The following is a 144,179-nucleotide window of genomic DNA, read 5'->3' as shown; positions in this document are numbered from 1 at the left end:
CAGGTATGGACTGTCTGACATGCCTACTTGGATGCTGTCACCGATGTAATCCTTTAACAGACAGACATACGCTTGTCACTGCTGCTTTGAGGATGCAGGTGCGGCTACAGCCCACACAATTCACAAAGACAGAAAAAAAAATGATTTTTTTTATTCTTTGTGGAGCGCACTTTGGGGGTTACACCACCCTTTAACAGACAGACGCACGCTTGGCGCTGCTGCTTTGAGGATGCAGGTACAGTGCACACAATTCACAAACACAGAAGAAAATATTTTATTTTTGTTGGAGTGCACTTTGAGGGTTACACCACCCTTTAACAGACAGACGCATGCTTGTCGCTGCTGCTTTGAGGATGCAGGTGCAGCTACAGCCCACACAATTCACAAAGACAGAAAAAAAAGGAGAATTTCTTATTTTTTGTGCAGCGCACTTTGAGGGTTACACCACCCTTTAACGGACAAGCCAGCCGGCCCTTTACTCCTTTGTTGATGCACGTGCAGCCACAGTGCACACAATTCACAAACACAGAAAATATTTTTTTATTATTTTTGGAGTGCACTTTGGGGGTTACAGCACCCTTTAATGGTCAAGCCAGCCGGCCCTTTACTTATGGGACACAGGCGCACGCTTGGCGCTGCACCTTTGTTGATGCATGTGCAGCCACAGTACACACAATTCACAAACACAGAAAATATTTTTTTATTTTTTATGGAGTGCACTTTGGGGGTTACAGCACCCTTTAACGGACAAGCCAGCCGGCCCTTTACTTATGGGACACAGGCTCACACTTGGCGCTACTTTGTTGATGCACGTGCGGCTACTGCGCACACAATTCACAAACACAGAAAAAATATTTTTTTTGTTTGTACTTGGGGGGAGCACCCCTGATGGACAGAGCACCCCCTGGACAACACTACAGCACCCCTTTAGGACTGGGACACTGCACAGGACTTTGGAGTGGACACAGCCCCTATGGACAACTGACTGCACAACACAGTCCAGCCAGCCCCTATGGACTTTGGAGGAGTGGACACAGCCCCTATGGACAACAGCAGCACAGCACAACACAGCCAGCCCCTATGGACTTTGGAGGAGTGGACACAGCCCCTATGGACAACAGCAGCACAGCACAGCACAACACTACACTACACTACACTACACAGCCCAGCCAGCCCTAACTCCCACCCTCCCTCTTCACTGTCCACAGCCGAGTAAGAAAATGGCGCCGACGCGGGGACCTTATATAGAATCCAAAACCTGCGAGACCCGGAAGGCGGGATGATGACTTTTTGCCTCCATTTCAGATCCGAGTCAGGCGGGAAAAGTCGAGCCTGACTCGGATCGGCCTCGGATCGGGGGGCTCGGCGGGGTTCGGATTTCAGAAATCCAAACCCGCTCACCCCTAATTCAAACATATGGCCTGATTCAGTACTGAACTGAATTGCAAAGCTGCACGCAGTCATATTTGCAATTCCATCCTTGCAATTATGCCTCCTGCTGCCCTTATCCGAGCTGCATTGTCCAACGCAGCATCGCATAATCTGCAGGAACATCGGCCAGCTTGCGTGACCCATGGGGTAACGCCAGGATTGCCGACATTCTGGCTGCCCCTTCCGGGAGACAACAGCCAGATCGGTATAGCATGGGGGTGTAGCCGACATTTGGGGCAGGGACGGACATCTTACCGGGCATTTGTGGTCAGAGCACCCCCCCTGCTGCTGTGGATTGTCTTGTAACCTCAAGGGCAGAGGGGTCGGCCAGGAGCTTTGCCTGCCTTTCCAGGGGGCCAGGAGCAGCACCATATTTTTGGGAGGCTCCCGGCCGAATCGGCAGGGTAGGAAAATATGGGTCACGCATATCGGCCACCACAGATGTGAGAGAGAGGCAATGAAATCTCCCTCACCCAATGGAGATCCTGACCTCTTTTCTCCCCCCAACGGCTGCAACACGCCTCCGTTTCAGGAAACGGAGGCAGTCGCCAACCCCTCTCGCCCACACATGGCAGCAGACTGTCAATCACTGACAGTCTGTTGCCAATCTGTGTGCGAACACGCAGGAACCATACTGCACATGCGCAGTAGGGGTTGGGCACCTGCGCAAAATCCCGACCAACGGGAATCTGCATTCAGCAGTGCACTACTGTGCACTGCTGAATAAGGGCCACCATCAAAACTCACCCCGATGTCACTGTGTGCCCTGTCCACAGACTGCTTTGTAGCCTATCCTATTAATTGAACCCGGGCCCAAAGCACCTCTCACTCCCACCACTTACGTGCCACGCGCATGATGCCACACCTATCTCTTGTATTGATGATTTTAATACATTTTGATTTTGTTATTGTTCAGCTTTTACTTGATGGATCGAGATGAAACAAAGTGAAGGTTATTTCCAGGAGCATCCACTACAAACTGATGCAGTTTTCATGAAAATTGGACCACTGACAGGTGAAGTAAATAACATTGATTATCTCTTTACAATGAGACCTGTCAAGGGGTGGGATAATACCCCTATTCCACCAAAATCCTGTCCTGGGAATTTTTACCCGGCATTTAGCCGGGTCATACACGGCTTAGACTCCATTTCCACTGCACCCTCATCCCGGGTTTTTCCCGGGTCACCTGCATTTCCACTGCGCCTGGGTAAACCCAGCAAAACCTGTGGATATAATTAAAAATGTTCTTTATTAAAGCCATTTTTAATGATATCCACTTTTAATGACATTTTTAATTACATCCTTTATTAGTTATTATTTATTTTTTAAATTATTTATTTAATTAATTCTTCATTTTATTTTTTTTATTTTTTTTATTTATTATTTAATTATTATTTACTTAATTTAATAAAATTTTTAATTACATCCTTTATTCAGGCGTCTCCTCTGGTCTCTGGGTGATTACATCAGCAGCCAGCACCCTGGAAGAACCAATCTGCAGCTTTTGCAATTACCTGGGTCAAAAAATCTGGGTAAGAGCGGTTTCCGCTGCAGTGTTACTGGGTTTTACCTACTAAAAACCCTGCTCGATACCCGGAAAGAAATCCTGAGCCAGTAGACCCGGGATTTTTTCCTTGGAGCCGTTTCCACTGAGCTGAGTCCCGGGTAGACACTGCAATTACCCAGGTTTTTTAGTGGAAAAGAGGTATAAGGCATTGTCAGTTCAATAAATAGTCAGTTCTTGAAGTTGATGTGTTAGAAGCAGAAAAAATAGACAAGCGTAAGGATCTAAGCAACTTTGCAAGGGCCAAATTTTGATGGCTAGACAACGGAGTCAGAGCATCTCCTAAATGGCTGGTCTTGTGGGTATTCGGTCAGATGGTTGACAGTAACCATGTCAACAATCAAAATGTCGACATGGTCAAACTGTCAATATACACCATGTTGACATCTGAATTGTTGCCATGTGAATGTTAACATTCTGAGGATGCAGTCAGTTAGGAGTAGGCACCGTGGGGAGGTTAGGCTGCAGGGGGAGCTTAGGGTTAGGCTGCAGGGGGGAGGTTAGGGATAAGCACTAGGGGGATGGTTAGGGATAAGAGGTGTAATACTCACAGGAACGCTCAAGCATCAGCATCAAGCACTGCACAGAACCGCTGGGACCCGGAGGAAGACTCTGGAGCTGCTGCAGCTGCCAGGAGAAGGTAAGCTACTGCCAGGAATGGCTTGTCAACATTTCATCCATGTAAATAGGTCAGTTTGACCATGTTTACCAGATGACTGTCGACATTCTAATGCCCGGTCTTTTGTGGTGCTCTCGGTAAGCAGAGGTTAGTACCTACCAAAAATGGACCAAGGAAGAACAACTGATGAATCTCCGTCAGGGTCATGGGTGCTTAAAGCTCAATGATGCACATGGGGAGCGAGGAATAGCCCGTCTGGTCCAATCCCATAGAAGAGTTACTGTAGCACAAATTACTGATAAAGTAATGGCTATGATAGGTGTCAGGCACACAGAGTTACGTTTTACATCATGTGGATGTCCAGGTGCGTGTACGTTGTTTACCTGGGGAAGAGATAGCACCAGAATGCACTATGGGATAAAGGCAAGCCAGCGTAGGCAGTGTGATCCTGGATGTTCATTTGACACGTACCACAGTTTTGCATAACTCTTATTATGGCTCCTCTGCTGCCACACCTCCAGAGAGACCCTCACCACTATTAGTTCCTCCTCCCTCTGTAGCTCCATTCACAACCAGACCCGCCGTGGTATTCAGGAACCCACCTGGGTCTGCTCCATGCAGAAAAATGTAGCCTTAATGAGTTCTTGCCTGAACAGGTTGTGTGAGGCAACATTATAAAATATTTAGAATAAGAACATTATTCTCTAACAATAATTTTTATCTAACATCATGCATACTCCATTCACTGTACTTTGCATGTTTCACTTATCCATATTATTATTATCCACACTTTTCATTATACTTAATTCACACGGCATCAATTGTTAACTTTACACATCACTTTATTAACTTACATTTAAGTATTACTATTAATATTACTATTACTTTAAAAATACTTTGAATACATTATCAGATATAATTCTTCTCAGTCACATTGTAACCAGTTCATGCCATGTACAATTATCCGAGTGACAGTTATATAAAGGTTTATAAAGCAGTTTCAAGAGCTTTACGCATCCGGTGCCTTTCGGGGCTGGGTTACCCTGAATGGGCTTATGGAACATTCAATGGATATAGGAGATTTGATTTGAGCACCATTTGTTTAGATAGCTTAGCAGCTCAATTTTGCATGTGGAATGCACGGTCAGATTGGCATTAGGGGTAAAGTCCTCCCCTGTGAGCCAGTGGTGGGGGAGATTCTGCACGAGGTGGGACGGATAATGGACATTGATAGGGAAAGGATGGATGCTGTCAGCTGGTCCCGATTGTGGCACCATCTGAAGCCCCCTTAAACAGGTAGCAGAAGTCTGTTACCTATTGATCTTATGACTTTTTTCTTTCACAATCTGGGGTGTTTGAAATTGTGATAGGACAGTTTACATACATCTAAAAGCCATGCTTAGCTCTCCGCTACTAAAGGGTTAGGTGATAGTGTAGGGTGGTGGGAAGGGGTATAGGGGGAAGGGTGGAGTGGGGTGTGTTTTTTTATGGAATAGAGGAGACATGTGTCTATTTGTTTTGTGGATTGCAACAATTGCATTGTTGCTATTTGTTTTAAGTAGACACTGCTCTGAACACAGGCAAGCTGCACACTCCCCTGCCCCGCCCCCGGAATCCCATATGTTACTGATTGTTCTTATTTTTGTATAATATTTTTATATTATATATTTTTTTCTATCTGCATAAGAGATCATTTTGATTATATAACATTTAATATATTGAATGTGTATTTATATAGATATCTTTGTCATATTTGTTGCTGTTTTTTTCAGCAGCAATTAAGAATAATTATTTTCACTGTTTTGTTGGATGAGGCTCTTATGTTAATATTTAGATGTTCGCTTAAACACAGTCTGAGGAAGTGGGCAGTTTGTCAGTGAAATGCGTCACTACAGCTGATGCGTATCTTACTCTGATGAGCCATATGTGAGCTGATGACAGCCTATCCGTATTAATGCAAGTTAAAGACGTGAATAAGGGGTCTATTTACTAAGCAGTGTTAGGAGAAGTGAAAAGTGATAAGGTGCCAGCCAATCAGCTCCTAACTGCCATCTCACAGGCTGTGTTTGAAAAATGACAGTTGGGAGCTGATTGGCTGGCACCTTATTACTTTTCACTCTTCACTTTTCACTTCTCCTAACACTGCTTAGTAAATAGACCCCAAAGTCTCTTAAATTGTTAGGACCTGTGCCATACAGAAATGGACTTTCCTGAAGAGGGGTCTTTGATTCTTCTTTCTTTTGGCAGTAAACTCTACCAATTGATTGAACTGTTTCCTCAGTGAGTGGGCGCAAAAAAATTGCTTCCAAGTATGATAAATCAGGTGCTTTATATCTTTTTTGAAGATATTTTTAGATCGGTTTATGTTTATTTTACCTTTTAACAAGTTTATTTTTAGATTTTACAGAAGTAAAATAATACAACTATACTTGCATTCTCAAATAAAGAGGTATATGAAATACTCAGACCAACAGAATAGCATGATATCATATTAACACATATATCAACAATCTATTCTAATTAGAATAAATTATATAGAGCAATGCAAAATAAAAAACATTGAGAAAAAATAGATGGAAAGCAGAACTACTTAGGGGGGTAGAGAGAGGAAAGGAAAGAGGAAAAAGAAGGGGGAAAGTATGTTGGGGAAGACATGGGAGTTAAGGACCGAGTCCAGATTTATACAAATAATAGGTGAATTATGAGCATTAAAGTAGTAGGTATGAAAAGGCTGAGGGTAGGGATCCATGTGGTGTGGTGTTATTATAAAGAAACCAGTCACCCCAAACTATAAGAAACTTATGGGAGGTGTTGTGGAGATAAGCTGATATTTTCTCCATGGCCGCCACATGTCAGATTTTATTTATGAGTTGTTGGCGAGGAGGAGGGTTGATGCCTTTCCAGTGCCTTGCAACTAAACATCTAGCTGCGTTCAAAATATGTGAAGAAAGCTTATCAGCATGTGGGTTGAGGCCCTCGAGTGGACAGCCAAGGAGAAAAGACCAGGGGGATTTAGTCAGTGGCACTTAAGAATTTCCGAAAGGAGGACAGCAACCTCGTCCCAGAATTTAGCTATTTTAGGACATGACCACCATATATGAATGTAGGTCCTGTCTCACCGCAACCTCTCTAGCAACGATCAGAGGCTAGATGATACATTCTATGCAGGTGGGTAGGTACCAGGTACCATTTATAATATATCTTGTAGGCATTTTCCTTTATTAAGGTGGAAATAGAAGATTTGGATACCCTCTCCCGCACCACAGACTATGTGCCCTCATCCGGTGGGCTCCCCAGATCCTTTTCCCACTGAAGTTCATGGCCAGGTTATCTGGTAAATTAACATACAATAAAAGATTATAAATTACAGATATAATACCTTTCATGATAGGATTGTGGAGATATAAAGACTCATAAGGTGTTAGAGATCTATCAATTGAATTAGTGGGAAAAGAGTTAATAAAATGACGTATCTGAATATAAGCAAAAGTACTGACAGAAGATATATTCAATTTATTCTGTAGGGAATCCAGAGAGGCGCATCCACCCGACTCAAAAACATCAGATACCACTCTAACCCCACCCTTAATCCATGCAGATGATAACGCCGAAATATGTGACCGTACATATTCCTTCAGCAATTCACAAATATATGCATGCTTAAGTCTTTCATTATTTTCATTGCAATTAAGAGTACATAGAAATGATTCAGAATATATATTAGTTGTAAGTTGCGGAGGACCGACATGTGTCGAATGGCCTCAGGCCTAGAGATGAGGTCTACCTTCTCTCTAAAGTAGGCAGGTGTGTGTCTGAAGCAACAGTTATTATTGTTTAATATTGTATAATCTAAAGGTATAAATGTTATTACAGAAATAGGTATAAATTAGAACTGATCAAAACCATTTCTTCTCTAGCAAGACAGAATAATGGGTTAGTTGAGTATGAACAGACTAAGAGACAGTAGGTCTCAGATCTGGCTAAACAAGGAGGGAGCTAATCAGGATAGCCTTGGCCTATATGCGGTCACCAGTATTTTGATAACATAGAGAGGAGATTATAGGTTTTTGTTATGATTAAAATATATAATTAGTGAAATGTTTAGTGCGCATGAATATTGAATTAATTAATTAATATTCGTCATTTTAGAATATGTCAGTAGCAGAGAGGAAAAAGTATAAAAGATTGATCAAAAAGGGGAGGGGTCGGGCAGTCGGGTTGAGCAGGAGAGATCGTAGGTCGAGAGAGTCGCGGGGCACTGGGCTGTAAGTATAAACATGGGCTGACTGTCACCTTGGGAGTCTATGCTAGGCATTGCAGATAATCATTTTGTCACTGTTGCTGAACTAATGTTTTTTATGTTGTAAGTCTGCTTTGACAATAATACCATAATACATGTATAATTAATTTGCTTTTTAAGTAAAACATTGTCATTTATTTTAAAGTTGGTATTGGTGTGAATTATTCCATTTCTTCTAATAATAAGTAAGGTTTAAAAACAATATCCAAAACACCTCGCGTTATCACAGAGAAGTGGGCAAGGTTGAAACCTGGAGAGAATGCTGGGTTCGACCATATAGGGGTAATGGGGGATGGATAGGAGGTGATGTTAAAATGGGATTTACAGTAATCCCATATAGAGCATGTGAAGGAGATAACCGGGTGTGAGCGAGCAGATTGGGGTCTATCAGGTGTAGCCAAGCCTATAATTGTAGATATGGAGGAGACATTACACATCTTAGTTTCAATTTCCACCCAGCGGGGTGTTTGAGTTAATGTAAACCAGGCTATTGCCTGACTTAAATGGGTAGCATAATAATAAAGGTTAACATCGGGAAATCAAGTTCCCCCATTAGTGGTGGGACGACAAAGAGTCAGAAAACTAATGCGGGGAGGTTTCGATTTCCATACGAATTGGACAAACCACCTGTGTATTTGCAATAAAGTTGATTTGGGAACAGCAACAGGGAGGGTCTGGAAGAGGTAGAGTAATCTAGGCATAAGGTTCATCTTGACTGCTACTATCCTGCCTAACCAGGAAATTATTAGATCACGCCATCGAAGAAAGTCCAGTTTAATTTTTTTAAGCATAGGGGGGAAATTTGCAGAGTATAAAGTGTCATAACTGTTTGTTATGTAGACTCCTACATATTTAATTTTAAAGGGGTGCCAGGCAAAGTTATAATTGTGACGCAGGAGATCCTAGACCCTAGGTGCTATATTGAGTGCAAGAGACTCAGTTTTAGAAAAGTTGACCTTATAGCCCGAAAGTGAGCCGTAAACAGTCAAAACTTGGAAAAGTTTTGGGAGAGATGTATGAGGAGAAGTTAGGGTTAGGAGTACGTCATCAGCGAAAAGAGATATTGTGTATTCAGTTTTTCCAAGTGACATACCCCTAATATCTGAGTCAAGGCGTATTTGCGCTGCAAGGGGTTCAATGACAAGAGGAAAGATCAGAGGCATCAGAGGGCACCCCTGTCTAGTGCCATTAGTTATACAGAAAGAGGACGAGAGAAGACCATTGACGGAGACCCTAGCTGAAGGGGTAGAATATAGGGCCAGGATGCCCTGGAGAAAATTACCACCCAAGCCAAAGGCCCTCAAAGTTTGAAACATGAAGGGCCAGCAGATCCGGTCAAAGGCCTTTTCCAAGGAGAGTACCAGAGCTGGGGTTCGAGCAGAATTGATGGAGTGAATGAGACTAACAACTCGTCTGGTGTTGTCCCTGGCTTGCCTCCCCGGAATAAAGCCAACCTGATCGTTATGGACCAAGTCAGGCAGTACTGAATTCAGGCGGTTGGCAAGTATCTTTGCATAAATCTTGACGTCAGCGTTCAACAGTGAGATGGGTCTGTAATGGGCACAATTGGAGTGGTCTTTACCTTCTTTAGGAATAACAATAATCCTTGCCTCAAGGGCCTCTTTGGAGAAAGAACCACCAGACATCACACCGTTAAACACCGCGGCAAGGTGGGGGGAGAGCAGGGAGGCAAAGGATTTATAGTAAGTGGCTGTAAAGCCGTCAGGGCCAGGGGCCTTATTGGCTTTAAGGTTCTTTATCACCTCTGAGATCTCCTGCGTCTCAACCGCAACGTTTAAGGATTCAAGGACTGATGAGGATAATTTAAGTGACAACTGGCTAAGAAGTTTTGTACTGTGTCCATAGTAGGTAATGAACTACCTGAAGAAGACGAAAGCTTATATAAATTAGTATAAAATTTACAAAATTCCTCAGTAATGTATGAGGGATCTCTAATAGGTTCACCTGAGTTAGATTTAATTGTCATAACATTATTCTGTGAGAGTTTAGATCGTAATGTAGATGCCAGCATTCTATCAGCTTTATCCCCCTTTTCGTAAAATGTTTGATTAAGCCATTTAAGAGAAGTCTCCGCTTTTGCTGTAAGAAGGCCTAGTTCACCTCTGGCGGCTACAAGGTTACGGTAATCATCCGCCAGTCCTGATGTTTTGTGGATTTTATCTAAACGAGCAACAAGATCCATTAGTTCAAGAAGCCTCTTGCCTCTGGCCCTCCTAGCAAGAGCCGCAGACTTAATCAGAGACCCTCGGATCATGTTTATTTTACCTTTAATGTCCCCATTAATATGGTTGCATAGTTTTTAAATTCCTAGGACACTAATCACTATTTATTTAAGTGAATATCTCTTGCACTGGAATATATAATTAGGTCATCAAAATATCTTGATGGAGGATCCAGGTTAAATACGGGAGAAAGATGTTCAGAATTTGTGCACTAGAACTTAATTGTATATTAGTCAAATATTCAAATGACCATGAATCCATTTTTTCTATGTCCGTGCACAAAAGACAATACCTGTACACATTTTTCCTCCATTAATACCAATATGTACAGTGAGAAGTTTTCTCTTGTTCTTTTTACATGTACCCGTCCACTGCATGGGTGATGGTTACATGTAGGATAAATACACAAGCTCAGCAGTCTTCATCCAGGTGAAGATTCTGGGACTTGGCTCAGCTGTGCCGTATTGGGGGATAGAAGTAGAGTAGAAAAGACTGAAGGAGACCCCTCTCCATTTGAACTCTATGCAGGGGCGGATCTAGACTTTTGTATTAGGGGGGGCGAGTTAATGATTAATTGTGCTCCCCCTCTCGCGGCAACCCCCCCTCCCCCCCTGTAATTTCACTTACCTCCGCTGCTCCGGTGATGTTCTCCCTCCAGTGCAGGAGCCGGGAGACCAGCTGACTGGAGCGAGGACATCATCGGAGCCCCGATCTTCGGTCCCTGGACAGAAGAACAAGGAGTCCTGGAAGTAATGGCCCCCACAGAGCCCTGATCATCGAGTCTGTCTGGGATTACATAAAATAGACATCCACAGATCATCTGTGGTTAGTTCTCCAAGATGTTTGGAATAACCTCCCTGCCGAGTTCCTGCAAAAACTGTGTGCAAGTGTACCTAGAAGAATTGATGCTGTTTTGAAGGGAAAGGGTGATCACACCAAATATTGATTTGATTTAGATTTATCTTCTGTTCATTCAGTTTGTGTTTTGTTAATTGATAAAAATAAACTATTAACACTTCTATTTATGAAAGCATTCTTACTTTGCAGCATTTTTCCACACCTGCCTAAAACTTTTGCACAGTATATAACTTAGCACAGTATATCTATGCCATTTTGCTACTTACGCACAAACTTCTTTAGAAAGCTTGTAATATCAGGAGTGCTGCCCAGCAATTAATAGTGTGGTGTCTGGTGTTAATATTAACTGAACTTAGGTTTAATTAATCAGTGTTTGTAATTTTAGGAATTCACCCCATCTCTCTGTCCCCCACTGTTTAGATGAAAACTGCACATTACACATAATTCAAATCATGGGGTATAAATTGATATTACACATGTAATCTCAATAAGACACCCTTCACACTCCCATGAAATTTCTATGGAAAGTCGTTTGACTGTACAATCGCATAATGCCCCCATAGTTTGCCGCCCATCTGTCTGCATTCTGCAACCGCACACTCTGTGTAATTCACCCATGAGCAGAGTCATTTTCTCAGAAAAAGACGCATTTGCAGTAGGGTATAAATCACTAAATCTGTGCGATTTAAATCTGCACCCTACTCATCAGCCCCAAAGTGAGAATGGTAAAAGGAGAAAGATAAAAGTGCTTGGGAATAGCCAGACACATATAAGTAAGAGTGGAGGATAGGTCTAGATGCTTGGAGGCGGCATTTTGAGTTCGTGATCAGAGCTGCTTGTGACGTCATTTCTGATAAGTTAAGTACAATTATTTAAGACGTATGAATGCTTAAGAAAAGTCTGGTTGCCGGTTTGTAAGTCACATTTTGAATTGGATCAAAGTTGATACCTTCAACAACTCTAAATTCCACGTAATTTTCCATGTTGGAGAAACACTGTAGAAGCTCCTGCTGCACACCACAAGGGTCATGTAATAGCGTTTAATGAACCGGAGTGTTTTCGGCGACTTCAACACTAAATTTAGAGCGGCACATAGTTTTAAGGCTAGTTTTGCCTTCTAACTAATTGGCGTTTTAATCACCAAGCCCTGACAGCCATCTGTCATGGTGCACAGGACATTGGGCACCAAGGGTGGGTATTAAACTCAGCCCAGACAGTTATTCAAAGGAACACTGGGCCTGATTCAGACCCGGACGCTAAGCTGCGCTCGCATCAAAAAGGGGCCGGGTATTCTAATAGCACGTTCGTGCGGCAATGCATAAGGACGCCCTCTATGTCTTTGCGAGCGGCGGCTTTGCGTTCGCAGAATAGTGTAATGCCGACCGTAGCTAACGTCATCTACAGGAAGTGTTTAAAACCATCGGGAACATCGAGAGCCATCGGAAGCACTCGCAGTGCTTGTGGGAGCTCTACCCTACCGCACGCAATGCGAGTGCTTCAAGTAAAATTACACCTGCTGCCTCGTCAAATGACGCACCCATGACACTAATTATGGACGCCCATTAAATGCCGTTTTGACGGTCAGACACGCCTGCATTCGCAGCACCACTCCCCTTTCACAAGCACCTTCCCTTGTTACCACCCACAAACGGCACTGTCACTCAAATTAGCGTCCAGTCTTTGTGCTATGAGCGCTCTATTCTAGATCGCAGTGACTGACTTGTGCACGTGCATTGCGAACCATACGCATACGCAGATTTGCGATTATCGGCAAAGATAAGTAATTTTATTTTCACAGTGAAATAGTTTGAACAAGCTTTCAATAGATACAGTGGGCCTGATTCAGACCCGGAGCGCAGCTTAGCGTCCGGGTCTGAATCAGGCCCACTGTATCTATTGAAAGCTTGTTCAAACTATTTCACTGTGAAAATAAAATTACTTATCTTTGGTGACGAGATCACTATTTTGTATTTTTTTTTACTTGTTAATGTTTTCTTTGAAATGCCAATTATATGTCCCACATCAAAACACATGCTCATTTTTATGTGAAAAACATGTGGACATTATCATTTAATAAGGAGAAGAATACTCAGAATTGCTAAATGCTCCATCTCTACTAAAATTAAGGAAACCTCATCTAAACATTTTTATCGATGGTACTTTACCCCCGTGAGACTCCATAAAATGTTTCCCTCACCCCCAAACGGCAGGCGTTCCTTCGGGAACGTCTCTGTTTGGCCAGCCATCCCCCCTGCCCGCCTCCAAAATGGGGCAAGCTGTCAATCACAATCGACAGCCGCCCCGTTTTGGTGCGAGACCCGTAGCGACGGAGCGCCCGACGCTGGCCGGGTTTCACACATGCGCAGTGGGGGACCATCGACCCGCTTGCGAGCGCTGTGCACTCTCTAGCGGTTCTGAATCAGGCCCTTAGTTCATGGTCTTTTGAATTCTCTCTTGGAATCTCTGGTAGCAAAGGATCCCTGGGTATTTTTGTTATGCTGCCCACTCCCCAAACCTTGATACATTTTGAAAGAAATTACTTTTGCATATTCTGTCAGCGGCAAAATTCCTGATAGCCCTTAACTGGAAAACTATTTCCCCACCGTCTCTCTCTGCGCTTAAACACCAGATTTGGCATATGGCCGTTTTGGAGGAGATAACTTACTATCTTCATGATAGAGGCCATATCTTTGCCCAAGTATGGGCTCCCTGGCTCTCTGCTGAACATAGACCTCCATCTCCCTCTTCCTCTGAGTGCTGAACAACTGCGGAGACCCATGGGTGCTTTGTCCTGCCACCCTCACCTCAATTTATTCTTTCCATCGCTATAAATTTCCCTTCAGATTGGTCTATAACTTTTTATTCCATTCCTTGCTGTGGTAATTTTCCCCTTCCTTTCCCTCCCCTCCTCCTTTCTCTCCCTCCATTTATTCCCCCCATAACATCTGTGTTACGATTGTTGTCTTTTAAGGTTTTATTTGGATTAATAATTTGGTCACCAATTTATGTTCGATGTCACTATTCATTTAGATTGTTTTATACTGTTTTTTTTTTCTTTTATTTGATTGCGCGGAGATATTTGTGTCATTTATTGCTCTGCTGTTGGGAACATGGTTTTGATGTTTATTTTTCAGTTTTTTTGTTATGACTGACCGTCCAAAATAAAGAATTTAAAAAAAAAAAAATAAGGAGAAGAATGAGAGATGTATCCTTCCTTATATACATGCTAATAAATAAAAAACATTTAATGCAAATCCTCCAAGCAAGATCTGCACAGACTTGATATGTCCAATTTTCAGTTGCACATGTACTGGGAACCTGGTTGTAACACCTTATCCTCCTTAGAATTATCTTAAGTACTTGACGAATCTGTTGATAATTATACAAGAGAAAAATAAAAATGGTAAATTATTTTAGTGTGGTGCAAAGTCATTAAAATTTAACTTTTATTGGATATATATATATGCACAAGAAATAGAATGTGTCCAAAAGTGATTAAAATAATTATGTAACTATTCTGTGAATCTATTGACACTGAATAATCTAAATAATAAATGTATTTGTGTGTGTAAACAATTTTCATCCCTTATAATTGGGAAACATCCAGAATGTCAGGATCTTAAAGTTAGTACTACCCAGTAATAGTACTATAGCGTGCCACAGATATTGAATATTACAGATACCAAATCACTGTATTGTGTAGTCCTTTTATATTCATATGTAGGTGATATGGTATGCAGTCGAGAAGCCGGCGGACCAAATGCCAACAGCCGGCTTCCCAACTGTCATATCCCGGTAAGGGTCTAAAGACAGGCGTCGATATGCCGACGCCTGTCATTAGACATATGCCGGGAGCCCGACGCCCGGCTTCCCGATCGAAGGGACGCCGGGCGCGGATAGCCGCGGGGGAGTGGGTTGGGTTTAGGGTTCCCGGGGGGGGACTTAGGGTTAGGCACCCCCCCGTCAGGTTAGGTTTAGGCTAGGGGAAGGGGGGTTAGCGTTAGGCACCCCTGGGGGGACTTAGAGTTAGGCACCCCCCCCCGGGGAACTTAGGTTTAGGCGGCGGGGAAGGGGGGGTTAGGTTTAGGCACTTAGAGGGGGGTTAGGGTTAAGCACTGGGGGGGAAGGTTAGGGTTAGGCACCCCTAAGGGAGGGTTAGGGGGTAGAAATAGGTGAGTATATACTTACCTTTGACGATCGGGATTTCCTCCTCTGCCGGGATGCCGCTGTCGAGATTCCAACCGCCGGGCATGCGTCCGGCGGTAAATCATACCGATTCCGGTGATATGATCCTTGTAGTACAATGTAATAAGGAAGATTATTTCTCTCCCAGGTATTACTGCCATTAGTAATTACCACTTGCTGGTGGATATTTCTGATTGAAAGGCAGTCAGTACTGTTATTCTGATAATTAGTTGGATGAACTCTGTTTATCTCTGGCACAATCTCTGGACTCTGGAATAATCAGCCTTACAGAGTCCACTATTGGTACAGAGTTTTTTTTGCCTAAGATGTTTAGTATATAAAAGACTGAGGACCTCATTCAGAGTCGGTCGTTGCAGCCGCACGGTTGTAAGGGAAAAGGGGCCGGATATGCAAATGATGCACTCGCAAGTTGCGTCCTTAAGATCGGATCGTTAGCTGGCCGACCAATGGGAGGATGCGGCCATAAGACAAAAAATACGCTCCCTTCTCGTACGCATTACACGTCATCTCCGGGCATATAAGGATTAATCGAGACCATCGGAACTGGTCGTAGAGCTTAAGGTTGACCATACCCTCTTAAGCTCTACGATCAAGTCAGTGTAAAAACCTCCCATGTCACATGTGCTATGACACTACTTTGTTAATTATGCACTCCCATAAAATGCCACTATGCACGCCTGCGTTCGGATCTCCACTCCCCCGTTCACAAGCACCTTCCCCTGTTACCACCCACAAATACCTCATCCTGTCACTCAAACTAACAACCTGGCCAAGTTGAAGGAGAGAGATATTTGCGATCGTAACAGCTAGTTTGCGCACGCGCATTGCGAATTTTACGCATGCGCGGTTTAGCGAACATCGGTGGCGTACGACCGTGCGGCCACAACGACCGACTCTGAATGAGGTCCTGAATATCAGTATAATTGACATTGGTAATAAATCAGGTTGCAGCCTGTTTAATATTCATTAACATACTGATTTCCATTTTTATGTGGCAAAGACTAATTAGCCTTGCGAATTTCACTATTTGTATATATTTCTTTGAGTTGTCAAACACATGTACTGCCTCTTCTAGGTATCAGGAGCAGTATACTCTGCATACATTTATTAGCCCAGCTGTCACACAAACTGTTACCTAGCACAAGACATTTGTGTCTTTGTTCTTCCTGGATTATACCATCACTATTGGAATCATCAATCTAAGGGCCGTATTCAATTAGCCGCGAAAAGTGCTGTGTGAAGAAAAGTTTTCTCCGAATTGCACTTTTCGCCTGTTTTCAAAGTATCTCCATATTCAACTCCCTGGAGTTTTCGCCTACGCGAAAACTCCATAGGCAAAAACAGGCAAAAAAGTTTCTCCAGCAAAAGGCAGGAGAAAAGAAGTGTAAAATCCATATTTTGGGGTACAAATGTGGGGACTTGGATCAGAACCCTTTGGACAACCCCCCCAATGACTAATAGGGCAATACAAATTACAAAAATTACTTAAATCACCCCAAAAAGACGTCATTTTTTGGGCGAAAATGAAAGTGTTGGAAAAGTAAAAAAGTGGGAGGTCTGGTACTTTGGGGGGCTATATGGTTGGGACAGGTGTTTTTGGGATTGCACTGCATTTTTCACCTGTTTTACAATAGGTCGAAAAGCTGGGACGAGCATGGAGAAAACATCGCGCCAAACCAGACAAATGAGGCAAATTCAATCCGCTTTTTGCCAGACGGCACTTTTCGCGTCTAATTGAATTCGGCCCTAAGTAACAATTTTGTATGCTCAGTTTGTACCACTCAATTGGATAGTGTTTCTTATTATCTGTGGCAATATTAGAAAATGTCAGTAATATAAGTATGTAGCAGCATATGCCAGCATTCATGCTGATCAACTAGATTAGCTATTATGACAGTCAATGGCCAGTACACACTAGACGATATGTTGTCCGATCACATCGGCAACATCGCCTAGTGTGTACACTCAATTGTGGACCACAGGCGACATCGTCAGCAAGGGCAATGCTGCTGAATGCAGCATGGCCCCGACGTCGCTCCCAACATCGGCAAGTGTGTATGCACTTGCCAGTGCTGGGACCCCCACTGGGGCCCGTCACATGACAGGTCGGCTGGGTACACATCGTGAAATGTGTATTCAGCTTTAATATGTTTTATTTGTCATACATGCTCCAATCTATGTAGACAGGGTGAATAAAACTAGCGGTTGTTTTAGTTGTCAAAGACATTGATGGCACACACATTCATGGATAGCTGTGCTAGCTCTAATTAAAAACACATATCTTAATAACAAGGTCATGGATCGTGTCTGTCCAGGTCCCCTTTACCAGTTGTCACCTTACTACAATCCCCACTGTCCACCTGAGGTAGTCCTGAGACCTGTGGTCACTTATCTGTAAGGGCGGCTGGCGATCCACTCCCAGCAGTTACTGCTGTTATGCATTATGGGTACCGCCATCTTGGACTGATCCATTCTGTCTAACCAGCTCCTTGCACTCTGGCCACGTCTTACCCAGCCCATCAGCATTCAGGGTGCCCTATATAAACCAGGAACTGCTGACAGCACATTCACAATACAACCTCTTTCTCTAAAGACCAGTACCCTGGCTGCTGCTTCAGTACCTGCTCCAGTATTGCTTCACAGCATTCTGCTCTAGCTAGCCAAAAATTCTTCTCTTGTTTTCCAGCACAGCTGCTCTACTAATTACTTCACAAGCATTCTACCTCCGTGTGTCTTAGCACACCTGCTCCAGTAATTTCTTCTCAGCATTGCTCTCCAGTATAATCCAGCAAACATGCTCCAGTATTGCTTTACAGAACTTCCCTGCAGCCTGCTCCATTAGTGTTCCAGCACTCAGTTCCAGTGTTTCCTGCAGTCTGCTTCAGCTGTTCTCCCGACACCCATTTTCAGTATAATTGCAATCTACTTACTGCTACAGACACTTGCTATCCTGCTAGTCTTCACCTATTCTCAATACCTTTTGGCTAATCACTGAGGAGCATCAGTCGTCTGCTACTCCAAGTGGCCTGCATGAGGAATAGCATAATTATGTCATTCAGATTCATTCACACTCCAGCACATACAGCTTATCCAAGGGCCCCAACCCAAATCAACAAACCCCTAGTGCTGATACAGTGTCTTTGCTGTACACAGCCACAGCCAGCAGCTGGTGTTTGTTTGTTATTTAATGCTGACATATTTTTTACAATGAACTTTCTTAAGCTGCGTATCCACTAGTCGATTAAACCGGGCGATTGAACGATAAAGATATTGATTAATCACTTGTTAATCACCCGCAAATCGGTCATTTAAATGTAAAAAACGACCAGCGCTGCACGTGCCCCCTGGTCGTTTTTGCCATCTATCATTGCCCGTACATGCTGGTCAACCTAACGATCACGTCAGGTTCAGCATGTATGGGGATGATGGATGTGCCTACAACTGAACGTTCAGTGTAGGCACATCGCAGACTGTGATACAACAACAGCACGATTACAATGTTGTAATCGTGCTCTGGTTTCTATGTCTGTTAGTGGATACGCACCTTTACAATTGCTAGGGATGTTTGGATCTATGGAAGATATCTGGTACGTTTTCTGCAATGTACTGTTTGAGATGTTTCACATAATGTCTATTATCATGTACATTCTTGTGTCTTATAGGGTACAGATGTCGGAAACGGTGCAATGTAACAAGAACGGTTTCCAATAATCCACTGGACTTGGACTAGTTCTTTTAGATGTGTTTGAGGCCATCTTTGACAAATGAATGATGTGTAAATCAGAAGTAATTATCGAAGACTTATACATTTTATCATGTTATTTGCGCTCATGTTATTGTTTAATTTATATTAGATTGTACGATAAGTACCTCTAAATGTTTAGTTTAATGTTAAAGTATTCCAGAATTATTCAATATCTACCTTAAAAGTAACATTTTCTGACTGCCATATATTTGTTCTGTTCAAATTTTTGAATTAAAAACGATAATCATAAATAAAACATTGTGCAACATTCACCTTACATGCAATAGAGGATTTTAGCCACCTAATATTATTGACCTTTGCTGTCTTAATGTAATTACATTTTGAGTCCTACAGATGTTACTTTCAGATCCAACACGAAGGGGCAAACAATTGCTTAAGCTTGGAGTTCTTAGCAATTGGTAACAATGGGAATCTTCCCAACTTTAGTGAATGCATAAAAAAACTAAGGGGTATTTGTACAAATAATCGCAGTACTGCCGCAATTATTATGTACCTAATTTGCCGGGGATATTTTAATATTTAAGAAAAATATCCCGGCTATGTACTACGGGGAACACGCTGTCCCCGTGAGTTATATCTCCAACATTTAGGAGAAGTCTGTCACTGAAGTGAGAGAGTTACCCGGGGGAAGCTGACCCTGCGCAGTATCAGCTTCCGGAACTGTCCGGGGGCACAGGGGAGAGATCAAAAGATCTCTCTCCTGCACCGGGAGCCCGCACAGGCAAACAGTAGTTTACACCATCTTAAGATGGTGTAAACTACCTATGCCAAACACAGAAAAGCTTAGCTTTTTGGAGTTTAGTACATAGGGGACAGATCATAGTTCCCATTGATAATAATGGGGACTGCGATCTGCAGTGCTAATTAGAACCATTGTGCCATTAGTACATAGGCACAATACATAAAAATATGTAGAAACTGCAATTTCTGCATCATTTTATGTAAAAAATGGCTTGCTACATAGGCCCCTTAATCATTAATGTGTTTAAACATAATTCATTACTTACTGAATGACTTAAGGTGCATACACACGTAACGATTTTTCTAACCAACGATTTTCATTAAGGATTTTCTTTCAGATTTTACCTTGAAAAATATAACGATTTTTTGAAATGTGATGAACGATTTTATCAACAATTTTAACAACGATGAACGAAGAACTCCTTTCCTTAATGAAAATCGTCATGTTGGACAGTCAGAAGGAACGATGAAGCAAAACTGCAAGCGGGAGCGAGCATTTGTTATTTTCGTGCATCGTTATAACTCAGAAACTTATCGATTTTTTGAACGACTTAACGATAACGACGTCGTTAACGTCAAATTGTTAAAAAAATTGTTACGTGTGTACGCAGCATTAGGGTTTGTTCCAACCAAAACAGAGTCATAGGGGCTTATGTAATAGGTTGCAACTTGCAGCCACTGCGGGATGTCCTGCAAGTCTTCCCGTATTTATAAAGCAGCAATCATTTTAAAGCCGAAACCAAGCTGATTTTGTCTTTAAAATGATTACAGCTTTAAAAATACGGGAACCTATTACATAAGCCCCTAGATCTGACCTATGCCTCACATATCTGAAAACACAAATAAATGATTGAGTTGATTACATTTTTTTTATTGGAAACCTGTTGTATACAAGATAGCGATGTTGTAACAATAAGCTAAACATAGAACACTTGTATAGTATAAATAGAAATACAGAGAGATATAGAGGCCTATTTATCACCGGGGGCCATGATAAAGTGCTGAACTCACTGCAAGGAATACTTAAGTATCCAATTTGCAGCGGGGGAAACGTGACACCAGAGAAATTCATAATTGCGCCGGTACGGGGATAGCTGCTCCGAAAAGCAGCTGAGACACTGTGTGCTGAAACAATGGCTGGTAAGAAGGCTACTTTCCAGGTCAGGAATTTGAAGTGTACCGATTCCAGTGGTTGTAATAGAGTTGGATATGAAATACCGCCGGTTTAAAAGCCGCTGATTAAATCCAGACCCTGGAAGACCGACAGAACAAAATATAGACGCCGGCTAGTAAGTATAGTTAACCCTCCCTTGGGGGTGCCTAACCCTAAGACTCTGGGGGTGGTGCCAAACCCTAAATCCCCCCGTGGTGTCTAATCCTAACCCCCCTCCCCGCACCCTAAACCTCCAGGGGGGGTACCTAACCCTAACCTCCCCCCCGGTGGTGCCTAACCCCCACTTCCCCTAGCCTAACGCCACCAGGAGGGGTGCCTAACCCTAAAGGACTGATTCAGACCCGCTCGCAAGTGGGTCGATGGTGGGGCATTGCGCAATGCGCGTGTGCAAGCCCCGAAGTGAGTGAGAAATTCACTCACTTCGGGGCTCGCTACAAACGGGGCGGCTGTCGATGTTGATCGACAGCTCGCCCCGTTTTGTAGGCATGGTGGAGGGGTGGCTGGGCAAATGGAGGCATTCCTGAAGGAATGCCTGCCGTTTGTGGGCAGCCCTACTGACATCACCAGTGATGTGAGTAGTGAGCTTCCGGCTCTATTAGAGCCGGAAGCTCACTGGGACTTGTGGCAGATGAGACCCTACCACAAGGGTCTCGTCGCAAGCCCGAAGGTCGCGACCATCACCTGGCCGCTCGCAAAAGCTGTGGGTGGTCACCCACAGCTTAGCGAACGGCCAGGAGGCCGCTTTTCTTTTTAAAAAAGTGGCCGCCCTGATTCAGAGCGAGCGCTCGCTTTTTGCGAGCGGCTCTGAATAAGGCCCGAAGTCCCCCCGGGGGTGCCTAAACCTAAACACACACCCCCGTGCGGCTAACAGCTCCCAACGCCCAGCTTACCTACGATCGGTATGCCGGGCGTCGGGATTTCGGCATGGGGCTAATCATAGGCATGGGTATTTAGACGCCTATCTTTATTCCCATGCTGGGCTTTCATTGTCGGGGTTCTGGCAGTCAGCATTCTGGCTGCCGGCATCCTGACTACATCCCGTTCTAATGGAGATTCTTAGAAAACAAAGTAATGTCCTCTGGAGGGATAAGATGAATATAAGGAGACTGAGGGGTATATTTACTAAAATGCGGGTTTTTAGAAGTGGCGATGTTGCCCATAGCAAAAAATCAGATTCTAGCTGTTATCTTCTAGAAGGTGCTAGATAAATGTTAAGTAGAATATGATTGGTTGCTATGGGCAATGGCCCTCATTCAGAGTCGATTGCAAGAAGCGATCGCTCACTCTGAATGAGGGCGGGCACTTCTTGTTTTGAAGTGCTGCCTCCAGGTCGCAAGCTAAGCTGTGGGTTACCACCCACAGCTTAGCTTGCGATCAGGGTGATGGTCATCACCATCGGGGCTTACGACCAGACCCTAAGGTTGGGTCTGGGCACTCGTAAGCCCCAGGGAACTTCCTGCTCTGTTTGAGCAGGAAGTTCCCCACTGACATCATCAATGATGTCAGTGGGGCCGCCCCAAACGGCAAGCGTTCCGACTGGAACGCCTCCGTTTGGCCGAGCACGCCCCCGGCCTGTGCAGCAAATGGGGCGAGCTGTCACTCAACTTCGACAGCTCGCCCCGTCTGCTACAAGACCCCTAGCGACGGAGCGCCCGTCGCTAGCCGGGTCTCGCGCATGCGCACGACGGAGCCGGCTGTCGTGCGTATGCTCTGTGGGGACCATCAACCCGGTTGCGAGCGCATCGGTGCTTGCGACCGGGTCTGAATGAGACCCAATATCTCTACTTCTTAAAACACGCACTTTAGTAAATAATATACCCTTGAATGTGTAAAACTCCCTGCAGGAAAGTCTGCACTAATATTTGCGAATTTGCTACTTTTCTTTAGAAAAAAAAAAAACACATAAAGAGCTGATAAATTAACATTTAGAGAAGCTATCCTTAATCCACTGTCTAATCCATTTTGTAAAAAAGGATAACAGTTTAGACAATTTAAGACACTTTGGCCCTGATTCAGAGCCGCTCGTAAGCGGCCGCTCGTTCGTTCTGACCGATGTTCGCACATCTGCGCACGCGTACGGATTTTAATACGCATGCGCGAACCAGTCAGTGCGGCCGAAAATCGTTTGTTCGCTATATAGCGAATGCCTGCTATTTTGAGTGACAGAAGGAGGCGTAAGTGGGTGGTAACAGGGGAAGGTGCTTGAAAACGGGGTGTGGAATTCGAACGCAGTCGTGCTTAAAGGTCAAAACGGGCGTTTTAAGGGAGTGCATAATTAATACAGCAGCGTCATTGACCACATCACTTGGTTTTTTTTTACTCAGAACTGCTCGCAAAATAGCGGTTGAAAAAACCAGCCACAAGAATAGCGAGCAGTTCATACGCTGTTCGATGTACTCGATTAATCTAATAAATAGCGGACATGACGTATGGTGCGAGCGGCAAGGGGGCGTATTTTTCAAAATTACAACCGCGAGTTTTGCTCGCTCGTTCAGACTTAGAGGCGTGAACAGACCGCAATTAGCGAACGGTTCATTTGAATAGCCACCCCTTGTTTTAGAACGAACGACCGCAAATAGCGAGCGGCTCTGAATGAGGGCCTTTATCTTTTCACACCAAGAAATATATATATTCCAGACACTATCAAAGTTTCTGGATGCTATAGGTTTTCTTGTGCTAATCATTACTGGTGTGCAGCCTTTTCCGATCTTCTTGAGTTCTCATGGAAACAGGTATGCCAGATGAAACTTTTACGGAATCGTCATGGCATCCACTACAAACACCTGAGGGTCTTGTGAGCGAGCTCTGGGCCTGATTCAGATCACTTACCTGCTGCTGTCGGGCTCACGCTGTCGGGATTTGAACCGGCCTGATTCAGACCCGGTCGCAAGCGCTGAGCGCTCATAACCGGGTCGATGGTGGCCCACAGCGCATGCGCACGACGGAGCAGGCTCCGTCGTGCGCGAGACCCAGCTAGAGACGGGCACTCCGTCGCTCCGGGTCTCACATCAAAGGAGGCGAGCTGTCGATGTTGACTGACAGCTCGCCCAGTTTGGTGGGCGGGCCGGGGGGGTAGCTGCCCAAAAGGAGGCGTTCCCATGAGAACGCTTCTGTTAGAGCCGAAAGCTCTCTGGGGCTTGCGATGGGCGAGACCCTACCACAAGGGTCTTGTCGCAAGCCCGATGGTCTTGACCATCGCGACCATCATCCTGGCCGCTCGCAATAGCTGTGGGTGGTCACCTACAGCTATGCGAGCGGCCAAGAGGCCGCTCCAAAAAAAAAAAAGCCCGGCCCTGATTCAGAGCGAGCGCTCTGTCAGAGCGAGCGGCTCTGAATCAGGCCCTCTGTACAGAAACAACTTGTATTTTAACCTTGAGGCCATTAGATCTATCTCTGCTTGCCCCCATTTCTGGATCAGTAGTTGGAAAACCTATGAATCGAGTGACCACTCTCCTGGGTGAATGGCATGAAAGTTCAAGTAATCTGCTGAGACTGCCGGTACATACTTGTCTGCCAATCTGAAAATGTTGGTTATTTTCGGTATTGCCATAACTGCAGGTTATGTATGCAACAGCTGTCCGACTAAATGAAAATTGGATGCCCCTTAAGAATTTCCTGAGTCTGAATATGAGCATTTAAAATTGAGCTTAAAGGGGGGTATCCACTGGGCATTTTTAGCAAGCGATTGCAAATCGCTCATGCATCGGGCATGCTTTGGTGGGAAGCAACCAGCGATGCGCGTGCACGCTGGTCGCTTTCGACATCTATCATCGCCCGTACATGCTGGTCAACCTGACGATCCCGTCAGGTTCAGCATGTGCGAGGATGATGGATGTGCCTGGACTGAACGAGTGAACATTCAGTCTAGGCACATCACTAGATATACAAACGAGAGCATGAATGCAATGTCGTAATTGTGCTCTCGTTTGTATATCTAGTAGTGGATAACCGCCTTAACAATTTCAGTCATTTTAATGCAATCAAAAATCGTTCGTAGTTCAAATCGTTGGTCAAATCGTTCAATCGTACATCTGATTGTGTGTATGCTCCATTAGTTTCAAAGGATTTTGAGGAATTGGCATGGCAAAGAAAGGTTTGGGTAGAGAATCATAAATATCCAGGGCCATCTCTTCCATTGGGCTTGTTGGGCAATTGCCCAAGGGCCCGAAGCTTGTAGGGGCCCGCCAACCTGCCCCCCTGCAGCCGCGGGCAGTTGGTAAATTTGTGATATTCTTATAAGCCGGCCACGGGTGCACTGTATTCTGATCTAACCTCCCCCACCCCATACTCCGCCCCCCACCAGCTGACGAGTACTCACCTCAGTCCCAGTTTCACTTCATCCGGCGGCTTCAGACCAGTCAGACAGAGTCTCTGCATGTGTGGGAGGTCTGATGGGCATGCAGGAGGGTTTAATTTCATTGACCATTTATTTTTTCCCCGTGAATGGGTGGGTAGGGGCCCCAGTGCATTGCTTTACCCAGGGCCAACACTGCTAAGACAACCCTGTAAATATCTATTATATAATATCTGCGGATTATGCTTCCTAACCATTGATCGGATATGGATGACATCCACCAATTCAAAAAGCAATAAAATATCAAGTAGATAAAATCTTATACAGCCATGAGGGAGAGGGCGGCTTGATGGAGGGACCCTGGTCCGCCGCCGCTCCCCGTCACTCCCTTACCTGTCAAGAAGGGGTATGAGTAACACTCATCATGTTCAGGATTCCAGAACATGATGCAGCTGCAGCTAGATTGAGTGTAGCGCCTATTGAATAGATCTAAATCTGGTCACATTACAGGGCAGGGAACTTTGGGAGAGATTTATCAAAGCTTGCAGAGATAAAGTACCAACCAATCGGCTACTGTCATTTTACTGGCTGTGTTTGAAAAATGATAGGAGCTGATTGGTTGGTACTTTATCTCTCTCCAACCTTTGATAAATTTCCTCCCAGGTTATTGTCAGAGATGGGCTAATTAAGTCTGTGCTTTTAGGGGGCATGGTTTAACGAAAGGCACAGTCTGACAGTGACACTGTAATCCCATTCATATTGCAGGTACGTGGTTAGCTAGAGAGATACTTCCATTTCCTATCAGCCTTGCAGGCAGCGGGTGCCCTGGGAGGAGGCAGTGCAGTGAGGCTGAGACACTTACGCTGCCTCTTTCATCCTGCTGGAGGTCTCCAGCAGAGGCGGGGCAGTGTCAGCAGTCACGTGACGAGTTAGGTGTAGTCACATGACTGTGATAGTAATAGTACTAGTCTTCCTGTGCTGCTGAGTGATCGCAGAGCGCCGACATCATGGCCTACCCCGGGCTGCTCGTCCCTATCATCGTCATGACCGTCTTCTGGGGTATCGTGGGCGCTGTGCTGCCGTGGCTCATCCCCAAGGGACCCAACCGAGGGTGAGTGTGCAGTGGAAGTGGTCATGTGGGCGCCGGGTGATCAGTGAGTGCGGCTGCTGGTGCCGATCACCCGCTGTGTGCACCGCACACCCGGCTCGCCAGTTACACCCGTGTCGTCACCACTCCACAGACATTCACAAGACATTGCCAGTTTAGTCTTCAGACCCCATGTTTAACATTACTATGGTTGCAAATACATGAAGTTTATTAATGCTGTAATAATATTCTACTTTTTTGCAGTGTATCCTTTATTAGGGCTTTTTTTTTTTTTAAATGTATCTATGTTATACTGAAAACAGGTATATATTATATTCAAGTTTATCTGTAAGGCTTTGCAGTAGTGCACAGTGTATACATACATATGTCTTTGCTATGAGTAACATTCATGTATATGTGATGTGAATAGTTTTCCTATTATTTCTGGAACAATGTAATGCTGAATAGATCATTCCCATAATCCCATTTAGTCAGATATATTTTTTAGTTCTTGCTATTTAATGAACATGTCACTAGTTGGGACCAGTTATTTGACCTTCATGTCACTTGATTCTGAGTCTCCAATGACAGTGTCTTTAGTAACTTCTGCTTTTCTGCCTGACATGTTATATACACCACATAGCCGATGACATTGGTGCACACACTGTTTACTCAATGCCACAGATGGACTAGATCTGCTATGACTTTATTTAATAATCTGCCCTAACTGGTAATTTGCAGCTTTTGTTTGCAGACAGTGTTGTTGATTTTAAGAGTTAAATTGCAGCAAAGTTTGTTTGGTAAACATTGAATATATACCAGTGCTTGAAGTGGGAATTTAGAGGTGGGGGTATGGAGTTTGAATCTCTGCCACTTGGCAGCTTCTCATTGTCTGGCGGCCGAGAGCCCCGTGATTGGCTGGCGACCACGAGCCCCGTGATTGGCTGGCACTGCAGCCAGTGTGTGCTGCTTAGTGCTTACAATGCAGCCGGAACCAGATGATTGCTTTGTTCCGGCTACATGCCAGCATCTCCACTGCCGCCGATTGAGATTTGTCCCCTGCAGGACACATCTCTACTCATTGCCATTGCCGCTGTTCCAGCGCTGGGATGCCATACTGCATCCCAGCGCTGGTGCATTCTGTTATGCGGCTAAAATGAAGTGGGGCTGGGAAGTGGCGGTATGTCATACCGCCGTATACCACCCCACTTCGACCACTGATATATACAGTATGTCACTCTCTATCACATAAATACACATAACTAGGTATGTCTGGAGACGACTTGCCGCTGATACATGGAACAGTCTTGATGAAATGAAGCTCTTTGATGTAAAACCTATTAGGACTTATTGTGACCATTCATTGGAACAGAATCACCCAGTTGGCATTTCTATGTAATATAATAGATTATACAGTATAAAAAGCCACATTCACATTTGTCATGCAACTTTTTAAAAACATTTTTTACTTTTACCCTTTTTTTTTAAATTTTTTTTTACTTTAGTTGTTGCTAATCTCAATAAGTCCTGTAATGATGTTACACCCAATGCCAGGGAAGTCCTTTTTGTCTCATGCTGTTTTATGTCTGATAAATATTGGAATATTACAAGGACTTCTCAAGCCCCTGTTAAATTGGGCCAGATTCAGACTTGTATGCAAACCCGATGGCTTGCATACAAGTCCGATGGTGGGAGGATTGCGCATGCTCCGGGACCACGATGCACATGTGCTGGGATGCTGCTACAACCCCGCTCGCAGTGCCCTGGATGCTGCAGCCTTTTAAGGACACGGAATGGGCGGTGATGCGGACCATTTCCCAAAACGCAGGCGTGTCTCTTCTATTTTGTGGGAGTGCCGACGCAGTCTTCTGACGCAGATTTCCCGGGCCCTGGCAGACTAGTTCCATCGCCCATTCTGAGTAAGCTTAGACTACTCAGATGGGCGATGATTGTGGCCATCGTAACTGATGGTCGCACTGGTGATCTGATGCTGCGTCTGCAGATGCCTCCTGCGACATTACAATATTTTAGCACTGCTACTGCATCCAATGGCGCATCGGCGATGCTATTAGTGTACAAATCTGCATCAGACCCATTGTGAGAGGAATCTAAAAAACACGTACTGTATAATATGGCCATCTGGTAATTTTCTAGGTTTTGATAATTTTACTAGGTTATTTATTTGTTGCTGTCTGTAACTGGAGATGTTTTTGTCTATCTAATGGAAGCCTGCTGATTGCACATTTGCAACGTTTTAATATGTTTAGAAATCTTTTCTAATTTGTGTCCAAATGTGGTGATTTTTATTGTTCTGTTGCAAAACCAATAAGATCTGGTAAAGTGTCATCCAGGCTAAAGAACGTCCCTCTTTCCTGTGATTACACAAATACAGTGTGTTCTCTTCTTACTGTCTTGTTTCTGTTACAGGGTCATTAATACCATGCTGGTGACATGTGCCGTCTGCTGCTATTTGTTGTGAGTATAAACAGCCCCACTCTGAGCTAGTATGCACTCACCTTGCCACGCTATCTTTTTTGACACATTGATCTGCTTGTCAAACTGTTCTTACAGGCCATCATTCTAGAGATAAACATCATTTGTGGCTGTGATATTCAGTTCCTCGCTGTAATGTCTTGGTTCACTGAAATCAAAACAGGAGATTGTTAACTGTTCACAGGGGATGGGTATGTAATGCCGAAAGTCGGTATCCCAGCGGTCAGAATCCCGACGCCGGGATCCCGACAGGGTTAACATAACACTTGTTGGTCGGTATACTCATCCTCACCCCCTCCTACCCTAACCCTCCCTCTTTGGTGCCTAACCCTAAACCTAATCCCCCCGGTACTTAACTTCGGCATGCCGGCGATCAGGATTCTGGCGCCAGGATATAGTCCGTTGGCATGCCGTGTGGCGGCATGCTGACTACATCCCTTTCACAGAGCACCTTTCATATATTATGCAGCACTTCAAAGGGATTGTTGTTATCATTCAAATCTGTCCCTGCTTACTGTCTAAATTCTCTACTACATAAACACACGAGATGAATATGGGACGCCGTCGCTCAGGGTCAAAATTCCGATGCCGGCATCACAACAGGGTTAGGATACCTACACCTGTCGGTAGGTACCCTAGCCCTCCCTCCCCGTGGCCTGAACATAATCTACACCCCCCTAGTGCCTAACCCTCGACCCTTAGTGTCTAACCCTAACCCTCCCTGTAGTGCCTAACCCTAGCCCTCCCTCCAACTCCGCTACTTACCTTCAGGATGCCGGTGGTTGGGTTTCTAGCATCGGCATCCCCTGCGCCGGGATACTGACTGAAGCCCAAACTCACAATATTATTAATTTTCTGATAGGTTCACTGTGTAGAAGTTATCAGTATGTTCTTTGATTGTGGGAGGAAACCGGAGCACCCAAAGGAAAGCTATGCAAACATGAGGAGAACATACAAACTGTACTGGATATTACCTTGGGTGGACCCAAGGCCCCAGTGCTGTGAGGCAGCAATGCTGACCACTTTGCTACCTTCTTATCCAAGCTGAGCTGAGTTTTTCTACTAATATACTGTACTATATATTTATATCTCCCAAAAAGTATTTTTTCTCACTTCTAAATATATAATATGGATTATTTTGAGTTAATATTTTGATTGACACTTGGGGGGGGAATTCATTTAGGTGTGAGTTTGAGAATGCGAGTTTCTTTCATAAAAATTCGTGCTACTTGCAGAGATGTTGCGTTAATTTTATATCGAAAGCGAAGAAGAAGAAGAGCATTAAAAAGTGGGGAAACCATCCTGACCCCAAAAAAATAACTGAGATAGCAGGACCATATAGTGGCCATAAGGAAAGTACTAGAGGTTCTTAAATGGTGTCAAATGGCTGATTTTTGAACTTTTTAAAAATAGTTTGAAAAATGATAGTGGCAAGTGTTTTTCAGCAAATGAAAGTCTTTCTGGCATTTGAGGGTACAGAAAAATGATTGTACAGTGATTTTGCAGTATTTTTATACAAGTTTGTAAAAAGTCAGAATAAACACTTTTACCTCTCATCTGCCAGTTCAAAAAACCCTCTCCCATCAATACAACACCTCTATGTACCTGTCCCACATAATTTGCACCTCCATGTACAGATGTTGCCGCAATGCATGCACACAGCTCTGGACGGGCTGCGACTAGGCGTGTCTGGTTTTCTCTCCTTTGAAGTCTATGGCGTGCGCGTGCATAAGCATGCGCACGCCATAGACGCGGGCACACTAGTCGCACCAGGCAATGAAAACTCTGGCTAAATCCTTACCTGTCCCACATAATTTAGCCAATTATTGAGATTTTTAGAGAAATTCATCAGAAAACGGACATGTAACTTTATTGGCCAAATTATGCTATTTAAACCCCTCCAAGTGCATGAGGGAGCAATGTACCAGAGGTTCTACACTGTGTCCCGACATTTGTTCCTTAAGATAAATTTCTCCTACCTTTTCACCTGCTGAGGGGGGGGGGGTCTTCACAAAAAAGCACAAATATCCTCTAAAAAAGCAATGCGAGTTTGCAATTGAAATTGCAACTAAAATTCATGGTGCGAGTTCAACTCCTAGGACCCAAATCGAACCTAATTAATTCCCCTTGTGTGGGTTTTATTGTTTGGCACTCTGCTTTGATGACACAACATCTTTTTGTTCTGTTCCTTTTTTTTTTTTTTTTTTTTTTTTTGTGCTTAGATTTGAATTTTTTTTATTTTTTTTTTAAATCTACAAAAAATGTTTTCCTTGCAAGTAAACCTGTACTATGTAAAGTGAAAGCCAACCTACATTAGCCGTAGCACATTGATATACCATCAGGAGATTCTGCTTGTAAGAGTTCGTTTTATAGAAAAGTAAACAAAAAAATAAAGCTGCGGTATGTAATTAGAATGTCAACGTCCCACTGTCGACATACGTATAGTCAACACCAGAATTTGGACAGTTATGATTATGTAGAAATGTTGACATGACATATCGACATAATAAAAATGGTGACATTACCATTAAGGTAAGGGTTAACTTTATGTTTAGAAATGCATTGTCGACATTATGTCAATGTCTACATTTCATGATTGTCGACATGGTCAATGTCAGCATAATATACCAAACCCACAGCTGCTATTGCATTTTAGAAATTTCCATTACAATATTATAAATATATATTTTTTCTAAAAAATAAGTGGGCAATGGAGGTAGTTTGTAGGTTTCAAAGATATAGGCCCCCATTTATTAATGATCGCTATTGCAATGCGATCTGAGCATGACATTTCCGCCCCTTGGTTGCATTGCAATATGCGATAATAGCGCCCGGATGTATCCGAAAGGAGCAGGTCCATGCAATGTGCCTGGAGAGCTGCCGGGGCTACTGTGCGCATACACAGTGATGACTGCACATGCACGATCGCCATTGCGGGGGCCAATATCCGGAATGCATCGCATTCCGGAAGTTGGTAAATTTGGCAGCATTGCATCCCCCATAGAAACCTATGGGAGATGCGGCTGCCTGCGGGAATGGAGAGATCGCAGCAGGTGTCGGAGATATCTCTTTAAATGGACATTAACATCAAAAATGTCTCATTGCTTTTTGTGCCTAGTCCTTCTGCTCCACGGGAGGTTTCTGTCCTCCCTGAGGTCGCCTTAGGACACTCAGTTTCCTAAACTCAATTCTCAAAGGCCACTTGCAGTCCTGGTTTTAAGGATATCCTTGCTTGAGCACAGGTGACTTATACCCCTTTTACACCTAAATTCCGGGTCTGACCCGGAGTTGGAACAAAGTTCCTATCCGGATCAGACCCGGAATTTTGCCGGCGCTGACTTGGGATATTCCCGAGTCAGCGCCGCTCACACCGCAGTCGGGTCTGCATAGACCCGGCTTTTGCAGAGTGAAATTGGCGCTTGGAGATGACGTCATCTCCAAGCGCCACTGAAGCCGGGCCAATCGGCCGGCTAGCAGCGCACTCCAGGTCTTCGTGACCCGGAGTGCGCTGTTCCCATAGCAGGGTTTCACGGGCTACGCCCGTGTTAAACCCTGCTAGTTACCTGGGTTGGATTGCCGGGTCACTCGACCCGGCGATCCAACCCTCTCCCCTTTTACACCAGGGAGCTGCCCGGGTTAACACTTCAAAAACCCGGGTTTTAGCTCCGGTGTAAAAGGGGTATTAATTAGTACTTAAGTTATTTTGATTTAGCCATCTGTGCTCAAGCATGGATATCCATAAAACCTAGACTGTAGAGGTGCTTTGAGGACATTTGAGTAACACTGCACTACACACAGAGCCTGATTCAGAGTTGTACACTATGCCGATGTTTTCGCAGTTGAGCGAATATCGGCTGTCTGAGTTGCACTGCACATTCATCAAGGTACATTACCGTAGTCGCTTGCAGCAAGTATGTATTCATATTGTGATCGACAGTCGGGGAGGTAACAGGGAGTGGCGGCAAGGAACACAGGAGTGTTGCGACCATTCAGGGGTGTCTCACCCTGCGACTGCGAGTCCGTATGCAATGAATATGACTCTGGTGTTTTAATTCCTGCAGCCATTCTGCGGCATTGTAGGCTCACTCAGGGCTGCGATAATAGAATGTTCTGCGACCGATGCTGCGTCTTTGTACACAGATGCTTGGATTTGCAAAGCGTCTCAATACAGATGTGTACTTATTTCTTTGTTGCCGTCGTGCTAAAAAAAAAAAAACCTGTCGGCGCCCCAGGTCCTATGAGACTCTGTTAGCATCGGGCATCCTATTTGCATTTTTGGGCTGTTTGTGACTAGAACGCATAAGCAGACTGTGCTGATTAATATGATATCTGACACGTGTATACTTTGAAACTGAGGGCCTGATTCAGCAGTGCACTGCTGAACGCAGATTCCCGATGTTTGGGAATCTGCGCAGGCGCCAGACCCGTTCTGTGCATGTGCAGAACGGATCTGTGAGTACGCTTGCAAACTGGCAGCTGCATTTAGGGCCGACTTAATAATGTGATTGACGATCCCATGGGAGGGCGCACCGCCGACATAGTGGGTACACACTTCACGATTTGAACAGTTTGCCATTCGTAAACAATACAAATGAGTGGTCCAATTGGCGCTGTCTTTCTAGATTCCAGATGTAATGCGGAATCCTCCTCTCAATAAAAAGAAGAAAAACAAAAACAACGTCTGTGTGTACATCCAATAGATAATAGGTTTAACCAGGAAGAACTCGTGAATAACTCACCTATCTTAGGTGAGATACATTCATCAAAAGGTATCTTTTATGTTTCTTCCTTAAACTTAATTCAAGGATGTCGCATACAGGTATCCCCCCTGAGGCACCAAACTCACCTGAATTCAGGTTTATGTTCCACAAAAGGTATCTTTATATGGTCTTTATACAAAAACCTGTGGCCCACCGAATGAAGGATCCCTCATTCGGTGGGCCACAGGTTTTTGTAGAAAGACCATTACTTGTGTAACCACACCTTTTGGATACATACCTTTTGGAAGGCCTAAACTGTACGGATTGAACTATATTTTTCATGCTGTTTTTTATGTTGTTTTTTATGCTGCTGTGTTTGGAGGATTAAAATATATTTTTTAAACAAAATATCTGAACACCTGCATTTTATGAAGCGATGTGATATGTATAAGTGAAGACTCAGGTGTCTGACTTGAATATTTTTATGCTGATTGGATTTCTGGAGGGGTAAACCCTTTTGAGACAACCATACTGGGAGATCTAAAGATACCATTTGTGGAACATCCAAACCTGAATTCAGGTGAGTTTGGTGCCTCAGGGGGGATACCTGTATGCTACATCCTTGAATTAAGTTTAAGGAAGAAACATAAAAGATACCTTTTGATGAATGTATCTCACCTAAGATAGGTGAGTTATTCACGAGTTCTTCCTGGTTACACCTATTATCTATTGGATGTACACACAGACGTTGTTTTTGTTTTTCTTCTTTTTATTGAGAGGAGGATTCCGCATTACATCTGGAATCTAGAAAGACAGCGCCAATTGGACCACTCATTTGTATTGTTTATGTATGCCAAGGTGTAGTGCGCCTCAGAGTGGACTAAGGCTGCAGTCCAGGAGCGCAGGCTGTTGTGGTGATATCTTTTTTACCAGTTTGCCATTCCTATCGGGCAAATCGTTCAAAATAACACTAAGCGTGTACCCAGCTTTAGATGCATTTTCGGGGAAAAAAAGACGACCGACGCTAGCAGAATTGCATGGAACCTGGCGCCTAACTCATGCCAGGTAAGTCGTGCTGTGTGACATATTGAGGCTAGATGTACAGATGTGTCATGATACATCTCCTGTCGCTGGTGACATTTGCATATTTTGGTATCGCTGCTGTGTACACAGGTGCAGCGGCATTAGGGTACAACTCAGAATCAGGCCCACAGTTTTATTTTTCCCCTCTTTGAGATTGAGCATCCTTTTGTTACTTCTTTGCCTGCCATTTATTATAGCTTTAATATCTACTTTAGTCAAATGGAAAGAGAATAAATATAGTTAGCCACTTTATTGTTTGGTATGCCTTCATGTTTTACAACACTGTGATATATTGGTATTTTGAAACTAAAGAGTAATAATAATAGTGCACTATAGTCCCTGGTTGGATATGACCTAGAACTGAGCGTTTCTTCAACAAGGCACAAAATCGTATTGGTGCAGCCTCCTACGCACTCCGATAATGATGTGGGTCTGACAAGTAGTAAGTCGACAGGTTATTTTGAGGGTCATTTTGCCCAGTCTCCTGGCCAGCTTCCACTCCACGTGCTGTAACTGATGGTGCAGGCTAACTCCCTGCTTATATCTGGCTCTCTCTGACATGCTCCTGTTAGAGACTATAAAGATCTGGCCTTCATTCAAAACAGCTGGTTTCAGCCTGATGCATGACTCAATGTTCTTATTTATAGTGTACACAGACCATGTCATACCCCATGCCTCAGCGTTTGAGGTGTGGAACTTTTGTTTATATTGAATCCTTGAATAACATGAATGGAAAGAATGCTACAGATATGTCCTTATACACCTAGCCCTAATAGCCCATACGGTGCGAGACGTCCTGTACAATTATGCCGCTCCTAGAGGTGTAATCACATGGCAGACGCAGCAAAAAGCTGCTCGCAGTGTACCAGAGACGCCAGGCTGCAACTTTAACCACACAGGGATTAGTTTTCAGCAAGTATATAGTCACAGATGAAATGAAAAAGCTGCGGCAGCTGCATCATAGCACTTTGTATACAGATTCAGACTCCTTCGCACACAGATGTCGCACATCAAATTAGTCATTGAAATCTAGTAGCGTTTATTTGTCGCTTCCAGTTGTCTCGTTTGTGTGAATAAGACACATTTTGAGTTAAAAAGATTCTTGGCGCACGAGACCTGGTGCGCCGAGAGGGGCTGTTTGGCATGCCTGAAGCCACAGAGCATGGGGACACATCTGTAGCATTTTCTGCACAAGTGTTGATGAAGAATATCTAAAAAAAATAAAAAAAAAATAATGAAAGTTGATCACCAGAATGTAATTTTTTGCCAAATACATTTTTTTCAACAACCGTTTTGCACTTTGCACCATAAGTAACCATAAGAAATCTATATAATCAAAGCAGACGACAATCCTGGTTATAATTAGGGGTGAGCGGATTCTGTTCTACTCTGTTCCGTTCGGTTTTAAAAAACGAATCTTATTGGCTATCCAAAACTCGTGACAGCTGATACCCAATAAGATTCGGTTTTTAAATCCGAACGGAACCGAGTAGAACCGAATCCGCTCACCCCTAGTTATAATGGCACAAAACTATTTAAACCAGTATTGTTCTATGACACTAACTCTCTCTTTTAGCTTGAAGAAGACTCCATAAGTATCTGGAAATGTTGCTGAATTGAACTGGTGTCCCATCATATCCCACAGTGCCACCTGTTTTCTATTCTTGATCTATATATATATATATATATATATATATATATATATATATATATAATTAGAGACAGCTGTATAAATTGTGCTTTCTTGCTGGCTTGAGCTATGGTAGCACCATTATATAAAATGGAATTATTAATTTTAGATGGAATTGCTTTTATAGTGCAAAGTAAGTGTTTGGTTTTTTTTGTTTGTTTGCTTGAATGGCAGCTTGGCAATTGGGAGCACTTTCCCATATTAGTGTATTTTGGTACGATTACTATGTATTACAAATCCTTCTCTACAATACAGAGTGTGTTCTGTCTGCTCTGTCGCCTATTGCACATCCAGGAAGGAGTGTTTGCAGGTCAGTGCTTGGCTAGCACAATAGCACAATATCCGCTTCTGCGGTAAGAAGTTGCTCTTTAGTCTACACTGTGCTTTTATATCAAGGCATATATATATGAAACTAGTACACTGGACTTGGGGAATGCCAGGTCATGGGGTTTCTTTTCTTCAGCCCCTACACATGTTGCACTTTCCCACTGTCCCGACTTCCTTCTCTCTGTCCATCAGTAGGAACCATTAGTGGGGAGGGTGGATGCTCACGTCTGCTGATGTATGTCTAGGACATGCCTTACACATTTATTTATTTAATTCTTTTTCATTTTTTTTCTTTGTGCCCTGCCCGATTTTAAAAGGGCAGAATTCCTCCCTGAACTTTTGGTGGCGCCCTGCTAAAACGGCATTCTAGGTGCTGTCCCCATCCGCGGGTGGGAAAAATTGGGGTGCAGTGCTCACTGCTATTCACAGTGGGGAGAGCTTAGGGGGGAGCCCAGTATGCCCATAAGTGCTGTGCACATCCCCAAGAGTGATGAAAAGGGGGCATGCCTTAAATACACAGCATTTTTCTTGTGGCCACACCCTTTTTTTGGCCGCACGGAATTGCCCTTTCTACGATCCTGCGCCCTGTCCTGACCTAGAATGAACACTACATTTGCCCATTTCAGACCCTCTTTTCTAATAGGTGCATAAAGCCATGCAGTCTCTAGTCAAACATTAACAACAGAATAGGTCATACTGAGGAGCTCAGTGACTTTCAATGTGGCACTGTTTCTACTTTTCCAGCAAGTCAGATCAGGGAGCAACAGCAGCTCAGCCAGAAAGTGATAGGCTCATGAACGGAAGCACCGAGTGCTGAAGTATGTAGCATGTAAAATCATCTGGCCTTTGTAACACTCATGTGATCTCCAAACTGCCTCTGGAGGTAACATTTGTAAAAGGGGTCTGATTCTGAGATGGGAGTTAAGCAAAAAAGACCAAGTAACTGGGTGTCTTGGCAAAACCATGTTGTACTGAAGGTGGGGCAGATTTACAATGTGCAGAGAGATTTAACCTAGGTACACACTGACCTACTGGTGCCGCCGATCCTGTAAACGAACGCTCTGACCTGATGCAGTGAATATTGGATCGGTACCTACCGGTATGTTTTTGCTCAGTGTGTACTCTTTATTCATCTCTTGAATGGGATCAATATAGTGTGTGAGATATATATATATATATATATATATATATCTCTCTAATGTGCTTGTGTTTATACAGATGTGTTGAAGTAATTGTACTTGCTTTTCAGTTACATTTATTGCTATATACCATTAATTAAAGGCTGAAAGAAAGTATGAATTTATGTAGATTTCCATTATACAGGGGATTGAACTGGCACACACCGATTGCTCACTGACAGTGTTCTCAGAATCGCAGTGTGAGTCACTTCTAGTGGTTATTATACACTGGGACACATCAATGGTCTTTTGTATTTCACCGTAGCTTGTTTTCTTCGTTCTGCCATTAAAGGCATGTAAAATATGGCTCTTTCTAGATTGATAAAAAAAACTAAACACCTACCTTTACTTTTGAGCTAAACTGAACTATGGGTTTCACCTTGTGTAGTTGGCATAATTTCCGGGGCAGCATTATATAACCATGTTGTTTTCGGCAGATCTCTAGCCTCGATCTAGCTTGCTTTGTGTTTCTTTTTTTTTTTTTTTCTTCCCTAAACCCTGCAATGCAACAAAACCAGACTGGAAAGTGCTGCAGATAAACCTCCTGAGGACGTTACGTATTTTTGTGTTATTGCAGTCACCGCACTAGTATAGTTCACATTCAGTTAACTGCGGCGCATAAGATATACTGTCTGCGTGTACTTTAAAATGACTCGTTACTGTTTAAGTACATTGCCATCATAGCTTGACATACCTGGAAATAAGGTAGGAAGTAGGTGACGTGACAGATTCTAAGAATGTGCTGTGTTCTTTCAGTACGAGGCTGTTGGTTGTATCCTATAATCTGAAATACATCGGTCTGTCACTATATTTTGATGTAGACACAAACAATGGCAATGTATGTGTAATACGCCAAATATTCCTATAGTTGTTAAAATTATCGGATTTTGTAATAGTTTTTTTTAATTTTAAAATGTTTAGTTTGTGATTAAAAACAGTGTTACTTTTTTATGTAGTACAGCAATCTCCATATGTTTTTCTATGTTTGTTTGTGCTACAGTTTGAATTATTATTATTTTTTTTTTTTGTGTGTGGATGTCACTAGAGTAGGTTACAGTTTATGGGGCCAAATCAATTAATTGTGATGTTGAATAGCACTGGGAGGGAGCCCCCAGAACTATTCAATTCACTGCGATGTTTGTTTATTTTGTCGGGAAGCTGTTAAGTCGGAGAATGCCGGTTCTCGTGACTAAAGTGCCAGCCGCAGAGCTGTTAGCGCAGCGCTAAGCCAGAAAACAGCCTCGCGGCCGGCACTTTAGTCGGACTACACAGTGTGCTGAATTGAATAGCTCTGGGAGCTCCCTCCTGGGGCTGTTCAGCAATGCGCTGAATTAAATCATCCCCCTATATCTATTACATCATATTTCATGGTAAATATAATGTGAACAGAGCTGATCAATTATCTTTGATCTGTATGGCAAAATTTCAGCGAGTTAAGACTGTGCAGATACTGGGTTGATGTTTAGCTCTTTTGCCACTCAGCGCTAGCAGGTCAACCCATATGTAACTATAACCAAATGGTCCATGGCACAAAAAAGCCTACTGATCAACCCTACACTAAATGTGTGGTTCAGGACCGGGACCAATGGAATTGGGGACTAAAGCTCTAAGTCCAGTGTCATCCTGGTTTTGTCGGTAGCACAGGAATGGAGACTTGGAGATAAGATCACTTGCATCATCCAGTTCGCCATGTTCGGAACAGAATCGAGCACTGGCTGGTAGAGGTCCCCTTTCAACAATGGTCTTGTACCCATGTTGGTGTGGCTTCATTAGGTCTGCATTTAGATAGAATTTCCCATTTGGATTATTCACCTACTAATTGAGCGGCTGTCGGCTCATTTTCCCCTTTATGGTACACTGCAGGAGGTCCACCTGCGGTCTGTGTCTTTGGGCAGTCTGGGGGAATCCTTTGGGCAGAGCAGAGGGCAGCAAAATCGTAGTAGGAACTGGTCATCCTGACTCCTCTTCCAAGTTACCCCTTGGTAGCCTTTCCTGGGCAGAATGGTCCATGAGCTTACCGACACTCCTGTCACAATTTCTTGTAGCTTGGTGCCCCTGTCACCAAGAGTGATGGTAGTTATTTTATAGGGCATGTTAGAGAACCTATATATTTAAGAACAGTTTTACCATCAAACATTCTAATAGACCCATAACCATATGAAATACATACAGTATTACAGCACTATGAATACCAATCTACATTTGTGCCCTGCTCTCTTCACGCAGTAGTTCCAAAAGAGGTCTGTGATCCCAATCAAGCTTTCGCTGATGTCGCTGTGCAGTGAGTCCAACTGAGGGTAGATGCAGGGTGTCAGATTGTGGCTATGTGCTCTTTTGTGTTTGGTTGTGTTTTATTGTATCTTATGATCTTCCTTTCTCTCAATGTTTTGGTATACAGCTGGCTCATTGCTATACTGTCTCAGTTAAATCCTCTGTTTGGACCTCAACTCAATCCTGAAGTAATCTATTACTTGAAAAACCATTGGCCTTAAACTAGATCTGCTCCTGATTTTTAAGGTAAGAAATTCAGACATATAGCACCTCACGCCCCAAACAAATGAGATATATACAAAATAACTGTAATGGATAATGTGTAATACATCCTATAATCTGTATATTAGGTTACCAGTAAATCACTAATTGAGGCAGCTCATATATTGCACCACAAGACTGGCCAAGGCACATACACATTTGCGCACATACATACATATAAAATTTCCTTGTCTTAAACTGGGAGCATGGAGAGAGCCAGGATACACATATTACCCATGCTATTTTGAAGACACTGATTATGTAAGCAAAGCTCTCAACTATATTACCACAGCTGTCTCTACTTCCTGTCCTCCATCCTTCTACAGATTGTTAAGATCAGTTCCCATATATATGTGCACTTCAATAAACTTTACTTGAACACACAGGGACTGATGCAGTTTGCACAAAGCATCCTGCGTGATATTTCTCAGTGCATATCCAGAAAATGGACGCAGACATATGAGCCTTTGCAGACTTGCATGATTCTTATGCCCACCTGTGCCTGGAGAAGCGGGATGGGTGATGGGAGGGAAATTCGATTGTAGATCGAAGGCAGTAGAGACATCATTGTGTAATTGTGAACACATTGAGACTGTTAACCAGATACATAATATGTTTGATACCTTTGTATTATATCTGAATAGTTACATGCACCGATTGCCAGCACTAGCAAATTGCTTGTGACTGGCTAATTCAGGGTTCTCCCCCAGGGCATTTCTAATGACCAGTCTGCCCAGCATTTATTCTTACACAGCCTGGCGCCCACAGCCGGCACGACGTGCTTAGCAGGACTGCCCCTCCTGGACAGAGGACCCCTCCATCTCTGCCTACGGCCCACCCTACACTGGAGACGGGCTACAGGCATTTCTGACTCGTAACCTCCCCCCTCCTTCCCAGAGCCTGCTGGCCAGTGGGTGGAAGGGGGCTGGGGGAGCAGTGAGATGCTTTGGGGAATTTCTGGGGTGAACACAGTAATTGGTACATGAATACCATCATGCACGGGAATACATACATCTGGTCCTTGCAGGAGGGAATGATGGGATTATGAGGTGAAAAGGAACATGAGAAATAGGAGGGGAGTGGGAAAGCAGCAGAGGGGAATTACCGGCCAGATAATCAAGTGGTAGCAGCAAATTATCCCCCGGACCTTACTGGCTGTACATCCTGCCTGTCAGCCTAGGTATCTTTTTCTAAATTGATAGTTAATCCCTACTATAAACAGGAATACACCATGGGAGGGAGCAGAAGAGCACATCAATACTAGCCCCCCTCCCCTAATGCCAGCACAGCAGTGGTAGTTGCAAGGTAGACCAATAAGTCAAGGGGCTAATGTGTAACTATCCTTGCTCTATTCACCACTGCCAGGAAGCACTGTATACAGCAGATGGCACACTGTAATTCATTTTGGCATACTATCAGTACCAACATGCTCAGTATGGAGATGCCCCCAGAAAATAAAATGCATAAAAAAAAGAAAAGAAATGTATAACCCTTTTAAATGCAACGTTTATTTTGTAAACAATATAAGTGTTTGTTTTGTCTGCTATTTTATTTAATATACATGAAATGTAACATATTAACCTCCTGCGAACCAATGACATCAATTAGGCACAAAGAGGCTGATTTCGATTTGGGAGCAAAGGGGAAATAAAAGTAACTTTTCACCATGGTAAAACCATATTGCACTGAAGGTGGGGCAGATTTATTAGGTGCAGAGAGATTTAGAATTGGGAGAGGCGCGCCCTAGCTCAAATCTAAGCTGCAGAGGTAATATAAAGCTAATCCGCATATGTGGGCTACATGCAAAAGCAGCCAGTGCTTTCCCTGCATATAAACAATGTAAATGTATTTGACCCCCTTGTATTACAGCATGGTTTATCAAACTGTAAAGTTAAGCAGGATACACACTGCTAGATATTGGCAATATTGCAATCCATAACTGATCAGAATGACCATCGTATAGTGTGTACCCCCTAATCCACTCTGTTCATTGTTTGATGAATTGGGGGGCGGGGGGGTTGCATCTTCCCATCTGATGTACTGCACATCAGATGGAACCATGCCACGGACGACATGGTGTTGCTACATTAAGCATATTACAGTATATCGCATAGTCATACGGCGGATCATGCAGCGTGTATGGCGATGTGATACATGGTCACATCGCTGAGTTGTGTACCCAGCAGTAACTGCATTTTTTTTTTTTTTTTGCTTTGCTCCCAACTCAGAATCGGGCCCCATAGTGAGTATGTAATTGGTACGTACATAAAATATTTACCCCTGTTAGAACTGTGGACCGGTTTCCGAGATTTACACTAATGCAACTGCGATCTCTAATGGATCGCAGTAGCTAAAATATGCACGTCTTCCAAAGTTAACCCAATCATAGGGATGCCCACCGCTGCCTTCTCATATCTGTCCGATGTGCATCAGCGTAAGTATCGGTAACATTGATGTAGATCGGGCAGCCACGTAGCTTCTGAGTCGAGTCTGACCTGTCTCACGCTGGGAAGGAGTTTACAATGGCTAATTTATGCACGCCTATGAAATGGCTTTTAAACAGTCCTTATATGCTAGCATTTACCCCATGTAGCCTCTCCCTAATTCTGACTACTTGTCACTCACTTTGCGAGTAAATCCTCTTTGTGAGCATAATCGCAAAACAATCGCTGTGCGCGTCCACTTACTCGCATGCGCAATGGCTAAACTTTGCTCAATCTGCGTAAATATTGGCATTGCGTATCTCTGAATCAGGCCCTGCATCTGTGTATGTATGGTTACATTCACTTTAATCCACCTTTTATAGAGGTAACTAAAAACTACTTGTACATGGTTTTTGGAATTGCTTTGTAATATTATACTGTATATCTGTTCTGTAACAATCTGCCTTCTCTTGTTTTTCAGGGGAGCGTAGACTTGCCTTAATCGTCGCTCTCTCACCAAAAATGCCTTAACTGTATTCTGGGACGTCTGTCTGCTGTCCTGCATTCCTCACACACAAACCAGTGTTTCCTCTCCGCTAATATTTTTGTTTCACTTCTTGGGAGTAACATTTTATGACCTTCTTCTTTTTTTATTTTCAGTTCCAATACTCTTCCAGGTTACTGTCTCTCACAAATTAATTTTAAATCTACGAAATCCCACAACATACTATTGCACTCAGCGAGCTAAGGGATTAACTTTGTATTTTTAATTTCTCTTGATTTCAGTGTCATAATTGTAAACTAAATATTTTTCCCTTCAGCATTGAAATGATAAAATAATAAGAATGTCCTATTTATTTGTATTTTGTTTTTTTTTTCTTCATCTGTATTTTTAACAAAGTACATTCCGTTCCTGCCTTATCTCCCAATACCACAAATCAGTGTGTGCCTTTTAGCCGCCAAGTTCTTGGTATGTATGTTTTTATGAGAATAAAAGATGGTTCTATGAAAAAAACATAAAACAGACATGATCTCTGTATTGTCTACAGATTTCTCTCATCCTGAAAGTTGACTGCAACAATAGACAAAATAATGCAAAAATAAAAAAATAAATAAATATATATATATACAGGTTGAGTCTCCAATATCCAAAATGCTTGGGACCAGTGGTATTTTGGATAACGGAATAATCCGTATTTTGGAATAATTGCATATCATAATGAAATATCTTGGGAATGGGACCCCAATATACACACACAATGCATTTATTTGTTATATACACCTTATACACATAACCTGCAGCTCATTTTATACAATATTTTCAATCATTTTGTGGCTCAAACTAAGTTTGTGTACATACATGAAATAAATTTATGTTTCATTTACACCCTATACACAGAGCCTGAAGGTAATTTTATACCATATTTTTTATAATTTGTGCCTTAGACAAAGTTTGTGTACATTGAACCATCAAAAATCAAGGGTTTTGTTATCTGTCATGCCAAAATTATTCCGTAATTCGGAATATTTGGATATGGGAGACTCAACCTGTATATGTGTGTGTGTATATATGTGTATGTATACGTATATATGTATGTGTGTGTGTATATGTATATATATATATATATATATATATATATATATATATATATGATAGATACATGTCTATATATATATATATATATTATCTATCCGTAGGTAACCCCTGCTCCGAGCCCCAACGATAAAATCGAAGGAAGGCGGCACTCTGACACAATTACTCCACAGACCAGCAGCTGCCGCCGTCCTTTGAAAAAAAAATAAAAAAATTATATATATAATAAAACATAGGGAAGTCTCAGGGAGCTACTATGTTGCCACCTTAATAAACTGGATCCTTTAACACAGTGGTTCCCAAACTGTGCACTGGGGTGCCTCAGGATGGTGGTCTAGCACCAAATCAAATTATTTATGGTCATTGTAATGTAAATATGTGGACAAACAGAAGTGCAAACCTGTCCACTACCATATAACTGACCCTAAGGATGACAGGTCAGCACAGTTTACTTCACTTAACTAGTTTACTACATTTTTCTGCATTTCTCAAAAACAAACTTTTGACTTAGGGGTGCCGTGAAAACAATGCTGATACTCTAGGGCGCTGTAATTCAAAAAAGTTTGGGAATCCCTGTTTTAACATAATGTAAGTCCACAAAAAAAATTCTCATAAAGAGCACACTTATTTGAAATAATGTATATAAGTCCTTTCAATTATGTAAAAAGTCCTCTTCTATAGAATAGGAAACTTGTATGAAAGGTCCAAGGATCAAGTCACTATTCAAATAGGAGTCATTCCCAAGTTGCATGTAGGCGCCCGGGATGTGGATGTTGCTGGCACTACAGTACGCATGACTTGAGAAGAGTGTATACTCCATGTATATGATTTGAGAAGAGACTACACTACCTGCCACTTGGGAAAGACTCCTATTTGAATAGTGACTTGATCCTTGGACCTTTCATACAAGTTTTCTATTGTATAGAAGAGGACTTTTTACATAATTGAAAGGACTTGTATACATTATTTCAAATAAATTGTGCTCTTTATGAGAATGTTTTTTGTGGACTTATATTATAGGATCCACTTTATTAAGGTGGCAAGACAGTAGCGCCCTGAGACATTCCCTTTTTCATTTTATTACTTTGCAATCGTTGTCGTATTGGGGTACGAGTGGGAACTTGTCGGGCAGCATAACTAGGAGCGCCAGTACGGTTTTCACTTCTTATTTTGTGTGTGATATATATCTACCTATCTATCCATCTCTATCTATCTATCCCTCTCCCTCATTAAAATAATGATTCAAATAATTCTAGTCCTAAAACATTATTTAGATGTTTTGTTTTTAATGTTTGCTTTTTGACCAGTGATTAGTAAAGGCAAGCATGTAGTCTAGTATAAATTAATGCTGTATAACAAAATCTGAAGTATGCCAATGGTTATATAATGTGTCTCCTATTTAATTGAACATAATAGAGAAAAGGGTTGCTCTTTTATAAGGTACGGAGTGCTCCTATAACAGTAGGGTAATATTGCACTGGTTACATTAGAGTTATGCTGTAGAGCAGTGTTTTTCCAACTCCAGTCCTCAGGGACCTCTAACAGTGCATGTGCTACAGATCTCCTCAGTAACCCAATTGATATAGGGCCTGATTCAGAGTTGTACGCAAACCCAAAGGTTTGAGTACAATTCCGATGTTTGAAGATCTGTGCATGCGCAAATCTGCTCGCTCGCAGTGCCTGTGCACCGCAGCCTCTCAAACAGGCTGCGGTGCAAGCAGATTTGGGAGGGGGAGCTGCAGCAGCAGATCACGCAAGCCGGCAAGTGGCGTCTTTTTACACAAAGCATCATTAGCATATTTTTGCACAGCCATTGTGTACAAAGGCGCACCAGTTAACCGATTTTTGGTAAGCATACTCTGCAATCGGCCGCTCGATATGTCTGGCCAGTTGTGATGTCATTGACGGCGGTTCCTGCAGCCACTTTAACAGGTTGGTTGTATGATTTTGGTTAATGGTTGATCGCCTGTATACACCAAAAGATGCACACTATATATCTGCAAGATATTCATGCTGGACAGCCGACGCAATATATTTGTAAATGACAACGTTCACAGATTCATTGCGTGTACACACCAGCAGATGCACTGAATGATATATTGTTCGTCGGCTGAACGAATTATATATCATACAGTCTGTACCAAGCATTAAGGGGCCCTTGAGGATTGGAGTTGGGAAACACTGAGATAGAGTATAGATGTCAGAGTAGTCTGATGCCATATGCCACATACCTATAAGCATGCAAAGGAACTTGGAGCCCTCTCTGTTATGCTGGGTGCACACTGGTAGATATATTGGCCGATCAATTGATTGGCCAATATATTGTGTGCTCATCGGCCAGTGTGTACCAGCGATATGTCTGTGAACGATGTCGTTCAGACATATCGTGTCAGCTGTGCTGCACAGCTGATGCCAAATATATCTGCAGATATATTGGGGCATCATGCTGTGTGTGGGGCGGTCAGCCGATGACCCATACACTTGTAGCAGGGGCCGTGGGGAGGGTGGCGGGACTTGCACCAGATGACATGATGGTTGTTCAGTGTGTATGAAGAACCATCACTAGATCTGCAGTTATATCAGTTAGGTGTGTACCCAGCTTTACTGTGTTCTTGGATTGTTCTAGGGGAAAACGTTTGTTAATGCTACTATTTGTCATAGTTACACAAACTGTGACTTTGTAGGTGTAGCCTCTAGTTGTTCTATCACCAAGCTGAGCCAACACACTTTCATCTTCACTTCCACCCAGTCCACATTTGGTACATAGCAGTATTGTCTGATTTTATTTTCTAATATTTTTTCAGCTTCTACGTATGATTTTATATAGTGTACTTGAAAAATACTTGCTAGAATCTGGTTGCGTTTGGCAACTTCTCCAGTCTTTAGTAGGTTTGATACATTTCCCCCTACTTCTTTTATCAGGACTTGATTTTATTATATACATTTTTCTTTCCTCCTTTACAGTTGTACTTTTTGGGAAGTCCTCACCTTCTCTCCCCTATAGAGTGCTTTTCTCTCTGTGTGTGTGTATGGCCTGTGCATCCCTGTGTGCCTTTTCTCTTTCTTTTGTACTATTATACATTTTTGGTTGTGTATAATGTTGGTATGTTGTTATTGGGTGATTATTAGGAGTGTCTGTGTTGTCGTCATGAGGTGGTATGTGATGAGTATATATGGAAAATAACACAATTGTTTAGTTCTGGCATAAAACACATCTACAGTCTCTGAATAGAAAACCGAGGAGTGCTTATTCCAAATACAGATTTCAGTTTTTCTGTAGAAACAACGCTCCACATTCTCTGTTTTTGTCCTTGAATTTTAAGCAGGTGCAGATCATTTTCTTGAGAGCTGCTACTATATTCCCACAGTCTTTTATAATCAGGTGCTCTTTTTGTTACTCTTAATGCTGGGTACACACTGAGACGACGGATCGGGCAGTAGACTGATCTGCCATCCGAGCAGCCGATTGGTAAGTGCGTATAGTTGCCAAATGTCTGCTTGATCCCTGTATGTTGTAAACTTGTGATCAGGGCCTTCCTAGTTATAGTGCAACTGAATATGTTGCGCTATATAAGAAACTAAAACTGTTAATAAATAATAAAATATGTCTAGCCTGATATCACAACTGTACTGGCATTTAAATTTGCCCTCCTAGTTGTCATGTTCGTGTCGGCAGTCCCTGCAGCCAGTGTACAGGTGGTCAGTGGGATGCCCATACACACATGCAGATGCGGCTGTGTTGCAGGGCCGACCTGTGTCTTTGAACAAAGTCATTCAGACACATTGGATGTACATACCCGCCGATGCACTTGTGATATATTGTTCGACGATCGAACGATAGTGTGTATCCATCTTAATCTAGAGGAACCCCCTGGAAGTAACATCACTGACACAGGTGGGAGGGGCCAGAGTTCAGACCATCTGTCACTAAATTCCAAAGGGGTGGGTGTATGTATGTATGTATATATGTATATGTATATATATATATATATATATATATGTGTATATATATATATATATATATATATATATATATATATATAAATATAAAATTTATTTGGGATGAGCGGGTTCGGTTCCCTGAGAACCGAACCCACCCGAACTTCGGGGATCCGGGGCGATCCGAGCCCAAGCTCGGATTTCCCTGTCTGCCCCGGATCCCTCTCCCGAGGCAAAACCTCGAGATCTGCTGTCGGATCTCGAGGTTTTGCCTCGAGCGGCCATTTAAAAAAAAAATGCCTTTGCCTTTAATGGGCAAAGTGCTGATTGGCTGACAGAGCCGTCTGTCATGGCTCTCAGCCAATCAGCATTATGGTGCTCATTTGCATGTAGCACGGACTCGTGAGATCCGTGCTACATGCATCTGTGTGATTGACAGTGACACAGAGCACAGATGGGTCAGTGAGACCCGTCTGTGCTGCTGTGTATTTCAATGACACAGATGCACGCACGGACCAGGAGATCCGTGCTACTTGCATCTGTGTCATTGACACAGAGCACTGACGGGTCCGTGAGACCCGTCTGTGCTGCTGTGGTAAAAAAAAAAAAAAAAACCTGTGTAAAAAAAGAAAAAAATGGCGTGTCCCCCCCCAAAAGAGAGCAACCAGCCCCGGGCATTAGTGACCCAGTGCTGGGTGTGCTTAAATACAGGGGACAAACGATGTAGGGGTCCCCTGTTCTTAAGCACAACCAGCACCGGGCTAGTCAGAACCAGCGCTGGTTGCCAAAATACGGGGGACAAACAACGTAGGGGTCCCCCATATTCTGCGCAACCAGTTCTGGGCTCTGATCCGGTCCTGGTTCTGGAAATACAGGGGAAAAAATTAGTAGGGTTCCCCTGTATGTTCCAGAACCAGCACTGGACTTTTTCTAGCGGGGGGCTGATGCCACAGCCAGGGGAGCCCTTTCACCGGGCCCCCCAGCCGCAGCATCAGCCCTGACCGCTAGTCAGCCCAGGCCGGGGATCCCTGGAGAGCTGGGGACCCCCCCAATAAAGGGGTCACCCTCTCCAGGGCACCCCAGGCCCAGGCTGATAGCCCGGGGCTATCCCCGCCACCCCTGGTGGCGGTGGGTGGCGGGTTGATTGTGTGGTGTGGTGTAAATAAAGAATATCAAACATTGTCTTTAGAAGTAGAACTGCAAGTCCCAGCAAGCCTGCCCCCCATGCTGGTACTTGGAGAACCACAAGTACCAGCATGCAGGGCATTAAGGGCCCACTAGTATCTGTAGTTCACCTGTAAAAAAATGTTTAAAAAAAACACAGGACACACACACCGTGACAGTATAAGTTTATTAAACATACATACACACACACATGTACACATACTCACCTATGTAACCCTGTAGCATCGGTCCACTTGTCCGGTAAAGTATCCATAGGGGACCTGTGAAAAAAAGCCGCAAGGTTATTAAAGTTTACCCTGCGGTTCCCACCATTGACTACAATGGAGGGAGCCGTTCATTGGCTGAGAGACGGGAGATGACCTCTCTCAGCCAATGAACGCTTAGCAGCGGGGTTTCCATGGTGATACCCCGCCGCTAAGTTCTCATTCGGGAAGTACCGTTCTATAGAACGGTACTAAGTTCGTGGATCGCGTTTTCGTTTTTTTTTTTTTTTGCCAAGTCCGGGGATGCCTACTTTGGAACGAAGAGGACAGAACCTCGCATAGGAGATGGTGAGTATGTTTGTTTTTTTTTCACAGGTCCCCTATGGATACTTTACCGGACAAGTGGACCGATGTTACAGGGTTACATAGGTGAGTATGTGTACGTGTGTGTGTGTGTGTGTGTGTGTGTGTGTGTGTGTGTGTGTGTGTGTGTATATGTATGTTTAATAAACTTATACTGTCATGGTGTGTGTGTGTCCTGTGTTTTTTTAAACATTTTTTTTACAGGTGAACTACAGGTACTAGTGAGCCCATAATGCCCTGCATGCTGGTACTTGTGGTTCTCCAAGTACCAGCATGCGGGGCAGGCTAGCTGGGACTTGCAGTTCTACTTGTAAAGACAATGTTTGATATTCTTTATTTACACCACACCACACAATCAACCCGCCACCAGGGGTGGCGGGGATAGCCCCGGGCTATCAGCCTGGGGTGCCCTGGAGAGGGTGACCCCTTTATTGGGGGGGGTCCCCAGCTCTCCAGGGATCCCCGGCCTGGGCTGACTAGCGGTCAGGGCTGATGCTGCGGCTGGGGGGCCCGGTGAAAGGGCTCCCCTGGCTGTGGCATCAGCCCCCCGCTAGAAAAAGTCCACTGCTGGTTCTGGAACATACAGGGGAACCCTACTAATTTTTTTCCCCTGTATTTCCAGAACCAGGACCGGATCAGAGCCCAGAGCTGGTTGCGCAGAATACGGGGGACCCCTACGTCGTTTGTCCCCCGTATTTTGGCAACCAGTGCTGGTTCTGACTAGCCCGGTGCTGGTTGTGCTTAAGTACAGGGGACCCCTACGTCGTTTGTCCCCTGTATTTAAGCACACCCAGCACTGGGTTACTAATGCCCGGGGCTGGTTGCTCTTTTTTTGGGGGGTGCACGCCATTTTTTTTTTTTTTTTTTTTTTACACAGCAGCACAGACGGGTGTCACGGACCTGTCATTGCTCTGTGCCAATCACACAGATGCATGTAGCACGGATCTCCCAGGTTCGTGCTACATGCAAATGGGCACCATAACACTGATTGGCTTCCTGTCTGCCACTGCAGTGCCACTCCTAGATGGGCCACGTGATTGCGCCGCCCACTTGTGTCGCTTAGCATAGTCATCCAGCTACCTCAGTGCAACCTTTTGGCCTAAAAACAATATTGTGAGGTGTTCAGAATAGAGTGGAAATGAGTGGAAATTTATGTTATTGGGGTTATTAATAGCGTAGGAACAAAAAAAGGCCCATTTTATGTGATTTTAGTGTTTTTTTTTATTTTTTAAGAAAAAATACAGATTCAAAACACAAAACCCAGAACCCAAAACACGGAAGGGTGGTTTTGGGAAAACCAATCCAGATCCAAAACACGAAGAAAGATCCAGAACCAAAACACGAAAAGTGGCCGGTGCACACCCCTAATAAATATATATATATATAAATATATATATATATATAAAAAATTTATTTTATTTTTTTTTCATACATATGTTATTCAAATCAGTCTCTGCCATAGTGGAGCTTACCACATGGTCACATACTGGTTAATTTTTACCAGAAGCCAATTAAACTACCAATATGTTTTTGGATTGTGGGAGAAAACTCATGGAAAGAACATACCAGCTCCATTCAGATAGGGTCTTGGCTATTGGCTATCTTCTGCGTTATCATGTAAATATTCCAGCCATTTGGCTTCTAACATATTCCTAAATTAATGAGTTGGATAAATATGAATGAAATTGCCATTGTTTATATGGACCTTTATCGATGGATATCGCCAGAGTCATCCATACCAAAGCATGAAATGAGATACTGATTGGCTCAATATAAGAGGTGAAGGAGATAATTTAATTTAGAGTGAGTCCCATATGCCGCAGGTGTAGTCACAAGATGGATGGGCAATAAGTGTTCCTCCACCTAATAAACTACACATCCCAGCATGCCTTGCAACAGTTTTAGCATGGCCAAATAGCAAAACTGTGGCAGGGCTTGCTGGGATGTGTATTTCTACAAGAGCTGGGGGTTGCTTATTGCCCACACCTAATCTAAGAGGACCAACTAATCTGCAAAGTAAGGAATGTCAATATGGAATGGGTGGTGACCTTTACTAGAATGTGTTTGTCTTGCCATGGCTTTAAAGGGGCTGAGGCAACCACAACTCCTTGCACCATGATAAGTTTAAGGCTCTCAGATGGAATAAGATGCATTACTGAAAGAGCAATATCAACATCCATCTTTTTTAAATACATAAGGACCTATTTACGTTTCACTGTGGAGTTAACTGTATACCTCCCACATTCGAAGGTCCAACTTTAAGTGATATCATCCCAACAAATATGAAGAAAACTTATATACAGCGGGTAAAATAAGTATTGAAAACATGAACATTTTTCTCAGTAAATATGTTTGAAATGGGCTATTGTAATGACACTTTCAGCAACAACCCATGCCAGCAACAACCCATGCCAAGAAATCAAACCATAGATGTCCATAAATTAAGTTATGTGTAATAATGTGAAATGACGCAGGGAAAAAGTATTGAACACGCTTACTGAAATTTATTTAATACTTCATACAAAAGCCTTTGCTGGTAATGGCAGCCTCAAGGCGCCTCCTGTATGGAGAAACTAGTCGCTTGCATTGCTCAGGTGTGATTTTGGCTTGTTCTTCCACAGGAACAGTCTTCAAATCTTGGGGCTCTTCTATGAACTCTGATCTTTAGTTCTTTCCATAGATTTTCATTTGGATTCAAGTCAGGTGAATGGCTGGGCCATTCTAGCAGCTTTATTTTCTTTCTCTGAAACCAATTGAGAGTGTCCTTGGCTGTGTGTTTGGGATCTTTGTCTTGCTGAAATGTCCACTCTCGTTTCATCTTCAGCATCCTGGTAGATGACAGCAGATTTTTATCAAGAATGTCTTGGTACATTTTACCATTCATCCTTCAATCACATGAAGTATGTCAGTACCGTATTCTGAAAAACAGCCCCACACCATGATGATCCCACCTCCAAACTTCAATGTTGGTATGGTGTTTTTGGGGTGATGTGCAGTGCCATTTCTCTTCCAAACATGGTGTGTATTCTGGCTTCCAAAGAGTTCAATTTTGGTCTCATCTGACCAGACTATATTCTCCCAGTATTTCACAGGCTTGTCCAAATGTTGTGCAGCATACTTTAAACGAGCTTCAACATGCTTTTTCTTCAGCAATGGAATCTTGCGTGGTTAGCGTGCATACAGGCCATGGTAGTTGAATGCAATACTTATTGTTTTCTTTGAAACAATTGTACCCGCTAATTCTAGGTCTTTCTGAAGCTCCTCCACAAGTGGTCCTTGGCTCTTGGACAACTCTTCTGATGAAAATTTCATTACAATAGCACCATTACAAATATATTTACTGAGATAAATGTTGATGTGTTCAATACTTATTTTACCCGCTGTATCTTACCACAGTAGAAAATAATATACCATTCAATACCTCCTCTCCCTTCACACGCCGCCCACCCTCTTTGCTCAACAAATGCATGTCTACTCTCCTGTCAACTGATTACTTCCTCCCAATCCTGCCTCCAAGATTTTGCCTGTGCTGCTCCCTATGTCTGGAACTCTCCACCTCTACAAATCTTCAAACTGGCTCTCAAGCCCCATTACTTCATTAAAGCCTTCCAGCTCTCATCCTCACTCTCTGCTTCATGCTCCTTCCTCCCTGTCTACCCCATCTGTGTCACACCTGTTTGTCTGCCACTCCCCATTAGAATGTAAGCTCTCACTAGCAGGGCCCTCTACCCTCTTGTGCTTCTCCTTATACTTTCATCTGCTCCTCACTCCCCACTAGCACACCTATCACGTTGTTGCTTACGCCCTGTTGCTTATTTAAGGGTTTTGATCGCGAATGCTGCACTGTATATAAACCTTGTCCTTCATTGTACTGTAAATCACTGGTTCTTATTAACTTATTTATGTACTATGTAAGGTGCTGTGGAACACTTGTGGCGCCATATAAATAAAGGATAATAACAACTATAACAAAATAAATACCTGGGGACTGAAGACATGGATAGCACCCTCACGGCATACGGCATCACTACAGAAGATAAAAGGGTTAAAGGGTGGGGGGAACAGACATAAAAAGAAATAGCAAAGGGTCATACAACAAAGCCAAAAACAATAAAAAAACAAAACAATATACTTAGCACCATGTAGGGAAAGTCCAACTTGGGGGTCAATCCAATTAGCAGCGAGGGGTGTGAATGGCATGTTTTGTTTGGCCGTTGCCACGGCGTTCAAACGCCACTGAATCTCACACCCCTTGTGGCCCTCTTTTAGGCTTACTTCGCTCAATTTTGTACGTGGCCCTATGGGGCTGCTAACTGTTGAGTGAATTAAGGCTGCCGTCAAGTGCAGTCGTTGTCGCGCTGACGCACACCCGCAAGTGCATCGCGCATAATTGGGTTGACCCCTTGGACTTCCACCAATTCTATGGTATCAGAAGATAGTGGGGGTGGAAAGAAGCACTCCTCAGCATACATGAGCACTGATAAAAGGAAATAAATATTGCTCACTACTTATAGAGCACGATAACACAATGCTAGGATAATAAGGATCATCATCCACACAGCAGGGAATCAGAGTCACGTGTTCATCCTTCTCCTCAAGATAAGCCATGGCATCATCAGGTGTCATAAAATCTTAGGAGGAATCGTCATCGAAAAGGTGCAGATGAGCAGGATATAAAATAGTAATTTATCTTTTGTACTGAATCAGCTGCAGAACATCTCAGAAACTACCTTCAATCCCATGGGCACTGAAAAATGGATAACTTATGATCCTCCCAGCGTAGATTTTAACATATTTTCTGGAGGCCACCCAAGTGCTTCTTTAAAGGCAAGGTTTAAACAGTGAAAAATAACTGCTCGAGGTCTGCTGCTCTCATTAAAAATAAAAGATGAAATCATAGCAGGTAAGGTGGAGAGCATTCCATGTATCAAGGAGCCCAAGCTCCCAAAGACGCTTTTTGAAACTGGGCTTTGACGAATTGTGCCGTGATCTGTCCAGCTCCTGATCCAACACTGCATTAAAGACCCTACCTGTCAAAAGCATACCCTTCGTGTTTTGTGTAAAGAAGAGAAAAAGTTCTAAAAAAGTGTAAACATTAGCCAAAGTAATTTCTACATGCCCCAATTTGGATGTGAGGTTTATAAATCTGCCATCTGTGTCTTTAGAATAATGTTCAAATGGCAGATTTGCAACACCATTGTGTCTGGACTGACAAGATGAGTAGAAGGCAGGGGGAACATTTTTTGATGTCCAGGAAGGGTGGTTTGTGCCCTTAAAGTGTTTTTTTGTAAAAAAAATGAATGTTGCAGCCCAATTACACAGTGTTTGGCACAAAAGTGATCTTTTATTGGGCACGTTTAGCCCCTTAGATTATAGGGTAATGATTTTCACTTGTATAAGCACCACGTAGTTAATCCAATGAGTATGCTAGAGCTGTGTTTCCCCGGCTCATGGGGGGGGTGTGGTCAGCGAAAAAGTTAGTAGCCAAAGAGAAAGGTATTGATGTCGTTAGAAGGGTCGCTGGGATAAATATGCAGTGCCAGTTCAAGAAGCGGGCCGTGCTATCTTGATAGGACTGCAAGGTAAACTGAGGTTCTAGCACCACCGATGGACCAACCTCCGGGAGATGTGAGGGTGTTGGGGTGGTCTAGACAATGGATTGTAGATGTGTGTGAAAGGGATAGATCAGAAAATAGGCAGGGCCAACTCCCACCCCTCTACAGGTCAATATAGAAAGAAGGAGAAAAATCGATCACATGAAGATAGCATAGGGGGTTGGGGTAGTGATGAAGAAATTAGATGCATTAGCTTAAAAAAGAGCAGCAAATAAAAGGGGTGGAATGAACATGTGTGGAAATAAACAGCCACATTGTTACTAGTCTATAACAAGAAGGAAGAAGGGTCCACATACCTAACATATGGCATATACAAAGGGTAACTTATGTAAACATTAAACAAGAGGAAACAGAATTTTTTTTATTCGTAAAGGAAAGAGGCGCGAGCAACCCCGGGGAAATGGTGGAGCAGATGGCCACCCAAAAGCACCAAGACCTGCCCGCCAGACCAGGTAACGCTCAGTAGCTCCGGGAGGCCTCAACATGCCGATGTGCCACCTCTGCAAAATGTAAAATGATAATAAGTTAAATACAGCACAGTAATGAAATAAGTACAACCTGAGACTAAAAGAGAACACATAGCAGGGCTGGTGAAGCCCATCCTCCCAAAGCACAACAGGTAGGTGGGAGTAAGTAGTGGTGCATAGGCACCGACACTGTGGGGATCAAGAGGGTTGGGCTGTGGGGAGGAGAAACCGATGTGACACAAAAATAGGGGCTTTAAAATGAAGCATAACTGAAGGAGAAATGAGGGACCAGAAGTGCCACATAACAAGGTAAAGTTGGTGTTAACATAGGGCAGCATGAGAAAAAATGTTAATGGGCAATGAGTTAGAGCAACAGAGAGGGACTGGGATTTGGTGGGGGACATATACAAAGTGTTTCACTCCTGGGAGGCCCAGAGCTGCCGCTCAGCACAGACACAACTTTGGACGTTGCATTTACCACACTTGTATATTGTGCCTGTGGTGGGCGGTGGCATGGAGCCTCCTGTATTTCATGTTAATGTCATCTTGAAGTAAAATTTAGGGGGTTAGCGGCTGTCCATGCTACAACAAAATAGGGGTAACCAGAATTACAAAGCAGCAGTTGCAGGTATAAACAGCAATTATACCTGAGAGGCTAGACCACTAGATCACCTCCTTAACAGGACAGCAGAATATTCAACAGACCCTTTGATAGCAAAAAGTGTCAGTAGAATCAAATACTGAGAACTCAAACAGGCCCAAACCTGTTTCCTAAAAAATAGCACAAGTTAAAAATGAGCAAAGTCAGGATGGTGATTTTGAAAAGATGAAAATCTGCCAGGGCTGCACGTAACAGTTATCAGCGTTGACTAGAAGTTAGTCTAGTATAAATCAGACTGGTGGACAGTCAAAAAGTTATTGACACAGCTAGGATTGTTCCACACTTATGAATCATAGGAGTGATCCAGAACCCTTGTTGAGGGTTCAGATTCTTGAAGGTGAGACAGTAAGTCCCTAGTCTCTTTATGGTCCTTTATGAAGATGGTTTTGCAACCAAAATCCACAATGTGATTTAAAAGGAAACCCCATGTATATCGCAGTCCCTTACCATGGAGAGCAAGTGTGAGGTGTTTCAGCTCTAGCTGTTTAGCAATCATGACCAGGGAGAGATGCTGTAAAAATTGCAGTTTGAAGTTGTCATAAAGGACATGTGGCTGACCTCAAACGGAGTTCATTATACACCTCTTATGTTTGACGTTGAACAAACAGATAATAACATTGCATGGGGACCCATTGTCACGAGGATTAGGGATAAAGGCCCTGTGTGTGCTTTCAATAGGAACTATGCCTAATCTGGGGATATTGCAGAGAAGAGACCATGGCGGAATATTTTTAAACGATCTGGAGTAACAGATTCTGGAAGATACCATATGCATATGCATACCGTATGTTGTTGCAACACTGTCTGTTCTCTAATGCTGGGTACACACTGGAAGATATACTGGCCGATCAATTGTTTGGCCAATATATCTTGTGTGCGTCGGCCAGTGTGTACCAGCGATCAGGCCCGCTGAGAGCAGCGGCGGGCCCGGATAATATGGACGTGGCCTAATTGCGGGAGGCGTGGCCACTTCCTCTTCTCTGGGCCCCCTCAGCCCTGCTCAAAGCCAGGGGGGTGCGATCAGTGTGATCGCTCCCCCCCACAGGCATAGGAGACTGCTGTGGCTGCTGCTCAGCAGCCACGAGCAGTCTCCACTGCAGCTCAGCACACGCTGTGTGCTGGGCTGCTGTGAGGGAGTGGCAGTGGCGCCGGACCCCCCAGGAAGCCCGGGCCACGGTAATCTGTACTCACTCCCCCCCCCTCTCGGCGCCCCTGCCAGCGATATGTCTGTGAACGACGTCATTCACAGACATATCGCGTCGGCTGTGCTGCACACGCCACCCTGGCCAGCTGATTGATGTGCCTACACTGTACGACTGCTCGTTCCGTGTAGGCACAGCACAGACAGACAAACAACTGCACGATTACAATGTCGTAATCGTGCAGTCGTTTTGAGGTCTTTTAGTGGATGTGTGCCTTTACACTTTACCCTGGCTCGGGCCTGTTAAAGGTGGCCGACAAAGGCCTGGGTCCTTCTGCCCCCCCTTCCCCCGGATGCAGTACTTTGGGCAAGAAGCAGGGCCGGCTCGAGGCATGTTCAACCAGTGTGGTCGAACAGGGGCGCCACTCCCAACCATCCCGATTTTCAGCAGGACAGTCCCGTTTTTCGGTCACTGCCCAGCTGTTCCACCCGCGGGCTGAAATCTCCCGCTGATGGTCGGGAGGTTGGGCAGCTGTGTGCCGGCCCCGGAGAAGAGGAATGGATACCGCGCGCATGCACGCGGCATCCATACAGTACAGGGAGAGGGCTGGGAACAGCCCAGCTACTGGAGTGCTGGGCTTGCCCCCAGCCCGACGTTAAATGGGAGGCGTGCCATATGGGCACGCCCCCAATTAGCGACACTTAAGGGCGTGGCCTATGGTAATTCGGCCACTTCCCCTTTTGGAAGGTGAGGGGCCGTCAGAGTCCCTCTCTGCACAGGGTGCAGCAACATCTGGAGCCGGCCCTGGCAAGAGAGACTGCTGCTGCACGCAGCTTCTCTCCCCAGCCTAGCACCAGTGGTGTAACTATGGTTTTTGGAGCCCAGGGCAAGTTTAGGAATGGTTCCCCCCACACACACACACAAAAAAAAGTGTGCGCGGCTCCAGCGCGCAGCAAAAAAATTCCATATGCTCCTTACTTACCTGGCTACAGTGGCTCATCTGGAGCAGAGACAGCGCTGGGGAAGGAGAATCATCCTGGCCTCCGCCGTCAGCTCTGAATGGCGACACTGCCTGGGAGGGGCTGCGCATTTCTGCTGCAGCTCCCCCTACAGTCCCCAGCAGGCAGTGACACACTTGCCTGCTCGTCTTCACAGTCACACAGTTATCTGGTACCAGGTGCATTGGTGGCGGGGGGACGGTGCGGGTACGATGTCCTGGCCGGCGGCGCCCCCCTCTGCTGGGCCTGCCACGGCACGTGCCCTGCTCGCCCTGCCGTAGTTGCACTACTGCCTAGCACACACGCTGCTGTGTGCTGGGCTACAGAGAGAGGCTGCTGCAGTAAGTCCTCTCTCTACCTGTGTGATGCGCGGATAGAGCAACCACGCTTGCCCCCCCCTCCCCAATTCTGGACACCGCTTTGTGGCTGCAAACATTTGATTTATTATTTTTTTTTTTTGTAAGAAGGGGGTCTGGTCACAACTCCCTGAGTTGGCCAGGGCCCGGCAGCCCTGACAGTAACACAATCAGACGGTGGAGATGGAACGGAACATACAGCGGAAGGTCCAGTCATGTATGTGCAGTGGCGGTATGAGATAAACACAGGAGTCCCCTCAAAGCTGACTATTACACGTCCATGTAGTATTGTGGTGCTCAAAAACAGTGACAAGATGGCCCTGTGTAAAGGAGCATCATGGAGATAAAAAAAGATAAAGCACCAATCAATCAGCTTCTAACTGTCCTTTTTACAGGCTGTGTTTAAAAAATCAGTCAGGAGCTGATTGGATGGTACTGATAGGTTTGATACATCTGCCCCCACTGTTGATGTGCAGCAGGATATAATGCCTAAAATAGTGAGAGAAGATGTCAATCATCACTAATCAACTGGAATGTCATAAGATATAGTACAATAAAAAGCCACTAGGTGGCGGACTGACACTGCAGTTTAGTATTAGTAAATTGAAAAGCTGGATATCAGCTGGAGCAGTGCACAAGTGCTATGATCCGGGAGTCTGCTTCAGCAATGAACGCAGTTGCTAATACGCACACAATCGGCTGATTGTTGCGTTCTGCGCATGCATGACAGTGCGCGTATGCGAACTAGCTATTGCGATTGGGACTGCTATCGCAGTGACTACACAGATTCATCGCAGTGATTGACAGGAAGTGCCGTTTGTGGGTGGTGACGGGGGTGGTCGGGCGAACAAAGGCGTGCCAGTGCGTTTCAACGCCGTTGCAGGGGCGTGTATAAATTATCCACTGCAATGCCCTACGCAGCCTGAGTTCTCATAGCGCGCGATGAAGTTAACAATTTGAGTAAGGTCAGAGCTTGTGCAAGTGTGCGTGAGGCTGCGATGGTACTTGATTGTATCAATGTTTTTGCAGTCCGGCTAAGCATTATAGATGTATGTAAGGTAAAGTGGGCGTCCTTATGTTGTGCTGAGATTGCATTGCAATGGATTAGCATTCTATCGCAGTTGAACTGCGTGTGTAATCGCTATTGCATACGCAGTTGCGCACGGTAGTGAATCAGACCCAGGGTTGGGTAACCAGATGGTGTAGATGACCATGTAGATGTTCCTTCATCAGCAGCAGTCCATCACAGGAACAAAAGGTGCTCTAGATAGTACAGGTAAAAGAAAGTGGACCAGCAAAATATGAATTTAAATTAATGATTGCTGGTGCAGGATCTCTCAAAAAAACATCTTCCCAATCAGTAGCTAAGCCACACCCCTTGTCTCCTTAATCTTATGTGTGAAAAAGTTACCTCTTCATTCCAGCATAGTAAAGGGACACCTCTAATACCGCTTTTATACCGAAAAGCCGGGTCTGACTCGGAGGTTGGAACAGGGTTTCCCTGGCACTGACCCAGGATATTCCAGACCCGGCGCCGTTCACACCGGAGCCGAGTCTGCAGAGACCCGGCTTTTCCGGCATTGAAGTGGACGCTTGGAGATAACGTCATCTCCAAGCGCCACTGAAGCTGGCCAATCGGCAGGCATGTGGCACGATCCAGGTCACCCTGAACCGGATCGCGCCGTTTACACTGTAGGGTTTCACGGGTTATTCCCGTGTTACACCCTGCAAGTTACCTGGTACACCAAGGAGCTACTCGGGTTAACCCTGTAATAAACCAGGTTTTAGCTCTGGTGTAAAAGGGGTATAATTGAACTATTTAGGCCAGTCCACACCTTGCCCAGATCAAAATGGTAAAGAGTGTAGGGGTTGATTACCTGCATTTATGCAGGGATAAGCCGTGTCAGTTCCTGCAGTCATGGATACCACTGGCCTGTCTCCAACACTTAGCAGGCCACTAATTGCAATAGCTGGCCTTCCCAATTACAATCCTTAACAGAACCCAGCTGGGCTCAGCTCCAGGCAAGGGATGACAGAACCTGCTCCTTGCACGCCTCCACTGCTTGAGTATCAGTTGTGTTCTAACTAGGTGCTACCATTCCAAAATTATATTCTCCAGTATAGTTTTCTTCAAGTGTTGTTTAAACTCCGGTGCTCGCTTTCCTCGACAGCGGCACATTCTTACCCGCATTTCCATCCGCAGTGTTTCCAGGCAGAGTCCTCATACCAGCTAAATAGTCTGTTGCTTTCACAGTGGGAACCAACTACACTGGGTCGCGACTTGAGCAATCACTGAGTGAAGTTCATATCCTCTTGCGAGGTTTCCTGGTGAAGTCTGGCAGGTCTTACACCCCGCATCAGGGTATTTGTTTGTGTAAATTCCACCTGCTGACTGTACTCTGATACACTTGCTGTCTGTTTTAAACTCCAGGGTTATTGCAATATACTCCATATCTCATTGCACGCTACCCACTGTTCCTACAGTTCCCATACATCCATGCCTCTCATTGCACACTACACACTGTTCCCACAGTGCCAACACACACGCTATGAGAAACTGTTCCCACAGAGACCGCACATATGTGTATTCTTGCTACACAGTGTCCAAACAGTGTCAACACCTCCGTATACCCTATTGCTGTACAAACAGTACCAACGGATTTGTGTACCTTGTGGTATGCTATAAAAAACCCACAATTTGTGTACTCAGGGTGGCTACCACCTCAAAGTATCACAGTTATGCCTCTTACAGTGTGTTCCCCATAGAAACAAAATTACAAGTCTTTATAAGCAGTCCCTATGCTTTTTTTTGGCCTATACATGCAGTGTGTATAATCCAAATACACGTGTAACCGCTCTTTTATAATACATTTCTCATTTGCATATAAAGGCACTGGCATGTTGTAGACCGATGTAAAGTTAAAAAAAAGACACAATTCAACATTTCTAGAGATAACAGCTGAGTAGCTTGTAATACAAATACATGTAAGAGACCTATGGTATTGCACCACAATGCAACTTTAACATTCTTAGGCTAATTTGCATAATTGCAATCACAAAACCACCGTTGCCAGGGAATACTGGACACTGGGTGGTGTTGTGGCTATCCATTCATACATATCCCAACTGAGTAAAGGCTGTAGCATGGAATCAGGGAGTGTTAGTTCCGGTTCTAAGGTATTTGTACAGTTCATTTTAGCATCTCCTTTGCCTTGATAAACATGTTTAAACAGTGAAACGTGTTGGTTAAGATATGAGGGAAGCTCATACCATGGCATCATTGTGATCTTTTCCTGTTAGATCCCAGACCTGGTTCCATCTGCGTCCAGGATCTATGATTGATGTATGTACGTACATCTTGTTTCTGGTAGGCAGCCATTCCTGCTATTTTAGGATTGTCTGAGTTCTATTTTATTATTAACTGTGACAGGTCGAACACATTTTGAGTGATGTACTGCACAATTTTATTTTCTGTCCTATAATATATGCACTATTGATGGAGTTATGACCTACATCTAGAGGTAATCATGGCCAAGAGATGTTGGTGTAAGCATTGAATTCAGAAGGGTGTGGAGTGGGCACTAATTTCCGTCTTATGCACTGCCTGCATTTTTTCTATTTCTTGATTTTAATTTGGGAAGAACAACCCAGGAGAGGCAAAGGACATAATTTACGGACAGCTATTGGGATATAGGAAGGCATAAGTTAATGATTGTATTCTGGGATCAGCAAAGGCTTAATGTTAACTTAAAATTATTTTCCTGAATGGGCACCAGGGGGTCTCCTGTGTGTCTCTGTGTAGAATCGGGTCAGTACTAGACAGCAGATAATTTTGGGGAAAAGAGTTTGCTGTTTTTAGAATCTCCTGTAGAATAGAAGATGCATATTTTGGTAATTATAGCACTGTTTAACACAAATAGATAATTTGGCTTAGTGTGGTGTGCATCAGCGGGGGGGATCATCATCGCTGTTTTGTATTCAAAGGATGCACACAACTGACAGATTGCTGTTAATTGGGTCGAAATTGGAAAGGCTTAATTTCCTGGTGCTAGATCATAAATATGAATATTTGTAAAAACATCTAAGATTTGTGAACTAATCTTAATTGGTTTAAAAAGACAAGGTGGCTTATTCATCATCGAAGGCCGTATGGCCCCCGATGATGAAGTATTGACCTCGCTGTGAGGGATACTTAAGTATCCAACTCGTAGCGGGGGTTAATGTGACACCGGAGCAATTCATCATTGCTCCGGTGTGGGGACAACTGCTCCGAAAAGCAGCTGTCCCCTTGGTTAGTATCGCAGCTACATAAGTAGCTGCGTTACTTACCTCCTCCACATCGTCCCGGCTACCCGAGGTCACGCATGCGTACAGTCGCCGGGGAGGTAGTGAGGAGGCAGCGAAGGGATCCGCTCGGATCCCTCTTCACATCCCCGGAACTCCAACTTGAGGATTGACCACAAGTTCTCAATTGGATTAAGGTCTGGGGAGTTTCCTGGCCATATACCCACACATGAATGGTATCAGGATGCTTTATTGTTGGCATGACACAGGACGAAGACTTTAGGAGGATGGCCTTATGCCAAGAAGGGTAGCAAAGAAGCCACTTCTCTCCAGGAAAAACATCAGGTACAGACTGATATTGGACTAGGGTAAAGTTATTTTCTCTGATGAATCCCCTTTCAGATTGTTTGGGGCATCTGGAAAAACGCTTGTCTGGAGAATGAAAGGTGAGTGCTACCATCAGTCCTGTGTCATGCCAACAGTAAAGCATCCTGAGACCATTCATGTGTGGGGTTGGTTCTCAGCCAAGTGAGTGGGATCACTCACAATTTTGCCTAAGAACACAGCCATGAATAAAGAATGGTACCAAAACATCCTCCAAGAGCAACTTCTCCCAACCATCCAAGAACAGTTTGGTGACAAACAATGCCTTTTCCAGCATGATGGAGCACCTTGCCATAAGGCAAAAGTGATAACTAAGTGGCTCGGGAACAAAACATCGAAATTTCGGGCCATGGCCAGGAAACTCCCCAGACCTTAATCCCATTGAGAACTTGTTGTCACGTCCAGGGTTTCACGGTGTGCAAGTTGCGGTCCTTGCTGGTGGGGGAACTGGCACGTATAGACTGGCATTGTGTGTGCGCGGGGTTCTGCCAGCGCTGGGCCATCCTGGCAAGGGTAAGTCTAGCAGTGTCTCAACATCACAGGTACATGGGAGCGGCCATCTTGCCTCAGGTCATGTGACATAGTGGACCTATCCTGATGAGTCAGGTGATCTCTCCAGCCACTCACGCTCTGCTGCTGGGTACTTAAGGGGGTTTGGAGCTCCCTGTAGTGGCCAGTGCAACCGTGTGTTTCAGCATCAGCTATGAGAGAGTTCCTGCGCTTCTGACCTTAGTCTTGTGCTCTGGTGCTTGCCCTAACTCCTGGTTGGTCCCTGGCTCCCTGCTACCCTGCCTTGCTTCCTGCTGTGGATCAAGTCCTGCTCCTTCTACCTACCCACTCCTCCCTGAACCTGAAGTTCCCAAACCTACCCATTCCTTCCTGAACCTGTTTTTGGATTTCCCTTCAGCCATTATCACAGCATTTCCAGATTACTCTGTTTAGCCATCTTCTCAGCATTACCTGCTTTCCCTTTCAGCAACTATTACAGCATTTCTGGATATACTTGTTCAGCCATCGTCTCAGCATTACCTGATATCCCTTTCAGCTATTATCACAGTATTCCCGTATTCTCTACCCTGCTATTACCACTGACTTTCTGGACTTTTCCTTCAGCTCCACAGTTACCTCAGTAATCAAGACATTCTGGACATTCATTCACTGCATCACTATTGTTCCTTCGGTCACAGTTGTTAATCAGTATTATTCTTGTGCTTGTCTATTATTATTTACACTAAACAACCCACCTTTCAGTGTAAATCTGTTCCGGTGTCTGCTCCGGTTTCCACCCCAGGTACACAACAAACACAGATCCTAACACTTGTGGTCAATCCTCAAGAGGCGGGTGGACAAACAAAAACCCACAATTCTGACAAACTCCAAGCATTGATTAGGCAAAAATGGGCGGCCATCAGTCAGTATGTGGCCCAGAATTTGATTGCCAGGGCGAATTGCAGAGGTCTTGAAAAAGAAGGGTCAACACTGCAAATATTGACTCTTTGCATAAACTTAATGTAACTGTCAATAAAAGCCTTTGACACTTATGAAATGCTTGTAATTTTACTTCAGTATACCATAGTAACATCTGACAAAAAGGTCTAAAAACACTGAAGCAGCAAACTTTGTAAAAACAAATACTTGTCATTCTCAAAACTTGTCTGTATGTATCCTCTAAGGGCCTGATTAAGAGACGCACGCTAATGTAATCGCAACTGCTAAAATATGCTAATGGTTGCAAAGCATAAGGACGCCCACTGCTGCCTTCTCATATGCGTATGATGTCGCTTATGTGCATAAATATAATTTAACATCGACTCACATCGAGCAGCCATCTTGCCCTTATGGCAGGTCTGACCTGCCGCAGACTTGGGAGCTCTTCTAACATGCAGAGCTGCGTATGCAATTACAGTGGCTAATTCATGCACGCACATGGAATGGCATTAAAACAGACAGACATGGCTGCCCCCCGTCACCACCCCCAAATGCTGACAACCTGACACTCTCTACGATGGATACCTTTGTGCGTCCGAAGTCGCAGTGCAATCACTGCTCACGTGCACTGCGGCTTATACGGATATGCGATGGCAAACAATCACTCAATCTGCGTGCGAAATCGCCTTCACGTCCGGCTCTAAATCAGACCCTAAATAAGCTAGAGTATATCACTAAACTTCCAATACCTCTATGATGTGGAGTTCCTAGCTATGGAATTAACTGTCTTTGTAACTGGAACAAATAAATATATTTCCTCCTTACAAGAAAGCCTGCATCTGCTTGTACACTGTTACCACAGAATAGCGCCAAACTCCATTCTGTCTGTCCTGTGGTTGTGTCTATAGGTTCGCTACTCAAGTCCTCTGTCTGCTGCCAAGCACAGCACTGGTCTAGAGTAAGGGGTACATTTTCTAAAGTGAGAGTTTTTAGAAGTGGAGATGTTGCCCATAGCAACCAACCAGATTTTAGCTATTATCTTCTAGAAGGTGCTAGTTAAATGTTAAGTAGATTCTGATTGGTTGCAATGGGCAACATCTCCACTTCTAAAAACTCTCACTTTAGTAAATATACCCCTAAGTGTCCATTGGGGAATTAGCGGATATCAACCAGGCAGTTTTGCAGCAGATTGTCCACACATACCCAGAAGTAAGCGGTCCCAGATGCTGGTGTTTGCAGTAAGTACTCGCCCACAATGCAGTGGGAGGAGCCAGTAACAGGAAGTTACTGACGGCAAGAAGGAAATCCCAGGAATGGGGAGGTGAGCCCACTCAGGTACCTCAAGGAAGAGAAACCTCCTCGCAAATCTGGGATGCCTGATGGAGTAAGGTCATCCATTCACAGTCAGTGACATAAGGTAATATTTTTTGTTGCTCAGGGAGACGTTCTACAGATGTTAGGATTTGAGTACAGTTTTTGGGGACAATTTTCTACTGGATAGGTGAATTATAAGTATAGTAGGGGTGAGCGGGTTCGGATTTCTGAAATCCGAACCCCCCCGATCAGAGGCCGATCCGAGTCAGGCTCGACTTTTCCCGCCTGCCTCGGATCTGAAATCGAGGCAAAACGTCACCATCCCGCCTTCCGGGTCTCGCGGGTTTTGGATCCTATATAAGGTACCCGCGTCGGCGCCATTTTCTCACGCGGCTGTTGACAGTGAAGAGGGAGGGTGGGAGTTAGGGCTGGCTGGGCTGTGTAGTGTAGTGCAGAGTAGTGTTGTGCTGTGCTGCTGTTGTCCATAGGGGCTGTGTCCACTACTTCAAAGTCCATAGGAGCTGGCTGGACTGTGTTGTGCAGTCAGTTGTCCATAGGGGCTGTGTCTACTCCAAAGTCCTGTGCAGTGTCCCAGTCCTAAAGGGGTGCTGTAGTGTTGTCCAGGGGGTGCTGTCCGTCAGGGGTGCTCCCCCCATGTGCTAAAAAAAATAAATATTTTTTCTGTGTTTGTGAATTGTGTGCGCAGTAGCCGCACGTGCATCAACAAAGTAGTGCCAAGCGTGCGCCTGTGTCATAAGTAAAGGGCCGGCTGGCTTGACCGTTAAAGGGTGCTGTAACCCCCAAAGTACACTCCAGTCCAAACCAAAAAAAAAAATATTTTCTGTGTTTGTGAATTGTGTGTGCAGTAGCCGCACATGCATCAACAAAGTAGTGCCAAGCGTGCGCCTGTGTCATAAGTAAAGGGCCGGCTGGCTTGACCGTTAAAGGGTGCTGTAACCCCCAAAGTACACTCCAAACCAAATAAAAAAATATTTTCTGTGTTTGTGAATTGTGTGCACTGTGGCTGCACGTGCATCAACAAAGGAGCAGCTCCAAGCGTACGCCTGTGTCCCATAAGTAAAGAGCCGGCTGGCTCATTTCTTAAAGAGTAGTGTAACCCAAAAAGTGCACTACTCTCCAGCAAAAATAAAACAATATTTTCTGTGTTTGTGTGCGCCTTAGCCGCACGTATATATCAATATAACATAAATGGAGGACCAAACTTTCTCCGATAAAAATAAAATAGGGAAAGATCAAGAACCACTTCCTCCTAGTGCTGTTGCTGCTGCTGGGAGGAACACCACTACTTTTACTAAACAATTGACCCTCCAACAGTCCCTAGCGATGAGGATGAAGTACGACAGCAGTCATCCTGAAGCAAAATGTATAACTGAGGCCTTGACTGCTCTGTTGGTGTTAGACGTGCGTCCGGTATCCGCCATTAGTGCAGTGGGATTTAGACAATTGATGGAGGTAGTGTGTCCCCGGTTCCAAATCCCGTCTAGATTCCACCTGCATCCTCAAAGCAGCAGCGACAAGCGTGCGTCTGTCTGTTAAAGGGTGGTGTAACCCTCAAAGTGCGCTCCACAAACAATAAAAAAATTCTTCTTTTTTTTCTCTTTGTGAAATGTGTGGGCTGTAGCCGCACCTGCATCCTTAAAGCAGCAGCGACAAGCGTGCGTCTGTCTGTTAAAGGATTACATCGGTGACAACATCCAAGTAGGCATGTCAGACAGTCCGTACCTGTACTGGCAGGCAAAAGAAGCAATTTGGAGGTCCCTGTATAAACTGGCTCTATTTTACCTGAGTTGCCCCCCCTCCAGTGTGTACTCCGAAAGAGTGTTTAGTGCAGCCGGGAACCTTGTCAGCAAAAGGTGTAGGAGGTTGCTTCCACAAAATGTGGAGAAGATGATGTTCATAAAATGAATGATCAACTCTTCCAGGGAGACCAGCCTCCTGAACGTACAGAGGGACCTGTGGTTGTGGATTCTAGCGGGGACGAATTAATACTCTGTGAGGATGAGGATGTACACAACACTGAAGAGGGTGAGGAATCGGTGGATGAGGAGGATGAGGACGACATCTTGCCTCCGTAGAGCCAGTTTGTGCAGGGACAGATTAATTGCCAGCTTGTTTTGTGGGGGCCCAAACGAACCAATCATTTCAGCCACAGTCGTGTGGCAGACCCTGGCGCTGAAATGTTTGGTTTGTTAAAGTGTGCATGTCCTGTTTATACAACATAAGGGTAGGTGGGAGGGCCCAAGGACAATTCCATCTTGCACCTCTTTTTTTTTCTTTGAATTATGTACTGTTTGGGGCCTAGTTTTTCAAACTGCCATCCTGTCTGCCACTGCAGTGTCACTCCTAGATGGACCACGTGTTTGTGCCGCCCACTCGTATCTCTTAGCATAGTCATCCAGCTACCTCGGTGCAACCTTTTGGATATAAAAACACTATTGTGAGGTGTGAGGTGTTCAGAATAGACTGGAAATGAGTGGAAATTAAGGTTATTGAGGTTAATAATAGCATTGGAGCAGAAAAACACACAAATTCTGTGATTTTAGCTGTTTTTATAAAAAAATACAGATCCAAAACACAAAACCCAGAACCCAAAACACGGAAGGGTGGTTTTGGCAAAACCAATCCAGATCCAAAACACGAAGAAAGATCCAGATCCAAAACCAAAACACAAAAAGTGGCCGGTGCACACCCCTAAAGTATAGCAATACAACCAGCAAGATGTATGGCTAGAATAATGCCCACCAAAAAGTAACATGCAACACAGTGCCTATCACTATGTCATATACTCAGTGCCATTGCAAGGACTCGGCCTAGCCCAAGACCCAAGGGCTTCACTGCCTCTCACAACCTTTACTTGACAATATAAACATAACTTTCTTGGGAGATATATCCAACCTTTTTAAGAAGACAAGTGTAGGTGTTCCCCATAGCAACCAATAAGATTCTAGCCATCATTTTATAGAATGTACTAGATAAATGTTAGATAGAATCTCATAGGCTGCTATGGGCAATGCCTCCTCTTGGATACCTCCCCCCAGTATTGATCATAGTTATCTGCTGTGCGGCCGCTGTCCTCCCCTGGGGCACATGCCACTACAGTGTTGTGCTATCCTGAACACAATCTTTACACGGTTACAACTTCCTCAGCCCACATGGGGGCGGAGCTGACTTCGGCAAATCAGCTGGGGCACTGACATTCCTGATTGCATTTCTGGCCTGGCCTCACTCTTACCTTCAGCACTGTCACTGCTTTTCCTGTCTCTTCCTCCAGTCCCTGCAGTATCCACCTCTGTCGAGTGTAATGTAACCCTTAAAACGCTACAGCTACTTATTCAAAACAATAAAAATGGCACCTGTGCCCACTTTGCCAACTGATTTCCTGCTCTAAACCTTGTTGTGACAGGTAAAATTAGGGGTGAGCGGGTTCGGATTTCTGAAATCCGAACCCCCCCGATCCGAGTCGTATCCGAGTCAGGCTCGACTTTTCCCGCCTGACTCGGATCTGAAATCGAGGCAAAACGTCATCATCCCGCCTTCCGAGTCTCGCGGGTTTTGGAACCTATATAAGGTACCCGCGTCGGCGCCATTTTCTCAATCGGCTGTGGACAGTGAAGAGGGAGGGTGGGAGTTAGGGCTGGCTGGGCTGTGTAGTGTAGTGCAGAGTAGTGTTGTGCTGTGCTGCTGTTGTCCACTACTTCAAAGTCCATAGGGGCTGGCTGTGTTGTGCTGTGCTGCTGTTGCTAATAGGGGCTGTGTCCACTACTTCAAAGTCCATAGGGGCTGGCTGGACTGAGTTGTGCAGTCAGTTCTCCATAGGGGCTGTGTCCACTCCAAAGTCTTGTGCAGTGTCCCAGTCCTAAAGGGGTGCTGTAGTGTTGTCCAGGGGGTGCTCTGTCCATCAGGAGTGCTCCCCCCAAGTGCTAAAAAAATAATATTTTTTGTGTGTTTGTGAATTGTGTGCGCAGTAGCCGCACGTGCATCAACAAAGTAGTGCCAAGCGTGTGCCTGTGTCATAAGTAAAGGGCCGGCTGGCTTGACTGTTAAAGGGTGCTGTAACCCCCAAAGTACACTCCAGTCCAAACCAAAAAAAAAATTATTTTCTGTGTTTGTGAATTGTGTGCGCAGTAGCCGCACGTGTATCAACAAAGTAGTGCCAAGCGTGCGCCTGTGTCATAAGGGCGGCTGGCTTGACCGTTAAAGGGTGCTGTAACCCCCAAAGTACACTCCAGTCCAAACCAAAAAATATATAATTTTCTGTGTTTGTGAATTGTGTGCGCAGTAGCCGCACGTGCATCAACAAAGTAGTGCCAAGCGTGCGCCTGTGTCATAAGTAAAGGGCCGGCTGGCTTGACCGTTAAAGGGTGCTGTAACCCCCAAAGTACACTCCAGTCCAAACCAAAAAAATATATATTTTCTGTGTTTGTGAATTGTGTGCGCAGTAGCGGCACGTGCATCAACAAAGTAGTGCCAAGCGTGCGCCTGTGTCATAAGTAAAGGGCCGGCTGGCTTGACCGTTAAAGGGTGCTGTAACCCGCAAAGTACACTCCAGTCCAAACCAAAAAATTTTTTATTTTCTGTGTTTGTGAATTGTGTGCGCAGTAGCCGCACGTGCATCAAGAAAGTAGTGCCAAGCGTGCGCCTGTGTCATAAGTAAAGGGCCGGCTGGCTTGACCGTTAAAGGGTGCTGTAACGCCCAAAGTACACTCCAGTCCAAACCAAAAAAATATATATTTTCTGTGTTTGTGATTTGTGTGCGCAGAAGCCGCATGTGCATCAACAAAGTAGTGCCAAGCGTGCGCCTGTGTCATAAGTAAAGGGCCGGCTGGCTTGACCGTTAAAGGGTGCTGTAACCCCCAAAGTACACTCCAGTCCAAACCCCCAAAAAAAATATTTTCTGTGTTTGTGAATTGTGTGCGCAGTAGCGGCACGTGCATCAACAAAGTAGTGCCAAGCGTGCTCCTGTGTCATAAGTAAAGGGCCGGCTGGCTTGACCGTTAAAGGGTGCTGTAACCCCCAAAGTACACTCCAAACCAAATAAAAAAATATTTTCTGTGTTTGTGAATTGTGTGCACTGTGGCTGCACGTGCATCAACAAAGGAGCAGCGCCAAGCGTGCGCCTGTGTCCCATAAGTAAAGAGCCGGCTGGCTCATTTCTTAAAGGGTGGTGTAACCCACAAAGTGCACTACTCTCCAGCAAAAATAAAACAATATTTTCTGTGTTTGTGTGCGCCTTAGCCGCACGTATATATCAATATAACATAAATGGAGGACCAAACTTTCTCCGATAAAAATAAAATAGGGAAAGATCAAGAACCACTTCCTCCTAGTGCTGTTGCTGCTGCTGGGAGGAACACCACTACTTTTACTAAACAATTGACCCTCCAACAGTCCCTAGCGATGAGGATGAAGTACGACAGCAGTCATCCTGAAGCAAAACGTATAACTGAGGCCTTGACTGCTATGTTGGTGTTAGACGTGCGTCCGGTATCCGCCATTAGTGCAGTGGGATTTAGACAATTGATGGAGGTAGTGTGTCCCCGGTTCCAAATCCCGTCTAGATTCCACCTGCATCCTCAAAGCAGCAGCGACAAGCGTGCGTCTGTCTGTTAAAGGGTGGTGTAACCCTCAAAGTGCGCTCCACAAACAATAAAAAAATTCTTTTTTTTCTCTTTGTGAAATGTGTGGGCTGTAGCCGCACCTGCATCCTTAAAGCAGCAGCGACAAGCGTGCGTCTGTCTGTTAAAGGATTACATCGGTGACAACATCCAAGTAGGCCTGTCAGTACATGTACCTGTACTGGCAGGCAAAAGAAGCAATTTGGAGGTCCCTGTACAAACTGGCTCTATTTTACCTGAGTTGCCCCCCCTCCAGTGTGTACTCCGAAAGAGTGTTTAGTGCAGCCGGGAACCTTGTCAGCGAAAGGTGTAGGAGGTTGCTTCCACAAAATGTGGAGATGATGTTCATAAAATGAATTATCAACTCTTCCAGGGAGACCAGCCTCCTGAACGTACAGAGGGACCTGTGGTTGTGGATTCTAGCGGGGACGAATTAATACTCTGTGAGGATGAGGATGTACACAACACTGAAGAGGGTGAGGAATCGGTGGATGAGGATGACATCTTGCCTCCGTAGAGCCAGTTTGTGCAGGGACAGATTAATTGCCAGCTTGTTTTGTGGGGGCCCAAACGAACCAATCATTTCAGCCACAGTCGTGTGGCAGACCCTGGCGCTGAAATGTTTGGTTTGTTAAAGTGTGCATGTCCTGTTTATACAACATAAGGGTAGGTGGGAGGGCCCAAGGACAATTCCATCTTGCACCTCTTTTTTTTTCTTTGAATTATGTACTGTTTGGGGCCTAGTTTTTCAAACTGCCATCCTGTCTGCCACTGCAGTGTCACTCCTAGATGGACCACGTGTTTGTGCCGCCCACTCGTATCTCTTAGCATAGTCATCCAGCTACCTCGGTGCAACCTTTTGGATATAAAAACACTATTGTGAGGTGTTCAGAATAGACTGGAAATGAGTGGAAATTAAGGTTATTGAGGTTAATAATAGCATAGGAGCAGAAAAACACACAAATTCTGTGATTTTAGCTGTTTTTATAAAAAAATACAGATCCAAAACACAAAACCCAGAACCCAAAACACGGAAGGGTGGTTTTGGCAAAACCAATCCAGATCCAAAACACGAAGAAAGATCCAGATCCAAAACCAAAACACAAAAAGTGGCCGGTGCACACCCCTAAAGTATAGCAATACAACCAGCAAGATGTATGGCTAGAATAATGCCCACCAAAAAGTAACATGTAACACAGTGCCTATCACTATGTCATATACTCAGTGCCATTGCAAGGACTCGGCCTAGCCCAAGACCCAAGGGCTTCACTGCCTCTCACAACCTTTACTTGACAATATAAACATAACTTTCTTGGGAGATATATCCAACCTTTTTAAGAAGACAAGTGTAGGTGTTCCCCATAGCAACCAATAAGACTCTAGCCATCATTTTATAGAATGTACTAGATAAATGTTAGATAGAATCTCATAGGCTGCTATGGGCAATGCCTCCTCTTGGATACCTCCCCCCAGTATTGATCATAGTTATCTGCTGTGCGGCCGCTGTCCTCCCCTGGGGCACATGCCACTACAGTGTTGTGCTATCCTGAACACAATCTTGACACGGTTACAACTTCCTCAGCCCACATGGGGGCGGAGCTGACTTCGGCATATCAGCTGGGGCACTGACATTCCTGATTGCATTTCTGGCCTGGCCTCACTCTTACCTTCAGCACTGTCAATGCTTTTCCTGTCTCTTCCTCCAGTCCCTGCAGTATCCACCTCTGTCGAGTGTAATGTAACCCTTAAAACGCTACAGCTACTTATTCAAAACAATAAAAATGGCACCTGTGCCCACTTTGCCAACTGATTTCCTGCTCTAAACCTTGTTGTGACAGGTAAAATTAGGGGTGAGCGGGTTCGGATTTCTGAAATCCGAACCCCCCCGATCCGAGTCGTATCCGAGTCAGGCTCGACTTTTCCCGCCTGACTCGGATCTGAAATCGAGGCAAAACGTCATCATCCCGCCTTCCGAGTCTCGCAGGTTTTGGAACCTATATAAGGTACCCGCGTCGGCGCCATTTTCTCACTCGGCTGTGGACAGTGAAGAGGGAGGGTGGGAGTTAGGGCTGGCTGGGCTGTGTAGTGTAGAGTAGTGTTGTGCTCTGCTGCTGTTGTCCACTACTTCAAAGTCCATAGGGGCTGGCTGTGTTGTGCTGTGCTGCTGTTGTTAATAGGGGCTGTGTCCACTACTTCAAAGTCCATAGGGGCTGGCTGGACTGAGTTGTGCAGTCAGTTCTCCATAGGGGCTGTGTCCACTCCAAAGTCCTGTGCAGTGTCCCAGTCCTAAAGGGGTGCTGTAGTGTTGTCCAGGGGGTGCTCTGTCCATCAGGGGTGCTCCCCCCAAGTGCTAAAAAAATAATATTTTTTGTGTGTTTGTGAATTGTGTGCGCAGTAGCCGCACGTGCATCAACAAAGTAGTGCCAAGCGTGCGCCTGTGTCATAAGTAAAGGGCCGGCTGGCTTGACTGTTAAAGGGTGCTGTAACCCCCAAAGTACACTCCAGTCCAAAAAAAAATCTATTTTCTGTGTTTGTGAATTGTGTGCGCAGTAGCCGCACGTGCATCAACAAAGTAGTGCCAAGCGTGCGCCTGTGTCATAAGTAAAGGGCCGGCTGGCTTGACCGTTAAAGGGTGCTGTAACCCCCAAAGTACACTCCAGTCCAAACCAAAAAAAAAATTATTTTCTGTGTTTGTGAATTGTGTGCGCAGTAGCGGCACGTGTATCAACAAAGTAGTGCCAAGCGTGCGCCTGTGTCATAAGTAAAGGGCCGGCTGGCTTGACCGTTAAAGGGTGCTGTAACCCCCAAAGTACACTCCAGTCCAAACCAAAAAAAAAATAATATTTTCTGTGTTTGTGAATTGTGTGCGCAGTAGCCGCACGTGCATCAACAAAGGAGCAGTGCCAAGCGTGCGCCTGTGTCATAAGTAAAGGGCCGGCTGGCTTGACCGTTAAAGGGTGCTGTAACCCCCAAAGTACACTCCAAACCAAAAAAAAAATATTTTCTGTGTTTGTGAATTGTGTGCGCAGTAGCCGCACGTGCATCAACAAAGTAGTGCCAAGCGTGCGCCTGTGTCATAAGTAAAGGGCCGGCTGGCTTGACCGTTAAAGGGTGCTGTAACCCCCAAAGTACACTCCAGTCCAAACCAAAAAAAAAAAATATTTTCTGTGTTTGTGAATTGTGTGCGCAGTAGCCGCACATGCATCAACAAAGTAGTGCCAAGCGTGCGCCTGTGTCATAAGTAAAGGGCCGGCTGGCTTGACCATTAAAGGGTGCTGTAACCCCCAAAGTACACTCCAAACCAAAAAAATATATATTTTCTGTTTGTGAATTGTGTGCGCAGTAGCCGCACGTGCATCAACAAAGGAGCAGCGCCAAGCGTGCGCCTGTGTCCCATAAGTAAAGAGCCGGCTGGCTCATTTCTTAAAGGCTGGTGTAACCCACAAAGTGCACTACTCTCCAGCAAAAATAAAAAAATATTTTCTGTGTTTAGCCGCACGTATATATCAAATCGATATAACATAAATGGAGGACCAAACTTTCTCCAATAAAAATAAAATAGAGAAAGATCAAGAACCACTTCCTCCTAGTGCTGAAGCTGCTGCCACTAGTCATGACATAGACGATAACATGCCATCAACGTCGTCTGCCAAGGCCGATGCCCAATGTCATAATAGAGGGCACATACAATCCCAAATGACAAAGTTCAGGAAAATGACCTTGAAAAAAACATTTAAATCAGCTGAAGAGAAATGTAAACTTGCCAATATGCCATTTACGACACGGAGTGGCAAAGAACGGCTAAGGTCGATCCCTAGTATGTTCATGACTAGTGGTTCAGCTTCACATGACGATGGAAGCCCTCCTCCCACTAAAAAAATCAAAAGAGTTAAGCTGGCAAAAGCACAGTGAAGAACTGTGCGTTCTAAGAAGATATCACAAATCCCCAAGGAGAGTCCAACTGTGGTGGTGGTTGCGATGCCTGACCTTCCCAGCACTGGACGGGAAGAGGTGGCTCTGTCCACCATTTGCACGCCCCCTGCAAGTGCTGAAAGGAGCACCCACAGTCCACTTGCTGATATGCAAATTGAAGATGTCACTGTTGAAGTACAACAGGATGAGGATACTGGTGTAGCTGGCGCTGAGGAGGAAGTTGGCGAGGAGGATTCTGATGGTGATGTGGTTTGTTTAAATCAGGCTCCGGGGGAGACAGTTGTTGTCCGTGGGATGAAAAAGCCCATCACGGTCATGCCTGGGCAGAAGACCAAACATTCCACCTCTTTGGTCTGGCAATATTTCTATCCAAATCCGGACAACTGTCTTGCCATATGTACCTTATGTAAAGGTGGAATAAGTAGGGGTAGGGACGTTAACCACCTAGGAACATCCTCCCTTATACGGCACCTGCAGCGCGTTCATAATAAGTTACTGTCAAGTTCAGAAACTTTGGCTAAGACCGTAAGCAGTCCAGGGACACCTAAATCCCGTTGTATCCAAGCGCCTGCAAACCACACCGTCAACTCCCTCCTCGTCAATTTCCTCCTTAGTCAGGATCGAAAGTAGTCCTGCAGGCCATGTCACTGGCATGACTGACTCTCCTATCCCGGATTCCTCCGGAGGATCCTGCATTGCTACGCCTCCTGCTGCCGCTGGGAGTCGTTCATCATCCCAGAGAGGAAGTAGGAACACCACTACTTTTACTAAACAATTGACCCTCCAACAGTCCTTAGCGAGGAGGATGAAGTACGACAGCAGTCATCCTGAAGCAAAACGTATAATTGAGGCCTTGACTGCTATGTTGGTGTTAGACGTGCGTCCGGTATCCGCCATTAGTGCAGTGGGATTTAGACAATTGATGGAGGTAGTGTGTCCCCGGTTCCAAATCCCGTCTAGATTCCACTTCACTAGGCTGGCGATACCGAGACTGTACAGAAACGTCAGAAAAAGTGTCCTCAGTGTCCAGAAAAATGCCGTTGTACCCAATGTCCACTTAACCACGGACATGTGGACAAGTGGAACAGGGCAGACTAAGGACTATATGACTGTGACAGCCCACTGGGTAGATGTATCACCTTACGCAGCAACAGCAGCAGCGTCACCAGTCGCAGCATCTCAGAAACGCCAGCTCGTTCCAAGGCAGGCTACGCTGTGTATCACCGGTTTCAGTAAGAGGCACACCGCCGACAACCTCTTAGAGAAACTGAGGGAAATCATCGCCCAGTGGCTTACCCCACTTAGACTCTCCTGGGGATTTGTGATATCTGACAACGCCACCAATATTGTGCGGGCATTACATCTGGGCAAATTCCAGCACGTCCCATGTTTTGCTCACACAATAAACTTGGTGGTGCAGAATTTTCTGAAAAGCGACAGGGGCGTGCAGGAGACGCTTTGGGTGGCCCGAAAAATTTCTGGCCACTTTCGCCATTCAGCGACTGCGTGCCGAAGTCTGGAGCGCCAGCAAACACTCTTGAACCTGCCCCGCCATCACCTGAAGCAAGAGGTTGTGACGTGGTGGAACTCAACCCTCTATATGCTTCTGAGGATGGAGGAGCAGCAAAAGGCCATTCAAGCCTATACATCCACCTATGACATAGGCAAAGGAGGGGGTATGCACCTGACTCAAGCGCAGTGGAGAATGATTTCCGTGTTGTGCAAGGTTCTCCAGCCCTTTGAACTTGCCACACGTGAAGTCAGTTCAGACACTGCCAGCTTGAGTCAGGTCATTCCCCTCATCAGGCTTATGCAGAAGCAGCTGGAGAAAGTGAAGGAGGAGCTAAGACGGAGCGATTCCGCTCGGCATGTGGGACTTGTGGATGAAGCCCTTCATTCGCTTTGCCAGGATTCCAGGGTGGTCAATCTGTTGAAATCAGACCACTACATTTTGGCCACCGTGCTCGATCCTAGGTTTAAAGCCTATGTGGTGTCTCTCTTTCCGGCCGACACAAGCCTGCAGAGGTGCAAAGACCTGCTGGTGAACACACTGTCAGCTGAAGCGGAACGTGACACGTCAACAGCTCCTTCTTCATTTTCTCCCGCAACTGGGGCTGCCAGGAAAAAACTTAGGTATCCTAAGCAACCCGCTGGCGGTGATGCAGGGCAGGCAGGACCAAGTTTGGACATCTGGTCCGGACTGAAGGACCTGGCAACAATTTCTGACATGTCTACTGTCACTGCATATGATACTGTCACCATTGACAGAATGGTGGAGGATTACATCGGTGACAGCATCCAAGTAGGCATGTCAGACAGTCCATACCTGTACTGGCAGGAAAAAGAGGCAATTTGGAGGCCCCTGTACAAACTGGCTCTATTTTACCTGAGTTGCCCCCCCTCCAGTGTGTACTCCGAAAGAGTGTTTAGTGCAGCCGGGAACCTTGTCAGCGAAAGGCGTAGGAGGTTGCTTCCACAGAATGTGGAGAAGATGATGTTCATCAAAATGAATTATCAGCTCTTCCAGGGAGACCAGCCTCCAGAACGTACAGAGGGACCTGTGGTGGTGGATTCCAGTGGGGTCGAGTTAATACTCTGTGAAGATGAGGATGTACACAACACTGAAGAGGGTGAGGAATCGATGGATGAGGAGGATTAGGATGACATCTTGCCTCCGTAGAGCCAGTTTGTGCAGGGACAGATTAATTGCCAGCTTGTTTTGTGGGGGCCCAAACGAACCAATCATTTCAGCCACAGTCGTGTGGCAGACCCTGTTTATACAACATAAGGGTGGGTGGGAGGGCCCAAGGACAATTCCATCTTGCACCTCTTTTTTTTCTTTGCATTATGTACAGTTTGGGGCCTAGTTTTTCAAACTGCCATCCTGTCTGCCACTGCAGTATCACGCCTAGATGGGTCACGTGTTTGTGCCGCCCACTCGTGTCGCTTAGCATAGTCATCCAGCTACCTCGGTGCAACCTTTTGGACATATAAACACTATTGTGAGGTGTTCAGAATAGACTGGAAATGAGTGGAAATTAAGGTTATTGAGGTTAATAATAGCATAGGAGCAGAAAAACCTACAAATTCTGTGATTTTAGCTGTTTTTATGCTTTTTTTCAAAAAAATACAGATCCAAAACACAAAACCCAGAACCCAAAACACGGAAGGGTGGTTTTGGCAAAACCAATCCAGATCCAAAACACGAAGAAAGATCCAGATCCAAAACCAAAACACGAAAAGTGGCCGGTGCACACCCCTAGGTAAAATACAAGTGGATCATATGTAGATTATGAACCTCTGCTGAATCCCTCTTTCAAATGTGCGGCCCAAAGTGAATTCACTTTTAAAATACCACTGCTACTTATTAAAAATGATAAAATGTGGTACTTGAGGCCACTTTGCAGCTAATGTCATATTCTAATTTCTGTAAGGTACATGCTTTTATGGTAAAACAATCTTAGACTAGTGATCCAAATTGATTCAATCCCTTGATAATGTATTCCAAATAAGATGGAGAGTGAATTAGATGTGAATAAGAAACTGTCCGAAATTAACTTCAGCCACGTGTATAGACATAAGAATGCCTGAGACTTTATAATGGGGGATAACTGTATGTTTGTAGGGTAAAGACACCGTATCGTGTTATGATCATGACTATGATATAAATCGGATATAGGAAGGACATAGAAAGCATATATGTAACTAGGAGTGACTGAATAAATGGCACTACATGCTTGGACCTGTGAATACTCGCTTCTACTTTTCGCCACTGCCACTTCAGCTACCTGGATTTTAACCTGTGATGTACAAAACTGTTCCCCGTACCCACCATATGCTTCTGTGCATCGGGACCCTGATGCTGAACAAGTTGCAGCGTACATCTTCTGCCCTCCAAAGCCAGAGACTGACCATCTTGCCAAAGCTCACTCCTCACTCTACATCCTTTATCACCTGCACGCTCTCCTACATTACTTCAAGCTCTCTGTTATCGAACTTTACCAGGCCTTATCAAACATGCAGAAGTATTAACTCTATTAATTTTCACCAACTTTTCACCTCTCTGCAACAACTTCTCTCGCCTATTTCTACATTCATTTCTAAGATTGCTGTGGCACATTTTAAAAATACCCTAGAGATAGACCTCGATGTAGTGGCTCTAGCTACCCTTCAAACTCCACGTAGACTTAGATGTCAACCATGGCATTCTAAGTAACAAGACAGCTACAAAAACATCAAGCATTAAATTATTACTCATTTCTGAAAAAACACAATTCTGAACCTACCACTACATCAAATTACCCCCTATTCTACCTGAGAGACTTGCCTACACCCACCTCAAACACTTTCTTAACTCACATAACTTATTGGACCCACTTCAGTCTTCACAGAGACTGCACTGACTAAAGTGTTTGTCAGGGTTCAGCCTAGGATCGGCCTCTCTCACCTCCTTGCCGGCTTCCCCTGACTTCCTTGCAGTCAGACGTCTGGTGAAGTGATGGATGGTGGGCTGAGTATTCTGCCTTAGGTGCTTTTTGCGAGCTTCCATGGTCGAATGTGTGCGCTGGGGATCGGAGTTCCCATCATGGGCGCCGCCATGACAGTTCCTCTCATGTGACAGTACTCCTAACCTATGGTAGCATGATTTCAGTCAGCTGATGCTGTGCTCCAGTAATCTGCTACCCCTGGGTATAAATCCACCTCCAGAACTCCAGGAAGATGCTGTTCAACTTTGTTATTCTAAGTGCCTGTGTTACTCCCACTGTTGCTTCAGCCTGCTTACAGTTTCCCAGTTTCCTGTATTAGCTTCCATGCTAAACCTTACTGAGACTTTAGCTTTCTCACAGAACTTCAGTGTTTCATGTCCCTTCCCTGTGTGTCTTTGTATATGTGCTGCTAATTCTATTGCAGCGTTCCTGTGGCTATTACCCTGTATCACTGAAGTGTCAGATTACCTGCTGGTATTAGCTCACAGCTGGACCCCCCAGCACATGTCTGTGTCAATCTGCTCTGTGTCTTGTTAGTGCAAATCTGCACTTGCAGTTAGCACTCTCCCAGTGTATGCCTATCTTCTCTATATGTCTTGTCTGTGCAATCTGCACCTGCATATATAATTATTCCCAGTATTTTGCCTTTGCCCAGTACCAGCATTCCCAATATATTCCTTGAGTCCACTCTACTCTTGTATGTGCAATCCCCAGTATATGTTTGTGCTTTCCTGCATATTTAGCAAACTCCAGTACCTGCCTGTGTCCACATCTCCCTGAGCTGCTGAGCTAGTCAGCTCCTGGATTTCTTAGTGATTCTCAGTACTTTCTCAGTAATCTCATGCAAGCCGGTGATCAGGATTTCTAATTGTGTTCCAGTGTATCTCCAGTGTTCTAGCAATAACTTAACGTAATATAGTTTCCGGTCTTCTGCCATTCCCAGGTACCTGTCCAGAGGGCCACGACCTGCTCACTTGGTGCAGCGGAAAACCAAATCCCAATTGGAGGGGTCACTGGAGAAAACCACCAAGTTAGACTCCGCGCCTCTGGGCAGGTCTAGCCAAATCTGGGTTCGGCCGCAAATAGGAGACCTAGCTACAGTCACTCCGATAGTCACCTGAACCCCCGGCTCACCATCCTCCACAGAGGATCACTTTCACCGGATTGTGACAGTGTTGAATGATCTGATTACTGTGAAGTCTAAAGGCCATTACTCACTTCTTATTCTTTTTTAACTCTCTGCTGTATTTGACACTGTTCACCACTCTTCTCATACAAACACTACATTCCCTAGGTCTTCAGGACACAATCCTATCCTGGTTCTCTTCCCACTTATCAATTCACTCTTCTGTTTGTTTCTCTGGATTCACCTCCATCGGTTGGAGTACCGCAAAGCTCAGTCCTAGGTCCTCTGCTTTTCAAAACTCTGCAAAAACTAATCCATGCACGCATTATTATCTCCTGCATTGATTTTTGCAATAGACTCCCCATAAACAGACTTTCACTCCTATAATCTATTTTGAATGTAGCTGCTAGGATGATATTCCTTGCAAAACATTCATCTTCCATGCTCCGCTTCATTAGTCCCTACATTGGTTACCAGTTTTTAATCAAATTCAGTAAAAGATACCTCTACTTTCACATAAGGCTATTAACCAAACTACATCAACATATATCTCACAGCTCGACCCCTCTGCACTAAGTAAGATCTGCGTGTCTTATACAAAATCATTGCCTGCTCCCATTCACGGTAACAGAACTGCCCTCCCATGGACAAAATTGTCTTCAAGTTTTCAAACCTTCACGCATTCTCCGTAAACTCAGCTCTTCAGGCAAGCTTATCAAATTCTAGAACCACCCACATAACCTCTGTAAGCTATTCTACTAATTACCTCATCACTACACACATAACTTTACATATTTTCTCTTTGTACAATCACATATTCTACTGACCCCAGGCCAACACTGCTGTATGACAGGATCATACAGCCCAAGAACCACTGCAATTTGGCAGAACAAAAATGCAGTATGTAGCACCTATCCTTGGTATTAATACCTATTTCCGTATAGATTGTAAGCGTGCGAGCAGGGCCCTATCACAGTACAACTTTGTATGCCTGTTATAACAGTTTGTTTTATTACGGTTTTGTTCCCTGTTCTCATTACCTACTACTCTTGCACGGGATGCGGTCAGGACACTGGCGGGCGCCATTCCACCCGCCGATATCCTGACACTCACATCCCGACATGGGACTAAAGACAGGCGTCGCAATCCAGACGCCTATTAGCCCCACTACTAAAACCCGGCACCTGGCTTACGGAACAAAAGGTATGCCGAGTGTCTTAGCGTGTAGCCGCTGGGGGTGGCGGTTAGCTTAGTGACCCCGGGGGGGACTTAGGGTTAGGCACCCCCCGGGAGTGTTAGAGTAGGGGAAGGGGGTAGGCACCACTGGGGGGGTTAGGCACCCCCCCGGGAGGATTAGGTTTAGGCTGCGGGGAGGGGGGGTTAGGTTTAGGCACTAAAGGGGGGAGGTTAGGCACCACTAAGGGAGGGTTAGGGTACTTACCTCCTGCTCTCGGGATTTCGACCTGTCGGGGTACCGCTGTCGGTATCATTACATACCAATTCCCTCTTGCACACCAGCTACACATCCTCCTTGGGGTCTCTGCCCCTGGATTCCACTCCTCTGTTGTTTTTGTTTCATCAGACAACCTAGACCTGTTATCTGCACCCACTCTAATAGCTACAGGTTTCAGCTTGCGCTGAATATTTCCGTTGTGCACCTTGCATCAGTGGCTGTGTTGAGATTTATAGTGCTAATTGTTACTTGTCTACTGTATTGTACTGTACTGTTTTATCTTCTACTGTCTTATTGTTTTGCCCTCTGTACAGCTCTGTGGACCATTTGTGGCACCCTATAAAGTATAATAATAATAATGTTGATAAAATATATTTCAATGTGCATTTATACTGTGAATCAAATTTTTTTACAGCTTGTTTTGCAGAGATATTAAGTTCCAGTAATACTGTCTTTCAGTACCATTTAGAGTCACCATTCTGCTCTGTGCTGTGGTTGGGTTAAAACAAGGAAGAAGTCTGGAAGAACAAAAATTATAGAGAATTTCCAAAAACGTAGGCAAATATGCCCCTTAAGGTTATATTTTACCACAGAAAGGTAGGAAATCACTCAAATTCAAAATGGAGCAAATTGTCCACAGAACTTAAACATTTTGTTGATATCTACTGCACTAGTGAAATATCCATTGAGAAGCAGGAGCAGCGCCTTCCTACATGTCACTGGGCATGCGGAATCTCATATAATGGTGACTTTCAGAAACCCAACAGTAAAAGTGAAATATTACAACATTCCCTGAACAGCCAGCCACTCTCACTGTATAAGCCCCCTCCTCACCAATATGTATAGTGACCCCTCCCACCAAGGGATTCCCCCTGCCTCACTATATAGCATCCCTGCGCTTATACCCCCTCCCCAATGTTGTGCAAGTGGAGACATTACCCCCTTGGGCCGGGCACATGTAGGTGCATGAGAGCTGGGTTTAGGAGAAGCAGAGATAGATGGCATCTACCTCCCAGCCCATGCTAGTGACAGCTGATAGTGGGAGATAATAAGGTGAGTGTGCACCACTGCTGTTACCAGGTGTGTGGGGAGGGGGTCACGGTGTGGCTGTGCCCGGGGTAAAGGGAGAGAGGAGAAAAGGGTCAGCGTGCCCCCCTGCCCCGGGATCTCGCTGCTGCTCTACATATTCCCCCGCCCGTCTCCATCATGTCCTCCCCTTACAGGGGCGCTTTGATTGGCCAGGACCGGGTACCAGGCGGCGCGGATTGGTCCACCGGCCTGTCACGTGGGCGGGGAGTCACGCGCTTTCCGGGAACCCGTCAGGAAGGAAATAAACAAAACAAAGCAGAAACCAGCATGGAGACGGTGCAGGGGGACGGGCGGCGGCAGCAGCGGGGCGGCTGACACACCCCACCGAGCACGGCGACAGGTGAGAGGGATATCACTGGCTCAGGGGGGAGGGGCAGCTCTTGGGCACGGAGCTCCTCACATGTCCGCTGCTGCCAGAGATGGGGCCCCGGTGTGGATCCTCACCTAGCAGGACATGCAGTGCAGGGGAGTATGTGCCCGGGGAGAGAGCCTGCGGCCAGGTGCAGGAGGTGAGGTGCTGCCCCATACATGTCAGTGCCCTCTTTGCACGCCTCCTGGGGATGACAGCAGCAGCCCTGTGTCACGGGGATGCCTCCAGGTGAGGGGACACCTGCTAGAGAGGGGTGTGCGCTGCTGCCTAATACAACGGGGAAAGTTCCAGGGAAGTGTGGGCAGGATGCAGGGAGGGCAGCATGCACGGTGCAGTGTGTGCATAGAGAGGGTGAGCAGTGAGTGCCCAGGCCGGGTGTAAGACCCCCTGTGCGGCCAGAATGGGTTGTTTACATGCAGCGCTGGCTGTGCAGGGGGTGTGTTGCTGCTGCTGCATGTACAGGGGGTGTGAGCGCTGGGGGCGGAGCCTGTGCTTTACATAACCCCCCTCTCCCCGCACCGGCAGCTCCTCTCCCGGGCCCGGCCCGTTGTGTTAAGACTGGGGGGCGGAGGGGGTGTTAAGCCAAGGGTCTCCCGTCTCCCCCGCCCCTCACTCTGAATAGATCCGGAGATTGTTTATGTGTCAGCTCATAGCATCTTTGCGGGGAAGTAGAGGGCGGGAGCGTAATATTGAGTGACGGCAGGTTCAGACCAATGGCTGCTCTCACTGCAGGACTCCTGTCCAATCAGCAGAGCGCTTCTGTCAGGCACTAAGTTAGGCTGCATGTGAACAGGAGCTGAGGCCATGTTGGCTGTGTACACAGAGAGGGGTGTGTATGAATGTATGTAGCAGGGTCCCTGTGAGTGATATATATACGGCTCTGAGCCCAGGACAGAAGTGTAACAGGCCTCTCTGTATTCTTTATGGTATCCCAGGTGTGCCGGCTCAGTCCTCATGTTGTGTGCAATCCCTGTATATATCACCTTCCTGGGTCAGCACTGCCAAACTTATTCAGATGTTTCTGCACCTCTATTTCTCTTTCTTGTTGCTATGTTTGTACCACACTTTTGAATTTTTTTCTAATAATAGATCTATATGCCATTTATATATGTAGTTGATAACTTAATATGTGTTAAAATGTGAAATGTTCTGCATTTTGTCATCAATCAGGGACCAGGTGTACCTAATGTGTACATCCACACTGTGCGCTTGTGTGGTAATATCAGAAAGCTGCCTACACATCATAGCTCAAATACAGACAGTGCACCTATTCTGCAGGTTCCCCATGTCATGTATTATCGTTTTAACTACCCGTTCAATACGTCTTATGCTTCTTTTTTTTTTATCAAAGGGACTACTGTACATTGTAAACTTATTGACATTTGTTTGCACTGTGTTTGGTCTATGCAAAGGTATTGCAGGGGAGAAAAAGCATAACGTAACACGAATGCAAATTCAAGGTATATCTACCTAACATAAATACACAAAGTATCACTCATTGGGGGGTATTTATCAAAGCTGGGTGAGATATACAATTGTAAAAATTAAATTCCCAACCAATCTGCTCCTATCATTTTATAAACACTGCCTGCCAAATGTAAATTCTAAGCTGATTGGTTAGTACTTTATCTCTCACAATTTTATCTCTCTTCCAGCTTTGATAAATACCTCCCTTTGAATGATTTATTACAAATTTAAAGCATTCGGTGACTTTCTGGAAATTCATAAAAACAGGTGTGTACATACACTTAAAATAATTTTATAAAACCTGTAAACATGGCTGCATTTAATATTTAGGTATATATGTAACATCTGTAAATGTTCAATTTCAAGAGGAAATTTGTATTTAATATTGTGATGTGATATTGGTGGACATTCTATACAAGTTCATCCTGACATACTTATTAACATGAAGCCTTTAACTGCACTACTGTTTTAATTTTAAAGGTGTTGAAAATAAAACAAAACAAATTTTGACTCTGGTCCTAAAATTAGAAATTATTATATATGCAATATTTACTATTAACTTTAGGTTCATTTTCATTTAGGAGGGAGGGGGGCAAGTAGAAATGCAGGAAATGACAGCTGCGCTCCCTCCTCGCACAGCCCAATGTCGCCCAGACTTGCGGTTTTTTGTACGCAGCCATATGGGGCTGCAAACAAAAATCCACAAGTCCAGCGATATAAAGTCACACTTACTCGTGCCTGATTGAATTGACCTCTTAGAATAAATTATTACACAATTAATTTACATTTGTTTTTTTTCTGCTTATTTAGAATAATATCCCATACATTTTAAAATTTGGAAATCTATTTGTTAAACTGTATCAAATCTATTTTGTATTCAGTGTATATGTCAGACAGTGAGCTGACACTCTTAAGGTGCGTACACACGGTACGATCAGTCAGCGATAACGATATTGCTGACTTAAGCTGCATACACACGTAAAGATTTTCTGTCCAACCATTCAACTTGTTGATTGGTTGGAATGAAAATCTGGTAAAGTATGGGAGTAACCGATGATCAGCAATTTGCTCCTGAATGCCAGAAAACAGATGAACAAGTTTGTTAAATGTTCGATCTAAACAATTTGTTCAAACAACAGTTTTTGTAAATTTTCCAGCGTTTGGGAGCAAATTGCTGATTGTCATTTGCTTTCATACCTTACCAGATTTTCATTCCAACCAATCAACTAGTTGGCTGGTTGGAGAGAAAATCTTTACGTGTGTATGCAGCTTTATCGTCCTGCACCTTCCCGATGTGCGGGATGATAGTTATCGTTTATCCAGCACACCACCAACGTCGGTCCCTATGTAACCTGGTCAATATTGACCAGGCTGGACTGAATGCAAGGGCGATAGTCGATATCGTTATCGTCCATAAGTGCCCGTGCATCGCTGGTCGTTTAAGGGTTGGCATGCACCAACGATATCGTTATTGTTCATACCGTGCATTTTTATCTTACCGTGTGTACGCACCATTAAGAAGCCACTGCACCCATTGGGTCGTTCTGTGTAATTTTTATGTTTTTCTCATCATGGAGAGATTTGAAACTGTAGATGATTTTTACTTTATTTATATTGAAGGAGTAAATATATTTTTCACTATGCAGTTGGAAGGTGTGATACATATACAGGATACTATAATGGTACTATATAAATAGCGCAAACTAATGGAAAAAAATACTGTAATCAGTTGGGAAGAGTTAACGAGTCTCTTAACATTGATTTTTTTCATGCATTCTTTGCATTGTATAAAGAAAATCTGGAAATACTTTGATTTAATGTGTATTCTTTGTTTAAAAAACATTTCATGAGAGGCAGCTCAGGACCAGTGATATATTGTCATCCACTCACTGTTTTTAATGCCTTTGCGGCTCTTCCCATGGAGTAGCGGATGATGGTATGTGTATCTGCTGCTCTTCTATGTCAGTGATACACTGAGAACTTGGTGCTTTACGGTAATATCACAGCCAAGCACTGCACTCCTAATTTGAGGAGCCCAAATTCTGTCTGTAAAGGTAAGATACTGCATGGAGTGTCACCTAGGGCTTGCCCCGGCCCTATGGCAGCTATGAGCACTCCTTGGTGGTGTGCAGAAGGAGGTAGTGTTGATTGAATTTTAAGCAAACCAGAACCCTACTGATACAGTGACACACTTACTTTGGGTGCTAGGATCTTGTGTAATGACTCTCCTTGGTTATGGTGTGAGTGTGGCAACCACTACCAGAAGGGCTGCTAAATAGTCAGTCAATAATATTGGGCGCTAGACCATCTTGTAGTGAAAACAATAACTTTTTTATGGCTGCTTAATAAAGCACAATAAGGATAGGATTCTTATGTACAAATATAAAGTTTGGCAGTAAGGGTTCATATACCCAGGGTTGCTAGGTGCAGTGGTTCCATAGAATGACAGGTCACTCCATACACTTACAGATATACAGGGGACTCTGGATCGGAGAACCATGCACCTTGTCTCATACTTCGGAGACTCATTTATCGTGCGGCACCATCTTCTCTATACGTAGGAGTGCTGGTACAAAACAGTCAGTGGTTTTTATATCATAAATAAATTATTTATTCAAACATATCAAACGGTATAAAATAAGTTAAGAGTAACCAGAGGTACCAAAAGTTCAAAAATAGTAATAACAATCACACTTTAACTGTCTCTTAATGGGGGAATGGAGAATGCAGTAAGATTGTCGACATGACTATTGCATACTTGCCTACCCTCCCGATTTGGTCGGGAGCCTCCCGAAAATCGGGTGCCCCTCCCGGGAAGGCAGGCAATCCTCCCGGCCGCCGGCGATGTGCCCGCACCCCCCCGCGCTTTTAAATCACAAACCCCGGCAGCAGGGGGACCGGTGACGCGATTCGTGCTGAATCGCGTCATCGTGGCTCCGCCCCCTGCTGCACAATGCCATTAATCACAGCTTTTTGAAGAGGGGGCGGAGCCACGATGATGTGATCGTGCTGTCACGCCCCCATGCTCCGCCCCCAATGCCGCGTCATGTGCCGGGTCCAGCCCCCTTTGGCCGCGTCACGCCCCCAGCCCTGTAAGCCCGACAGCTTCCTCCCGGAAGGAGGGAGCTAAATGTCGGCAAGCATGGACTATTGACAATCTCTATGGGGACACTGAAATGCGGGTGTCGTTAGCGCAATGCATTTCATGTTTAAACTTAAATGGCCGTCGTCTTTTAAAATGTGGTTACAAGCATTACAAGTGTCATGATTAATGCGCTAACATTTTAGTGTCCTCATAATGTTTGTTGACATCATGACTGTCAAACAATTGTATCAAAGAACGTTAACAGAATAAACTATCACTTAAAGTGAACATATCGTCATTGTCAGGAGCCAAAGCTCAAGGTGAGAACTTAAATATTTTGAAACAATAGTGGGCCTGATTCAGAGGTGGAAGCTAATGCATACGCGGCTGTGATTACAGGAGAGGATAATATGCAAATACTAGTTTCAGCTTACCCCTTCAGCAATCGTGAGCACTATGGATTGTAAGCCCTGAGACGCCCACTTTCAATGTCCGTGGATAATGCAAATCAGCCACTAAACTTAAACACACTACCATCAGCGCCCCATTGCAATGACCATCGACACCTAGAGTGACCTTTGGCTGTCGCAGTATCTGCTTTTGAACTTTCTCTAATCATGGCTTCTTTAGCTGCGGCTCTGCGTTTGAGAGCGCAGCTGCATTTACTGCCACGCCCTTGACACTCCCATAACACGCCCATGAGACGGCCTTTTTTACATTTACTTCAGGCAATCCCTACAGGAATGCCCATGTCTGTCCGCTATCTCAAATGAGTGTGATTGCGTACCAAACAGCTTGCACATGCACCACAGGAGGATTCTCTGAGTTTTCGCCATATGCAGTAGCAAAAAAAAAATAGCTCAACCGCACAAAAAATTAACACTCTGTCCACCTCTAAATCAGGCCCAATGTCTCTATTCAGCTTTAGTAATCATACCCAGTTACATTGTGATCATGTAGCCAGTTTGCTAACTATTTGACCAGAGGCTATAAAGTCAAGCAATAGATAGTAAGCTTGTGAACAGAGCCCTCTTGACTCTGTCTGTCTGTTGTTATTACCCAGTCTTGTTTTATCACTGTTTTGTTCCAAATTGTAGAGCACAACAGAATATGCTGGTGCTATATTAGTATTTGTTTGTAATATTCAATACACAAGTTTATGATGATTAGTTGAAATGTGATCTGACTTACATAGGTAGAGATCCATCTCAATGTCAGCTGCCCCAGTTTGCTCATAGATGCCAGAATATAATATTGTCAGATGGACACTGATGTGCCAGAAGTCATGGGATATCAGTATGTATAGTTAATGGTAGGTGGCATCACCATACTTTGACATCTTGGAAATGCCTAGACTGACCTGCATCAATTGTAATCTGACATCTCGTGAGTCAGTCTGAACACCGGCTAGGCTGCTTATGGCAAGGCTACCTGAATTATCGGCGTTTGATCTACAGTGTCACGTGTGTACTGGGAATCATTGACAGCTCAGGTCGACTACAGAAGCTTAATGATCAGGGCCACCTGCATCTGGCCAGAATGGTCTGTGGTAACAAACAAGCGACCCTGGCTCAAATCACATCCATATTCATTGCAGGAGGTACCAGACGCATATCCAGTAGGTCAGTACAGTGTTCTTTAGCTTCTATGGGATATCAGAGCAGAAGACCCACTCTGCCTCTGTTAACACTAAGATACCAGACACAGCGCCTCACCTGGGCTTGTAACATCGATAATTGGACCCTGGAAGACTGGCAACGTGGCGTGGTCCGATTAGTCACGGTTCCAGTTATTTTAAGCTGATGGTAGTATTGGGGTGTGGCGTAGACCCTATGAGGGCATGGACTCCAGTTGTCAACAAGGCTCAATGTAGGGTGTTGGTGGTTCCATAATGGTGTAGAGCAGAGGTTCCCAAATGCGGTCCACAAGGCACCTCAACAGTTCATGTTTTAGAGAGATCCATAGTTGAGCACAGGTGCTTAAATCAAATTGGCTGAGGTACTAAATAAGTCATCTGTGGTCAAGCATGGATATCCTTAAAACCAGGACTGTTAGAATACCTTGAGGACCGAGTTTGGGAACCCGGTGTGTTCACATTGCATGTTTTGGATCCGCTGGGGCCTGAACATTCATTAATTGACCAGTTACCGATACATTGCATTGCTTGAACATTTGCAGTCCATGATGTACCCCAACAATGATGGAATCTTCCATCAGTATAATGCACCGTGTCAGAAGTGCCAAGTTGTGCAGAATTGGTTCAAGTAGCATTGTGGATAGTTCCGACAAAACGTTCACCCAACATCAACCCAATCGAGCATTTTTGGGATATGGTGGAGCGGTACAATCGCACCCAAGATCCTGTACCTACAAATATCAGGGAGCTGTGGGAAGCTATCCAGATAATATGGGTCAGCATCTCTCCAGAGGTCTTCCGTCCACTTGTGGAATCGATGCCACGTCGAGTTGTTGCACCTCACTGGGCTAGAGGGAGTCCTACATGATACTAGGTATCTATCTTATGGCTTTTGGCACTTCAGTGTAATAGCTAACTATTTAGAGTGTCTTAAACCAAGCTGCCTGCAATTCTCAGTGGGTTTAAAACTTGCATATGATCAGGAGCTTGGGCAACTATGCCACTTTAAAAACACATATTCTCACCAGGATTAATTTTGCAGGCACTCCACACAGCTTTTTTTTTTTTCATGCCCTGGCATTATCCTGCTCTAGGGGTCTGACGGCACAGAGTCACGCTGCGCTTATGTTACTGTGACAGGCACGGTAACAGAGATCCATCCCCTGTCTTTAAGAGCAGGGCGCAGTTTGGACAGCCGGCACATTGTAGAGAGGGTAGATGGAGAGTGCAGACTTGTTTCTCAGCATGTAGCACTGTGTCTCTGTGTGCATTGCTGTGAGCAATATCTGCAAGAGTCTTTATTATATCTGTGTCACCACTTGGCTATTTCTTAATGAAACCTGGCTGGCAAAAAGTTCTAGGGAGAATAATGGTGTAGGTTCCCCTCCTTCATCCAACAGGCCCAGGCTATTCTGCTTCATGTTCATTCCCCGAACGAGGGGTGCAGCTCCCTTTCCTGAATAGCATTGGGCTCCTTAGGCTGTTGGTACAAGGGTAATGAAATTACTAGTTGCACCCAAAATAAAATAATTGCTCAGTTTCAAAAGGCAAAAACCGTGCCCCTTTCATAAAATAATATAAATGTGCCCCCTTTAAATGATATAGAAATAATATTGCCTCCATAAAGGGGCACTCCTGTGCCCGAAAAGGGGGAGTGGTCACAAGAAAAGGGGCATGTCTTTAAGATTCGCCCCCCCCCCCCTTTTCATCACTTTTGGGGGCGTGCCCGGCACTTGTGGACATGCTGGGCTTCTCCAAGCTCTCCTGTCTCTGTGAATAGAGTCCGATATCTATTCAACGGGAATGTAGCCACCGGTTCAAATCCCGACAGCATGAGCCCGACAGCAGCAGGTAAGTGATCTAACCTCCCTTAGGGGTGCCTGGCCCTAAACTCCCGGGATGGTGCCTAACACTAACCCCCCCCCCCTAAACTTAACCCTCCCTGGGGGTGCCTAACCCTAACCTCTTACTGGGGGTGCCTAACACTAACCGTCCCACCCTAGTGGTGCCTAAGCCCCCCTCCCTCCCCACGGCTAACAGACTTTCCTCGTTCGGGCACGCGTCGTCCTGGATTCCGGCGTTTGGATTGTGATAGGCGTCGGTATTTCGACGCCTATCATAAATCCTTTGTCGGCATTCTGCAGTCGGTATGTGACTGGCGGCCTTGCGGCTACCGGTCACATAACTACATCCTTATTCAACGGCGGTGATGCTCTGTGCAGTGTATGGCGGTCACTGTATTCAAGGATGCTTCTCTTAGGATCATTCTGAGCAGATTAATAGTAGATCAAACTATAGAAAATTTGATGTCACTGAAAACTTCTCAGGAGCTCATTGAGTATGCTCTACCAGTACCTGGAGTTCACACTCATTAATACTCACGAATGTTTCATTCCTGCTCTGATTTTATATTTGTTCTGTTTATGCTAGCTAAAGAGATTCCGTCAGTAGAATCTATGCTGAAGCCGCAGTTGTTGATGTTATTGGTGTTTAATGAGGAAGTGTACTTGAACCATTTTGAACTAATTATAAATAGACCTAAAAAAAAATCTGGATGCCAAGCTCGTTATATACCTAAATGGATATGACCATTCAAAGTAAATTTTGTGCTTATATAAAAACTTCTATTATTCATATTTGCAGAAATTTTCAAAGCTAAAATTTTGTGACAGTGACGAGTTTGCAGTGCACAAAATATCCTATTCAAGGTTTCTGAATGTTGCTCTTGTGAGGGGGCCTGATTGTTGTGTAAATAAGAGCAAATGCTCTACAATCCAGATTGGTCACTGTTTAAGAAAAATGTGAAACTTTTTTCTTTTTGTTCGTTATTTGTTTTGATGTATGAAACCTGAAATTTTCCATTTCAAGTTCCAAACTGTATTTTGCATTGCAATCCACAGCTGTTTATGTAACATCATTAACTAATCTTGCAGCCGTAAAAAGACGTGGCATAAGCAACCTTCCAGTGATTAAAAGCATTTTATTGCACTGGGAGACTTGCTTAAAACTTATTGGGCAGGGAAACTTTGCACAAAAGGGAAAGTGTAATGGTGTAGATGGCACAAGTTGTAAGGTTTTTGAGTTTGCTTAAGTTTTGAAAGCAAAATCCAGAAGGACATATCATTTTGGTTCACATTATTTGCATCAGCTTGTTTATTAAATGTATTTTTCTGCATCCACCCCTGCCGTGTGTGTGTGTGTGTGTGTGTGTGTGTGTGTGTGTGTGTGTTTTTTTGTGTGTGTGTTTTTTTGTGTGTGTGTTTTTTTGTGTGTGTTTTTTTTTTAACTTGCATAGAAACTTTAAATATTTTAGTACACTAAAAAGTGACCCCTAGTTTACCAATGTTGGCTAATTGAATAGCGCCAGGAAGCAGCTCCCGGAGCAATTCAATTTAGCACGCTGTTAAACCCGACTAAGGATTTCTTCCCGCACCCCACCTGGGGTGCGAATAGCATTCCGACAAAATGACAGACTCGATGCTGTTTTCTGCCCTTAGCGCCACGGATACAGCATCGCACTGGGCACCATGTTTAAGGTGCGAGAACGGGCATTCTCTGACATAACAGCGCGCTGAATTGAATAGCACTGGGAGCTCCTTATGGGCGCTATTTAATTCACATTGAATTGAATCGAGCCAATAGAATTTAATTCCACAAAATAAAGCATTGCTGCTCCTTAACGTTTGGATAACATTTTAGGTACAGTCATATGAAGACGTACACATTTTTTTTTTACATCTGTTAAATTATGTCCTGACATGTAAAAACAGGGATGTAGTTATGTCGCAGCCGCGGTCTCAATCCCGACGCTGGAATCCTGACAAGGGACTTAAGAAGATAGGCGTTGAAATACCAACGCCTATCTTAATCCCGATGCCAGAATCCAGGAGGACGCGTGCCCGAACTAAGGGGTTAGGTTAGGTTTAGGTGGGGGGAGGTTAGGATTAGGCAACCCTAGGGGGGAGGGTTAGGGTTAGGCACCACTGGGGGGTGTTAGGGTTAGGTTTAAGCACTAACGGGGGGAGTGTTAGGGTGCGGGGAGGGTTTGGGTTAGGCTACAAGAAGGGAGGGTTAGGGGGAGAAGGGGGGAAGCGTAAGTATACTTACCCGACCCCTTTCGGGATACCAACCATCGGGATGCCTCTGTCGGAATTGTGACAGGAGGCATTCTGACAGCCTGCATTACATACCCATTCCGTAAAAAAAAATCATCTTGCCTTCAGCAAGATCAATGTTTGATACATCTAACCTCATCTGACCATGATCCCATAACTGATTTTACATGTGTTATACTTAGGGATCCTTCATTTTGTATATTTATGTCAAACCTATATCTGAAATAGTACATCCTGCGATTTAGCAGGAATAACTTGAAGTAATTCTTTTATGTGTGTGTTTATGGATCAGTAACATTATATATGAAAAATTTTTACCAACTCCTTAGAGCACTGCTTCATTTTGATGATGTTCCAGAGCCTATGGTTATGTACAGCCTACTTAGGTCATGCCACATCAAATAGGGTTAAGATCTGGACTTTAACTTGGCCATTTCAAAACCTTGACTCTTCCATTTTCCAGTCATCCAGTCAATTTCGGCCAAGATTTAGTTTTGGGTTAGAATACACTTGTGTATAGAAGGGTTTGTGGTAGACTTAATAGTTGTGAGATGTCCTTGACCTGTGGCTGCAAAGCACCTCCAAGTCATCGTCTCCTCAGCCAACATGAATGACTGTTGGTTTTTGCAGACAGTGTTCTAGAAGTCTTGTATTTCATTTCGATACAGCTTTGCAATTTGTACTATTCTGTATTTTTGGGCGGAGATGGAGACTTGTAAAAACATACTTGAGTTTTTTGGATGGTGGAGCCATGAACTTTAACATGTACCATTGTTCGAAAGACATCTGTCTTTTGGGTTATTTGCAATTTACATCATATGATCTGATCTTTGGGGGAGTCTGGAAAGACTTGCACGGTCTTCAGTGTTCTCAATGTGTAACTAACCTTCCTGTAGCATGATGCGCTTCAAATTGTTTGGGGTACTGAGGAACGAGTTTGAGAACCTATGACCTAAGGCAGGGGTCTTCAACCCGTGGCCCGCGGAGCTGTTCCCCGTGGCCCGTTGTTGGTTACTGTAGTGCAGACCGCAGTGAATGCAGTCTGCATTACACACAAAAAACGAGCACGCCACCGCCGGCAGTGTGTTGCTTTGGCATCCAGCCAATGAGAGTCAGACAGACTCTAACTGGCTGATGCGTCCACTGCAGGAGCCGGGCTGGAGCTCACTCATGAGCTCCATCTTCCGGCTCCCGCAGTGGGTGATGGGAGAGACGTCATGACTCCTGGGGGGCACTGTATAGGGGGGGCACTATATAAAGGGCACTACTGGAGGCACTGTATAGGGGGGACCACTATTGGGGGCACTGCATAAGGGGACCACTACTGGGGTGCTGTATAAGGGGCACTGCAGGGGGGGGCAGTTATGGGATATAATTAAAATTGTAGAAGAAGGGTGCAGTTATGGGTCATAATTGTGTGAGGAGGGGGCAGAGTCTAATTACCGCAGTATAGCTTAGTGGCCCTCGGCTTCGTCAATTTTTTTAATGTGGCCCACACTTCCTTAAAGGTTGAAGACCCCTGACCTAAGGAGTCCTTATTGTTGGTTATTTTATTTGTTAAATGAGATTACATTTACCAGAACTTATGGCTTGGCAAGGACTATGATTATTTATTATCTCCTGATTTAAAAACCCAGGCTTGAAAGAGAATTTGTTTATGTGGATCTGATATTTTATTTCTAGAAGTTATTGTTTTAATGTGGGGCAGTTTGTTTTGTTAGATGGCTTATTAAACATATACTAAACCCAAACAAAATATAATAGTTGTTAGAATTCATTAATACATGAACAATTATGACAGGCCTCCTTAAAGCTCCAAATGTCCAGCAATGCTGTAATCGCCTCTACTGTAACTTTAATAAATGAAATAGACAGCAGTATTATTGACAATACAGGTTGAGTCTCCCATATCCGAAATGCTCGGGACCGGGAGCATTTTGGATTTTGGATAATTTTGGTTAATAGAATACCTTGCAGGGGGGTCCAGGAGATGTCACAGGAGGCCTGGCGTGTGCAGCGGAGGGGTCCGGCAGGTGTCACAGGAGGCCTGGTGTGTGCTGCTGGGGTGTCCAGTGGATGTCGTGAGTGATCCGGCAGGTGTCACTTGAGGCCCGGCATGTGCGGCGGGGGTAGGTCCTGCAATAGGGTACATCAGGTGCTGCGGGGGAGTCCAGCGGGTGTCACGAAGTGCCTGGCTTGCGCTACAGTGGGGGGAGCGCGGCATATAGACCATGCCCACGCCGCTAATGATTGGTCATTGATCTGTGACGTCATGACGCCAGGTCACGTCATGACGTCACGGCTGCCCAAAAAAACTTCGGTTTTTGGAATATTTTGGTTAATAGAATTACGGATATGGGAGACTCAACCTGTACCACTAGGTATTTGTATTCGTTCCACTTCGGTATCAGAGATGGAAACTTTGATGTATTTTTAAACTATTTAATTTCTTCTTCGTGGTCCATAGGGATCCACAGGGATACCATGGGGATATTATGGTTGGAGAGACCAGGCACCAAACAGTTAAAGCTTCAACTTCCAGGATGCCTCGGGTCCTCCTCCATATATACCCCGCCTCCAGCCATAGGACTTCAGTTCGCTTGGTGCGGCAGGATCAAGACGCACCTTTGTAACAGGGAACTGCTCAGTCCTAAGCTTTTATTTTAAGTTTTATTTTTCTGTTTTTGAGTTGGCAGTACTAAACGTCTGAATTAAGACGCATGTATTGCAACTCCATCTACCTCTGCCGGGCTGCAACACCAGTAACTGGGCTGGTGATTCCGGCAGGTCGCGGCTGAGCTTGCTAGAAGCTATGCTGCGACCCAGACGCACGGAAATGTCAGGTAAGGCGATTCCTCGCTTACGGGGAATCTCGTGCCGCAGTCCTTGCTTCTGGTGTCTGAGACGCACCAGAAGCCGCTGCAGACATGGCCCTGTATTGTCCGCGTCCTCGCTACACCACCGGGGCCTTATCGTCTGACGCCGGGGATTAGCAGCAGACTCTTCTGCTGCCACGAGGCCAGCGTACCCAGCTGGTTAACATAGCTTAGGGGAGGTAGGTGCTCCCCCGACCCAGAGGTCCCTACGAAGGGTTTTGCAAATCTGGGTTGCCTCGCCCACCCTCCACGTGTATTTGAGATCCTCACGGTCCACGATCAGTGCGCTCTGTAGCTGTTGGTCTCAGGAGGGTTTGGGTCAGTCTCCCTGTATACCTCTCCCTTGGTTAAGGTATATAGTGCTCTATATCCTACCATTCCTTTTGTGTTTGTGTAGTTGATCTAGAGTCGATTGTAATTATATTACATATGCATTGTATGTGACTGTTTGCTAGCTGCTGTATTGACACTGTCTTTTATTTCTGTCTGTCAATTATAACTATCACTTTTTTTTTTCTCTACATCCTCTGGGGTGGAGGTTTTTCTCTGAGTACTTTCATATTCATTAAGATTTTGTGAAGGCTGTAACATAACATTGCAATCGTTGCCTTTATTTAACATGTCAAAAATAAAGGGAAACAGGAAGGGGAGCTAACTGTGCTGGTTTCATGTAAATCATGTACGGCTTATGTGGATGGTTTGTGTGTTGTCTGTTATAAAGAGCCACCTCACCAGTCCTGTTTACCTGTCTCTGGACAAGAGATATCTTGGGTCTCATCTTTGTCCCAGGCAATGAAGCAGGTTGTGGATCGTATGGCTGCGCCTATGATGCCTCCTTGGATGGGTTGTCCACAGCATGCTATGCTTGCACCTCATATGCATCCTTCCTGGAAGGATGTTTATGGCCATTCTAGTCAGAGTATGGCACCATCTAATGTTAACAGACCAGTAGTGACTAAGGCGCCTAAGCGCAAGTTAGCTTTTCATCAGTCTGCCCAACATATGGATTCAGACGCATCATCATAGGAATCAGATGATGCGCAGGGTCTAGCTCGGGGAGGAGGATCATCCATCCACAGTGGGATGTTCCTCCTTTGGTGAAGGTGGCTAAGTCAGTCCTAGATATTCAGGATGATGAACCAGCTCATAGTAAGAAGGCTCCAATGTTTAATCCTCACCGGAAGGTGGCTAGTACGGAGTTTCCTGCATCTGAACAGTTCACTGAGCTTATGGATGAGGCATGGGGTAACCCGGACAAACAATTTTATGTGAATAATAGAATAACATCGTTGTATCCTTTTCCAGCTTCTCTATGTACTAAGAGGGAGGTATCTCATACTGTGGATGCTCATGTAATGCATTTAATCAGAAATGCTACATTACCTATTCATTCAGCATCTTTTCTGAAGGATTCCACAGATTAGAAATATGTAAGCATGTCTTAAGACAATATTCTAATCATCTGGAGCTGTTACTCGTCCAGCTATGGCTGAAGCCTGGGTAGCCAAAACTGTTGAAGAATGGATGGGAGCATTGGAAGATTCTCTATCAGATGCTACCAGAGAACGGATGATGTATATCTCCCACATATGGGAAGTGGCTTCCTATCTGGGAGGAGCTGCAATAGATGCTGTAATTTTAGCTTCTAAAGCATCAGCAGCTTAAATAGTGGCACGCAGGGTCCTCTGGTTAAGATCCTGGAAAGCTGATACAGGATCAAAGAGGGCGCTGGAAACCTTACCTTTCTATGGAAGGGTACTTTTTGGAGCAGAGTTAAATAAGATAATAGCTACTCTGGCGGCTTCAAAATCAGCAGGTCTGCCATCCAGGGTTATAAAGTCTAAGCAGGTTTCTTTTCGGTCCTTCTGTCCTAAGGGACTAACAAACCCTCGGCCTGATGGAGCGGGCCTCCTCCTGAGGGATCAGTTTGTGGATTATTGGCATCAAACAACAAAAGATGCCTGGGTCCAGGAAGTGGTCTCTGGGGGGTATACCCTCACTTTCAGGAGGCATCCTCCCCAGAAGTTTTTTTTGCGCAAATCCTCAATCGGATGCTGCCTTGGCCCTCCAATAAGCCATTCACTCCCTGCTGCAGGTGGGGGTAATAATCCCGGTTCCTGTGTCGCAACAGGGAAGGGATTATTATTCCACTATATTTCTGGTTCAGAAACCGAATGCATATCTGCATGTGCCTATTATACCATCCCACCAGTTTGCTGTCCTTCAGCAACATTACCAATTTCAGGCTCTACCCTTTGGCCCATCTATGGCTCCCCGGATATTTACCAAAATAATGGCAGTCGTGACTGCCTATCTCAGGCGTCAGGGAGTCAGAATTCTGCCATATATGGACGACCTTCTGATATTGGCACAGACTCCAGCTGTTTTGCAAAACCATCTTCAATTGACCATAGCCTGCTTACAAAAGCACGGCTGGATCATCAATTGGAAGAAATCATCACTTTATCCAACACTGCAGATGGAACATCTGGCAGCTCTTCTGATTTCTCGGCCACAGATGGTGTTTCTGCCAGAGGACAAGATTGTGGCCCTATCATTGCGAATACGCAAGCTGCTAAGCAAGTGAAGGGTATACATTCTGCTAGCAATGCAGGTCCTGGGGTCCATGGTATCCACCTTTGATATTGTGGGGTATGATCAGTTCCATTCCAGGCCTCTGCAAAGATTGATTCTGTCCAAGTGGAAAGAACAGTATCATCTAATAAGGGCCCAGAGGATCCTTCTTACTTTAGAGGTTTGTCACTCCCTCCTGTGGTGACTGAGAAAGGATCATCTGAACAAAGGGCGCTCATTCTGGATTCCAAATTTGGTGCTTCTCACCACAGATGCCAGTCTTCGCGGATGGGAAGCAGTGACAGGTCATCACACCTTTCAGGGAAGATGGACAAATCAGGAAAGTCCTCTGCCAATAAATATTCTGGAACTGCGAGCAGTATACAAAGTGTTTGTCATGGCACAGGACCTGCTCCACGGCAAGCCGGTCCTGATCCAGTCCGACAATGCAACAACAGTGGCCTACCTCAATCATCAGGGAGGCACAAGCAGTTGCGCAGCCATGAAAGAGGTGACAAGGGTTCTGATTTGGGCAGAATGTCATCTTCTGGCCATCTCAGCAATATTCATACCGGGAGTACTCAATTGGGAAGCAGACTTCTTAAGTCGCCAGGACAAACACGCCGGAGAATGGTGTCTCCACCCGGGAGTGTTTCATTTTGTGGTAAACAAATGGGGTCTACCAGAGAGAGATCTCATGACTGGTCCAGAGACTCATCAGCAGTCTTCGTGGACACTCTGGCAGTAAGATGGGACTTCAAGCTGGTGTATCTATTTTCTCCGATCTCCCTCCTCCCATAAGTTCTCAAGCAGGAAGGCGGAACAGTAATACGGGTGGCTCCGGATTGGCCCAGACGTCATTGGTTCACCGACGTACAGAATCTGTCAGTAGACATTACGTATCCGCTTCCTCTATGGCAGGATCTGCTAACGCGGGGACCCTGCCGACGTCCAAATTGACCTCGTCTGGCTTTGACGGGGTGGCTCTTCAATTCTAAGAGTGGAAGGTTTTTCCAGTTCTGTAATTCAAACAATGCTTAAGGCACGGAAACCTGCCTCTGCCCTCATCTATTACAGAGTTTGGCATTCTATTGATCAATGGTGTTCCCATAGGAAATATGATCCTAAGTTGTTCAAGATTTCCAGGGTACTGGCTTTTCTTTAGGCGGGATTAGATAGTGGTCTCCGCCTGGCCACTTTGAGAGTGCAGGTTTCTGCACGGTCAGTCTGGTTCCAAAAGAAGATTGCTTCATTACAAGATGCTAAAAAAAATTTTCCAAGGAGTTCTGCGAGTTCAGCCTCCTTTTGTTCCACTGGTAGCACCGTGGGATTTGTCTTTGGTTCTTAAAGGGCTACAAGCTCCCCCATTTGAACCTCTAGATTTGAAGTGGTTAACAGCGAAGACACCTTTTCTTCTCACTATCTCTTCTGCTCACAGGGTCTCTGATTTGGTAGCTCCCCAATTATGATTTTTTTTACCAGGATAAAGCTGTTTTTCATACAAGGGAGGGTTACCTTCCTAAGGTGTCCCGTTTTCATGTGAATAAAGAAATTGTTGTTCCAGCTTTTCAGGCTCCAGATCTTTCTGTAGATGAAAGCCTCCCTGGATGTAGTTCGTGCTCTCCATATCTATGTGGAGCATACAAACTCTGTTAGAAAATCAAATGCTCTTTTTGTATTGTATGGTTTTCACAAACGAGGATGGCCAGCTAATAAGCAGACTCTGGCGAGATGACTGCGCATGACTATCTCTCAGGTGTACACATAGGCTGATCTCACTGTTCCAAGCATGGTGACAGCACATTATACTCGGTCTGTAGGGCCATCGTGGGCATTTAGCCATAGTGCCTCTGCGGAACAATTGGGCAAGGCAGCCACGTGGTCTACTATCCACACTTTTTTTTAAGGTTCTATGCCTTTGATACTTTTGCCTCTCAGGAAGCTTCCTTTGGGCGAAGAGTTCTCCTTTTTGCTCAGGAGTGTCCCCCACCCTAGGGGAACTGCTTTAGGACATCCCCATGGTATCCCTGTGGATCCCGAAGAAGAAATCACAGTTATGGTAGACTTACCTAGATGACTCCTTTTCTTCAAGGTACATAGGGTCCACAGGGCACCCACCCTAATGCACCTGGCTGCATGGGTCATTTTTTTTCTTTCAGTCACAGATTCCCTCATCTTGTGTAAGAGTGTTTCTGGTGTACGATTGCTCTTCTCCGCTTTCCTTCTCCTGCCTTGAGGCTTGTTAACTAAACTGAAGGGTTAGGAGTGGGGTATATATGGAGGAGGACCCGAGGCATCCTGGGAGCTGAAGCTTTAACAGTTTGGTGCCTGGTCTCTCCAACCATAATATCCCCATGGTATCCCTGTGGCCCTCGAAGAAAAGTTAAGTATACCATAACTCTGCTTTTTGTAATCTTCTACTGTAGCGCTCTTATGCTATATACACATTATTTTTTTTAACACCTGTAAAAATGCACTTTACCACATTGTGCCTGGTGCTATTTACTCCAAAAATAGTTTGTGCTAAAATTGCATATTTGCTTATGTATGCATAGCCTAAATCTTAAAATGTGTCCGAATCTACATCAAGTCATCACCAACAGTTTGTAGTTGTACCTGCCCTTTCGCAGATGAAAAGGATATGCCGCCTTATGCACATATTCACATATATGCCTCCTTATGCACCTATAAGCGGGAGGTCACACGTAAGCTGTGTCCAAGCTAGCATTAGTTTGGGGAGGATGATACTGATTCTGGAGTCATTCATTACCCATTTGGAGTTGCTTTGCTGTTTTGTGGTGCAGATAAGAAAGGACCTTCCAGCTTTTTGCATTGATACTTATGTAGTGTGATGTCGGGACCATCGTGTGCTTCTGCAGGGCGCAGAGCTCATTGTAACAGGTGTGTCATAAGTCAATGTTGCTCGTAAACTGGATGCCTGCAGCCACTGATGTCCAGCAGATAAGCTTTTATGCCCTTACTCATTGATATGTAGACATTGATTATCCTAAGGTTTTCCTTTAAGCATATTAACATGCGTCATTTGGGCATCTTTTCTCTTTCATCCACTAGGGGACACTGGAGGTGCTTACGCTGGGGTATAGAGGCGTGGATAACTGGAGTTTGCACAATAATTTAGAAGTTTGAAGCTCCTCCCCCTCTATGCCCCATCAGCCCTCAGTTTAGAATATGTGCCCTAGGAGCTGGTCACAATCTGCTGTGATCCAGCAATACATTTATTATTTATTATTTTATTACATCCTTTTTACACTTATTAGGTACCCTTCGTCACCTCTTTAAAGGTGAGGTCCGGGTACCTGGCGCCCTGTCTTATTTGAAGCAGGAAGGAGTGCACAGTGCTTAGATTAAAAGCACTGACAGCTCCTTATCGCACACCGCACAGGAAGAAGAGAGTGCTGAAGCCGATTGCAGAGAGAGACCTCAGCGGGTACACGCAGTGAGTATCAGCGCTGCACATCCCCCGGCTCCAGCCCCGCTGCCCAGTGCTATCTCAGCACTTAGTAAGAAGTGCCTGCGCTGGGTTAGGAAGAATAGCGCTACAGCGCGGCTTCCTGCTTCTCCCTCTCCCCGCTGATACACACGGAGGAGGAGGAAATGGCCACAGATAGCAGCCATCTTTGGAGCCCTCGGGGCATTAAAAAGGGGGCGGAGCTTAGGCAGCACGGGCTCTTTCCTCTACGCGGCAAGCGGCTGTGTAAAACAGCGTGGCTGCCGTTTTTTCTTGTTGCTAATGCTGCATCTCTCCTTCAACCAGGAAGTGTGCAGTTTTAACAGGATCCTTGGCAGGCAGAGTGCATTACACAGAAGGCTGACCTGATTACATCCCTGGTACAGAGGCTATGAGTAATTCACTGGGGTGTAAGTGCATGGAATCTGATCTGTGGGAAGGGAGTGGGGTGTATCTCCTCCTCTGTGTCCCAAACCAGCCGTCTGTTTCTTTACTCTGTCCCTCTGTGTGTGGTGACTGTGTGTATCCATGCCAAACAGAACGAAGGCTTCTCAGAAAATGTTTGTCTGTTCAAAGTTTAACAACAAACTAACCAAACCGCATGCCAGTGGGTCCACGTTATGTGATGCTTGTATAGCAATAGATCCATCTATGGCTTTTGCTGCCTCACCTGCTCCTCCGTGGGCTGCTGACATGGTAGGAGTTATGTCAGACTTAACATCCGAGTTAGCAGAGGTACGTAAGTCTCAGCCTCCCTGGGTGGCGGGGTTAACCAAGTCTCTAGACACCCTGGTACAGGATATGGGTACAGCGGCGTCTGCACCCTCCACTTCCTACCAAAGATCGACACAAAAGCGTCCTCTATCAACTGTTCTCCAGTCAGCGGAGTCGGATGAAAAATTCCTCACTAAGGAGGATACCGAAGAGGGTGAATTGGAGGTAGATTTACAGGACGGTACCCCTCAGGAGTTAGAGCCCACCTCTCCCGGGGTGGAATCTCTCATTTTGGCGGTCAGAAAAACACAGAATTTACCCGAGGATACAATTCCTGCATCCCAGGAGTGAATTATTTCATGAACAAGCTCGGCGGTTTTTCCGTTCTCACAGCAACTTCAACAGCAGCTCTCAGTGGCCTGGAAACAACCAGATAAATGGTTCCAAATTCCGCGCCGGTTTCCGTTTAGCTACCCTTTTCCATCATCCATGATGGAGAAGTGGGAAATACCCCTTCCAGTAGATGCGTCAGTCTCCCGTACCGCACTCCCAGTACCGGGAGCTACAGTACTAAAAGATCCTTCAGATCGTAAGTTGGAGACAACGCTCAGATCTATTTATACTGCAGCTGGTGCTCAACTTAGGCCCACACTTGTTACCGCTTGGGTTAACAAGACTGAGGCTTCCTGGGCTGACCGGTTGATTACAGATTTGGATTCCGGTACTTCCAGAGCAGAGTTACGTCTACTAGCAGAACATGTGAGTCTGCAGTTTACCTAGGAGAAGCTTCAAAAGATATCAGATTAGTGCTCGCATATCTGCTTCTGCGATTTCCAGCTGCAGAGCCCTCTGGTTGCGCGCTTGGCAAGCGGACGCTGAATCCAAGCATGCGGTGGAGGGTCTACCATTCACTGGCGACATGCTTTTCGGGCCGGAATTAGACAAATGGATATCCCAAGCCATAGGGGGTAAGTCTTCCTTCCTCCCGTCAACTGCACCGGCTCCCAGAAGATCTTACACTGGACCTTCGTTTAATTCCTTTTGTGACCCATATTCCATTTGTGGTAGAGCCAGAGGTGCTTCCATGCAACCAAGAGGTGGCAGAGGTAGAGGTCGCCCACACACTGTTGCACGTAGACAGGAGCCTAAACTAGCTGAGAAACAGGTGGCATAACGATCTTCCGTTCCACCTGGGACCTCTTGCAGTGGGAGCCCGCCTGCAAAACTTTGAACAAGTTTGGAACCAGACCTCTTCAGAACCGTGCATCCGACGAGACTAAATTCCCTGGGGTACCGAATAGACTTCGAAGTCCCCCCCTCCACCTCTGTTCTTCACTACAACTCTGCCAATACCTGCAGACAAGGCCAGGGTTCTACAGGAGGCTATCCAGTCTTTAGTAATATCATCTGTGCTAGTTCCGGAACATCAATGAGGTATGGGGTTTTACTCAAACCTGTTTTGTAGTACCCAAACCAGATGGCTCGGTCAGGCCCATCTTAAACCTCAAGTCCTTGAATCTGTATCTGAAGATGTATCATTTCAAAATGGAGTCTTTGCAGTCAGTCATTGCGAGCTTGGAACCAGGGGAGTTCCTATTATCCCTGTATATTAAGGATGCCTATTTCCATGTTTCCATTTGGGAGCCACTCCAGGCCTTTCTGCGTATTGCCATATTGAAAGATCATTATCAGTTTCTGGCATTGCCGTTCGGGTTATCCTCTGCTTCCCGCATCTTCACCAAACTCATGTCAGTCATGATCGCTCTCCTTCGGTCATCAGGAGTGAACATAGGCCCTGATTCAGAGCCGGACGCTCTGACAGAGCGCTCGCTCTGAATCAGGGCCGGCCTTCTTGTTTTTTAGAGCGGCCTCCTGGCCGCTCGCATAGCTGTGGGCGACCACCCACAGCTATAGTGAGCGGCCAGGAAGATGGTCGCGATGGTCAAGACCATCGTGACCATCGGGTTTGCGACGAGACCCTTGTGGTAGGGTCTCACAGAGCCGAAATCTCTCCCACTGACATCACTCGTGATGTCAGTGGGGCTGCCCCCAAACGGAGGCGTTCACATAGGAACGCCTCCATTTGGGCAGCCACTCCCCCGGCCCGCCCACCAAAGGGGCTGTGCTGTCACTCAACATCGACAGCACGCCCCCTTTGGTACGAGACCCAGAGTGAGTGTTTGCCCGTCGCTATCCGGGTCTCGCGCATGCGCCCGACGCTCGCCAGCGGGTCTGAATCAGGCCCATAATCCCTTATTTTTACGATATCTCTTCTCTACGGTATCTCTTCTCTCAAATCATGCCTTACTGACATATCACACTCTAATCCAAAACGGTTGGATAATCAACTTCGAAGAAATCAAATCTCAATCCATCCCAGAAACTCCTGTCTCTGAGCATGATCTTGGATACGGCATCACAGAGGATTTTTCTTTCAATAGACAAAGCCCGGGATATCCGGTTGTTAGTTCAGCTGGTCCTCAGTCCAAAGAAGGTGTCCCTGCTTCTTTGTATGCGTCTCTTGGGGAAGATGGTAGCTGCTTTCGAGGCACTACAGTTCGGGCTGTTTTACTCCAGTGTGTTTCAGCTGGACCTGCTAGCACAGGGGTCAGGGTCTCGTCTGCTTATGTTAGTGCTGACCGTCTGCCTCCTTCGTCCATTTCGGCTCATTCCACACGTTCTGTGGGTGCGTCATGGGCGGCAGGTAGGGGAACCTCCACGTCACAGTTGTGTGTGCGGCCACTTGGTCTACAGTTCACACGTTTGTCAAGTTTTACAAATTTGTTACGTTTGCTGCTTCGGCATCCCGTTTTGGCCGCCTTGTTCTGCAGGTGCCGCAGAGCGCTCCCGCCCGTGGGGAAAACTTTGGGACGTCCTCAGCGTAAGCACCTCCAGTGTCCCCTAGTGGATGAAAGAGAAAATGGGATTTTGGTACCTACCGGTAAATCCTTTTCTCTGATTCCACAGGGGACACTGGTCGCCCACCTCTGCGCTCCTAGCCTGCTTGTCCGGCTTGTTCCGTATCTTATATGATTCGATTATTGTGTGTTCTTCTCTCCTTTTTACTCCGCTTGTTCTCCATCTCCTCTCGGTCTTCATTTTCTAAACTGAGGGGTGATGGGGCATAGAGGGGGAGGAGCTTCACACATCTAAATTAAAGTGCCAGCTCCAGTTATCCACGCCTCTATACCCCAGCGTAATCACCTCCAGTGTCCCCTGTGGAATCGGAGAAAAGGATTACCAGTAGGTACCAAAATCCCATTTTTTGTATTGTGTTGACACATTTGGCATCTGCTAACATACACCTCCAATTAAAGGCTGATGCCTCTGATTCATAAGACTTAGATTGACAGAGGTCTCCACGATAAATATATCTTTGCATCTTATTTTGAGTTTTTCAAGTGAATTCTGCTGATTATATAAAAAACTGTTATCTGTCAACTTGTGTGATTAAGTCATACTTGCCTACTCTAAGTTTTTCCTCCCCGTGAGAAGCCCGGGGAGGTGAAGCAGGTGGGCGGTGATGGGGGGGACGGGTACAGACAGTTCATGGTGCTAAGCCCCACCCTTACCCACCCGATTTCCAATCCCCAGGAAAATTCTGCCCACTTCACTATTCTCCTCACTTCTGCCTACTCTTCCAGGGGTGTGGGGGGTTATTTGAAAAATCGGGAGCCTCCCGCAGTTCCCGGGAGAGTAGGCAAGTATGGAATAAGTGTAGATAGGGCTGCATGTGACAGGTGCAGTGTTTGGATTAAAAGAGGAGAATGGAGGCATGGGGGAATCCACCTTCTTTGTTATGTATTGTAAGCAGGCAGATTCCTGCAATATGATTATTATTATTTATAAAATTCATTGGTCGGTTTGTTTGTCTGTCCGGTTATGCATTCGGACACCTCTGCACCGATTGGGATAAACCCACCGCAAGGGTTTTAGGGGGTTAGGGTCCCGGTCGTACCTCCCGTTGGTGTATGCTGGGCAGAACTTTGACCCAGGGAGCCTTTTCTGGGCCTTCCACTGGATATATTTAGATGAAAACTTCAGAGGGTAGCATTTTGTCTGGGATGCCTAATGGAGTGGTTGGGGACACGGTTGGACCTCATGGTGGAGAACTCCAGGCAGAACTTGGAGCCTATTCTGGGCCTTCCACTGAATAAATTTGGACGACATCACATAATTAAAACTTAATAACTTGAAGATTTAAACGCGGGCAATGCCGCGTACGGCAGCTTGTCACTTATAAGGAGCTACAAAGTGTCCACAGTGCCATATATAGCGGATTACCTTGCACCTTTACAAAATAAAACACATTACAAAGTGAAACTATGAGCAAACCTATCTAAAGTAACAGGGAGCTATTGAGTTGTTTTGGTTGGCCATTACTTATCGCAGATTTCTGCTTGCAGCCTCCTGAGGTGTGAGCAGAAATCTGCTTAAAGTAGGGCTTTTGGTTTGGGTGCCTTAACTGCAGTGTGCCAGGCTTTTTGTCACCTTAACTGGCACTTTCCAGGGGAGATGCTGCTACTACCATGCATTTTGGGCATGGGAAACGCAGTCATAGGGCCAAATGTAATAGGGTGAGAGTTTAGAAACTGTGAGAGTTTAGCAGTAAACTCTCACATTGGTTGAGTTTTATCTTCAAAATGGGAAAACATCTGAATGAGATTTTAAATCGTGAGTTTTTTAAGTCTAAAAAAACATGCACGTTCGCTCTGTTACTTTGTTTTTGGACTCTATTACATTGGCAAAGTTTAAAAAGTGTCAGAAACTCTAACTTTTCTAAACTCTCACCCTATTACATTTGGCCCTTTGTGAAAGTGTGCAACAATGGAATATTTCCCAGTCACTTTAGACGGCAGATATGGGTGCGAGAAACGAATGTCCCCACTATGAGTTAATAGAGTACATCACAAATCATCCAGAAGACGTTAATGAGCACAGTGAGCATAGATAGACACAGAATCAGAATAATGAATTCATAGTTGCAAGTAGTAGAACAAATCACATAGCATACAGAAACAATTTAGCATAAGACATAACAGGTGCAAACAAGGAGGACAGACATGAGACAAAAGGTAGAGGACCAAGCCTGTGAGAGCTTAAATTGTGAAGGGAGAGGGTGATGAGAGGCAATAGGAGCTCAAGGAACATTGAGCTTTAGTAGTTGGCAGAGGGGGTGGAGGCTAAACAGTTGAGGTGACAGGAGGGTTGAAGCAGTCATAGGGTAGGTTGGGCAGGGAAGAGGGGAAAAAGGGTTTAGTTAGGAATAGAGTGGAGTCACCTGAAGTACAGTAAAGCTGGGTACACATATCAGACTGCAGAGCAGACTGTTTATACAATCCTACTGTAGACCTGCTTGCAGATTTCTACATCCAATCCTCACTACTCATTATCCAATTTTTCAGCAGACCCCCAATCTGTGTCTGCTAAAACAGTCTGCTGAAGAAAATACATTCGGCTGTGCAGGAAAATGGATTTATTAATGAGGAATTTAATTATAATGGTGAAGAGGGGGAGGTTGAGAATTAATAACCTGACTATTGGATGGGGACAAGATTTTAGGTTTCCCAAAAAAATACAAAAAATAAAACTGTGTCGGGTTCCCCCCACAGAGACATAACCAGCCCCGGGCTCTTTGAGCTGGCCCTGGTTAAAAAAAATACAGGGAACAAAACTTGTTGGGGTCCCCCATATTTGATGAACCAGCACCAGGCTCTGGCACTGGTTCTAAAAATATGAGGAAAAAAACAAGTAGGGGTCTCCTCGTATTTTCAGAACCGGCATCAGGCTCCACTAGCAGGGGGGTAATGCCACAGCATTCATCCCCCTCCCTATCAGCCCAGGCCGGGGATTCCTGGGGAAGTGGGGTCCCCCCTCTCCAGGGCACCCAAGGCCAGGACTGAAGGCACAAAGGGGGTGGGCGATGATGCAGCTAGCCGTGACTGGCTCGCCGCGGCTATTTTGAATAAAAAAAATGGCTTATCAACGCCTTTTTTTAAATTGGAAGTTGCGCCGTCGCCCGCTGCCAAACTGTGCATAGGTAATTCTAGCCACCTCCCACTGGATCCTGCACCGCCGCCACGCTGATGGTGTATTGAACCGCCAGGACTGGAGATCGGTCGCCAGCTCTGGTCTCCGCAGCCTACACACTACAAAATCGGTCGCCTGGTCGGCGATCGGGTCTCCTAGTTTTTAAGCATGATTAAAAACCAGGAGATCCGACAGGCGGAGGGTACACACCTGTCCAATGTCGGGCAGACTGGTCGGTCGGGAGTCGTATCTCCCAAAGATTGGACAAGTGTGTACTCGGCTTAAGTGTAGTGTGGGTGAAGGTACATGGTAATGCAGGTTAATAAAATGGTGATATAGGTGAGTAACACAGTGGCCATCCTAAGAAAAGGAGAGACAAGGTTTTCGAGCGGCTCTGTAATTGGTACTTTTGGCTGCCATCTTATCCAAGCTATCCGTTCAGTAAGAAATGTGTAGGCAGTGTACAAAGCAGGTGTTTGCGGTAGAGGGTAAAAGAACCCGCTGGTGAGTGATGGATTTTGTCCTCTTGTAGCAGTGATATCAGCTTTAGTGTTCTCCTTCTGTTTCCATCCTGTTTAACTCCAGTATAACGCCAAATTCTGCTATATTCTTGTTACTAAACTTAAAAACAAAACAATCGAGCTATCAGTAGCTGCCACTCTGGGTTGCAGCTACTGATGCACTGATTAAGAATGGGTAACAAACACGTGATCAGTAACATCAACCAAGCTCCTGTAACCACCCGCTATAAAGGAAGTTCCCAGGGTTGCACTGAAGCTCTTGCTACTACATAAAGTCCGGCCACTATAATAATTGAACCTTATTCAGAGATGTATGCAAACCCGATTTGTCTATGTACATTTCCAATGGTGTGAGATCTGCGCTTATGCAGAGATCGCTTGCAGGGTTATGCAGTCGGGTAGCCGGTGGACCTAATCCTGACAGCCGGCTTCCCGACTGCCATATCCCGGCAAGGGTCTAAAGACAGGCGTCGATATGCCATCCCGATCGAAGGGGCGCCGAGCACGGATAGCCGCGGAGGGAGGAGGGTTAGGTTTAGGGTTCCCGGGGGGGACTTAGGGTTAGGCACCCCCCCCTCGGGAGGATAGGTTTAGGCTAGGGGAAGGGGGGGGTTAGCGTTAGGCACACCCCCCAGGGGACTTAGGTTTAGGCTGTGGGGAAGGGGGGGTTAGGTTTAGGCACTGGGGGGGAAGGTTAGGGTTAGGCACCCCTAAGGGAGGGTTAGGGGGTAGAAATAGGTAAGTATATACTTACCTTTGACTATCGGAATTTCCTTCTCTGCCGAGATGTCGCTGTAGGGATTCCAACCGCCGGGCACGTGTCCACCGGTAAATCATACCGATTCACTCGCGGGGCTCCCTAGGCCGCAGCATGATTGACATGTACCAGCAGTTTCTGGGTAGGGTCAGACAACGTTGGCAAACGGAGGTGTGCCGAGACCAGTGCCTGTGCCTTCCGACCTGAGGATTACTCAGATGATCGATGCTCAGAAAGAGTGATGTGATGCTGCGTCTTTGGGCACAGCCCTCGGATCTATGATGCTGGCAGTAGGTGTCTTTTCAGTGATGGCGCTGAGCGAAAAAATTGTGGTTCCCAGGGACCCCTCATTGTAAAAAATTGGAGTCCTACACCACTTTTTCTGGGTCATGTCACATATTATGGGGGTTGAGGGCAGGCAGGAGTTGGAACAGTGCTGGGGGGTATGTAGCAGTTGGGGTTGAGGAGGTTGGGGTAAAGCTGGGGGAAAAGACATGGAGAAGTTGGGGTAGAGCTGAAGCTAGAGGGGAGTAAGGGCTGGGGCAGGTAGGGGTAAATGCACACAGTTGTTGAGACAGTGCTGGGGGCAAGGAGAAGGTTAGGGACAGGCAGTGCTGGGTGTAGGGAGGGGGCAAGGGTAGATAGCAGCTAGGGCAGTACCTGGGGGGGGCAAAGAGGGGGTTACGGGAAGTGCTTAGTCAGGATAGCAGCTGGGGTAGAGAGGGGGCAAGTGTAGATAGCAGCTTGGGCAGTATGGGAGGTAGAGGGGTGAAAGAGTTGTTAGCAGTTAGGGCAGTACTGGGGACAAGGAAGAGGTCAGGGGCAGGCAATACTGGGGTTAGGGTGGGGTAAGGGTAGATAACTAGGGCAGTACGAGGGGGCAAGGAGGGAGTTAGGGGAAGGTAATATTGGGGGCAGTACTTGGGTTAGGGAGGGGGGTAGCATTGCAACTGGGGCAGTAGTGAGGTTAGGGAGGAGGTAAGGATAGACAGCAAAGGGGTACAATTGATGTAGTAATCAGTCTTCCGAATGCACCCTCCTACTGCTCCTATGTAGGAGTGGTACTTTAAGTCCGGTACTCCGTATAGCGGCTCTCGGGCAGTATCTTCTGTATCTACAATGTCAGTCTGGCTGGGTGCAACGGTATGGCGTGGTGTCTGCCGGCAGACTAGTCCCATCTTTCTGGCAGGAGCAGCTTAGTCCTCCGTGCTTGTGTGGGACTCAATTATTCTGCGCAGTGATTGGCCGGAGGGCACGCCGTGCAGTGATTGGCCGGGGAGACTGCACCGCTCATCAATTAGCTACTGCAGCACACACAGCGCCTGTGGGACCCCATCAGTTTGAAAAACTGGGTCCCCAGGTTGCTGCAGCGCGTAAAAACGCGATATAGCGCGTATTTTGCGAACCCTGCTTTTTACACTAGACTCATTAGCATATTATTGCACAGCCGCTGTGTGCAAAGTCGCAGCGGCTATGCAATAGCGCCCATCGCTGAATCAGGCCCATTGTTTTTACTAGGTTCTTCTATACCATTAATATGACTTTTCTCTGTTCTTGAGATTTGTTGTGACAAATGGTCCAATATTTAGAATACATTTCATTAATGAAATTTGTAGATAGTTGGTACCCTTCACAAATCAACACCGCATGATTACCTTTCTAGGCTTTGATATTTAACTATGACAACCAAAGGTAGGCTTGGCTTCCAGGTTCAGAAAGCTTTTGATGAAACTTCTGTATCAGAACGCATGGTAGCTCTCATCGCAACTTGAAAGCCAAGTGGATATCTATGATGTTACAAAAATGGAATTATTTTATTTGACTTGAATCTAATCAACCTCACCTGGGGCTAAAATTGATGAAGACAACTCTGCGTTTCCACACATGGGCTGCTCGTATATAGGCAAGTTTTGCAATACAACTGCAGAGGAGACCCTAATCAATTGAACTTAACATCTTCATTGCTATTGAGGAAATATTAAAGGTACATACACACACAACGATTTTTTGAACGATTATCGTTAAACAGTGTCGTTTAACGATAATCATTTGAAAAAATCGTTCACTTTGAGTCAAACGTTGAACGATTATTGTTCATGCGTGTTCACGTTTGTAGTTCAGTCAGACTTGTCAACTCAACGATTTTCATTAAGTTAATATGCAAAAATTGTTTGTAGTTGATAAAAATCGTTCATTACATTTAAATGAACATAGTAAATTAACAACTTTAGTAAACGATTTTAGTTCATTTTTTCAAGGTAGAAAATCGTTTACTAAAATCGTTCATTAACTAAATCGTTGTGTGTGTATGCACCTTAAGAAATCCTTTTTGAGGAGTATTTCTCCTGTGGGAGCCACTCTTCACCACTAATTATTTGAATGCACTAGGTCACATGTTCCTTTCTATGATCATTTTCTTACCTTGCTGGTTTTCTCCTTCTTCCTCTCAGGAGCGGGCCACAAAACAGGCTCTGCATGGAGTGCCTGTGATTCCTTTGACCTCTAATTGGGAAACCGCTACTCTTCGTTGTATGTATCATTTCCTCGCTACTGATAAGAAGGGAACGTTGGAAAGAAGGCCTCTGGAGAAGAACATACATTTAGGATTAAGTCTGGACAGACTGGACTTTGAGATGCCTCAGGTAAGTGTCTAGTTCCATACAAATAAAGCGGGGCTGTCATCTATAGCACTAGGTTAAAAAGAAACAACTTCTAGTTAGCAGAAAGATGTAATGACTTTTAATGTATGCCTTCATGATCAGCTGGTTTGTTTTGTATGCAGATAAGCAAAATGACCTTGCTGGACAGAGTTCACTTTACTTTTTAAATTCTCTCACCAGTGGTCTTGTAATGTGAAATACATAGGTAGGCAAAAGAAAATGAAACCACCAATATACTATAAAGTTACTTACGGTGATAGGCCATCATGTGCAGCCTCTACAGTCTGTACGTTCCACGGTACTGAGTCTGCCAATGTCTGGAATTGTGCCGGAAGCATGCAGCACCATTATTTCACAAGAGACTCACTTAACTGACACCTGTTAGACAGTGGTGGAACAGCTATCATGGGTGATATTCAAGATTACCTGATAAATGCTTTATTGGGTTCATCCTTGTAGACTGAGAAATCTATATGGATAACATTAGTGTCCCCTTCATCAAACAATTAAGAAACCACACATGCACTGTGGATGGGGGGCATTGTCATCCTGGTAAGGCACCCTTCCTGTCAGGAAACAACTGCAGCAACATCGAATGAAATACCACTCCGTGCCATTTTGTAGAGATTGACATTATCATATAAGAGAGAAAATACACACTAATTATTCCTGGAATATGCACCCCATAATTTTACAAAACCACCAGAACCCTTCACCGTTGGAAACAAGCATTCAAGAATAGAGGTCCTTAGGTTGACAGCACATTTGTACTCATCCATTTGTCAAGTACATTGTCAGTATGATTCATTAAACAATATAACCATATTCACTGTTGTTTAGTTTATGGTCTGTGCTATTTGTACCACTGAACTCGCAAATGTGTATTGTCAGGTGTGAGGAGTAGTTTACTAGTTGTGTTTGCACTTCAGTCCTGTGGTGCCCTCTGATGGTGTGGATTTTTTTTTTTCTTTATTCTTTCCCCTTATTGGATAACATAGCCATGTTGACATCACCCTTGGTGGTGAAATATGATCAAGTGGGGCAGACCTATTACTTAAGCTCTTACTAAATTCCAACAGTAACCCCTCTTGCCGAGGTCTACTTAAAGCCATGTTAGCTATGATTATATGTTATTTATTAAGAGTTAGCATTAGCCAGACCTATGTTAAATTGAACATTCTTTATTGAATTTTTGAACTACTACCCAACAACAAATAGAAAATGCAGAATGTTTGAATTAAGGCAGATGTGAGAATACATATAACATACGTTGGGGAGAAACACATAGCAATGTACACAAGAATAGAATATGATACATAAATATCAGGATATGTTACTTTAACCTAAAATTTTAAACAAAAATGACTTGAAGGCGCCATTCAAGCCAGTGAGTCCGGAGATGAGAGAAGTACAGTATATAATCCTTGTTCCTCCCCCTTAAATAATACAGATACCCCATCACTACCAATCTTAATATAAGGATCCCATAACAAAGCAACAGGGAATATCATAATAAAAAACATCCACATCTATCCAAATATCAAAAACATACATATACCCACCCCAAACTAAATAAATATAAATCAAACCTCCCCATAAGCCCCCACCCTGTATGGCCTAACCCCAACCCAGGCATACTTGGATCCCTTAAAAGAGAAAATACCCTCCCTATCCCCTTAAGCTAACTAACACTAACTAAACCCCCCCCAACCCAAGAGAAGGATTTTAAGAACCACATGAATGACAAGGGCAATAAACGTAATGGCCCTAAACTAGGCTAAGCTCAACTCCCCCGCATTATATGGATATAGAGTTCCACCTTACAGCATATTTTGCAATTTACAACCACTATAGCACAGCAAATGAAATAAAACAGATACATAGTAAAATAACAATATAATAGAGTAAAAGGCAATAAAAGTAATGACTCATTTCTAAGTAAATCAGTCAAGGCGGATCATCCCTCTCAAGGCACTGTAGATAAAGCCACGCCAGGACATCCCGGAGAACGTCAGCATAATGAAAGCGACCGACTGAGGACATCCAAAAACAGCCAGAAGAAAACAAAATGGAGAGCCGGAGACCACGAAACTGAATCTGTCCTTGGATTAATTGGAAAGAAAATTGTTGGACCACTGCAGAAACAGCTGGGAAGACTGTTATCTTGTGATGACTAAATACCAATGGCCCTCGACTCCAGCTAAGCAAAAAAACGGCATAAGGATCTTTGTAATCTGCAATAACTGGTTTCAGGAAATGTCCAGAACAAAGGGGCTGTATAGGTGTATGGCGGGCCCAGGCGATAACAGACTGAATAGTAAAGGAGCCGTTTGCAAAAGCAGGTATCAAACAGGAATCCAGGATCTGCGCAGATGGAATCCCCTTTGTTAGTTCAGGTGAAGCAGCTGTAGTGTTAGCGTCATAACTTAAATCTTGACAAACAGAAAGCAGCTCGGTATGAAGCTCTGCCACTTTAAGTGTAATCTTTTGTTCTGAATCAAGGATAGCCTGGAGGAGCTTGTTCCATGGTGACCACAGGAGTCTCAGGGAAAGGGAGTTGCTCAGAGATCCTCAGCACTTTAAAGAAAAGGGGCATTCACCAAATATCTGCAGCTCTGAAGGCAGGAGTCGCTCCAAACACACTGGCAAAAATCCAAGATGGCGGCAGGCAGGAGTCGCGGGACCGCAGAAGCCACCGAAGGGAAACAAAATAGCCTGGACAGTGTCCTCCACCTGACCAGAAAACTAGTCGGGGGCCAGATGCAGTAAACGCCGGTACCGGGAGCCACAGGGGAAACTGGGGCCGAATCCAAGATGGAGCCCGCGACTAGCAGAGACTGCAGAGAGGGATCATCAGTGCCTGCAGCACAACAGGCAGGGAGCACAAATGAGCCACAGGACTCCCAGAGCCTGTAGAGGTAAGTATGCAGCAGGTATAGAATGCCAGGAACTGTGCAGGGTAATCAGGATAATTTTGCAGGATATCGGGGCCTAGGAGCTACGGAGTTAATGTCCTATATCCAGCCCGTCCAGGCCACGCCCCCATTAGCCAGACCTATGTAGATGTCAGTGCTTTCAGTATGCTTGGTGTTCCTCATTTATTCAGGTGTTTGTTTATTTATTTTTTGTTCTTGTTTTGTGTTTGTTTACTACCTGTATCATGAGAATGATTTTAAATTAAATAGCTACTAGTGTTTTTCACATAATTGTTTTGCTTGTAAATGTAATAGACTTACTTTGCAGGGATTTCCCTATCTTGCTATGTTTCAAATAATCCCAGTCGCTATGATGTAGTCCTTGTGTGGTTCCCTACATCTTGTCACTAGCAATGTTATCACCCCCACTCCTCAACTTTTAAATCAGTCCTTTCAAAGTTGTTCAGCATTAGTATAAACGTGAAAGGTCATTTTAAAATAGATTGTCACATCTGCCCATGTGCGGGCTTTGGTAAATGAAGAATAATAAATACACAATAAATAAAATAAATACACAATACACAAAACTTGGTTCTCAATAAATAATTAAAGTGCAGAAGCCTATTACAGTAGATTGTTTTATTTTGCTTTTTAAACCACTTGGACGAACAATTTTCAGTGCCTTTAAAGCTATATTTAGATATATTGTATGGTTTGGTTTTGCAGATATACATGGTTTGTTCTTGAATTGTATTAACAATGAGGAAGTTATGTTCATTGTGCCTGAAGTTGGAATTTCTTGTGTCGCCAATCTGCGCCTCTCTGTATTTTAAATGATTATTCCCACTTGCACCTAACAGCTTTCTGATGCTTGCACTGTTATAAGTCTAAATTAAAGTTTAGATTGATGGTTGAATTTATTGTTTTGCACAAACAGTTCTGCTTTAAATAGTTTAAGCAGGGCTTTACAGCATACCCAGGGCCAGCACACTTCCACCGTGGTAACATGATCAGACAATATGTTTACTGTATGCTGCTTAGTAACTTTTTTATTTTTTTTTTAAATCTGTTTCCTTTATTAGCAGAAATACCTGTATTCATGTTCTGAGGGAATAATGCCATGTACTGGCATGAGCATTCTAATTGTGCCCCTTAAGAGCCCTATCATCCAACTGCGGGTGCGGCATATCTCTCCGCTGCCCTAATTTGGGGCATTTTGAGGGATATGTTCATGTGAGCAATTCTTTAATGCCACATGTAGTGGCTGCAGATATACACAACATTAGAGGGGTATTATCAGGGAAGAGAGTTGAGGCTAGCCCAGCATTTCCACCTCCAGAGGGGATGTCACATATCACCGTGAAGCTTGTCCACGTCCTTTTTGTTCACGTGGCTGCTTTGCACACTTTGTGTCAATTCCATAGTCATACATATTTGGAGGTATTCTGCAGCAAGTCTATCAACTTTCCTGATCCTTTATTTTACATAGTTTCTAATCATGTGATAGTCATGGAAGACAAGGCACTGTTGAGTCTCCATGAAGGGAGGTGGAAATAGAAATTCACTTTATTCTATTAAAGAAAAGTGTTTTATACTCTGACCCACCACAGCGTTACCGCCAAGGGGGCTACCACCTCTTGCTTCTTACAGAATCAGTATGTCTTATGTGTTAATCAACAGAGGAGGCAGCACAATTGGTGTAATGGTTAGCAAAGCTGCCTCACAGCACTGAGGTCATGGGTCGATTCCCACCATGGTCCTAACTGTGTGGAGTTTGTAGATTCTCCCCGTGCTTGCTTGGGTTTCCTCTGGGTGCTCTGGTTTCCTCCCACAAACCAAAAATATACTGGTAGGTTAAATGGCTCCCGACAAAGATTAATCCTAGTGTATGTGCGTGTACATATAGTAAGGAATATAGATTGTAAGCTCCACTGGGGCAGGGACAGATGTGAATAGGCAAATATCCTCTGTAAAGCACTGTGGATTATGTATGCACTATATAAATTAAGCATGTATTTAGTAACATTGTACAGGTGTTTTTTGTTTTAAAGATCTTTTATTTAATGAATTACTTCAACCTTTAGTCTTTTTTGAATCTCGCGTAATATTTGTTGGTGCTGCTTTTTTATCTATTTATAAGGCACATTCAGTTCTACTATCTTTTTCTTACAGCCCAGTGTCAGTGGAATGGATCCTCCTTTTGGAGAAGCTTTCCGTAGTCCAGCATTTGCTGAACAGACGTTAATGAGCACAGACCTTCTTGCTAGCAGCTCAGATCCGGACTTTATGTATGAACTGGTAAGCCATAGTCGTTTATTTCAGAGATTTATCTCTCTATGGGGGAGATGTATGAAGCGCCAAAGCCGCATCAGCGCACATTATGTGCGCTAATAGTTTCTCCCCCATGTATAATAGGGGGGTGAGCGGTAAATGACAGAGCTACAAGATAGCAGCGCCGATAGCCTGGGCTATGTATGAACGGTTAGTTCGCCTGACCATTCCGCCCGCTGCAGCAGTCGCTGTCGACAGCTGCAGCCTGGCTATGTCCAATCCCCGCAGCAGGGACAGCGCTGTCCCTGCTGCGGGGGCTGCCAGCTCCATTGCTGCACGTGGGATCTCGGGATGTGCTCAAATCCAAAAAACAAACCTGTGCTAAACTTAAGAGTTTAGGAGATACCGTCAATTGGCCCATAACAGTTTTGGGTAGCTGTTACTCATGCACATCTAAATATTGTCTTCTGTAGACTTGCCTTATTGTTTAGAATCTAGTTATTTCATAGAGCCCACCAGAAAAGTAAGCATTATTAATTTTAATATTTTTGTCTGATATTCAGGACAGAGAGTTGAGCTACCAGCAAAGCCCATCAGATAATTGCCTGATGCTGGAAGATTGCAAAGATTTGGAAACCTTGGACTCCTTTACTGAAATCCTTGGAAACAACCCACCCATTTCTTCTCACTGGGAGCAGTGGGATACGTATTGTGAGGATCTGACCAAATACACAAAACTTACAAGCTATGATATATGGGGAACTAAAGAGGTGGATTATCTTGGTCTTGATGACTTTTCAAGTCCCTATCAGGATGAGGAGGTTATCAGCAAAACACCTACCCTTGCTCAACTTAACAGTGAGGACTCTCAGTCAGTTGTTGACTCTTTTTGCTACACAGAAGGCTTCTTGGGTACTAAAGCCACCTTTTTTCCAGGAAAGAAAGTGGCACCTGGACGGGCGACTGCTGCAGTTTGCTCATCGAAGACTGCTCCTGCTGAAGTGCCATCAGCCGACTGCTCCCAAAAAGCTGCCAAGACAGCTGCAACTACACAAATGGTAGCAAAGACTAATATTTCTTGTGAGGAGAAAATTAATATTCATGAAGAGTGTAAGGACTATGTAAGGAAAGCCAAGGTAAAGATCAGCTCGGTACTTCCCAATCAACCGACAAGCACAGTAGTAGCAATGGATGCAGCCAAGGAAAACACTTGTTTTTGTGGCGCTATGGCCAAGAAGCAGGATAGGACAATTGGAGAGCCCTCGTTAGGTAGAAGAAGCTGTGCAATTTTGCCTTTCAGAGAGACTCAAAAGCTTTTTTGCCCACCCCAGACTGTGGCAACAATTGGTGTGGTGGAAGCCAGTGTTACTGTATTAGCATCTGTGTCTGACCCATTACAAAAGGAGGAGCACAATTATTCGCTCTTTGTATCGGAGGAACTTATAGAGGCAACAGTCAAGAGTGAAGGGCCTCCGGAAGAGGAGGACGACGATGAGGAGGTTGATTTGGATGAAGAAGACCACGATGAGGGGTTTGGTAGTGAGCACGAGCTCTCTGAAAATGATGAGGAAGAGGAAGAAGAGGAGGAAGACTATGAGGATGATAAAGATGATATTAGTGATACTTTCTCTGAACCAGGTATATATATGTATTTATTAGATGGCAGAAATAGTCCTTCAACCTAAGACATTATTTTTTTTTTTATTTCTTATATTTGCATTATGGAGTTTTCTTGGGCTGGTGGATTGACTGATTGATTTAATTTACTTAATTAAATATTTGTATTTGATGGCTGAACTATAGTATTCCTTTTAGGTTATGAAAATGATTCAGTGGAAGACCTAAAAGGAGTAACTGCTGTCTCAATGAGGAAAAGAGGGAAACGGCGATATTTCTGGGAATACAGTGAGCAGCTGATGCCTTCTCAACAGGAAGGGATGCTGAAACCCTCTGAGTGGAATAGAGACACACTGCCCAGTAACATGTACCAGAAGAATGGCTTGCACCACGGTAAATACTTAGCAGTTACGGTTCCCTTTCCTCAAATCGGTGCATTGTAGGCAAATAACATGTTTGTTTATTAACTCTTGGCATAGTTTTAGTTTGTTGTATAGTATTATGAAGGGGTTTTCAGGATACTTCTACACTAAAAGCTGGGGTATTTAGATAGACAGATGTACATAGGCACAAATTTTTGGGCCAGGCATCACCGGGGTATTTTTGTCTTTACATTTTTTTTAATTTTTTTTTTACCCCTCTGTGTCTTTCTCTTTTGGGATTCCATGTCTCTCCCCAACCCCTGTTTTCTCCTTGACTTTGCCTGTCTGTCTTTTTTTTTTTCTCCTTCCTCTGTATATCTCCATCTACCTTGTGGCCAGGTCACTGCAGAGGCTGCTAATATCGGTGGGCATGTTAGGTCTGACGTGCTGCCAGAAGTTTTATCAACACTTTGTAAATGTGGTATCTAAAGATTATGGGGGTGATTCAGTTAGACTCGTCCCGCTATATACTGCACTGTAGCTCATTTTTGTTTGCAGCCCTACAAAAATCTGCACGTTTGGGGTGAGATGAAGTGCTGTTTTAACGGTGTGGAAACACCGGCAACCTCACCTCATCTCGCCCCCCTCGTGGCTAATTGTATCAACCGCTATATATCTATATAATAAAACTATAGTAAATACAGTCCTCAAATTGTATACTATGTGTGACAGCAAAGGTCTTCTATGTGTTTTGATAGGCAAGTATACTGTGAAGAAGTCTCGCAGGACGGATGTGGAAGACTTAACTCCCAACCCAAGAAAACTTCTTCAGATCGGAGGGGAGCTGCGTAAGCTGAACAAAGTGATCAGTGACCTGACACCTGTATCTGAGCTTCCTGTAACTGCAAGGCCACGCTCCCGCAAAGAGAAGAATAAGCTGGCTTCCAGGTAGGTACCCTTACCAGCAATCAATAGTGATTGAAACTTTTATTAAAATGTTATTGTTTTTTTTGTAATACTGCATACCCTTTTTAACAGTTGGAACGCTAAAGTGGATAAATCACCCATCACACAACATATGTGCCTAAAGAATCCTCTGATGCTCATTGTATAGTGTTTCTTATGTGCAGAATTGTTGTTGTTGCTGTCAGGTTAAACTGGAAAGAACCAATCTGTAAACCAATGGGCTGAATGTAGTTTAATTGTGGAATGAACAAATGTTTCTAAACTTTTTATTTATTTATTTTTTAATTTTTCCATTCAGATATTATTATTTTTGTTTTTTACATCTGTTCATTCTGTATATTTGTAGTCTGTTTTTTTGTCTATTATGTGGGAGTAAAATGAAGCCGGGTAGCAGTATATGTTTGTTATAGCTGCTGTTGTACATGTTGGGCCTGATTTGGAGGTGCTCGCACTGCTGATAAGCACTCTATTGGCCAATGTTGGAAGTACTGAGCATAGGGCTTTCGACTGTTACCGCATGGAGACGCAGAACAAATTTGGACGTAAGAGCCATGGATTTCAGTGACTGTTCCTGGGAGGTAACGGAGGTGGCTAGTTAGACTTGGGCGTGTTCTTGACGGCAGCTGCCTCTACAGACACCGTAGCACAATCGCCATGTTCAGACAGAGAAACTGAGCCTGCCGTAGGACTGGTGCAAGCTTTGATGCTGCATCTAAAACGCACTGAGACAGATTAGTAGCGCTGCAAGTGGGCGTCTCGGTATGATAAGAATCAGCTGTGGCATTAGCATAAAGATGCAGTAGTGGATGCGGAAAAATACGCGTCCATGTCTGCGTCCACCTCAGAAATGGCCCAATTGTGTTCTGTTTTAGATTTACCTCTTCTTATTTGGAAATGTTTATTTTGAAATACCGCATAACTTATTCAGTGCATGCTTCATATATTCTCTTGTAACCAAACCAGTGTTTTCCCACAAGTCTGTTTTGTAACTTATACTATGACTTGTACATTTCTTAATGAACATCAGTAATTTCCCTTTCTGAAATCCCAAGTTCACAGTCATTTGAGATCGGGCTAGAATATGAACCTGACAGGCACTCTAATGTGGAATATTTGTTTTCTAACGCAGAGCTTGCCGGCTAAAGAAGAAGGCCCAGTACGAAGCTAATAAAGTAAAGCTGTGGGGCCTAAATACAGAATATGGTAAGGTTCATGTCCTGATTAGTTTAGGTACTAGTGTTTTGTATACAATACACAGTACCTAGATGTTTATAATATTAGATATATTCATAAACCTCTAGATACTGTGTATTGTTCTACATACTGACATGTCTCAGTATGTGTGCACACCCTCGACCAAAAATTGCTTTTGGAGGTCAGGTTATGTTTGTATGTATGCATGATTTGTAAATATCTACCTATAATATTAATAATAATAATAATAATGTTATTTATATAGCACTTTTCTTCTAAGCAGACTTAAAGTGCTTTACCAACCTCTTAACTACCAAGGTATACTTTAGAACTGCTCAAACCCATTCATACATAGGCCCTCATTCAGAGCCGGACGCTCTGAGCAGAGCGCACGCTCTGAATGAGGGCCGTCCTCCATAATTATGGAGCGTCCTACTGGACGCTCGTATAGCTGTGGGTCACCACCCACAGCCTATACGAGCGTGCAGGTTGATGGCCGCGATGGTCTTGACCATCGCCACTGCGAGCCGGAGCCTGCGGTTGAGTTTCTCAACCGCAAGGCCCGGAGTGATTTTGGCTCTATCACTCACACTTACATCACTAGTGATGTCAGTGGGCCGGCTTCTGACGGTAGGCGTTCCCTTGGGAACTCCCCCATCTGGGAGGCACGCCCCCGGCATGCCCACCAAAGGGGGCGTGCTGTCAATAAACATCGACAGCACGCCCCCTTTGATCAGACACAACGAGCGAAGTCCTTCGCTCGTCGCGTCTGGCGCATGCGCACGACGGAGCTCCCACCGTCGTGCGCATGCGCAGTGCACACCATCGACCCACTTGCGAGCGGACAGCCGCTTGCGAGTGGGTCTGAATCAGGGCCATAGTCTGTTGATGTGGTTGGACACATTTAAGAAGTTGTGCAAGCACTCAACATACAATATTCTTGATACATTTTCTAATTTTTAATTGAGATCACACAATTGTAAAACCTTTTTTCTTTCTCACAATTTTGCAGATAGTTTGCTCTTTGTGATCAATTCAATCAAACAGGAGATCATGACTCGGATGCAGATTCCATGGGAGGAGTGGTCAGAAAGCATGGAGCAGAAACTGGATATTCTTATCAAGGATACACTCGGTATGAAGCTGTCTCTCATTACTGCAGGAAACACGAATTTGACTAGTTTATATTGTTATCACCCAACAGGAAAAGGCTTCTTGACTGCCACCAGAATCCCTTCATATTTTGTGCAATAATTAAGAGCAGATTATTATTATTTAATCTTTTATTACTACAATGAAACCAATATTGCATACATATAGCAAAATACAAAGGAAAAGGGAAGGGAGACTTGCTAAGGCCTGAAACAAGCAGTAATTGGTCACCCAAGGTGTAGTAGGGAGCATACCGCAATCAAAGAGCCTGTACCTACAAGTGGGCAGACAGACTGGAGGCATTGGAGGAAATAAAGGAACCTGGAACAGATTAGCACTAGTAACAGGGATAGCCCAGAGAGGAGAACAAGGGAAGAAAGCCCTGCCCTTGAGTGCTTATAGTCTAAGAGGTAGGGGAGTTACCAGGAGGGTGAACTGGGTTGCTGGATGGTCAGGGGTACTGAGGAGAGAGAGTTATGATTGCTGATATGATTGTATGAAGTAGTGAGTCTTAAGGGGTTGTCTAAAGGTGTGGAGGCTGTCAGAAAGTCTGATTGAGCGAGGGAGTTCTAGAGGAGTGGGGCAGCACGGGAGAAATCTTAAATACGGGAGTACGAGGAAGTGACCAAAGTGAAGATGAAACAGCGGTCAGTGGAGGAGCAGACGGGATGGAGTGTGAACAGAAATTAGGTCACAAATGTAGGAGTGAGTGGAGGAATTGAGGGCTTTATATCTGAAAGTGAGGAGTTTACACTGATTTTTGTGGTGGAGCAAGTGAAGCAGTTTGCAAAGGGCGTAGGCCGCCACAGAGCGGCAAAAGAGATAAGAAAGCCAGACTGCAGCATTCATGATAGATTGAATTGGGGAGAGACAAGTAAGAGGAAGTTCAGAGAGGAGGAGATTGCAGTAATCCATAAGTACCTATTTTATGATACAACTGAACATCTTGTCTGAAACAGATGTGAGTTTGAAGTTTTACTTTTTCATGTTTTGTGTTTCAGGGTCACCGGTGGCAGGCCAGACCTCTGATTTTGTAAATCAGGTTTTGGAAAAAACCTCGGAGGGAGATCCCACTGGTGGCCTAGTGGGACTCCGTATACCCACTTCAAAGGTGTGAGACCTCTTCTTCACGACCAGTGCTCCCACGTCTTCTCTCAAGTCTGCACTGTAAATTCCATTTAGTTTTTGCATGTATATCCTCTCGTCATCTGTTCTGACTATATTTTCAACAGGTTTTACGGGGCGAGAAAAGCAAACAGACATGATGGCAAATGGAGACTCATTGCATGGAACTCTTAATTCATCACAATGTCTGGTTGTTAGTGGCTATTTGTTATTAGAGTACTATTGGCAACAATGCTATCATTGCCATAGTTTATATATTGAACCTAAATGTGCAAAAACAAATAGGCAACATGTATTGTAATTTTAGCGTTTGTCTTAGAGTCAGAAACTATTTTTTTTTTCTTTTAGGTTTCCATAGTTTAGAGCTAATGCCAAAATTAGCCACTATCTGTACTGGAATTTGAGATGCGTATCCTCTAATTGCAAAAGCCACTGATATGGCTTCAGGTTTATGCCAGTGTTGTGCTGCACTAAGTGGTCCAGTAGAAGTGCAAAGGTCAACAAAAGTGGCTCTAAATAAAATGTTCTGCTCATAAAATAACTTTGCGAAAGCTAATAGTATATCGCAAGTGGAACTATGATCATAAAAGACTTATCTTTGTGCCTTGTTATTTGCGAAGACACTTCTACAGCTTAAAAGCCGTTAAGGTTTTTTTTTTGTATGCTTTAAAAACGTTACAAAATATTTAAAAACTTGTAGTGTAGAGTGGGCTAAAATGCATAGTTTGGTGCATATTTATCGGGTTAAGCTTCATTGTAGAAAAAAAATCCTTGTGACTTCCTCTTTTTTCCGAATGTACATAGGAATATGTTGAAAATGTAGATACGTGCCACAGAGTCTGTGAATTGTATAGAATCAAAAAGATTAAAAAAATTATTAAAAAGCAACAAAAAAGTAAAAAAAAAATATATAGAAAAGGTGGCTCTTGAACTAAAAAGCCGTATATATATATATTTTTTGTTTGTTCTTTTTTTCTCTTTGGTACTTTTTAGTTGGGAAAAGAGAGAAGCAAAATTGCACATTACTTTGATTGTTTTCTTTTTATTTTGTACCAAAGACAAACACATTGAGGTGGCAGACTGCCAGTCAAAGTAAAGATTTGCACAGCTTATAAGATACTGTAATGAATGTAAAAAATTAAAAACCTAAATATATATTATATATGTATTAAAAAATAAAACTGAGGTCAGCTGAATTCTGCGATAGGTAGGGATATACTAAACTGTGAATTTTTTTTTTTTTTGTAGTGGTCCAATTTTATGAGTATCAATTGGAGGGTGCATTCACAGTCTTTCGTCTACAGTCAAGAGACTGATTTCCCTTTGTAGATAAACTAAGACTTTCTATATATATAAATAAATATAATTATTTTTTTTAATTAAGATTTTGATTTTCAGATTTTTGGAGGCTAGGTAGAGCTGCTACATTTCATTGATCTAGTTGAACTTCCAGAATCTGATATTCCCCATCCTAGACAGATATTAGAAGATGTGTTGTGGGCCCACTGGGACCCTATGCGTTGTAAAAGAAGATTAGTACAAATATATATGTATAAAACAAAATCTCTATTTTTGCTATTGTAACATGCGCCTGAATATATTGAACTTGAGGCAGAAAGATAGCGCTTTACAAATTGTAATACTTTGCCAATATTTTTTTGTTTAATGTTCTTGTTCATTCAGAGCATGACCTGATATAAAAGAGTCAAACAATTTTAAGATGTTAAGAAGAAACAAAAAGCAAAAAAAAAAATTATATTTTTGTACCAGTTCTGCAAGAATTACTTCTCTGGATGTTAGGGACTTGATTTTATTTTATGTTTGTAGGTGTGTATTTGTTTTTATCCTGCATGTAGTCAATTTGCAGATGCATGGAGTAGATACTCCTTTCTTTGTAGGGAACGTTGCAGCAGGGGAATGGTTCATTAAACTTTGTTACAAATGAACCCAATGACTTAAATGGGTGTCCTGTCTGGATCAGCATTGATAAGTCTACCAATTACTTCAAATGAAAGGCTTTCCTTATCTGTATCAGTCTATGTCCTTAATCAGAAGGATGAGTATTTTTGTCCCATTACTGACTTATTTGTTAATAATGTTTTATCATTTTGTTCCCATTTTTTTTAATATATATATATATTATAATATATAATTTCAAGTTCTTTAAAGAATGCCATAGATTATAAATATAAAATGTTAGTGTTGTGGTTTGTGTTATTTTTGTTTAATTGGGGTGGGGGTGATGTTTTTATACAGAAGTCCTATGGCACTTTGGTAGTTGTAATGCCAAAAAAGATTGCTCCCGAAGAAGTGCCTTACATTTTATAAATCTGGGGGTTGAATCTGTTTAAGGTCTTAATGAAGTCTTAATAATTATGAGTGCTGCAGGGATGTCGTCACGATTTTGCTTAATTTTTTTTTTGTTATGTTGCATAACCTGGTGTTTATGATGCAGATGTGATAAAATGTGTATCACAGAGACAATACAGGGCTAGTTACTCTGTGTTAAACTTCAGTATTAGGGTACAAACAGAGGGGTGGTTGTACATTCATCTGTGGTTTTGCCTCACTGTACTTTAAACAAATGCTGTACTATCCAGAAACCTAACAGGCTGTGTTCAGGGGCTGCCTCTGTTCAGCTGAATTTCGTGTTCGTACCGAAAGGGTTGCTAATAGTGAGCAATAGATTACTGGTTTGAGGCTCGATTTAAACTGGGCGATCTACCAGAGACACATGTACAAGCATCTGTGTATGTACTCGTAATGACAGCAGTTCTAATGGAATAAATTAATTGTTGCCTATGTTGTTTGTCTGAAGCTTCTAAAGAGCTGCGTTTCTAAGTTATCACTGTGCCATGCTATGCATCTACTACACCAGTTGATTGCACTTACCATTCCCCACTCTAAATTTATACCAAAACTTATAGCCTTTTACATTTTCCAAGTATTTGGATTTGTAAGTTTTTTTTTTCATTAGGAAATTTACCATGCTGCAACTAACTGATACATCCTCTCTGTGTGCTGAGTGAGCCTGGTTTGCTACATGCAGAATTAAAGAGTTTGTGTGAGTGTTAATGTGGTGCTGATGAGGGGAAAGCCAGATATTACTAATACCTAGGTGAATCCCTTCAGAAGCAGGTTCATTAAATAAGAGGACTTCTCTTACTAGTCAGTGTTAAATCCTGTTTCAAACAAACAGACTAATTGGCCACCTTTATCTTGTTGCTTTGTGTAGTTAAACACTTTGGTTTCGTGAACTATCTTAAGTAAAGCTGATTGTTCAATAGACATGTGGCTAATCTTCAAGAGGTGCAGTGCATGTCCCAGACACTGCCCTTTGTATCTCCCATCGATGTAAGCCGTGAATATTGAAAGTCCCAGCCAAAGTTCCTACCAGTTTGTGTTAAAATAAGATCCGTAATATGTCTAGGTCTTCTGGCCCACACACTGAAGAAATGTTCTTCAGTAGCTGCTACATTCATACCCAAGTGTGTGTTTTTGGGAGGTGCTCTTATTTTCTCTTAGTTTTTTTGCACTTTATCCAATAGAAGGCCAGTCCCTTCCACGTAACATTTCTGTTTTACCTTAATGGTGATAACATTTGAGAGGTGGCAGAAGTTTTGGAGTGCCTTATAAACAACTGGTGTTGCTTCCTAGTCTGCTTCCTCAAAGCCTGCCTGATTAATATGATGATCTATATTTTTCTTGAATTTAACGTCTCTGATAACCTCTTCTTTTGCCGTAATGGTGTTCCGCAGGCATCTATCACAGCCTTCTTACCATGAGACTGAATAGGTTATTGGCATCCATCAGTTGATGTTTGTCAGTGCAGTGCAACGTTGTAATGCCAAAACCCTTTACCATCTTCTATTGCTCGAGGGTAATCCAATGTACTGTATGTCACAACCAGTTACTGCTGTAATAACTCCCAAGCCATTTAAAAAAATAAACTTTCTTCTAGATGCACCACAACTTCCACAAAATCCTGGCTTTTGTTATTGCATCTGCTATAAAAAAACACAGGACTATGTAGGACAACACTCCAACCATCTGACCGCTTAAGATAGCTACCTATGCTCGTGTCCACACAAATAGACATGCTCTAGTGTCCTTCAAAGCACAAAAGACTCAGGAAACATGCTATTACAATTCAGTCATTTGTTTTATTTGTTGGTTCTTTTGACCAGGTTTGATTAGCAGTTATGTTTGAAGATAGTGTTTTAAGGGAAACTTGTATAACGTGACATTATTCAGATATACAGGATGTATTGTGCCCCAGATTACTTTTGGACTGGAATGAGAGGTTCGACAATACTGCAATGGTTTTCTCTGTTATGGCAATCTATATTTATTGGCTGTTATGGTCTATAAATTCACAAACGTAAACATAAAAGGAGTTTTCCACTTTATATATTACTCTTCTATAAGATCCCCTACCTTCCCAATGCTAGTACTTTTGGTGGGGGTCCCACGGGAGGTCTCTAGCAAACTGGTAGTCAATGAATTGGCACTAACTGAAGGCTTCAGGGTTGCGGTGTTGGATCTCTGCCTAGCTGCGGAAAGATCTGAGCAGATGTGAGTTCCGGCACCCGCTACATAGAGCAACAGGTGGATGTTATCCCACCTATTATTGGGTAGGGTGGAGATTTATAACAAGAGTTATTTAAAGTAGAAAATGCCTTTAAGGCAGTGATGGACTGATGATTGCTGTGTTTTGGTGCAGTAGCCTTGTAGAGATTTCTCGGCTTCATCGTGTTTTCTGTAGAGGTTTGTAAAAGAGAAATTGTAGTGTCGTATGTCTGACCAACATTGAACGATACATAGAGAATTTACTCTTATTTTGCACTATTGCATGTTTAGAGTGCTTAGTCTTCTGAAAACTCCACACGCGGAGTGTGCCAATTGTGGCACGGGTTTGACACAAACTACAGACAATCCTGCGTCGTTCCTTTCAGTTTTAAGGACTTCTACAAGGCACTTGGTAAGAATACCCCATTTTCTTTCTTTAAAGCATAGAATAACTGTGCTAGCTTTAGGTGTGTTCATACAGCATAGGCACAGCCGCAACCAGCCACTTTATACTATCGTGGCCATCAGACCATTCTTGCATAGTGCAGTCTTGTAATAAACCTTTCTGCTGGTTGGATAAGTGTATATGTTGTTGTTCTCACCAGGTCTTTCCTACCCACCCCTTATTTATCAGTCATATTTAGCATTGTATCTCCTGCCTCTAGATGGCCATCCAGTGTTATTGCCAGCTTGTTTAGGATGCAGATTTTCAGAGTTTGAGTTTTGTTTATTTCCAACTGACACTTTATTTTATAAATATTTATGTGTATCTCATAAAAGCACTTTGTTTCAAAAAATAAATAAAAGGAAATGGATTTGTTTTACATATGTATAAATTTGTATTTAGTTTCCTGCCACTTGCTGCTAACAATGGACTGCTCTGTATGCTGCAGCAATACTTGATGTAAAATAAATGCCGATGACAGTGAAGATGCAGAGGGAATCTAAGCCTCAAGATAGGTGGGATTCATACGGTTGTCTATTGGATTTTGTCATAAAGGGACATGGTCAGACAGTCCTGAACTTGGATACATTTCTTTAGAGGTCCTGAATCCTGTGGTTTCACCCTTAAGTGTTTCTATGTTTTGCATAAGGAAGATTAAGTCGCAATCTTTTGAATGTTGTTAGCGAGAAGGTTCATGTCCGAATAGAGAAGGTGCAACAAGCGACTCTTGTAATCCTTTCCCTAAATGGCATAGGCAGAACTTTTGCTTTCATGGCTGAGGAAATGTCACAGCTCCCCTTACTTTAAATATGGGGTTTTACAAAGCAACACCTAAATCCTTTTCTCAGGCTTGTCTATGAAACCATATAAAGGAGATGTATCAAAGCTTGAAGAGAGATAAGGTACCAACCAATCAGCTGCTAACTGACATTTTACAGGCTGTGTATGAAAGATGACAGGAGCTGATTGGTTGGTACTTTATCTCTCTCCAAGCTTTAATAAATCTCGCCCAAAGTTCTTACCCAGGACAGATATCCCTAAAAGACCTACACAGTAGAAGACTGTCTGAGCTAGGCCAAGACCACCAGGAGCCAGCATGCACCCTCCACTAAATGACATAGTTTTACAGGAAGGCTGTGCGGCTTTACATTTTAACCAGGAGACTCTGTGGTATTTAAAAAACAGTCTAGATATGGTCGTACTTCGATGCCAGTAATATTCTGCTTCCTCTATTATTAAAAAAATAATAAAAAAAAAAAATATATATACATTTATATATTGTAATGTAAATCTTTAAGTGTATACTTAATGCTGTCATGAAAAAGTTTGTGTAAAACATCAATATAAATATACATTCATTTTCTTCATCTTTATGTACAGTACTTTCAGGACAGCCAGATTCCAGCTACATTTGGTGACACAGCTGCTACTGCACTTGGGGTTCTTGCAGCTTGGATTTGAGCATCCTATTTAAGTCACCTGTTTGTGTTTTTTGTTTTGTTCATTTAGCTCGGGGAAAAAGTCCTGTTCTTGTTTTGCACAGCATGCACACGTCACGCAAGGCTGAGGTTAACCAGAAGCATTGGTTTCCATAACTAGGGAAACATGACTAGTGTTACTTTGTACGGTCTGGGTCACACTTGATTGGGGCATTTGTGGAACGGGGAATATCCAAGGGGGGTAAATGGCCTGAATTTCAGAAACTAGTCACTTTAGAGAGGGCCACCATGTAATGTTTTTCCATTTTCTTATGGTACTTTTATTTGCCACATTTCCTCATGGTGGCCTCTTTAATGTCCACTTATTGGTGTCCTGAATAACTGATCCTAATACTAACATACAAACAAGGTTATTGGGCACCAGCTCCTTTCCAGTATTTCTGTATTGTCATTAAAATTCATGTTGACATTTGTTTTGCTTCCTAAGGCCTATACGTGCACTATAGTTAAGGTCTTATAACCGTATATCTTATTGGATAGTGATACAATTATTTATTAGAGAGACATGTCTTGCCTGTCGTGTGTGTGATGTGATTTTATAACTGTGCCTTACTTGTACATTCAGACTAGAAATGGGGGCCCTTTGTTCTTTTGGACCATTGAAGAAGAAATTGTGTGTGATATGGACTAAGAATAAGAGACAAATAATTTGAGTGCCTCTCTCCTGTCATGGACAATGCTTGCAGATTAGGATAAGCTGTAAAAGATACAATACGAGATTCCACAAAAATACAGTTTTGCTTCATTTGATAGAATACGGGCATATATTTTATTTATCATTTCATCCACTGTTCTATTCCGTTACTGATAAATGACGTTCATGATTCTATGTTTTGTCGAATCCAAGCAATGTACAGCTTTGTGAACAGTGGTTAACTAGAGTTTGAAAGTGCAATGCAGGACTTGTGCCAACTGTAGCACAAAACAGAAGTTTCATGTTTCTATCCCAACTCCATATTTCAAGCTTGTGGTCCATATCTGTTTTGCTAGGATTATTTAGTTTGCATTCATCTGTTGATAGGATAAAGGGCAGCTCCACCCAATCCTCTCCTCCACCCAAATATGTATGCCTTGCAGTTATTGTTATTGGACCTGCATGGGTGGATGATGGCTGATCAATGCTGCCCTCCCAGCAGTGATTACTGCTCTGCCTGTTTGAAAAATGCCGAGTGGATGTAAACATCCTACTACTTGTGAACTTCCAGTTTTATTTTTTAACATCTCCACCCAAATCTTATTTATTTTTTTGGAAGGGGAAGAGGAGGGGGAGTCCTTCTTTAAGTACCAGTCATTCAGAACTCTCTAGCTATTGTAACTGAAAACCTACACTAGATCTGTAAGCTCTGGTTAATGCTGCTACAAGTCGTCATAGCAATGCTTATGACAAAATACCCATACCCCGCATTGGTAGCTCCTCATACTATTTTTGCACATGATTACTAACAGAAGGCACTTTAAAATATTAGATGTATGTTATCGCTGATTCATTCTATGGGCTTGACCCAAAAATGTACTGCAAACTCTGTAGTATTTTGTTCTTGCTGGACTAGCTATTGACAGGCTGCTAAATGTCTGTTGTAAGTTATTTGGCGCATGCAGTACACTGGTGTGTAGTAGAAATGAATCCGTTTAATTCCTCCGAGTCAGTGTACTTATCAGAGCTTGATATATTTTCATTGTTGATTCATGAGGGGGTTTAATATGCTGCCACAGGCACCTACACATCGGCCTCTGCTGTCTATAGCAGCCCTTCATTCCACAATAGCTAACGGGTTCATATATGTGACATGTCCTGTTTACTCTTAGATGTGCATGTGCAGTCATTGTACCACCATGTTAACCACTGTATGACTGACTTATTTTACCCCATGTAAAATAAACACACATGAAGATGATTTGTGGCTGGCACAGAATCTAGGTTTGTAATGCAAAAGTTAAGAGAAAACTGAAAAAAAAAAAAAAAAGTAAAAAAAAATTGTATTTCTGAATTTACTTTATTCAGTCTGTTATATTTCTCCTGTTTGCCTTTTATTTAATAAAGCTGTTTGTCTCTTCACAAATATAAATTGTGTCTTCTCTTTGTTTTCCTTTTTGTGCATAGTCACACAAATTCCCATCATTGCACACAGTGGTTTGGTGCTCACACCTATTATACTGTACATTGGGCCCGATTCACTACGGATCGCTATTCTGCTTATACACACGCAACGCAGTTGCTAATATCAGCGGTGACATGTAAATATTTGCATTCGCATTGCGATCATAGCCTGAGTCAAGACGCCCACTTCCCCCTACTCACCTCCGTATACTTGGCCAACATAGAGAAATAATTGGTAACATCGGACAGTGAATGAAGCCCAGACCTTACTCAGGAATTGCTTACTTCATCGCACGCTATGAGGCCTCAGGCGGCATCTGGTATCGCAATGGTTAATTGCATTGAAACGCACTGGCACGCCTGCGTTCTCCCGACCGCCACCCTGCCACCACTCGCAAACAGCACTTCCTGTCACTCTGCCATGGGTCTGCGTAGCTTCTGTAACCGATCGCGTGCGCATAAGCAACTGCGTTCCTTGCTGAATCAGGCCCATTGTCTGTAGCTTTGAAAGATCAGAGAATTCCTAACAAATCAGTGTGTGTGTGTGTGTGTGTCAATGTTTTCCTTGTTGTCTGATTAAAATATCTATTTTTGGCCTTTTATGACTAGTTGAATACACTGGCATGCAACATTAACCTGGATTTGCCAAATAAAAAAAAAATAGATTTGCCAGCTACTACTAACATTATTAGCAGCCATAGGGTTTAATGCAGAGTTGAATGTACACCTGTTTGCAGAGTGTATCTTGTCTGTTTTTGCACTGAGCATTTACAAGTACAGATGATGGAGTTGCATGCATTGCGATCAGATCTACACTTGCAACTGAAGAGGTGTAACTGGGCTGTGATGGGTGTTCTCACACAGGCAAAGATCAGTGACACTGCATCCATACAATTTATGGCTATGTAGTGTTGGGCTTAAGTATACGTATATTTGCCTATTTGGAAGCTTATCTTTAGTACCTAGTGGTAACTTTTACTAATCCGCTTGTTTTTAAAGCTGCCTATTATCGCTTTGACCGATGGATTTAAAACTGCAATAGAAGTAAAGGCTTAAAACGCAGTTTAGCATTTATTACTATTGGTATTTTAAATCCATTGCATGCTGATTAGTAAATTACCCCCTAGTGTAGTGTATGTATAAGTGTGCACTGATGATGACTAGTGCGTTCACACCACAAGATGCGTACAGCGGATCATGTACAAACTTATACATTTAAATCTATTTGCACTTGGGACTAAGGGCCTGATTCAGAGCCGCTTGTAAGCGGCCGCTCGTTCGTTCTGACCGATGTTCGCTCATTTGCGCATGTGTACGGATTGTAATACGCATGCGCGAACCAGTCAGTGCGGCCGAAAATCGTTTGTTCGCTATATAGCGAATGCCTGCTATTTTGAGTGACAGGAGGAGGCGTATGTGGGTGGTAACAGGGGAAGGTGCTTGAAAACGGGGAGTGGAATTCAGAATGCAGGCGTGCTTAAAGGTCAAAACGGGCGTTTTAAGGGAGTGCATAATTAAAACAGCAGCGTCATTGACCACGTCACTTGGTTATTTTATAGTCAGAACAGACCGCAATGAGCGAACGGTTCATTTGAATAGCCACCCCTTGTTTTGGAACGAACGACCGCAAATAGCGAGCGGCTCTGAATCAGGCCCTAAGTGTTACCATAGCTTCCATTCTTGTAAGCTGCCAGCTAACTTAACCTTGGATGTGTATTTCTTGATTTCTCTATCTCAGTGGATCTCGAACTCTGTCCTCAGGACCCCACACAGGTCACATTTTCAAGGTCACCTAGCAGGTGCACAGGTGTAGCCATTACTCACTGATACATTTTAAAAGATCCACATGTGGAGCTAATTATTTCACTTGTGATTCTGTGAGGAGACCTGAAAAACATGCACTGTTTGGGGTCCTGAGGACCGAGTTTGAGTACCTGTGCTCTATCTGATGTGCCTGTTCATCCAAGGGCCCTATTAAGTCTCCTCACAAGTTATTTATGGCAACGTAGTGCCCTATGGACCTGATTCAGAACACGAATGCCGGTATTGCGAATGTGTACGCAGATGCTATGCAAATGTCGCAGCCACCAGGATATGTATTGAGGGAATCCCGATCATCCAAGGTAAGTATATACTAACCTATTTCTACCCCCTAACCCTCCCTTAGGGGTGCCTAACCCTAACCTTCCCCCCCCAAGTGCCTAACCCTAATCCCCCCTTCCACGCCGCCTAAACCCAAGTCCCCCAGGGGGATGCCTAACGCTAATCCCCCTAGCCTAAACCTAACCTCCCGGGGGGTGCCTAACCCTAAGCTTCCCCCGGGAACCCTAAACCACGGCTATCCGCGCCCAGCGTCCCTTCGATCTGGATGCTGGGCGTCGGGCTCCCGGCGTATGTCTAATGACAGGCGTCGGCATATTGACGCCTGTCTATAGACCCTTGCTGGGATGTGACAGTCGGGAAGCCGGCTGCCTGGATTAGGTCCGCCGGCTTCCCGACTGCATACCGTATTGAGACCCCTAGCAGCGTCTTTACAAATCCAAGCATCTGCATACAAAGAACCGGCATCGGTCGCAGATCATTAGATAGTGGCAGTCCTAAGTGAGCCTATGGTCCTGCAAAAAGGCTGTGAAATTGAGACGCCAGAGCCATATTTCTTGTGTACGGGATTGCAGACGCAGTTTGTGCCACTCCCTAGAAATGGTCATGACACGCCTACGTTCTCTGCTGCCACTCCCCGTTACCTCCCAACAACTCTCCCTAACTGTTAATCACTCTGCGAGTAAAAAGTTCATGCGAGCGACTATGGTAATGTACCTTGACACATGCGCTGTGCAACTCAGATGCAAGCGCAGTTTGCTGATTATTAACTGCGAAAACATCGGCATAGTGTACAACTCTGGTCTTATCTTGTTTTTAGAAGAAGTAATGTATTACTAATATAGGGCCTGATTCAAACAATTTACAGTGTTTACTGCCCTTTGACACACAAGCTTTTATATGTTTTATTATTTAAAACTCTTGAGGTCCACTTCATACCATAAAAATCTACTATTATACCTGTTTTCACCCGGGATTTGTGCACGCGTCCATCCCGGGTGCGACCCGTCTGAGACCCCTTTCAGACTGGCGGCCCGACATGGCAACAATGCCGGGACGTCACCGTCATCGCTGCTGAGCCGGCGCTTGGAGATGAGATCATCCCCAAGCACCGGCTCTCCCTATGTAGTGAACGGGACCCGGGTCGCCTCGATCCAGGTTACCCGTTTGCACCACGAGCTGGGCTGAAGTCACATTTAACCCTGCTAGTTACCCAGGTTGAAATGCCAAGTTATTTGAACTGGAGCCTTTCACACTGCACAGTAGTCCGGGTTGCTGAACGTTCATGTGCAATAACCCTGGTCATTTGATGGCAGTGTGATACCCCTTTCACACTGAAACTAGCAAAAAACCCGGGTTTCTTCAGGGTCCATAGGCTCCAAAGGGAGACCTTGGGGTGTAGGTGATGGCTTGGACATCCAGGCACCACGCAGTTAATTTTTCTCTCCCAGGATGCACCGAGCCACTCTCCCTCTATACCCCACTCCCGAGCCAGCGGCACCTCAAGTTTCATTTGGTGCCCCGGCCGGAGTCGGATCACTGTAACGCAATGGAGGCTGTTTTACAGCCCCAGAAGAATTTGTTTATTTTTAACAAGAAATAACTTAGAGCAGGCAGCGCCGGACTGTACATTGGACGTCCGCGCTGCCGCTCCGTCACCCCGCCGGGCCGCGACCCCAGTACTGATCTGGGGATGGCCCCGAGGTCTGTGCTAGCCAGACCTCACAGGACTCCCTGACTGCAGCTGAATCTACGTGGCGCAGGTAAGGCGGATCACCACTTGTGGTGATCCGCATGTTGCAGTTCTTTCCCCGGGTCTCAGGGGACAGACTGGATGACGGCAAGTGGAGCCAGACCACCAGTACCCCTGCGCTTCCACTAGACCTCCAGGACCCTTATGCTGCACAGGAACCAGCATCCCAGGGGTTAATTGCCGGCCAAGGGAGGCAGCTTTCCCTGTTACAGCAGCTCCTCCCCTTGGCTCAGCGTGCCTTTCCACTTAGGTCTGTCTTGTCTGCAGCAATACTCCTCACACGGGCACACCCCCTCTCTGATGTCTCTGGTGGCCATTTTCTCTATCTGGCTTGTCGCAGCTCTCTCAGGACGTCACGGAGCCCGGTCCCCCTACATACCTCTCCTGGTCCGAGTATGTAGCGCTATATACTACCAGCCAATGAATCTGTGTAGTTGATCTGTAGTGCCATTGTGCAGGTGTTTCTGCATTATTCAAACAGTGAGAAGGGTGGATCAGTGCGCAAAAGACCAGCAGCAAGTCAGTGAGATCTATTGAAGGTACTCCCACACTTTCACCATATACTGTACAGACTGAATACAAAGAGGGTATAGAAATCATATAACCTGCAATTGGTCATACATAAAACCAGACCTATCTATCTCAGCAGAGTCCTTCAATCCTGTGAAAAGGATCATGGACTTTGTAGTAGATCTATGTATAGAGTTCAGCTGTGCCGGCAAGGATCCGATTGGGTAGGGGAGGTGTATAAGGAAAGAAGGTTGTTATGGATGGCATTCACGATCAGGACTCGTCTTGAAAAAGGCCCCAGAACAGGGTTTGAAACGCGTCGGGGGTACGGAGGTGGAGAACCTAGGTGGCAAATAAGGATCCTGATTTTCTGGATTATTTCACTGGAGCAGAACCAGTGGAGTGCCCGAAACTCACACTGATGTGTAACATCACATGCTCTGTAAAGGACTGTTGACAGTTCTTGCACTTAACCGGTAATTGTTACCTTTGTAGTCACTTTTGGGGATACCTGTCCATGATATGTATGTTATAATATTGTTTTATTTTGTTTTTTGGTAATAAATTGTGCTTCACTATACGTACAATTTTTCTATCTTTTCTGGGAAAACTCTGCTGGAGACGCGAGAGGAAACATTCCTAAGAATTGATACTATTCCATATATGTATTAGAACATTGAAGGACTCTGCTGAGACAGATATGTTTGCTTTTATGTATGCAAAGCGCAGGTCATATGATTTCTATACCCTCTTTGTATTCAGGTGTTTCTGCATTGTATGTGACTTGTTCTAGCGATGTCTGTATCTTTTTTTCATTACTGTCAAGCAGGGGTTCCCCACCACGGTCCTCAAGGCACACTAACAGTCCAGGTTTTAAGGATAGCCATACTTGAGCACAGATGACTTAATTAGTACCTCAGTTATTTTGATTTAACCATCTGTGCTTTAGCATGGATATCACTAAAATCAGGACTGTTAGTGTGCCTTGAGGACCGAGGTTGGTAATCACTGCTGTCAAGTATATTACTATACCTTTCCTCATTTCTCCTGCCTTTACAGTATTGGATGTTGTCAGGGTGGTTATATTAACTCACATTTAGAAGAAATATATTGGTGTGGTTGGTCACATACCAAGTACTTTTCCTCAGCCATTATGTCTGACAATGATGTGCACACTGCTGTGCCCACTCTGCGGTCATGTAAGAGTTGTGCTGCAGGTTTGGGTGAGGGAGACCTGGTGCAGGATGGATTATGTGTCAAGTGTTATTGTCCTCCAGGCCCCTCTGTTGTCTCAGTGCTGGTGCAAGAACCCCCTTGGGCTTCATTTGCTCAAGCACTCACTTCCATGGCAGGACGTTGGGCGGTACCCACTGCTTTTCCACCTATGGGTTTCCCGCAGCAGTCGTTTTTTTCCTCTCACAGGGACTGCCGCTACAGGTTGCTCTGTACCTCCACCGTGGATGGATGCTCTGTCTACCACAGCACAGAACCTGGCGGCCACCTCAACTGCCCTCCAGGCTATGTTACAGGGTGATAATTCCCCTAGACCTGCTAAACAGCGTATGATGTAGTCTCCATCCATGTTATATGACTATGACACTGATGACGGAGAAGTTGTTGATGTCTCTGACTCAGAACTCTCTTCTCAGGGAATGGAGCCTTAAGCTGGGCATACACTGTACAATTATCTGTCAGCTATTTGTCCAATCTGGCTGGTTGGAATGAAAATCTGGTAATGTATGGGAGCAAATGATAAGTGACCATTTGCTCATGAATACTGGAAAACAGTCAAAAATGTTTGTGCAGACAAATTAGTTAAATCAAATATATTTAACCAATTTGAACAATCATTTTTGTCCATTTTCATTTGTTTGGGACCATATAGTCAAATCTCATTTGCTCCCATACATTACCAGTTTTTAATTCCAACCAGACAGATATCTGACAGATAATTGTATAGTGTATGCCCAGCATTAGTTATAGAAGAGGACGAACCACACCAGATCCTCAGTCCAAACATGTTTTATTCAAGGATATAAAGGTTTCTTCTGCGGAGTTTCCTTTATCTGATCAGCTTGTGGATCATATGGAGGTAGCTTGGCGTTCACCTGGAAAGAGAACCAGCCTCAAAGATGTCTGGCCTTCTGTTACCCCTTTCCTGAGGAACACTGTTCCAAATGGGAAACACCCCCTGCGGTGGATTCTCATGTTACGTGCTTAATCAAAAGTGCTACTCTACCTATGCCATCCATATCTTCCCTAAATTATGCTACAGATAGGAAGGTGGAGGTTTGCCTGAAATCTATGTACTCTCTTTCAGGAGCAGCCACTAGGCCGGCCATGGCTATCTCATGGGTGCCCAGGGCCATGGAATTTTGGGCAGACTCCATGGAGGATTTATTTTCTACGGATGTTCCTGGAAATCGGGTAACATTTGTAGGTAACCTCCGTAATGCAGCTGCATATATTAATGAGGCTGATTTGGATGCTTAGGGCAGCACAGATGGTGTAATGGATAGCAGGTCGTTGGTTCGATACCCACTACGGCCCTAACTGTGTGGAGTTTATATATTCTCCCTGTGCTTGCGTGGGTTTCCTCCCACTCCAAAAATATACTGGTAGGTTAATTGGCTCCTAACAAATTTACCCCTAGTGTGCATGTGGTAGGGAATATAGATTGTAAGCTCCACTGGAGCAGGGACATATGTCAATGGCTGAATATTCCATGTAAAGCGCTGCAGGATATGTATGCGCTATATAATAACTGGTAATAAAATAAATAAATGTCAGCCTCTTGACTTCCAGGATTTCGGCTGCTGCGATGTCAGCTCGACGTTCCTTGTGGCTGCGCTCCTGGAGAGCGAACGCTGATTCCAAGAAGGGTTTGGAAGGTCTTCCTTATAATGTTAAAGTCTTGTTTGTGCCTGATTTAGACAAGATTGTTGACACATTGGCAGCGGCTGAGTCTGCACCTCCTCCTCTCGGTCCTATTGGCTCCAAGCCTAAGGGTCAGCCCTTTCCTTCGCCGTCAGTCAACAAATAGGCTACCAGACCCAGGAAACAGGCATGGAGTGCTCGACGTCCGGCTTCCAAGTCCAAGCCCTAAGCCTCACCCTGGGGGATCCCAGTGTGGGAGGCCAACTTCTTCAATTCACCCAGTACTGGGGTCAAACCACCATGGATACTTGGGTAAGAGAAGTGGTCTCTCAAGGGTACGACATTTAATTTTGCATAAGATCTCCCCACCAGTTTTTCTGCATAGACCCTCCTTCAGACAAGGAAAAGGCCTTAGGGCTATTTCGCACATGCCAGTATCGACCGGTTAGGCAAGAACCGGCCGGCTTTTTTCTGGCACTCAGTGCCTTTCACAAGCAGCGGCTTTGAGCCGCTTTTAATGTCCGGTGTTTTTTTTTTCCTATTGGGCATGCGCAGCAGCAGCGCTGCTGCACAAGCCCGGCTGGCAGAAGCCAGTGTGTGTGAAAGGAAACATTGTTTCCTTCACACTACTGGCGTGCAGGGACGGCACGGCCACGGCACCGTCCTGCATAGTAGTTTTTTCCGGCTATATAACGGCGACCATGCCGTGACTCTGTCATGTGAAAGGAGCCTGCCCTTTCCCTGCAGTACTATATTTCACAGCCGGTTAAATACCGGGCGGCTTTTTGCCGCCCGGTCAAAACCGGCATGTGTGAAATAGCTCTTACAGATCCAGAAAGCCATACAATCCTTGCTCCAAGCTGGGGTCATAGTGAGGTCCCGTTGCCTCAACAAGGGACGGGTTATTAGTCCACTCTATTTCTGGTTCAGAAGCCGAAGTCCCAGAACAGGTTTCTCAGGGTACCCCGTTTCAGGATGGAAACCCTACGCTCCTGGCTATGGAACCTGGGGATTTTATGGTATCACTGGATATTCAGAATGCATACCTGCATGTACCAATTACACCCTCTCTCACCAGCGTTATCTCTGATTTGCTATACAACAACAGCATTTCCAGTTTCGGGCTCTGCCTTTTGGCCTATCTACTGCACCTCGGGTGTTTACCAAGGTTATGGCTGTAATGGCGGCCCACCTGTGGGGACAGGGTGTCCAACTGCTACCATACCTGGATGACCTCCTGTTGTTAGCAGGGTCTCCAGAAGTACTTCACCAACAGCTGCAGCGTACAATTTCTGTTCTACAGACTCAAGGGTGGTTAATCAATTGTAAGAAGTCAACACTGATTCCATCACAAAGGATGCTCCATCTGAGAGCACTGTTGGATTCCCAGCACCAGAGGATTTTTCTGACAACAGATCTCAAATTTGCAGACGCGAGTACGCACATGTCTCCACAGTCGCCAGGTGTCAATCCACTCAGCAATTCAGGTTCTGGGATCTATGGTATCGACATTCAACATGGTGGAGTATGCCCAGTTCCATTCCGGGCCTCTGCAGAAACTGATTCTCTCTAGGTGGAACGGGTTACCCCATCGGATAAAAGCACAGACAATGGTGCCATCTCCGGAGGTACGTCTATCCCTATCCTGGTGGTTGAAGACAGATCATCTCACCAAAGGGCACCCCTTTTGGATTCCGGACTGGATAATTCTGACAACGGATGCCAGTCTTCAGGGGTTGGGGCACAGTGACAGGTCCACACTCTTTTCAGGGTCGGAAAACCCGTGCAAGTTCAGTCAGACAACGCCACGACGGTGGCTTACATCAACCATCAAGGAGGAACTGGAAGTCAGGCGGCAATGACATAGGTGTCACGCATTCTGACATGGGCGGAAGTTCGCCATTGTGAAGCAGACTTCCTCAGCCGACACAACGTGCATCCAGGGGAATGGTCTCTTCACCAAGAGGTGTTTCAACTACTAGTGGACAAGTGGGGACTTCCAGAAGTGGACCTCATGGCCTCCAGACTCAATCACAAGCTGCCAAGATACAGGTCCAGGACAAGAAATGCCGGGGCACTCCTG

General features: G+C 44.5%; 2 protein-coding genes across 2 annotated transcripts; both read left to right on the top strand.

Moving 5' to 3' along the window:
* The first annotated feature begins 26,115 nt into the window (after positions 1–26,115).
* Positions 26,116–43,569, top strand: ATP6V0E1 (ATPase H+ transporting V0 subunit e1). Its single transcript, XM_088475782.1, has 4 exons — positions 26,116–26,310; positions 28,714–28,761; positions 40,156–40,274; positions 43,194–43,569. The coding sequence occupies exons 1-3, from the start codon at positions 26,207–26,209 to the stop codon at positions 40,247–40,249; spliced, it is 246 nt and encodes an 81-aa protein (XP_088331908.1). The 5' UTR covers positions 26,116–26,206; the 3' UTR covers positions 40,250–40,274; positions 43,194–43,569.
* Positions 43,570–84,619: 41,050 nt separating this feature from the next.
* CREBRF (CREB3 regulatory factor) lies at positions 84,620–126,930 on the top strand. Its single transcript, XM_088475814.1, has 9 exons — positions 84,620–84,709; positions 114,434–114,625; positions 119,731–119,856; positions 120,393–121,467; positions 121,645–121,839; positions 122,567–122,756; positions 123,904–123,977; positions 124,981–125,103; positions 126,122–126,930. The coding sequence occupies exons 2-9, from the start codon at positions 114,515–114,517 to the stop codon at positions 126,235–126,237; spliced, it is 2,010 nt and encodes a 669-aa protein (XP_088331940.1). The 5' UTR covers positions 84,620–84,709; positions 114,434–114,514; the 3' UTR covers positions 126,238–126,930.
* Positions 126,931–144,179: the final 17,249 nt, after the last annotated feature.

The sequence above is a fragment of the Taudactylus pleione genome, unplaced genomic scaffold (genome assembly GCF_031769625.1).
Source record: "Taudactylus pleione unplaced genomic scaffold, aTauple2 ptg000178l, whole genome shotgun sequence".
Classification (NCBI taxonomy): Eukaryota; Metazoa; Chordata; class Amphibia; order Anura; family Myobatrachidae; genus Taudactylus; species Taudactylus pleione.
The sequence above is the reverse complement of the archived record's forward strand: the minus strand, read 5'-3'. Positions and strand labels throughout refer to the sequence as shown.

Coding starts and splice junctions, on each gene's coding strand:
- CREBRF (XM_088475814.1), top strand. CDS start 114,515: ATGTATCATTTCCTCGCTACTGATAAGAAGGGAACGTTGGAAAGAAGG. Junction 122,757..123,903: donor AAGAATAAGCTGGCTTCCAG/GTAGGTACCCTT, acceptor TTTCTAACGCAG/AGCTTGCCGGCTAAAGAAGA. Junction 125,104..126,121: donor TCTTATCAAGGATACACTCG/GTATGAAGCTGT, acceptor TTTGTGTTTCAG/GGTCACCGGTGGCAGGCCAG.
- ATP6V0E1 (XM_088475782.1), top strand. CDS start 26,207: ATGGCCTACCCCGGGCTGCTCGTCCCTATCATCGTCATGACCGTCTTC. Junction 26,311..28,713: donor CCCAAGGGACCCAACCGAGG/GTGAGTGTGCAG, acceptor TTTCTGTTACAG/GGTCATTAATACCATGCTGG. Junction 28,762..40,155: donor GCCGTCTGCTGCTATTTGTT/GTGAGTATAAAC, acceptor TTTGGTATACAG/CTGGCTCATTGCTATACTGT.